At 35.5% G+C, this 144,179-nt stretch overlaps 1 long non-coding RNA gene across 2 annotated transcripts; it reads left to right on the top strand.

Annotated features, from left to right (window-relative positions):
• Positions 1-24,519: 24,519 nt before the first annotated feature.
• Positions 24,520-134,956, top strand: LOC141396920 (uncharacterized). 2 transcript variants are annotated; one of them, XR_012411272.1, is made up of 3 exons: positions 24,520-24,749; positions 39,955-41,405; positions 134,590-134,956. It is a non-coding gene; the product is annotated as an uncharacterized lncRNA (long non-coding RNA). The 2 variants fall into 2 exon arrangements; XR_012411271.1 differs by having other exon boundaries at positions 39,936-41,405.
• Positions 134,957-144,179: the final 9,223 nt, after the last annotated feature.

The raw sequence follows: 144,179 nt of genomic DNA, 5'->3' as shown, positions 1-144,179 counted from the left end.
CTGTACTTTCAATTTTGTTTAGAGTTACTCTGCATTGTGGTGCATTGAAACTACTTTAATATGCTGGTGCTACATCTAAGGCTATTGGCATACCAAACCGACTTCCCTTGAGGTGATAAACATTTGTCCATGTAAAAGGTTTTTTTTTTTGTTCCAATGTAGAATAACTGAAGGTGAAAGACTTGTAAATGGTTGGCCTGGCCACTTGCACAGAGAATCCTTTATACACTCTAATGCCCTCCCTAAACCCGTATATAAACATGATGTGAATGGTTGGTTTTGTTGGTTTAAAAGTACAAATGTTAATCTCCTAGTTTTTGGTACATAACTAACTTACGGTATGGATTTTTCCAATTGAAAAAGTTTAAAATACAGATGTTAAGGTTTAAAAGTGCAAAGGTTTCCATTTGTAATTGCGGATTACCGATGGTGAACTTTGAAAATTAATTTTTCCTAAGAAAACATGTTTTTTCTTTCAGTACACAAATATTTATTTATATTTTATTTATTTTATATTTTATACCTTATATTTTACACTAGCAGACCCCTGTCCGCGTTGCTGGCCCGTCGTAATGAGCGTTAATGTATCCTATAGATACCTAATTATAAAAGTTAAAAAATGGTTAAGTCGAATTCTCCCGCTTATTGAGACTTTTGTATATGTTTTAGTCTTCCATGGCTGATGGACCGTTGAATCTCACCATTTAAGGAAATTTGTAAATATATCGCTTTCTTCACCACCTTTGTTTCGAAAAATAATTTGCAAGCCAACGCACTCATAGGCCCCGAAATTCTTCAAATATATAGCATTTTGGAGTACGGGACATTCTGAACATTTTCTGAAAATTGCATGAAGTTGCGTTCAGTAGTTTTGGAAAAATAATGTATTGAAGAGTGGGCGTGGTCATCAGTTTTCAAGATATAACATATTTAAAAAGTGGGCGTGGTCCGGTATTTAGGCTCCAAATATATACTAGGGTACACGCAACACCATTGCCTCGATATAATAATAAGTTTGGCTTATAGATATAACGTTTAAAAGAAAGGCGTGGGGAAGATACCCCAACTTCACCGAAATTCATAAAATATTTTTTTGCAAATATAGAGTTTTTTTAAGGGTGACGTAGGGTATGGAAAGTACCAAGGAACGGTCCTGACCGGTTTTAACATGGCAAAACCCAGGATTTATCTTGGTCCCTCTTTCATCTCAAGGGGACACTGGCCTGAAAAAAAAAACAAATCCCTCTAAAGTTGACGAAACCCGCAAACGTTTTATGGACCATGATCTGCGAATCTGTACCTGGAATGTTCGCACTCTTTATAGAGAAGGTGCAGTCCTCGCATTGGCAGACGTACTTGAAAAGTACAAGGCCGATATTACTGCCATACAGGAAATACGATGGATTGGGAAAGGCGTCACAACAACACCTAAAGGTGACACACTGTATTATAGCTGCCATGACGTAAAGCATGAGTTTGGTTGCGGATTTGTAGTTAGTCGGAGACCAAAACATCTGGTATCCAGCTTCACCCCAGTGGATGAAAGACTTGCTGCAATTCGAATAAAAGCTAAATTCTTCAACATCAGCTTAATTTGCGCTCATGCTCCCACTGAAGAGATGGACGAACAGACCAAAGATATATTTTACGAGCGCTTAGAAGAAACATATGACCGTTGCCCTGCCCATGACATTAAAATCATTCTAGGCGATTTTAATGCCAAAATTGGAAAGGAGAATATCTTTGGCCCAAAAGTCGGGAAATTCAGTCTCCACAGTGAAACATCTGACAATGGTATGAGGCAGATAGACTTTGCAGCTGCAAAAAACATGGTAGTTAGCAGCACCAGATTTAAACATCACGACATCCATAAGAGCACCTGGCTGTCTCCAGATCAAGAAATCAAATTCATCACGTTGTGATAGATGGAAGACATTCATCGAGCGTGTTAGATGTACGATCGTTCCGAGGCGCAAACATTGATTCGGAGCACTACCTTGTTGCAGCAAAGGTGCGTACCCGTCTAAACGTTGCAAATAAAGCACGAACAGACACAACGCGGAAGTTGGACATCGATAGGCTGCAACCACAACAGGTAGCCACAGCATATTCCACTCAACTAGCCCAATTTCTTAATGAGAGCACTCCTTATCCCGATAACATAACAACTCAATGGCAAAATATTGCCCACTCTATGCAAACCGCCGCAAAATCCATACTTGGATAGCAGAGGCCTCCACTAAGGAATTCGTGGTATGACCAGGAGTGTCGTTCAGCTACCGAAGAGAAAAATGCTGCTTATAGAGCTACTTTACAATCAGTAGCAACGCGTAGCGCACGAGAGAGATATCAGGAGAAAAGGAGAGAAGAGAAACGTCTTTTTCGCAAGAGAGAAATGGAAAAGCGGGAGTGTGAAAAAATCGAGATGTACAGGAGCCAGAATGAAGTGCGAAAATTCTACCAAAGAGTGAAACATCAAACAGATGGCTGTGGCACTGGCACATCCTCCTGTAGAGACCAGCAAGGTAATCTGGTAACAGATACAGATAGCGTGCTCAGGATATGGAAGGAACATTTCTCCAATCTGCTGGTATCCAATAGTAGCGATGACGATGATACCACAGATCCAATCCCAGAAGATGGCATAGAATGCATACCACCCTGCCAAGATGAGGTAAAAACAGCAATCAACCGGCTGAACAATAATAAAGCAGCAGGAGCCTATGGCTTACCAGCCGAGCTGTTTAAAACCGGAGGCGACGAGCTGATAAGGTGTATGCATCAGCTAGTTAGCACCATCTGGCAGGAAGAACGCGTACCCGACGATTGGAACCTGAGCATACTATGTCCCGTCCACAAGAAAGGAGACAAGACTGTATGCTCCAACTATAGGGGCATAAGTCTTCTCCCTATTGCCTATAAGATAGTGTCAGGGATATTGTGCGAACGACTAAAGACAATTTTCAACGAAATAATTGGACCATACCAATGTGGCTTTAGACCTGGCAAGTCCACCATTGACCAGATATTTACCCTGCGACAAATCCTGGAGAAGACCCAAGAGATGCAGATCGACACCTACCACCTTTTTGTCGATTATAAAGCAGCCTTCGACAGCCCGCTGCGTTCAAAGTTATTCCAAGCTATGTCTGAATTTGGTATCCCCGCAAAGCTCATTCGGCTTTGTAAGATGACTCTAACTGATACTAGGTCCTCAGTTAAAATTGGAAAGAACCTCTTCGAACAGTTCAGTACCAAAAGAGGTTTCAGACAAGGAGACAGCCTTTCGTGTGACCTATTCAACATTTTGCTGGAAAAGATAATACGAGATGCAAATGTCAAAAGAAATGGCACAATTTACACCAATAGCCACATGTTACTTGCCTATGCTGATGACATAGACATCATGGGACGATCAGTAAAGGAAGTAACTTATACCTTTAGGAAGGTCGAAGCAGAATCTGCGAAAGTGGGTCTGGCGGTAAACGGCGAAAAGACTAAATTGATGGTGTCGACGCGCAAATCGTCCATAGAGCTCGGACCAACTGTAGAAGTTGGTACCTACAATTTTGAGGTAGTTAAAGACTTCGTATACCTCGGCACTGCCATAAACCAAACAACACAACATCAGTTGTGAAATAAGAAGAAGAATTGTATTGGCCAACAGATGCTACAATTGTTTAAGTAAGCAATTTAAAAACAAAGCCACATCTCGTGAAACAAAAATAACGCTATACAAAACGCTGATACTATCCGTGCTTATGTATGGTTCCGAAGCCTGGGTACTTGCGTAAGCAGATAAGGCAGTGCTTGGTGTGTTTGAGAGGAAAGTTCTTCGAAAGATCTACGGGCCGATTTGAGTTGACGGTGAATGTCGACGTCGTATGAACCACGAGCTATATCAGCTATACAAAGACATGATGGTGTCGACTCGTATCGAGATGCAACGATTGCGTTGGCTAAGCCATATCATAAGAATGAGTGATGATGAACCCGCTAAAAGGCGTATGACTACATGCCACATGGCGGTGCACGCAGAATTGGCAGGCCAAAGAATAGATGGCGCAAACAAGTGGATGACGAGATGACAAGGCGCGGTATTCCAGAAAGCGAAGCGAAAAACAGAGAGATTTGGAGATATTTTCTTAGTTCGGTCTATGAAACAAATGTTCTGTAATGGGCCAGCTAAGTAAGTAAGTAAGTAGGAGTTTTTAAAAATATCACACAAACACCGCCCCCTCTGGAATTCAACAATATAGGTAGCCTGTTTTCGGAGACCATATGTGTTCATTCCCTGACAATTTCAGGAAAATCGGCTCAGTAGTTTTTGCAGAAAAAATAAGTAAAACATACATCTCAACAAAACTCCCAAAGTGAATCTAAAAATAGACACAGAGCACCGTGGACGATTGGTTGTTGTTATTTTTCGACAACTATCAAAATAGTTATGTGCATTCTCTGCAATGTGGAGACACATGACAGTGGGAGTAGTTAATTTGGTTTACATATGCGGCTACGAGAGTTTTTAGGTGTTTTCGGTTGAATTCGCATTGAAACGAATTCATCAGTCACACTTATTCTTGAGCTCGAGTCGTCATAAAATTGGGGAAGGGTTCTTTGTTTCAATACAAAGAACTAAGAGAACTGATGAGTCCAAGTGGCGTTGGACGAAACTAGTATTCTCTGGCATCCCCAAAAGTAATCAATTTTAACTACACCCCACTTTAAACTTGTTGTTTTTTTTTTTTAATTTGAAAACAACAAATATGAGATTAAGCTTGACTACAACAAATAGTAAGAAAAAATTTAAATTTGAAAAAGTGGGCGTGCGCATATTTTCACTCCATATTCATTCATTTTTCAACGGGGGCCATCCCTGTACATTCCCTGAAAATTTCAGGAAAATCGGTTCAGTGGTTTTGTAGATGTAACAGTCCTAAACAAATAGGTAATGTCGGAGACACAACCACAACTGTCTCGCAAATTAATTTCCAAACCGATACATTCGTAATTATTGTATATATTGTATCCGAAACTAAATTTGTAGCATATATTTACCGTGGCCATACGTGTACATTCAGGAAAATGTGTTAAGTACTTTTTGTAGAAAAGGTTAAAATTGAAAAAAGAAGGCGTGGGCAAATTTTCTTTGTATAAAAACCTAACTTGGGGTATGAAGAACATTTCAAAGAAAGAATTATCCAAATCGGTCCAGCCGTTCTCAACTGATGCTTTCACCAACGAACGACATTTGATTTTTGTGTATAAAGATATAACATTTTTAAATAAATAGGGTATAGGGGAAGTACCACACCCCCTCCGAAACTAAGTTTGTAGCCGGGATAATTCTTTTCACCGGGGGTCATCCCTGTACATTCTTTGACATTTTCAGGAAAATCGGTTCAGTAGTTTTTGTAGAAAATATTAAAATTGAAAATTCAAAAAAGGGGGCGTGGTCAAATTTTCATTGTACAAAAACCTATGTTGGGTTATGACGAACATTTTAAATTAAATTAAATTATCCAAATCGATCCAGCCTTTCTCAACTGATGCCATTACTAACGAACGACATTTGATTTTATATTTTAAATTAATTATTTTTCATAAATTTATACTTCGTTACATTCCCAAACCTTAATTTTAATATGGCTTGTCTATTTCTAATATAGGACTACGCAAATTTTTACTTTCAGATTGACTTTTACTAGTCTAACCGTGTAAATACCAACAGACATCTCAAAAACAGAGATTCAGAATTTATAAACAAGAAAAATGTCACGTTGTCGACATGCCGTTGTAAAATTGTGACAAGAATGAAAATCACTGCGTTTCCAGCAACATACAAAATAGAAAATTTATGCAGAATAGACAAAAAACAACAAATATAAAGTGAAATAAAAACAAAAAGTGAAGCATAAAGAAAAAGAACTGAGTTTGAAATCTTGCTTAAAGCTAAAACAAAGAATTACCCCCCGAAGGCAGTAGAACAAGACAAGAACATCTCCAGCATACACAAAGGAAATAAACATTTCCGCCTTGTTAAACAAAGAAACAGACCAAAACGTCATTTCTCTCCTAAGACCAACATCCACTTACATCTTCCTGGTTAAACATGCAGACCAATGTACAAATTGATTCGAAGAATCTACGCAATAATGATGATAATTTCCGTACCCGTGGCCATCACATTACAATTGAGGTAAGTTTTCCTACCTTTATCTTTACTTCCTGCGTATTCCTATTGCAGTAGTTGTATATCAATTCCTGTTTCGTAAACTCAACAACATAACTTCTTTCTGAAGAAAGGAAAGGAAGAAAAAAAGAATGTCTTTAGGTTTAAAGGTGTTGCTGAAGGCTTTTAAACGCTGCCATATATTTCCATTATTTGAAATATGGAATTCATTGCTACGTTCAACGGTAGTTCTTTGGGGAGCTTCTTGCCCACGTTGAACAGCTTTATTTGAATTTATTATTGCGTGATGTTACTTCGATGTCCTCAAGCTGTTGCCAAGTATTGCTAAATGTAGAGGCTTGTAGAAAGTTTGATTGGAAAGTATTTTCTTTCACATTCTTGTGAACATGAGAAATGAAAAATGTACAATGTGCCGGATGTTGATGTTACCGGAAGTTAAATATTTATTTTTGTATTGTGTGTAAACTCTGCTATATTTATTCGACAGTTTAGTACGAATTCAACAGGTAAGTACGAATAACTCCTTTACATTTCATTGATATACAAAATGATTGTTATTGACCGAATTAAAATTTTATAAAATGCTTTAAGGCAAATCAAACATAAATTTTTAATTAAAGTTTTATGAGAGATTATTTGTATAATAGTTGTAAGATAGTTATTAATTTCTTATACAATATTCAATTGAAACTTAAATATTTATTTTGACTCTAAAACAGAGAGATATATTATTAGTAATTCATATCGCATACATACACATGTATATCTACATACATCTAACATTTGCCATTGCCATTGAGAACAGAATTTTAACTTTACAAGTAAAAAAGTATCAGTCGGCTTTGCCGACAGAGATATACCCTCAGCCTGAATATATTGAAACTTTTTTTCCCAAAAACGTATGTATTTAGGGGGTTTTAAAAATTTTGGGCGTTTGAACCGACAAAAATGTTGATTATTATTAAAGATCAAACGTTTTGCGGAGGAGATACAAAAAGGAATGGATCGACATTGACCATTATGGAAGTGGATCTCCAGCCACTACATATGGTGCCATAGGGGGTTTTTACACCCTTCGGGCTGTTTGCTCAAGAAGTATGGACTTGCCCCTGAAACAACTTTTACCATCGCAATTGAGGCAGCGAATGCAAGTTGCTTCAACAAAAATCAAAGTGATTCGAAAGCAGGTCTTAAAGTGAACATGTATCCGAAATTTTGTGTGGGAGGTACCGGATGGGGTGGACAAATATAGTCCATATTTGAACCTGATCTATATCTGGTAGATATATTAGGATGTGTAAAGTATGGTCCAATTCGGCCACTCTCTTCAAGAGTTATCGTACGCACAATTTTTCCGAACATTTTTGAACTTTTGTGGGGGAGGTACCTGAAGGAGTGGACCGATATGCCTTATCTTCGAACTTAAACTATGTTTGGACAAAATATTACTAAGGCCAAACTTTGGACCGAATCGGCAGACCTGTTCGAGAGTTATTTTGCCCTCCAACCTCCTCACACGGTGTCATAGGGGTTTTTTGCAACTTTCAGGCTATTTTCTCAGGAAGTATGGACTTGCCCCTGATGAAACTTATACCGTCGTATGGAGGGCCGTGAATACAAGTAGCCAAAGCAAAAATCAAAGCGATTCGAGAGATGGTCCTAAACTGAACTTTTCCAAATTTTTGTGTGGGAGGTACCCGACGGAGTGGACTGATTGAGTCCATATTAAAACCTGATCTAAGTCTGGTACACACTCCACGATGGGCAAAGTATGGACCAAATCGGTTTCTCCCTTCAAGAGTTATCGTGCGCACAAATTTTCCGAACATTTCCGAACTTTTGTGGGGGAGGTACCGGAAGGAGTGGACCGATATAGCTCATCTTCGAACTTAAACTAAGTTTGGGCAAAATATTACGAAAGCCAAAATTTGAACCGAATCGGTTCATCCGTTCGAGAGTTATCGTGCGCTCCAGCCAGCCAGACAGACAGACAGACAGACGGACGGACATTGCTCAATCGACTCCAAATTGTCTGAAACACATTTCGTCCAAACATACTTGGGGTCTAAAACCATTATTTCGATGAGGCACATTATGCCCGTATGAAAGTGTATATACCCTTCATAGCCTAAAGGCTGAGGGTATAAAAATCCTATGTCACTAATAGTTGAGTCCAATATCTTACTGCTTGAAATAACGGAGTTCGACTTGTTTTTAATTACACCTATTTGTTAAGGTTTATATGAAAGGATTCGTCTAATTTTTTTTCTCAAAAAATTATTTTCTGTTGCACGAATGAATAACATTTTGCTTAACTTCTTTTATTCTATGTTCTGATGTTTAAATGTTTATAAAGGGTGTTTCTTTAAGCCCGATAGAACTTGAAATTGTAAAAAATAACACAAAAAATTAAATTGTAATCAAATTTTTTTTTTTTATTCGAAAGATCAATACGTGACATTAACATTTGAAAATGATTTCGGGCATATGGGCACCGCGGCTGTTCTTGACGAAGTGCATTCTGGACGTCCAATTTTTGCCCACTTTTTCGAGCACTGCTGGCCGTATGTCACGAATAACACGAACAATGCTGGCCTCCAAGGCATCAATTGTTGCTGGTTTATCCGCATAAACCAGTGACTTCACGTAGCCCCACAGGAAATAATCGAGAGGTGTCAAATCGCACGACCTTGGAGGCCAATTGACAGGTCCACTTCTCGAAATCAACTTATCGCCAAATTTTGATTTCAATAACTCGATGGTTGCGTTCGCCGTATGGCACGTAGCGCCATCCTGTTGAAACCACATCTCCTCCGGATCAATGTCATCCATATTTTCAAACAAAAAATCATTGATCATGGTGCGGTAACGATCTCCATTGACCGTAACGCGAGCTCCGGACTCATTTTTGAAGAAATAAGGTCCGATGATGCCACCAGCGTGAAAACCGCACCATACGGTGCATTTTGCTTATTAACAAACCCGTTAAGCCAAAAATGCGCCTCATCGCTGAACACAATTTTGCGATAAAACAGCGGGTCATTTGCCAACTGCTCTAGAGCGAATCGACGACTGATTTTCAAAGTAAATTTGGATAATTTCGTAGCGTTGTTCAAGCGTGATTCTATTCATGATGATTTGTCAGAGTATACTGAATCCTTATCCTTAGCACACTATCTGTATCAGTCACCAAATTACCTTGCTGATCTTTACAATAGGATGTGCCAGTGCCAAAGCCATCAGTTTGATGTTTCACTCTTTGGTAGAATTTTCGGACTTCATTCTGTCTCCTGTACGTCTCGATTTGTTCATACTCCCGCTTTTCCATCTCTCTCTTTTTCCTGCTGAAAAAACGTTTCTCCTCTCTCCTTTTCTCCCGATACCTCTCCTGTGCGCTACGCATTGCTACTGATTGTAAAGTAACCCTATATGCCGCATTTTTTCAATTCGTTAGCAGCACGACACTCTTGGTCATACCATGGATTCCTTGGTGGAGGTCTCTGTTATCCAGGTACTGATCTTTTGGCTGTTTTCATGGAGTGGGAATGTTTTGCCATTGTCCTGATATGTTATCGGGACGAGGAGTGCTTTGATTAAGCAATTGGGCCAGTTGAGTGGAATATGCTGTGGCTATCTGTTGTGATTGTAGCTTACCGATGTCTAACTTTCGTGTTGTGTCTGTTCGTACTTTGTTTGCTACGTTTAGCCGGGTGCGTACCTATGCTGCGACAAGGTGGTGGTCCGAGTCTATGTTTGCTCCTTGGAACGAACGCACATCCAACACTCTCGATGAATGCCTTTTATCTATCACAACGTGATCAATTTGATTTTTTGTTTTCTGATCTGGAGACAGCTAGGTGCCCTTATGGATGTCGAGATGTTGAAATCTGTTGCGGATAACTACCATGTGTTTTGACGCTGCGAAGTCTATCAGCATCATACCATTGTCAGATGTTTCACTGTGGAGACTGAATTTTCCGACTGTTTATCCAAAGATATTTTCCTTTCCAATTTTGGCATTAAAATCGCCTAGAATAATTTTAACGTCATGGGCAGGATAACGTTCATATGTTGCTTCTAAGCGCTCATAAAATCTATCTTTGGTCTGTTCGTCCTTGTCTTCAGTGGGAGCATGAGCGCAGATAAAGTTGATGTTAAAGAATTTTGCTTTTATTCGAATTGTAGCAAGTCTTTCATTCACTGGTGCGAAGCTGGAGACCAGATGTTTTATCCTCCGACCAACTACAAATCCGCAACCAAACTCATGCTTTGTGTCATGACAGCTATAATACAGTGTGTCACCTTTAGGTGTTGTTGTGACGCTTTTCACATTCCATCGTATTTCCTGTATGGTAGTAATGTCGGCCTTGTACTTTTCAAGTACATCTGCCAATGCGTAAACTGCAGCTTCTCTATAAAGAGTGCGAACATTCCAGGTGCAGATCATGGTCCTTAAAACGTTTGCCTCGTTCGTCAACTTTAGAGGGGTTTGTTTTTCTTTTCTTTCGTTTTTTCCTGGTATGCTGCTTTTTTCTAGGGGAGGGTTAATATCCCGCCGCCCCAACCCAAGTTTTTAACGTTCTTATGGGTGAACGTACGGCACATTTTAGCTCACTACCTTTAACGGGTGTTAAAGGCAGGTGACACCACGGGGAGGTCAGTGTCCACTTGATATGAGAGAGGGACCAAGATAAATCCTGGACTTTGCCTTTCGTTTACGAAGAAGACTTAATACCAAATGTCAGCAATTTAGGTAAAACAATGTCGCTTACCTTCAACATACCAAAATTCTGGAAAATTCCTTTATATGGGGTCTATATCAAAACGTAGATCTATACCGACAAATTTCTGGCGTAAAGTTTTGAGACTAAGTACCAAATTTCCGATATTTCAGTAAGATAATGTGGCTAAAACGTAACAAATACCGCAAATCAAGAGGAGGTATATAAAGACGTGGACCTATACTGATAATTCTTTTCTGAAAAATTGTATTACCCCATGGAAGACTAAATAACAAATTTCAGTAATTTCGGTGAGATATTGACCTTACAACCTTCACAATTACGAAAATCCGAAGGTACCGTTATATGGGGGCTATATCGAAACATGGGCCTATACCGACGAATTTCAGTCGGAAAGGGTTTTACTTCCTACGTAGACAAATACCAAATCTCAGCCATTTCGGTGGGTTGTTGTGGCAACAACTTTCAAAATACCGAAAATCGAGAGGTAATGTTCAAGGGGGCTACATAAAAGCGTGAACCTATACCGACAAATTTTATATGGAAATGTCCTCAAATGAGGACAAAATACTAAATTTCAGCAATTTCGGAGGAATATTGAGGCCGCAACCTTCAAAATACCGGAAATCGGGAGGTACCGTTCTATGGGGCTATATGAAGGCATGGACATATTCCGAACAATTTAAAGGGGACACTTTTTTACCTCAAATGAGGACAAAATACCAAATTTCAGCCATTTTAATGGATTATTGTGGCCATAACCTTCAAAACACCGAAAAAAATCGAACCTCCTGTAATTTGACATTTGAATTTTTGTCCCGAAACTTGTTCACTAAAAATAGTCAACATAGGTCCATGTTTTGGTATAGCTCCCATATAACTGTACCTCCGGATTTTTTGTATTTTGATGGTCTTAGCTACATTGTTTGCCACAACTACCCGTAATTTGACTTTTGAGCTTCCCTGCTGTTATAAAACTTTTCCACAAAAAATTGTAAATATATATTTAGACTCCTTTCACCTGGCTGAACACATTTTTTAGATTAGATTAGATAATTTTGGCATTTGGAAAAATGTTTCCTGCCGAAAAATGTTTCCACCTAAAATTGTGAAAGGAAATTAATTAACACTATTTTAAAAAATTTTAAATAATAAATAAATCTAATATATAAAAGGCAATGTGTGTATGTTAGTATGTTTGTTTGTTATTATGTTTGTATGTTTGTATGTTCCGAATAGACTCAAAAACGGCTGAATAGATCTTCTTGAAAATTTCAGGTAATGTACTGGGAACACTGGTGGTGAAAATAGGCTATATATTTTTTTTGAATGGTAGTCGCGGAAGTGAAATATCGCGGTCATCCTAAATTATTCAAAAATGTATTATTTCAGATAATATACATAATTTTAGTAAGCGTGACTACAAAACCGCTAAAACACTGGCTTCAATATGCGGGATAACGCGGTCAACGCCATATTTTGGAATACAGTAAAATCCCGATGACTTGAGATGTCACTATATAGAAATTCCGAAAAATCGATTGGGAAATCTTATGAAATTTTGTATGTGGAGTTTTTAGGTCTGAGAATAGGTCGTAATTTATTTTTTTATCCCGCTAAGTGTAGTGACCGGTGGTCTTCCCCACAATTTTTTTTAAGAAAACCGCGAAATTCAAGATACTTTTTAATATATTGTTTACAAATTGTTTGCAATGCTATGGTAATTACAGTCTTGACGACCATTCGTCGCGGAAGTGAAAATCGCGGTCATCCCAAAATTTTCAAAAATGTATTATTTCAATTAATTAGAACTGTCGTAAGCTCTTTTTATAGTGACCGGTGGTCCTCCCCCACAATGTTTTTAAGAAAATCTGAAATCTTTGATATTTTTGAACGTATTGTTTACAGATTGTTTTCCCTGAATGATCGCGGTCATCACAAAGTTTTCAAAAATGTTTTATTTCAATTAATATACATAATTTTAGTAAGCGTGACACAAAAATGATATAAACACTAGCTTGAACAAGTGGGATAGCGCGGTCGTGAGCTATTTTAATACGGCTAAGTGTAGTGACCGGAGGTTCTCCTTCAATTTTTTTTTAGATCTGAAGTCCATGATATTTTTGAACGTATTGTTTACAGATTGTTTGCAATACTACTGTAATTACTGTCTTGACCCGGAATGGTCTTCGCGGAAGTGAAATACATTTATTATTTCAGATAATATACATAATTTTGTATGCATGCCTAAAAAACGCTATAAACGCTGAACACTAAACAATAAGTGGGACAGCGCGATCAACTCCACATTTTGGAATACAGTAAAATCCGGATAACTTGAGATGTCACAAGATCGAAATTCCAGAAAGATCCATTGGAAATCAGACAAAGTTATTGATATACATTACAATATCATCATTGGAATCAGAATACCGCGATCGTGTTCGATTTTTGAAAATATTATAATTACGGATAAAATCTCAAAATGTGGGAAGTGAAACTTCATGAGCATTGATTTCAGTCCTTGGAATAGCTAGGTAAAGATACATTTTTTTAAATACAGCAAAATCTCGATAATAACAACTACAATTTATAGAAGTAATTTTTTTATGAATTATATAAATGTTGCCATACATATCCCGAAGGAACATACATTTCGCTGAGGGGTATTTTACCAATATTGCATTAGAGCGCGAAGAAAAAAAGCGTTACGTTCGATCGGCCTGAATGAGGTTAAATCCCCCAATAATAGCGAAAATCAGGCGCCACCGTTCTATGGGAGCTATATCAAAACGAGGACATATACTGAACAGTGGCTATATCTCTGAACTATCGAAAATAGGGAGGTACTGTTTTATGGGAGCTATATCAAAACGTGAACCTATTACTGTTACATACCGAGCGCAAATAAAAAGGCGTGTCTTTCGGTCGATACGAATATTTATGCCCTCCTCTTTAAAATATATTAAAACCAAATTTCAGCCATTTCGGTGTGATAATGATGTTAAATCCTCAAAAATAGCGAAAATCAGCCGGTACCGTTCTATGGGAGCTATATCAAAACGTGGACCTATACCAACAATTCTTTGCAGTAATAATTACGACCCCAACCGAGACCAACAATCCAATATATAGCAATGTCAATTGACGTGCACCGACCATTATATGTGGGTCACAAAGTGCTTTAAACTGTCGATTTATGGTGAAGGGTATAATAAAAGAGATTTTATATCTTAAATTTGGGGGATACCATTATATGGAATTTATGTCAAAACATTGATTTATATTATGAAGTTTCTAGAGGGATGCCTAATTATGGGTGTATCAATACTGGATAGATAACTAAAGTTTACACGGAGAACCCAAACAACGGGCCAGCAACGCGGACCGGGTCAGCTAGTATGATATAAAAAGTGCGGCCCGGCCGAACTTAACGTTTTTTTACTTATTTTATTTCAACTACGGCTTGTGTCTCCGTTAATGTCGGCTGATAGATCCGCATGCGCTTAGTTGATATACAAAACACAGTTGTCTTCAATTATACAAACAATATTTTTTGTCCAAAATTTTGTACGTGTGTTTAAATGACGCCAGAGTTATCTTAAACCTACTTTATAGTCATGCTTTTACAAATATAATGTAACTGCACAATAAATAACTGAATTTATTTCCCTTTTTACATTTATATTCTAATGATAGCTACATTAGAATCAAAACACTTTCTGGAAGTGAAAAGCTAAAGCTTTATAGACACACTTTTACTTAGCCTCAATATGAGGAACAACTCAAGAAAAATAAGTACGTACAGCCTAATTGTGTTCTCAAATAAAAATGTATTATGGCCGAAAAACACGACCATCAACGTTATGACTTACTTTAATTTTGCCCCAAAAAACGGGTAATACCAAAAGCATAAAACGTTTCTCTGGGCATTTAGGAATACGCTAAAAGGCAAGCAGGCAACAAACTTTGAATGCGTATAATAGAATGTATGATAAAACATAAATAGAACAGCTGCCGAGGGAGACTTGAAAGCGATGAAAAGACTGGCAAATGTGTGACCACGGCACAATCTCTTTAAAGCCAGCAAAGGCAAGTGGATGAAGTGGCAAACGAACGACAGCTCTATAGAAAAATGTAAATTAATTCAAAGCACATCATATTGTTTTTCCCAAGCCTACAGTTGATACGTTTTTGTTTTTGCCAGCACGAACTAGTCCGAAGGCCTCCTCTACACAAATTGTTTTCCAAAGTAGAGGCATATCATCATCAAAACACCAAGGCTATGTGCCTTAAAAAGTCTTTTCATTGGTAAACAAAGTAGAAGCTTAGAAACAGGAGGACAATTATTCTTTCAAGCAGGAAAATACAATGACCATCGTCATCATCCACGCGGGAGAGGTGTAAGGTATTAGGGTGACATTAAGTGGCGGGAAATGATTTCAAGAATAGGCCGCCAATATCACTTAGTTAAAGCCTATGTGACTTTTTTCACTTGTGTTTTAAATTACGTCTTCACTAATTAAAGATAATATGTTGCGAATAAATAGTTTAATGGATTAGTGGTTTCCAGTAAAATGTGAGGTTTCATATAAGAATGGTACAGCACATAAGAATGGTACTATACAAATAAGCAGAACGCCTAGGAAAGGATAAAAATTCTATATTGGTTTTGCGAGAATGAAAAAACAAATCAGTTGAAAAGAGTAGCGGAGTAATTTTTTGAGTTTTTGGGCCAATTTCTCAGGAAGTATGGACTTGCCCACGAAAGAAATTATATCGTCTTAACATATATCGTCCCAGGCGAGTCCTTAAAATCGGTTCTCCATTCGAGCCATTAAACCAGGAAGTATGGACTTGCTCCGGAAAAAAATTGCAGGGCAGCCAAAAATAACATTTTATTGACCTTTCTGTGTTTAACCCTTTCACAGTGGATCAGAATCGTTTTTTCCTGGTCAAAACTCTGTAACTTTTGAACAGATAGAGATGGAATATCTCAAACAAAACGCTTGCATTTAAATAAAAAATTATGACAAATATAAATTTAAAAAAAATATATTTACACAGTTAATAAGCCCACAAAAATATATATTATATTCGAACGAATGCCCTTTCTAGAGAATATGTTAAGAAAAAACAACAGATTAGCCTATTTGGGTCCATATGTGAGAAAAAATATAAAATTTGTGCACATTTTTTTTAAATTTTTGGTGGTATAGGACTTTACCCTCGGAATCGACCCGGAATCGTGAAGAAAACAGGCCTGGAGTCGAATTCGATCCAAAAATAACTCGACTCCGAATCCCTGGTTATGCCCAATTCGCTTACTCACTTAGAGAGTTATCGCGCCCACCATTTTAGCGAATATTTTTAAACTTTTGTGGGGGAGGCATCGGAAGGAGTGGACCGAACTTAAACTAAGATTGGACAATATATGTATTACGAATGCCAAATATTGGACCCGATCAGCTGCTTCGTTCAAGAGTTATCGTGCGCTCTTATCAGCCAGACATACGGACAACTTCAAATTGTCTGAAACAGATTTCGTCCAAACATTCCCGGGGTCTAAACCCCTTATTTCGATAAGGCACATTTTTGACCACATTAAATTTTATATACCCCCGTTAGTCTAAATACTGAGGTTTTAATGAATTAAATACCGTTATAGTATCTAAGGCCGCCTTGGACCAAGATCCAACTGATGTTGTTTGAAGCTTTCAGTTTGTAGAAACAATTGTAACTTTCCAAGGGAGTAACTTTGGTCCGAACTCTGTTGTCGTAATATTTCTTCCAAACATAGATCATGTCCACAGAAAAAAAAACAAGTATAAAATCGTTATGCACAGCCCGATCGAATTCTTCACCATGAATAACACTGTGCAACATTTTTAAGGTGATCTTGTGCAAACAATTCGAACTGAGGATTTTTTGAAAGTACAGACCCAAACGACAAGAAACCCAAGTTGGGATTTGTTGTGTCAGACCCATTCGGATTTTATGGCCCCATCTAAACATGGTTAAATATTGAGTTTTTAAATAAAGCCAGGGCTATATCTCTGAAACCAATGCGAATCTTCTTCTCACCTCTGAAGCAAATTTGTAGATAAGGACAAGAATAAAATATTTGGAGAAATAATGAACTCGAAAAACTACATTTATTGCATCAAATTTCAAAATATATGCAAAAATTCCACAATTTTTATATATTTCGCATCGTATCTCCAAAACCCTTAATTTTTTCTGAATATTTTCCTTTGGAAAAATTTTCCCTGGAATGTAATACACAACTCTTCAGAACATGTCACTGTTGTAAAATGCCTCTATGCCGTTGTTTTCAGTACATTTTTCAACGATGATTTAATAAAAATGTCAATAAAGTAGTGAAATCCGAAATGCGAGAATAAACTGTTGTGTTAAACTGTGTGAACTGTGTTTGAAATACGTGTTGTAAAATATATGATCCAAAATACCGCTGAAACAACATGAAGTAAGCATTTTAGAGTTTCAGAATGTTCTAAAGAATTGTTGAGAACTTTATTTGGAAGATTTTTGCAAAAGGTTACTTAGTTCAGCTCCCAATAGTTTAGCCGATATTGACCAGAATTTCAGCAATTATGTAAAATTGTCTATATTTTATAGATTTTGATGACCTAGATGGAGTTTTTCTTATATGTTTTTTTTTCAAAGGATAAGTTCTACTAGTTTAGGACTACAATATTGCTAAAGACTGCAAGGCCAAATTCCTATTCGTTTCTGAGATAAAGGCCTGATAAATTTATCCTGGTTTATATGAGGCCTTAAAATCCGAACTGGATCTGACGGTACAAAACCCTACTAGGGTTTTTGTAGTCTAAATATGTACTTTCAAAAAGTGCATACTAGAAGTTGTTTGCATTTTCAGTGTTGCATAGTGTAATGGAATGACATTCTATAAAGAACTAATCCGATCTTACTGGAAGTTTCTCTCAAAAAGAGTATTCAAACAACAATTTTGAAAATACTTCTTACAAAACTTGTTAATGAAGTACATTTTCAGTACAGAAACATCAGAACAATACAAGTTTTCATCCAAAAATAAAAAATATTTAACAAAAAGTAATAATTTGTTAAAAAAGTAATAATTTGTTGTTGAGATTGGTTTCTGCACCGCCGCGACTCATGAAGTCCACTATTTCCTCGGTCTTACCTCGTAGTCCATTGTAATTAAAATGCAAAAAGGTTGAATTTTCTGCGTTTGGAACAACAACGGCTGGTGTTAAGTGCTGCGCGTGATGACGACAACGATGAGTCACTGGAGACTGAAAGCCATACATATCACTAGTGAACAGACAGAAACGTATTGAATTTTCTAATGAATACATAAACAAGCCTCCAGAATTCTGGAAACAAGTCATATTTTCGGACGAAAGCATGTTCTGTATGTTTGCAATAAAAGGACGTCAAATAGTTATGATTTGGGGGTGTATAGCAGATGGGCAGTGGGTCAACCTATATTTATTGAATCGACAATGGACAAGTATGGTTACCTAAACATCTTGAAAGACAATTTGAACTAAAATGTAGAAAAACTTGGCTTAGCTAAGACATTTTGATTTCAACAAGATAACGTTTCAAAGCATACCTACAATATATGTTCTACCTACAGGTTCACCAATATTTCGATAGCTTTTTCCATAATTTACCTATAATGATCCTTTCATCAATGCTAATTTTTTGGCCTTGTTTTTTATTCTTCAAATCATTCACTCATTTAAGTTAAATGTGCAAACGAGCTCACAGAAGGATCAGTTGTGACAACGTTGATTAAAAAATGGGGGAAAACTGCAAAAGATTCCAAAAAACTAACGGTACGAGTACAAAATATGAAGTGAACGCAGACTTCTGGGTTCTCTTATTTAGCAGTTGCAACACTTTTATACCGTTATCTTCTATATATATCTTGCAATACAAATTTAAGTATTATCATGCTCACAAATCCACCATAGTTGACCACATGTATCATAAATGTTCGAAAATTGGTCTGGAAGAATGTTTCATCGACGACAATAAAGTAGAAAATTGTAATTCAAATTTAAGTCAAAGGGGCATGATATCACCGACTTTTATAGTGCTGTATAACCTCAGTAGTCCATTTTTTTGTACTTATTCGTGTTTGTTTTATGACTTGTGAACAGAAAAAAACATTTGACCTGACTATATAGGTATTACAGCACTATAAAAGTCGGTGATATCATGCCCCTTTGACTTAAATTTGAATTACAATTTTCTACTTTATTGTCGTCGATGAAACATTCTTCCAGACCAATTTTCGAACATTTATGATACATGTGGTCAACTATGGTGGATTTGTGAGCATGATAATACATAAATTTGTACTGCAAGGATAGTTAAAAAATGAAACTTGAACTAAAATACCAACTATTTTCAATGACCTTTCTATTTTATCGATCCTAATAATATGGCTACACTTGGTATTTGCTTTCAGACAATTTTCAAAGCTCAGAAGAGATCTAACGAAATCATAAAGTCACTTAAAACTAGTTTATAAAACGTTTTTGTTTGAATATTTCTTGATTTTATCTGAAAGTTCTTGGTAACTTTTCCATGTTGAGAATTGAACCCACGTTCCAAATAAAGCGGGTCAAATTTGTTGTAGGATTTATCAGAATGTTCCATTTTACTAAATTAAAGCAAACAACTGCACAATATTTGCATGGGTAGTACAATTTTTCAATTTTACTTGATTCAAACCTATTCTGATGATCGCAAAAATTGGACACTTTTTTGTCTATTTTTTATTATAATGAGATATTTTCCGAAAATATGGCAACACCGTCAAGTTTTTTCTTGGGAATGTTGGCATAGTATAGGGGCCATTATTACATGTGTTCTTTTACTATCTGATGGATTTAAAAATGCAAAATAAACTAATTTGGAGGCATTAAAAATACAATTTTCACATTGAAAGTTAATGACTTATAGCTCCTCCTTGAAATTCAATCATCACTTTTAACTTTAAGTTAACCAGAACGCTATAAATCTGTTCGGTAAATCCAAACTATAACAAAAGAAGACTTATAATAATGGGGGTAGGACTCTCAAAAACTAAATAGTATAGATCTGTAATACGAACACATCAGAAGATACCTTAACATGTAAAAAGAAAAAAATTCAAACCTATTCAGATGACCGCTAGTGTATAAAAGAGTAGTGAGGTGAGTGACTGACTGATTCATCAACGCCCAGACGAAACGGCTGAAGCTAGAAACTTGAAATTTTGGGTGTAGGTTGCTGTTGGTGTGTAGGGGTGAGATAAGGCTGGGTTTTTGGAAATTCGACCTAGAAGTGTACGAAAAGTACTAAAAGGTACTAAATATGGTACCCTTGGTATTAGGCAAACGGGAAGAAATTTGGAATGAGGGTAACTGATGGAGAGTTAGAAAGATGTACCAAAGGGTTTTTGGAAATTCGAACTACAAGGGTACGAAAAGTACTAAATGGTAATAAATTTAGTACAATTTGGATTTGGGTGAACGGATTGAGCTGGAATCCTGAAATTTGTAATGAGGGTCACTGATGGAGAGTAACAAAGAAAAGTTTTTAGAAATTCGAACTATAAGTACACGAAAAGTACTAAATGGTACTAAATTTAGTACAATTTTGATTTGGGTGAACGGATAGAGCTGGAATCGTGAAATTTGGAATGAGGATCACTGATGAAGAGTAAAAATGAAAGGTTTTTGGAATTCGAACTATAAGTGTACGAAAAGTAATAAATTGTACTAAATTTAGTACAATTTTGATTTGGGTGAACGGATAGAGCTGGAATCGTGAAATTTGGAATGAGGATCACTGATGAAGAGTAAAAATAAAAGGTTTTTGGAATTCGAACTATAAGTGTACGAAAAGTAATAAATTGTACTAAATTTAGTACAATTTGGGTTTGGGTGAACGAATTGAGCTGGAATCCTGAAATTTGGAATTAAGGTCACTGATGGAGAGTAGAAAAGAAAGGTTTTTGGAAATTCGAACTATAAGTGCATGAATAGTACTAAATGGTACTAAATTTAGTACAATTTGGATTTGGGTGAACGGATAGAGCTGGAATACAAACATTTGGAATGAAGGTCACTGATGAAGAGTAACAATGATAGGTTTTTGGAAATTCGAACTATAAGGGTACGAAAAGTACCATTTAGTACTTTTCGTACCCTTTTGATTTGGGTGAACAGATTGAGCTGGAATACAGACATTTGGAATGAGGGTCACTGATGAAGAGTAACAATGAAAGGTTTTTGTAAATTCGAAATATAGGAGTACGAAAAGTACTAAATGGTACTAAATTTAGTACAATTTGGATTTGGGTGAACGGATAGAGCTGGAATCGTGAAATTTGGAATGAGGATCACTGATGAAGAGTAAAAATGAAAGGTTTTTGGAATTCGAACTATAAGTGTACGAAAAGTAATAAATTGTACTAAATTTAGTACAATTTTGATTTGGGTGAACGGATAGAGCTGGAATCGTGAAATTTGGAATGAGGATCACTGATGAAGAGTAAAAATGAAAGGTTTTTGGAATTCGAACTATAAGTGTACGAAAAGTACTAAATGGTACTAAATTTAGTACAATTTGGATTTGGGTGAACGGATAGAGCTGGAATACAAACATTTGGAATGAAGGTCACTGATGAAGAGTAACAATGATAGGTTTTTGGAAATTCGAACTATAAGGGTACAAAAAGTACCATTTAGTACTTTTCGTACCCTTTTGATTTGGGTGAACAGATTGAGCTGGAATACAGACATTTGGAATGAGGGTCACTGATGAAGAGTAACAATGAAAGGTTTTTGTAAATTCGAAATATAGGGGTACGAAAAGTACTAAATGGTACTAAATTTAGTACAATTTGGATTTGGGTGAACGGATAGAGCTGGAATCCTGAAATTTGAAATTAGGGTCACTGGTGGAGAGTAACAAAGAAAGGTTTTTAGAAATTCGAACTATAAATACACGAAAAGTACTAAATGGTACTAAATTTAGTACAATTTAGATTTGGTTGAACGGATAGAGCCGGATTCCTGGAATTTGGAATGAGGACCACTGATGAAGAGTAAAAATTAAAGGTTTTTGGAATTCGAACTATAAGAGTACGAAAAGTAATAAATTGTACTAAATTTAGTACAATTTGAGTTTGGGTGAACGGATTGAGCTGGAATACAGACATTTGGAATGAGGGTCACTGATGAAGAGTAACAATGAAAGTTTTTGTAAATTCGAACTATAAGGGTACGAAAAGTACTAAATGGTACTAAATTTAGTACAATTTGGATTTGGGTGAACGGATAGAGCTGGAATCCTGAAATTTGAAATAAGGGTCACTGGTGGAGAGTAGCAAGGAAAGGTTTTTGGAAATTCGAACTATACATAAGTACACGAAAAGTTCTTAATGGTACTAAATTTAGTACAATTTGGATTTGGGTGAACGGATAGAGTTGGAATCCTGAAATTTGGAATGGGGGTCACTGATGAAGAGTAAGAAAGATGTACCAAAGGTCGAAAAGTCCTGAATGGTAGTGAGCTTAGTATGATTTGGATTTGAAGAGCTGGAATCCTGAAATATGGAATATGGAAGATTACTGTTGGAATATAGAATTGAGATATAGACGTAGCATTGGAAAATCGTACTAACGTGCACGAAGCAGTACTAAATGGTACAGAATTCGCTACAATTTCTATTTGCGTGAACAGATTACTGTTGGAGTGTAGGATTGAGGTAGTTTTGGAAATTCGTACTTATGGAAAAGTGCTAAATGGAACTACATTGGCTATAAATTGGGTTTAGGTGAACGTATAGATATGAAAGTACATTTTGGAAAATCGTGTACAAAGAGTGCTAAATGGTACAAAATTTGGCACCTTTTGGTATTGGCTATATGGTATAGAATTTTGTACAATTTGTGATTTTGTAAGGGGTAGAACTGGAATTTTGAAATTTGGCATTAGATTAGCAATTCGTGTTTAGAGTGGAGGTAGGGAGGAGGCTTTTAAAATTCGTACTTATTTATACAAAAAGTACTAAATAGTACTATAATGGGTTTCAGGGGAACAGATAAAGCTGGAAAAGTGAATTGGGGTTTGAATATATGTTAGAAGGGTTAAAACCAGGAGTCAAATCTGAAATTTGCTATATGATACGTAGTTTTGGAAATTCGAAATAAAAAATATGGTAGTTGTGTAGGGATGCGATACGGCAGATTTTTTTTGTATATTCTGGCTACAATCGAAAAAAATATTGGTAATAAAAATAGGTCTTAGTACAACAGAATCTCCAGCATTCGTACCGTTAGTTTTTTTGGAATCTTTTGCAGTTTTCCCCCATTTTTTAATCAACGTTCCACAAACATCCCAGGCGGGACAGGGGAGACTTCTCTCTTCTTCTCATCTTCGTAATAGTAATGGATTTTCTGGAGTTGTTCGTTTTATTCTTGTACTAAATAATGCGAATAAAGAATTTATGCACGAAAAATTTTTCTCATTTAAACATTTGTGTAGTGTTTTTGTATCATTTTTGAAAAGTGAGGAGGTGAACGCGGACTTTCTGGGCTATGTGTATTTAAGTAATAGTGTGATAAAACAACCTTTTTAAAATTCGTTTGGCAAAATTTTAAAATTTCGTCTTTCAAAAACGACAAGTCCTTATTGTTTAATGATGTTATTTCGATACTCACATGATTTTAATACACCTCCTCACTTAACAAGGTATATAAGATGACTTTTTAAGTTTGGTTAAAATGTATATTGGGTTTGAAATTAAGAGAAACTTGTTCACAGCTTTTACTATTTATCCAAAGAGAAAAAGCTCCAAAAACTGTTAGATAAATGCTACAAAACTTTTTTGCAGAAATCTAAAATTTAGTACCATTTTGAGAATACATATGCAGATAGCTGCAAAAAGCTAAAAGAAAGAGCAACAGGTTCATTATGTTATGCTCAGCTGTTTTAACCTTCAAAAGTTTTCAACCCCCCACTTGGTTACAGCTGTATTCAAGGTAAAGCTTTGTAAACTTTCTAAGGATACATACCACAACAACTAATAACTTTTCATTTAGGGTGGTTGTGTGTGAGAGAGTCCTGTAATAAAAACGCCGCTAGCAAAACATATGTTTTTTGTTTACTTTTATATTTTGTGTATACGTTTCCATTACATTTAAAGGTGTGTGTGTGTGCGGTAACAAAGAGAGAAGGGGAGCTGTGTTATTGAAGAAAAAAGCTTTTTGAGAATTGCTATGAATATTTTTCTCAATGAATCGCTTTGCTTAACATTTATCCTTGTATTTGTGAATGTCATTGTTAATGTAACACTACAACTAAAGCAACAACAATAATATTAATTTAAAGGTTGCTTTTACTCTTGTTGCTTTTTTTGTTTTTACGCTCCAAAGGACCTTGCATTACTATTTTACGTTTATGTATTATTCATTTGAGAGTACCATATTGTCGGAGAGTAACTGATGGAGAGCATAAATGAAACACAGGCTTCAGCCGTACACGGCTGGCTGTCTAGTCTTTTTCGCCCAGTTTAGTCGCAAACATTATTTTGGCGCGTGTTGACATATGCCCGAAACAGCAATCAACAAAAATAGATTTTCTTTTTTTCTCGCTTTCTCGCCGCCTCCTACTTTGTCGCCTCTTTATCTTGCATCTCTCATTTCGGTTAACTTGGCTTGTGTTCTTGAATTCTTTGAATAAATAATCATTTCTATGTAATAACAAAATAATGGAGATATAAAAAAATATCACTCACAAAAAAGGTGAATGAAAGTAGAAATAAAGAATACAAAGAGTCGAATAAAAATAAATCTTAAATTCAAGTGAAAATTGTTTAAAGTGTATTGTGGTGCTGCCAACCAGAGTTTGTGTTAAATTTCTAAAATAAAGCCAGTCGTCGGCGTCCACAATGGTTTCGAATTTCTGTGAATTTTCTAGTTGTGTTGAATTTCATTTCAAAATTCAGAGAATGAATAAAGTTGTTGTGGCATTGGATAAGGTGGAATCCAATTATGCTTGTGTGTATTGAAATTGGATGCTGCAAAAAGTTTACACACTTGTGGATTAATTTACTCGTTTCCTAATAAATCATCATCACATGGCTTTAAATTCATTATAAAATACAAAATGTACCATTGAATGGAAATAATTCCAGTGAATTAAGTGTAGGATGTGAAAATGGTGGATAACATATGTTACGAGTTTACCTATTTTCCAATATATAATATAAAAAATATATTCATAGATGAGTGGCTAACTACATACCGAGTGTAGTCCGTTACAATTTGCATCGTATAAAATGGAAGCTATTGCTGACTACGGATAATATACGCTGCAACAATATGACCTAGACCTTGTCTTACAATCTTCACTGTTTAACCTTTAATCCGGATTAAGAAAAAACTTTAAACAAAATACTTTACATGAGAAGAAAACAAATGATAACCTACACCACTACACCTATCTTTTCGAAATATGTAATTTTAAAAAAAATTATGATTTTGGCCCAATGGAACGATTTTTGAAATTGTGTCTCTTACAGAGTAAAAATGTATTTTATATTAATGACCTGTTTCCCTAAGACGATTCGAATTCAAATTCGATCCGTTATATATGAGCAAAACAAAAACCTAGAAATCTATTTTTCATTTCTAGAAACGTTCGCTTATAAACGTGAATAAAAGTATCTCTGAAGAGAAGAAGTCTTAGAGAAATCCTTTCTAATCTTAATCCAAATAAATGCTTTTTATTTGTTATCACTTTTATTTCGAATCAAGAGTACAAACGTTTTTAAGCGAATTTTTATTACCACTGACGTTTTTATATTAATTTTCACTAAAGCCGAAAACACGCAAAAACCATAAGGAAATGACATGTGTGTTATCGCAATCGTAATCATTAGACAGTTGGTTGACACCACCGCCATGATTTATTGTTACTTGCCTGACTGGCTTTGGCTTACTGGAACAATCAAGTGTTACAATTCATATAAGAATGTAATGGGCCATTGACGCGTACACTCAGAAATCTTAACTTAATAAATCTCAACTTTCAAAAAGATCAGAAGCCATGCATTGATTTTAGTGCTTCTAAAGAATCATTTAAATGCTTAATTTATTATGCTTTTACTTAAACTTTAATATTTAAAATTTATTTATTTTTGAATTGTTATCTTAGTCTGTAAGGAATTGTAATTCCATTGACTGAAATAAATGAAATGAAAAATGAATTCAAAAAGAGAAAATGTTTTGCTGTAGCGCGTGAATTAACCCTTCAATGAAAGACTGCAATTTTATCCTATGAATAATCATTTCTATTTAAATTCACACGTTTGCAAAGTCAGCCCAGAATGACTTGGAGAAATTTTGATTTTTTTAGGTTTTCAGACAGCCTGGTATTCACTTCAAATCTTGAAGGCAGAACCTTTTGGTGCAAACTTTACCCTTCAAAGATGGACTATATATATGTAGCAAATTACTCTTTCTGGTAGCACCAAACACAACATCTATATTTTGTTTGCTGTGGTGCAGTGTACTGACTGTCTTATCTCGGATAGTTTTGAAATTTTGAAAGTTTTTTAAATCTTCGGTTATGCAAAACTTAAATAGTGTTCTGATGATGGTGTCAAGACCTCCACTTGGAATTAAAATACAGCCGGGATTATAAAATTCCGTCACTTCATCCAGAGGTGTGGTTCCCGGAGGTTATGGTATTTTCTTGTGTTTATCAGAAGGCCTCCTTGGATTTTGATTTACACATTTGAGTTCTGATGGTATAAAATGCACATCTGTGGTTTGTAAATAAAACCGTTCGCATAATTTGTTGGTTGCACCTGTCCATTTCGGGTGATATTTATTTTCAATAGATATCGCACCATCCAGTCATTTCAGTTCGTCAACGTATAACTCAGAGCTTTTGGACCATTACGTTAGGAAGCATGAACTTGCCCACGAAAAAACAATATCGATGTAAGCAGGACCACAAGGAGTAACATCGTTATACATATTTCCATAGGATATTCGAACAAACTCTAAACCACACTTAAACCAAAGGATCTTCGAACAAATTCTAAACCACACTTAAAAAATTTTGAGCTTTTTGGTGGAGTTACCCAAAGGAGAATATGGATATGGACCATATTCGAACTTCATCTAAGATTCTCTAAGTGCAAAGAATGGACGGACTCGGTTTCTGCCTTCGAAAGTTATTGTGCGTACCATTTTAGCGAAAAGTTGTGATTTTTTTGGGAGATATCGGAAGGGTCCACACCTATTATCAATATTAAACTAAGTTTGGACAAAATATTACGAAGGCCAAATTTGGATCGAGTCGGCTGATCCGTTCGAGAGTTATTGTGCGCTTCACATGGTACCGTAGGGGTTGTTTACAACTCTAGGGCCATTTTGTCAGGAAGTATGGACTTGCCCCTGAAAAAGCTTGTACCATCGTGATAAGGGCAGCGTATACAACTTATTGCAACAAAAACCAAAGGAATTCAGGAACAGCCCTAAAACTGTACTTTTCCGAAATTTTGTCTAAGAAGTACCCGAAGGAATGGACCGACATGGCTCATCTTCGAACTTAAACTAAGTTTGGACAAAATATTACGGAGGCCAAAATTTGGGACCAAATCGATTCATCCGTTCGAGAGTTATTGTGCTAGCGAAACAGATAGACAGAAGGACATTGCTAATTCGACTCTAAATTGTCTGAAACGGATTTCGTCCAAACATACTTGGGGTCTAAAACAATTATTTCGATGAGGCAGACTTTACCCGTATGAAAGTGTACATATATACCATCGTTAGCACAAATACTTAGGGTATAAAATACGCAAGTCGACTTATGCAAATTGATATCTACTTTTTGAAAGCTCTTCAAATCACTACAGAAATCTAGTACATTTTATTTTTATCGGAACACCTTTGTATACTAGGGAAAACCATAATGAATGTCATATTTCCTCTATGGATGGAGGTGCCGTAAGTTCCTTTTTTCAAAGTTGTGGTCTTTAACTGCCATTAGAATCAGCAGTTATTCAGTATTTCGAGATCTCTATGAACAGAAAACATAACTAAGATCCTACAAATACGTCAAGTCGGTATGAACCTTTGAATGGAAAACTACTTTGATACGATTAAAGTATGTCTCATAGAAATAATTTGGAGTCATTTAAGCAATGTGCATCCATTCATCTGGCTGGATCACACGATAACTCACAAAAGGGTCAACCGATTTGGTCCAAAATTCGGCTCACTCCCTCAAGTACCTTTACCACAAAAGTTAAAATTTTTAGGATAAATGGTACGCAAGACAACTCTAGAATGGATGCATACTTTGCACATCAAGAAATAGATCTTGTTCGAATATGGACTATATCGGTCAGCTTCTTCGGGTACCTTCCACACAAAATTACGGGAAATATAGTTTAAGACCTGCTTTCGAATAGTTTTGATTTTTTTGAAACAGGGTTTTCCTGTTGCCCTATTAGGTTTAAAAACCTATACCCCGCCACCATGTGTATTAACTGGTGCGCACGACAACTTTCTTACTGTTCAAATTGGCCCAAACTTTACATATCGTTATATTTCTGCAAATTTTAGATAAAGTTCATACATGGTGCTTATCGGTCTTTTTGCTAAAATGATACGCGGGAGGGACATTCCTTGAACAGAGCAACCGATTCGGTCCAAACTTTGGATCTCATAATATTTTATCCAAACTTAGTTTTAGTTAGAATCCTTAGATTTTTTTTATCGAAGGTACACCTAGTGGCCATGTTTACAGCGATATTATATTTTTCGTGAGCAAGTCCATGCTTCCTGACATAATGGTAGAAAAGCTCTGGGCTCTGGACCTCCTCTGTCGTTCCATTCCTCCTCCGCAACACTTTGAGTTTTAATACAAATCTATATTTTTTGCGGAAATTTCGTATGTCCAAAAAGGCCACAAAATTCAGATATACGCAATTTTTGGCTAAAAGAATTTTTACTGTGTGAAAATTTTGAATTCACTCAGTGTGAGGTGGTATTTCTGTCCGCAGTGGACATTTGCAATATATTTTATTAAAAAAGTACCGAAAGTAGATCAAAATGTGTCTTGCAAAAAACTTAAAAAATGGGATTTTTGGCAACATGACTGGGGGTAAGTAAACATATACGCTTTCAGGACTAGGTCTTAATTTGTATTAAAACACAAATTTTAGGCGTGTATGGGAAAGGTATTCGAAAGAGTGGGTCTAATTGATCCATACAATCCACACTAGGGTGGTTTTAAAAAAATCGATGTCGGATTTTTTATGCGGCACCCACCTAAAATGTTTAGTTTTGTTAGATTTTATTATATTTATCCACTCCTTCGGGTACCTCCCACACAAAAGTTCGGAAATGTTCGGACATTTTGTGCGCACCATAACTCTTGATGGGAGTGACCGATTTGGTCCATACTTTGTACATCGTAAAATTTCTACCAGATGAGATTCCAATATGGACTCAATCGGTCGGCTCCTTCGGGTGCCTCCCACACAAAGTCAAGTCCATACTTCCTGACAAAATGGCCCGAGAGTTAAAAGATAATCCATATCGGTCCACTCCTTCAGGTACCTCCCCCACAAAAGTTCAAAAATGGAGAAATTGTGCGCACGAGAACTCTTGATTTGGTCCATACTTTACACATCCTAATATATCTACCAGATATAGATCAGGTTCTTATAGGTCCATTCCTTCCGGTACCTCCCCCAAAAAAGTTCGAAAATATTCGCTAAAATGCAACCGATTTGGCCCAAACTTTGGATCTCTAAATATTGTCGAAACTTAGTTTATGTTCAAATTTGGACCCTATCTGTCCAATCCTTGGGATATCACCCACACAAATGTTCAACATTTATGTGTGGTTAATAGGGATATAACTTTTTGCACTTTTTTGCAAATATCAAAAATACCACCACATAGCCGTGTAGAGCATGAAAAACTATTATGAAATACGGTGTCAATTTTTCTCTACCGCGAATAAAGTTTCCGCACCAAATGCATTGAAGTTCTGTAATGCATTTTTTAATTTTATCTGTCATAACAACATATTTGCTTTTCAATAAAATTTTTATTTTTTTGTAATCTAATTTAAAATCATTATCAAAGCGTTCTGGACCAATTTGTTCTCAAATCGCGCCATTTCGGACCATATTAGGATTTTTTGACACTATTGCAATTTTTGGTTTTTCTTTATAAACTCGTGAATTTTATGTTTATATTTTTTTAACCTATCGGACAAGAGAATTTGGGGTCATTTGCAACGAATTCGCGAAAGTTACAGGCTGTTTTTGTTGACCTTGCCTGTCAGAATTGTATTTGTTTTCTACAAAAATACAACACCAGTACCATGTGGGGAATTTTATCCTAATAATGAAAACGCGTTTCTAAGACCGATTCTGTGAAAAAAGTTCCCGCACCGGCCGTGATTACTAAAACCCTTTTGAAATTTTTTCACTTAAAATTTTAAATTTGCTTTGTTTGAATAAATATTTATAGAAAAAAATACAATTCTCACAGGCAAAGTCAACAAAAACAGCCTGTAACTTTCGCGACTTAGTTGCAAATGACTCCACATTCTCTTGTCCGATAGGTTAAAAAAATATAAACATAAAATTCACGAGTTTATAAAGAAAAACCAAAAATTGCAATAGTGTGAAAAAATCCTAATGTGGTCCGAAATGGCGCGATTTGAGAACAAATTGGTCCAGAACGCTTTGATAATGATTTTAAATTAGATTACAAAAAAATAAAAATTTTATTTGTTGAATATTTTAGTTGACCTTTGATCTTCAAGTTTTTCTTTAGTTTTAGTTCGGCTCTAGGTCCCTTTGAATAAAACAAATGTTGATTTTTGTTTTATATCTGTATTTATTTACCGATATTTCGATCGTCTCCGACGATCATCATCAGGGATTTATTTTATCTTTAAGTAAAACAAAAGACATTTTTACATGAATATAAACAAAAATAACAACTTTTAATTACTTTTTAATTGTTAAGTGGATTGCAATTTACACTGTCTTTTCTCCATCACAGGTGATTTCCAACTGAACTATTTTCTCTTTTGATATTTTTGAATTGTGTTTCTATAAATCTGCGCACAGTGTTCTGTGTCAGTTTTAAAATTCATCCTACTTTCTGTAGGGACATTAATTATGTGTAACATCTCAAGCATATACCGACGTTTATAGTTATTTTCTTGTGTTAAAATCTTTACATCTTTAAAGTTTGGCGTATGACCTGTAAGAGCGCAGTGTGCAGCAAGTGCTGTTTTTTGTTCCATAGGTTTGTTCTTGGCCTTTTGGTCCGATTTATGGGCACTAAGTCTGGTTTTGAGTTTTGACATCGTGGTGCCAACGTATACTTTTTGACATGTGCTCGAACTATCTCCATTGCAACCTATTTCATATACAACATTTGATTTGTCGTCAGTTGAGAGTTTCGACTTTGTTCGGCTGAAGAAGGTATTATTGGTATTACTGCTCTTAAATGCCAATTGGTATTGATCTTTGTTATATAAATTAGAATTGAAAACTCTTTCCGAGAACCCTGGAATGTATGTAGACCTCTTGTAGATTTTGGGTTCCCGATCTGGGACGTCTGGTTTTTGGGTTTTAACCTTTTTGATTAACTCAGAGATTGTTCTGTTTGGAAAGTCATTCATTCTCAACAGTTTTCGTATTTTCTTTTCGTTTTCTGTGTGAAAAGTTTTGTCACTAATATTGAGTACCCTCTGTATGAAGTTTCTTGCCGTATTGATTTTAATTTGTCTCGGATGTTTGGAGTAAAAATTGATAATTCTTCCCGAGGCCGTTGGTTTTTGGTACCAATCTACCAAAATTGTGTTATCTTTCCTGGAAATAATACTATCCAGATATGGGAGTTTATTATTAGATTCACCCTCCATTGTGAATTTCAATTGTCTGTTAAACCCATTTAATGCTTCCAATGTGCTGTCAACTTCATTTTTCTTTACAATGCAAAATATGTCATCTACATATTTTGTCAATAGTCTCGGTTTTATATTTAAATTTTGCATTGTTGTGTCTAGTAATTCTTCCATTACAATATCTGCAATAATGGGAGATAATGGTGATCCCATTGGCATACCTTTTTGTTGTTCATATATCTTATCTTCGTATAAGAAATATCTGGAATCTTTGATGCATGTTGTTAAAATTTCTATAAATAAGTCCATGGGAATATCTGTATGTTCTTTGATTGCCGTCCATTTGTTTTTAATCGTGCTTGTTGCCAGGTTAACGGGCACGCTGGGAAACAGAGAAACTACATCGAAGGATATTAATAATTCGTCGTCGTCAATGTGTTGGTTATTGATTCGCATTTTAAAGTCTACCGCGTCCTTAACATTATACCTGGAATCTTTGGTTAATGTTTTTAAAATTGTTGCCATATATTTCGACAATTCATATGTCGGAGAATTTATACATGAACATATTGGGCGTAAAGGTATATATTTTTTATGGATTTTGGGAAGTCCATATATTCTGGGGGCAACAGACGTTTTACTCATCAATTTATTTTTGTCAAAATCGTTGATTATTTGCAGGTCGAATAATCGTTTCACTAATTTATTATTCTTTTCCTGTAAGCTAAAGGTTGGATCTTTTCTAATTCGACGATAAGTACAGAAATCCATAAGTATATTACTCATTCTTAAATCATAGTCTGACTTTGTCATGGCTACTGTTTTACCACCATGACAAAGTCAGACTATGATTTAAGAATGAGTAATATACTTATGGATTTCTGTACTTATCGTCGAATTAGAAAAGATCCAACCTTTAGCTTACAGGAAAAGAATAATAAATTAGTGAAACGATTATTCGACCTGCAAATAATCAACGATTTTGACAAAAATAAATTGATGAGTAAAACGTCTGTTGCCCCCAGAATATATGGACTTCCCAAAATCCATAAAAAATATATACCTTTACGCCCAATATGTTCATGTATAAATTCTCCGACATATGAATTGTCGAAATATATGGCAACAATTTTAAAAACATTAACCAAAGATTCCAGGTATAATGTTAAGGACGCGGTAGACTTTAAAATGCGAATCAATAACCAACACATTGACGACGACGAATTATTAATATCCTTCGATGTAGTTTCTCTGTTTCCCAGCGTGCCCGTTAACCTGGCAACAAGCACGATTAAAAACAAATGGACGGCAATCAAAGAACATACAGATATTCCCATGGACTTATTTATAGAAATTTTAACAACATGCATCAAAGATTCCAGATATTTCTTATACGAAGATAAGATATATGAACAACAAAAAGGTATGCCAATGGGATCACCATTATCTCCCATTATTGCAGATATTGTAATGGAAGAATTACTAGACACAACAATGCAAAATTTAAATATAAAACCGAGACTATTGACAAAATATGTAGATGACATATTTTGCATTGTAAAGAAAAATGAAGTTGACAGCACATTGGAAGCATTAAATGGGTTTAACAGACAATTGAAATTCACAATGGAGGGTGAATCTAATAATAAACTCCCATATCTGGATAGTATTATTTCCAGGAAAGATAACACAATTTTGGTAGATTGGTACCAAAAACCAACGGCCTCGGGAAGAATTATCAATTTTTACTCCAAACATCCGAGACAAATTAAAATCAATACGGCAAGAAACTTCATACAGAGGGTACTCAATATTAGTGACAAAACTTTTCACACAGAAAACGAAAAGAAAATACGAAAACTGTTGAGAATGAATGACTTTCCAAACAGAACAATCTCTGAGTTAATCAAAAAGGTTAAAACCCAAAAACCAGACGTCCCAGATCGGGAACCCAAAATCTACAAGAGGTCTACATACATTCCAGGGTTCTCGGAAAGAGTTTTCAATTCTAATTTATATAACAAAGATCAATACCAATTGGCATTTAAGAGCAGTAATACCAATAATACCTTCTTCAGCCGAACAAAGTCGAAACTCTCAACTGACGACAAATCAAATGTTGTATATGAAATAGGTTGCAATGGAGATAGTTCGAGCACATGTCAAAAAGTATACGTTGGCACCACGATGTCAAAACTCAAAACCAGACTTAGTGCCCATAAATCGGACCAAAAGGCCAAGAACAAACCTATGGAACAAAAAACAGCACTTGCTGCACACTGCGCTCTTACAGGTCATACGCCAAACTTTAAAGATGTAAAGATTTTAACACAAGAAAATAACTATAAACGTCGGTATATGCTTGAGATGTTACACATAATTAATGTCCCTACAGAAAGTAGGATGAATTTTAAAACTGACACAGAACACTGTGCGCAGATTTATAGAAACACAATTCAAAAATATCAAAAGAGAAAATAGTTCAGTTGGAAATCACCTGGGATGGAGAAAAGACAGTGTAAATTGCAATCCACTTAACAATTAAAAAGTAATTAAAAGTTGTTATTTTTGTTTATATTCATGTAAAAATGTCTTTTGTTTTACTTAAAGATAAAATAAATCCCTGATGATGATCGTCGGAGACGATCGAAATATCGGTAAATAAATACAGATATAAAACAAAAATCAACATTTGTTTTATTCAAAGGGACCTAGAGCCGAACTAAAACTAAAGAAAAAAATAAAAATTTTATTGAAAAGCAAATATGTTGTTATGACAGATAAAATTAAAAAATGCATTACAGAACTTCAATGCATTTGGTGCGGAAACTTTTTTCGCGGTAGAGAAAAATTGACACCGTATTTCATAATAGTTTTTCATGCTCTACACGGCTATGTGGTGGTATTTTTTTGGTTATAGCCCTAGTGGTTAAGGGTCTGTTCCTAGACCTTTTGAACATTTTTACGGAAGGTGTTCTTAGTGGTCCTGTTTTCAGCGATATTATACTTTTCGTACGCTAGTATGGTAAAAAAAATCCCTATCTATCCATATCCCCGCAAATTTTGAGCTTTAATGCTATCCATATTTTTGTCGGTTCATACCCTAAACCCGCCTAAATACATAAGTTTTTTTTAAGTATTTCAATCCACACAGTCTGAGGGTATATCTCTCTCGGCAACGCCGGCTGATGCTTTTTTACTTGTTATTACAAGAACACGACTTTGGTGTGTTTACACCATATTATGGAGAGTATATTAGATTTGATTTTCCGTTTTTTAAGGAATTGAAATAAACATTTGCAACCCTATAAAGAATATGTATTCCTTACCAGGATATAATTCTGAGTCGATTTATCCATGTCCGTTTGTTGTAATCAATGTAGCGTCAACAAAAATTGAGCTAGAGCGCAATATTTTTCTTTTTTTCATAGGCAGGTCAAGTTCGAAGATGAGCTATAACGGCTCATGTTTTGTTGGGGTTGAAGAGAATGATCAGAGAGATTTTCAAGTGTTTCCTTTTTCAAGTTTCCGAAGATTCGAACCACCAAATTATGTGGCCGATTTCACTATTTTTTTAGGCAGTTCATCAGACATATCGGCTGTGGGAGTGCCTTCCGTGTCATCGAACTTCGCTTTCTCACGTGCAATGTGTTTATACAGCGACGGATGTCTGCCCGTTCATCTGCATGGTTTCTATGACAGACACTTTTTGCACGGCCTTTGGAAGTTATCAGTTTAGTTTTGAATGCTATGTTTTCGAGGACGTGGGTTCAAATCCCAGCAGGGATTGTAATTTTGTAATTTTGACTGTTGTGTGAAGATCATGTTACTATTAATGTTTATTAATTTTCTCATTGGAATTGGGCTGAATGATCGCAATTTTTTTGCAACATGCCTTAATATTGCTCTCTTCTCTTTTCGATATCATAAAGGAAAAAGAGCGATAAATTTATACATGTTTGCAGGTTCTAAAACAGAGCATATATTATTTTAGGTATTATGTAAACAAAAAGTGATCATACATATATCATTGACTTAGACAACAGCGGTTACGCGAATAAAATCCGCATCAATAGTATGGACTTCCCCAAAAAAACAACAGTGGCTTTTTGGCCGTGGCCGCACGATCTACCATTTGTGGAAATTGTAATAAGATTCGAAAAAAATGATGGAGTTACCACAAGTGGGTGGATCAAAGTTTGGAGTTTACGGGTGTTTGGAGCTTTCTGACCATTATCTCAGGAAGTATAGGCTTGACCACTAATAATATCCCAGCGAAATGTTCGATGCCAAAGATGTCATTCAATCATGGGTGAAAGTGATCTGGCATGTCATCTTTTTAGCATCTTCATCGATGAATTTTATATGAGCGTGGACCCCAAAAGATGCTATTCGTTTTTGGATCCAAAGCATGTCATTTACACCAATGCTTTGACATGTCATTTTCACCAATGCTTTGGGATGTCATTTTCACCAATGCTTTGGCATGTCATTTGACCTTTTCCTTGCAATGACATTATTACTACGACGAGAGTTTTAACAACGTTGGTTGTGATTTCGAGTCTCCGACAACATCAAGCCTATCGTAAATAATTAATCTTATATATTTAGACAAATGTGTATAGATAAAAACACAAAATTCGTCTCTATTGAATCGATGGAATGGGTTCAAATGCTGGTGAAAAGATCGGATCTTTCACGACTTCCTTTGCATGGGTTCAAATGCTGATGAAAAGATCGGATCTTTCACGACTTCCTAACGAAAAGATCGGATCTTTCAGAACTTCGTTTGAACCAATGCAAAAGATGCCATGAAATCACGTCATCGAATGGAACCCCTTCTCTCAAATTTTGCTGGGATTGTCCATGGGATGTGCAATATTTGAAGCTAAACGTACTCTCAATTCGAGAGCTATCGTGCTCAAAAGTCATGTTAGTTGGTGGTCGTAGGGGATTTAGAGCTTTCGGAACCGGTCTTTTTTTCAGGCACTGTTTCTACTTTATAGCAGAATTTAAAAAAAAAAACAAATTTATACAAGTGAGTTAAGGCTATAGTATACACCACTACCCCTGTGGACTAGTAAAATGCAAAATATTAAAATTGGGATAGCTTATACCCTAGACAGACGGCAGAGTTAATTTGCATTAAAAATGTCCTAATTTGAATTAATTTTTCACCCTGACAGACGATAGTATCTGCATTTATGAAACAGCTGTTTGTGTTTTTTGTTTGTACCCAGCAGACCATTTCATAAAGCTTTACAAAAGTTCGCCGAAATATGCGAAACAAATACACTTTCTACCTTTGATCTTTTCACCACGATGAAGCAAAAATAAATTTAATTTATTCGCGATATTTTTGAGTCTTTTTAATATTATAAAAATATTGCAAAACTTTAAAAAACATTTGAGAAAGATATAATTTTCGATAGAATTGGTATGGTGGGTAATGACATTTTTTGTCAAAATAAAAATTTTAAAAAGAGATTTGTTAGAAGGCGTGAAAAACTATTAGCTGCTATTCTACTCGCGAAAGACCACTACTTATTTTGAAGAAACGCGAAAATTGCTGACTTGCTTTCCCTTTTTATTTTCTTAAACATGGAAATTTGACAAAAGACAATTCATTTTGAACAGCATTACAATATTGAAATTGATAAATTCAGTTTAAATTTCCTTTGATTTTGTGCATTAAGAATGTGGATAATGCACGAATTAATTTGAATTAAGGCAGTTAATGCAAATTAACGCTGCCGTCTGTCTAGGGTATTAGCGCCTTTGCTCTGAATGTCTTCATTAATACAGGTTAATTTTGTTGAAACGTATTTACGTGCATCGTCAGTACAACTCAAATAAAAAATGGGCTTCCATCAATAGTCTTCTTTCTCTGTGAGAACCCCATCAACCACCAAAATTTCTTGGGGATCCGATTGTGATTGCACAACAAATGGAAAAAGGGATTCATTACCGACTGTTTTGATATCTCTGTTGTTTGACCATCTATGACAGCCTACTTCACATCGTTGTAAACGTGATATTTTCTATTTTCCTTGCCAGGTTTTGCTTTCGATAATCCTCTTACAGAAGAGAGATATTCGCTTTGAAATAAAACGTTGGCATTTTCTCCAAATAATTTTTTTCACATTCCAATCCCTGAATAATATCCGACCATTACCAAAATCAGTAGGTATTTTTTCTGGGACCCCCATTACATCCAAAATTTCGTGACGATCCAATCAAAATTGAGACGTGTAGCGTGGTTACAAAAAAAAATTAAAAACAAATTATTTATTAATTTTAAATTAATTAATTTTGTTTTAGTTTTAATTTATTATCAGTTTAATTTAAAATTAATTTAATAGTGATTTAGTGATTTTAATTTAATTTCAGTTTAATTTAAATTTAATTTTTACTAAGTTTTACTTAATTTTAGTTTAATTTTATTCTAATTTTAAATTAAATTAATTTAATACCAATTTAATGTAAAAATAAATTTAATTTAATTTTTATTTAATTCTAATTAATTTTAATTTAATCTTGCTTAATCGTAATTTAAATTTATTTCTTAATTGAATATAGTTTTTTTAAATTTAATTGAATTTTTTATTAATTTTCATTCAATATCAATTTTAGTCATAATTTAATTTTATTTTGATTTTTATTTAAACTTTAATGTTATTTTAATTTAAATTGAAGTCAAATTAAATTAATTTTATTTAGTTTAGTTATTAAATTTAATTAAAACAATCTATGTTGTGAGCTGTGATAGTTGCTGATAAAATTTCATTTAAAAATCCACGTTATGAGCTGTGACAGTTGATTTCATTTTTAAATACACGTTATGATAGTTGATAGTTGATTTCATTAAAGAATCCACGTTTTAAGCTGTGATTGTTGCTGATAAAATTTCCATAAAATAATCCACGTTTTAAGCTATGATAGTTGCTGATAAAATTTCATTTAAAAGTCCTCGTTTTGAGGTGTGATAAGTGCTAAAAAAAATTCATTTAAAAATTCAGGTTTTAAGCTGTGTTAGTTGCTGATGGAATTTCACTTAAAAATCCACGTTTTTAAGCAGTAATAGTTTGTGATAAATTTTCATTTAAAAATCCACGTTTTAAGCAGTAACAGTTTGTGATAAAATTTCATTTAAAAATCCAAGTTTTGAGCTGTCATAGTCGCTGAAAAAAATTCATTTAAAAATCCCCGTTTTGAGCTGTCATAATTGCTGAAAAAATTTCATTTAAAAATCCACGTTTAGAGCTGTGACAAAATTTCGTTTAAGAATTCGCGTTTTGAGCTGTGATGGTTGATTTCATTTAAGAATTCACGTTTTGAGCTGTGATAGTTGCTGATAAAATTTCATTTAAAAATCCACGTTTTAAGCTGTGATAGTTGGTCATATGACATTTTTCTACTTTCATAGTCAGACTTTGCTTTTAGAATGTCCCCAACCAAAGCTCTTTGTGTAAAATCGCAAAGATGAAAAGTTGGGTTCTGTTAGCGGCTATTATGATATCTTCGTGATATTTTCTGCTTTCGTTATCCCATATAGAAACGGAGATATTCACTTTGAAATAAAATGTTTATTTTTTTGTAAATAAGTTTTTTGCCCATTCCGATCCCTGAATATTATCCGACCATTACCAAAATCAATAGGCTTCTTCGCCTCCGGGACCTTCATCAAAACCCAAAATTTGGTGACGATCGTATTAAAATTGAGACCTGTAGCATGATTACAAGGTTTAGATGGACAGACGGACGGACACACATAGCCAGATCGATTCGTCGAGACATTCATTTTGGTATACATATGTATGGGTCTACGACCATTATTTCGATGCGTTACAAACTTTTTGGCCAAAACCAACTTATAATACCCTCCCCACATATTGATGTAGGGTATAAAAACATATTTATAAATAACTTAAAAACAATTGAAGATTAGTGTGGTGGTGTAGAGTATCATGGGAAGGCACAGAACCAAATTCCCAAGTTATTGTTATCACATTTTCTTTTCTTTATAACAGATATAAGAAACACTTTCAGTTAACAAAAGAATTCAAATTTACAAAGATCAAATAAAAAGAAAGAGAAAAAATCTATGCTGTGGCCCAAAATCTAATAAATAGAAATATTTAAAAAAATTTGTGACAAGAAAAGAAATGAATGGAATGAAATAATAAAATCAATTTAAAGATAAAAAAGAGTCTACATATTTTTTGGTTTCCATAAATGTGTTGAACATCATTGTTAGAAATCATTGTTTGTGTGCATTAAATGTTAAATGTCATAATTGTTGAAAACAAATATACATACATATAAAAAGACAAAAATCGTTTATATATTTAGTCAGTGATAGATGATTTTAGTGTAATATATTAGTGATACTACCAAACAACATTAGATGAAAAAATATAGCAAATAAAAAAAAAAAAAAAACAAAATTGCCAAATTTACAACCACCACAAAATTTACAAAAATATAAAAAAAATATTTTGTGACAAAAAATTAAAGTGAAATTTTATTTTAAAATCTAAATTTAAAACAACGAACAGTTAACCTCAACGGCAAAGATAAAACCCCAGCATTAAACATCTTCAAAGCCACCAAAACGGCGACATTACCTTCAAACCACCCACAAAAAAGAGTTTACAGTCATTGTTGCCTTGTTTTTTTTTGCCCCCAGAGATTTAAAATAAAAATAACGTAAATTACCCTCAAAAAGAAGAAGCACGCCCTTAATTAAACAAATTTCGTTGGTTAGTTAACATAGAAGCTATTTAGATATATACATAAGTCTGAATGTACACATACATTTGTAGGTTTTGTTTTACGGAGGTTTCCCTGCAATTAGTATTTAGTAGACAGAGCTAAAACGAATTTATAAAAAATAACAATCGCTTGATTTGATATTCAAAGAAATAAGTTATTCAAAGAAATAAGTTAATTTAATTAAATCACAACATAATTGAGAAAAATAAAACAAAAATCTTTATTTGAAATTGAAAAGAATAATAACTTTATGAATTATTGTGTTTAATCGTCAACGCCCCAAACCTCTGCCCCGGAAATCAAAATAAATACAAATAAATTTAATTATAACTTGTTTACATAAAATGTGTCTTAGTGTTTTATAACTGTGTATGTGTGTGTCTATCCCTGTGTGTGTTTATCCCTGTGTCTGTGTGTGCCAGTGTTTGAATATGACAATTTATGTCTTCATCATCAACTATAATTACAACAAAAAATTAATGAATTATTTACTCAATTAACCAAAACAACCTAAGGATATTTACCCTTAAAAAGGAGAAATCATCATTTATTGGAAATCATCGTATTGCTCTTTTCTCTCTGCCGTCTATCCAGTCATCATCATCATTATATTAACTTCAACATTGGCGTCAAAATGTCGTCTCTACAGTAAAGAGCAACATCAAAAAAACGGAACAAAACAAAGTTAAACATAACGGATTAACCCTCATCATCATCAAGAAATGGTAAACCGCAAAAAATATTCATGTTTTTATTTTCCGTCATTTCTCTATTTATTTACCCAACAATATTTCTTCTTAATTAAGGAAAAGAAATCATCTCAAATTCTTTCTGTGGCAGTGGTTAATGTCAATATTTTGTTGTCATTTCATGTTTTCTTGGGCATTTTTTTGCTTAGAATGAATTGGGTTATTTGTGGTAGGAGTAAATACCAAAACGTGATCTATTTTACGGAAATGTTTAATAGATAAGAGTTTGAATTTGTATGTGAAAAATAGGAAATGTTAAAAGAAATCAATCATCCGGAGCAAATTAGTTTCTTTCGGCTTTTTCCTTTAATTATTCTACTTTGGAACACTCACTGGTTACTAAATAAATACAAGTTAGTTTATCAGGATAGAATGATTTAATTTTGTCCTAATTGTTTGATGGCAGGAATTTTTGGGCGGCCACGTCTTGTGCTTCCTTGTGGGTGTCATTAAGGGGTATGTTTATATGCTTGCTAGAGTTTCGCCGACAGTGACTTTTCTTTATGCCGACTGCTAAATAGCCTGAGAATATGACCAAAATCAATGTGACACAAAATGGAGGTGAAAATCTGGGGCAGAGAAAATTCCTTTTGGGGATGAAAACGCTTGGTGAGTATATTAAGAATCCCGATGGGCATATCCGCCCTGAGTCGAACTTACTAGTTATGGCGTGATGAAGTTTCTGCTGAAGACCCTGTAAGGCATCTGACATTAGCGTTATTTCTTTGTTAACTGTTTTTTAGTTTATTCTGAGATGACATGTCATCAGTCAAATCGAATGAAGATTATTTTCGTAGATATATTCGACCTTCTAAATCGCTTCCTTCAATGTCCTTTTCGTCCTTTATTTTAAGAACCGCTATAAAAGTACGTTCTCCAAAAAATGTCGTTCAGAAAATTTTAGGTACGACTCTCATTGACAACTAATCGATTTTGTCGCGTTTTCATGGTCATTTTTGACATTTACCCTGTCTTTTCTCAGAAAAAACTATGTTTTGTGTTTTTGTATATTCAGTATATTCAAACAACCAATAAATACCGAATATACAAAAAACAAAATATAGTCTTTTTCTGAATAAAAACCGGAAGAATGTACAAAAAGACTATGAAAACGCGACAATATTGATAAGTTTTTAATGAGAACCATATCTAAAATTTTCAGAGCGACATTTTTGCTGAATATTTCGAAGCTGAAAAACGCCAACTCGTGGTACCTTTATAGCGGTTCTTAAAATTAAGGACGAAAAGGACATTGAAAGAAGCGAGTTAGAACGTCGAAATTATCTACGAAAATATACATATACTAAAACTGCAGTTAACAAAGATATTAAGTATATTAAGAATATCGAAGGACAGATCCGCCGTGAGTCGAACTTCCGAGATATGGCGTGATGAAGTTTCTGCTGAAGTCTGAAATTATTACTGACGCTAATTATACCCTCAGCCTTTAGGCTAAAGAGGGTATTTACACTTTGATACGACCAAAAATGTGCCTCATAGAAATAATGGTTTTAGACCCCAAGTATGTATGTACGATATTCGTTTCAGACAATTTTGAGTAGATCTAGCAATGTCCGTCCGTCTGTCTGTCTGTCTGTCGGTCTGGCTGGCTGGTGCGCACGATAACTCTCGAACGGATCAATCGATTCGGTTCAAATTTTGGGTATCGAAATAGTTTGTCCAGATTCGATTTAAGTTCGAAGATGGGCATATAGGTCCACTCCTTCAGGTACCTCCCCCACAAATGTCCAAAAATTGTCGCAAAACTTGTGCGCACGATAACTCTTGTAGGGAATAACCGATTTGGTCCATACTTTGCACATCGTGTAATTTCTACCAAACTTAGATGAGGTTCCAATATGGACTCAATCGGTTCACTCCTTCGAGTACCTCCCACACAAAATTTCGGAAAAGTTCAGTTTAGGACCTGCTCTCGAATCGCCTTGGTTTTTGTTGTAACATCTTGTATTCACTGTCCCCTATGCGAAGGTACAAGTTTCCTCAGGGGCAAGTCCATACTTCCTAAAAAAATTGCCTGAAAGTTGAAAAAACAAACCTTATGACGCCATGTTTATGGGTGGAAGCGCAAGATAATTCTCGAACGGATATGCCGATTCCGACCAAAATTTGGCCTTCGTAATATTGTTTCCAAACTTAGTTTAAGTTCGTAGATAAGCCATATCGGTCCACTCCTTCAAGTACCTACCCCATAAATGTTCAAAAATATTCAGAAAAATTGTGCGCGCGATAACTCTTGATGGGAGAGACTGATTTGGTCCATACTTAACACATTCTCATAATATCTACCAGATATAGATCAGGTTCGAATATGGACTATATTTGTCCACTCCATCCCGTACCTCCCACACAAAATTTGGATAAGTTCACTTTAAGACCTGCTATTAAATCACTTTGATTTTTGCTGAAGCAACTTACATTCCCTGCCTCAATTACGATGGTAAAAGTTGTTTCAGGGGAAAGTCCATACTTCTTAAGAAAACAGCCCGAAGGGTGTAAAAACCCCCTATGGCACCCCCATGGTCTATGTCGGCCCATTCCATTTAGTACCTTTTCCGCAAAATTTTTGAACTTTAATCTTAATCAACATTTTGTCGGTTCATACGACCAAAATTTTGAAACCCCCTAAATACATAATTTTTTTGTGAAAAAATTGTTTCAATTTGCACAGGCTGAGGGTATATCTCTGTCGGCAAATCCGACTGATACTTTTTTACTTGTCAATAATATAAATAAACAAAACGTACAAACATTTGCACATTTTTCGTTTATTATTTAATTTGTTTGGTTGTCTGTCTTTATACCCTTAGCCTTTAGGCTAAGGAGGGTATATACACTTTGATACGATGAAAATGTGCCACATCGAAATAATGGTTTTAGACCCCAAGTATGTTTGGACGAAATGTGTTTCAGACAATTTGGAGTCGATCTAGCCATGTCCGTCCGTCTGTCTGTCCTGCTGGCTGGAGCGCACGATAACTCTCGAACGGATGAACCGATTCGGTTCAAATTTTGGCTTTCGTAATATTTTGCCCAAACTTAGTTTAAGTTCGAAGATGATCTACATCGGTCCACCCCTTCCGGTACCTCCCCCACAAATGTTCGAAAATGTCCGGAAAGTTTGTGGGCACTATAACTCTTGAAGGGAGTGACCGATTTGGTCCATACTTTGTATAGTGTAAACTTTCTACCAGAGTAATATGAGGCTCCAATATGGTCTAAATAGATCCACTCCTTCGGGTACCTCCCACACAAAATTTCGGAAAAATTCAGTTTAGGGCCATCTCTCGAATAGTTTTGATTTTTGTTTTAGCAACTTGTATTCACTGCCCTCCATACGACAGTACAAGTTTCATCAGGGGCAAGTCCATACTTCCTGAGAAAATAGCATGAAAGTTGCAAAAAACCCCTATGACACCGTGTAAGGTGGTTGGAGCGCACGATAACTATCGAACGGATCTGCCGATTCGGTCCAAAATGTGGTCTTAGTAATATTTTTTCCAAGCATAGTTTAAGTTTGAAGATAAGCCATATCGGTCCACTCCTTTAGGTACCTCCCCCACAAAAGTTCAAGAATGTTCGGAAAAATTGTTCGTACGGTAACTCTTGAAGGGAGTGGCCGAATTGGTCTATACTTTACACATCCTAATATATCTACCAGACATAGATCAGGTTCAAATATGGACTATATTCGTCCACTCTATCCGTTACCTCCCACACAAAATTTCGGATGAGTTCACTTTAAGACCTGATATCGAATCACTTTGATTTTTGTTGAAGCAACTTGCATTCGCTGCCTCATTTACGATGTTAAAAGTTTTTTTAGGGGCAAGTCCATACTTCTTGAGCAAACAGCCCGAAGAGTGTAAAAACCCCCTGTGGCACCATATGTTGCGGCTGGAGATCCACTTCCATAACGGTCAATGTCGATCCATTCCTTTTAGTATCTCCTCCGCAAAACTTTTGATCTTTAATCCTAATCAAAATTTTTGTCTGTTCAAACGCCTAAAATTTTTAAAACCCCCTAAATACATACGTATTTTGGGAAAAAATTGTTTCAATATACACATGCTGAGGGTATATCTCTGTCGGCAAAGCCAACTGATACTTTTTTACTTGTTTTAGCTTAAAGCTAGTAACTAATTTTTAAAAAAGTTGGAGTTAATCAATCTAACAAAAACTTTCCACACTTTTCAGATTTGGACGACAATTCACGAATATGAAACCAAAACCAATATGGGTCCATTTTTTCCTATGGTCTCCTTATAGCGGTACCACCCGATTTCAGATATTTTGAGGTTTTTAGCTTCATTCTTAGCCCGAATTGGCTGCAACGCGGCATTTATTTTTTCCCACCAAAAAAATGTGGACATAGATCCAGGTTTTGATATAACAGTACCACCCGTTTTCAGGTATTTTGAAGATTTTTTTTACACTTTCGGCGTAAATTGACTGAATTTGGTTATGGGGTTCTCAGTGGCCAAACAAATTTATTTACTTAAAAAAATGAATAAAAAATAATTAAAGATAAGTAACAGTGTTTTATTTTTAAATGGATGCTTGTATTTAAATTAAAAATGGTTTCAAAATTAAAAGGCAATAAACGGCAACCGTTTTATTGAGGCTAAGATAAATATTATTTTCTAGTTTTAGTGCATTTATAAATAAAACACTGTTACTTAATTTTTATTTTATCAAATTCGCCACCAATGTGCAGTATACTTGAGACACCACTTGTAGGCAAGTTTTGGATGGTTGAAATAGTACGATCATTGAAAATGTGATGATGTGTGGCCTGCAAATTGAACCTCTGAATTCAGTCTTCAACGATCTTATATTCCACCCTCAAATAAAAAAAATGATCAGTAATTTTCTTTAACATTTAGTTACGCATTTCACTCGGCACTTCTTCAGAATATGTCTTCTTCTCCGACTTTTGGTTTACCATTAAAACATATGTTTAAAAATGCAAAAGCCTGTGATCATATTACATATTTAGTATGTATTTATTGAACGTACCTTTCCTTTTACTTGAAAAAAATGGTAAATATTTACAAAAAAGGAGTCATTTTAATCAACGTATAAAAATATATTATATTGGTGGAACTTAGCAAAAATTACAAATTATTTGAACCTTATTAGTTGGTTTTGGCCCAAAAGATTGTAGCACATCGAAATAATGGTCGTATAACACTGTGTAAGATTTTAAGGTAAATTTGTGCAAACAATTGTAGCTGAAGATTTTTTGAAAGTATAGACCCAAACGACAGAAACCCTAGTTGGGTTTTGCTGTGTCAGATCCACCTTGGATTTAATGGCCCCATCTAAACATGGTTAAATATTGACTTTTTAAAGCAATTCTGCGCTATATCTATGAAACCTGTGTGAATTTTAATCTCACCTCTGAAGCAAATTTGTAGATAAGGGCAAGAATAAAATATTGGGAGAAATAATGAAATCGAAAAAATAAATTTATTGCCTCAATTTTTTTAAAAAATCGAAAATTTCCATATCTCCAAAACCGTTAATTATTTTCTTAATGTTTTCTTTTCGAAAAATATTCGGTGGAATGTAATACACATATCTTCAAAACATGTGAATGCCTCTATCACGTTGTTTTCAGTATATTTGCCAATGACGATTTAATAAATATGTCGAAAATGTGGTGAAATCCGAAATGCGAGAATAAACTGTTGGTGTGAACTGTGTTTGAAATACGTGTTGTAAAAGATATGATGCAAAATACCGCTGAAACAACATGAAGTAAGCATTTTAAAGTATTAGACTGTTCTGAAGAATGGCTGAGAACTTTATTTGGAAGATTTTTGCAAAAGGTTACTTGGTTCAACTCCTAATAGTTTAGCTGATACTGACCAAAATGTTGGCATTTTTTTATGTGATCTGTTCAAAGCATAAGTTCCACCAGGTTAGGGCTACAATATTGACAAACACAGCAAAGCCAAATTCCTAATCGTTTCTGAAATAAAGGCGTGATAAATGCAAAAAAAACTTTGTTTTAGCCCAGTTAAGATGAGATCGTAAAGCCCGAACTGGATCTGACAAGACCTAAGGTTTTTGTAGTCTTAATATGTGTTTTCAAAAAAATGCATACTAGAAGTTGTTTGCATTTTTAGTGTTGCATAGTGTAACCATACTTATATACCAAAATTAATGTCTCGACGAGCTGAGTCGGTCTGAATATGTGTGTCTGTCCGTCCCCTTGTCCGTCTGTCCATCTAAACCTCGTAATCACGCTATAGATTGCAATTTTGATCAGATCGTCACCAAATTTTGGACCGTGATGGGAATTGATTGTGGTGATGGTCGGATAATATTCTGCGGTCGTAATGGGCAAACCACTTATTTGGTTAAAAAGTCAATGTTTTATTCCAAAGCGAATATATCCGCTTCCATGTGATAACCACTTGCCCTGAGCAGTAGTTTTACACGGAATTAATTTTATATTATTGCGACACGTTATAATTTGTTTTAAAATTTGTATTAAGAATGAAACTAAAAGAATTTAAAAATAGCATTAGACGGTTTTTTCCGCTGTGCTGACGAAGATATAACCTTAGCCTCTGACCAAAAAATAAATAAAATATATTGTTTTGTATCACGAGTTTGCTTCAAATAGATCCGAGACGAGTCCCCACACTGCACTTTTCCCAAATTTTGTGTGTGAGGTACCCGTAGGTCGGGACCGATATAGTCCATATTCGAACCCTACGTATGTCTAGAAGAAATAATATGATGTGCAAAATTGGGACCAAATTAATTGCTCCCTTCAAGAGTTATCGTTCGCGCCATTTTACAGAAAATTTGTGAACTTTTGCGTAGGAAGAAGGAGTGGGTCCATGTGGCTCATTTTCGATCTTAAACTAATATCGAGAAAAATATTACGAACTTCATAATTTGATTGCACCAGCCAGACAGACGGATAGACAGGTCTAAGTCGACTCCAAATTGTATGAAACGAATTTCCGCCAAACATACTTAGAGTTTAAAACCATTATTTCGATTAGACACATATTTGGTCGTATCGAAGTGTATAAACCATCGTTAGTCCAAAGGCTGAGGTATAAAACGACTAATATTTCGAGGTATTACATTGCTTTTTACCAAAGGTGGTACACAAACTTCAGACCCAGTACAGAATTGTAATTTGCATCAATTAAAAAAAAAAACTTGGAATTTCTTTATCATGATTTGAAAACTTTTCCATAATGATTGCGACATTTTCTAGCATGCGGTAAATATAGTTAAACCAAAACGATAAAGTAACCCACTTATATGTTCGACAATAGTAGTTCTGTTATTTAACCGATATATTGCCACAATATGCATCAACGGATAGGTCATGAGTTAGTTTTCAAGTTTCGCGTTCCTAATTTGCCGGAACATGCCCCTAAGAATTCAAAATATGGAACAAGAAATATTTTTCCCACAAAAATTAGCGTCAATTTCACCCGCTAACTACTATCCCATTATTATCCAAGATGATTGGCATTCTCCTTAACGAAAACTCTTACCTCTTGGAAAAATGTTTCAGTGTTGAGCTATAACTGCGATATCTCGCGTGATTGTTATTACACTACACAATTAAAACTGTGGGATCCCTGTATAAAATAGGCCGTGACTCTGTAATCTGACCACGTACATCAACATAATTTGAATCAACGGAAAGGTCAAGAGTTCCACTTTCAAATATTACTTACGTGGGTGGAACATGTGTTCCAGCAATAAAGATATAGTCATTATAGTAACAATTTTACCAATTTTCACACAAAAGTTTTGGTCCATTTAAACATCTAAATATTATCTGACCATTATCTACAATTGCAGGCATATTCTTTATTGTAAACCTAAACCGTACTTTGTTTTTTGGTCCATTTCACCCCCTAAATATTTCACGATTATCACCAAAAACTATAGGGGTCTATTCTGGTCCGAACCCGACCTCCATACAAAATTTCGTAAAGATTGGTCCATAATTGCGTCCTGTAACGTGCGTGCAATTTTTAATGGACGGACAGTAACACATCTCAAAATCGCTATATCTCGTCGATATATGAATTTTGGTATACCACATGGGGGGTCTACGACGAATATTTCGCATCGTTACATGAATTTTTCGAAAAAACAAACTTATAATACAAACATTGTGGTGTAGGGTATAAAAAGTCAAACCATGTCGAATGAATGTGTTCAACTTTAATGATCGTTTGAGGTTACTCGCTAGCTTAGTTTTAATGATTTTATTACATTTTTCAACCGAATGTTTTCTAATTTGCCATATGAGTTTCTCAGTGGGTAGAAAAATATTTATTCGACCTTTATTTTAGAGAAATACTCCTCTGAACAGTTATTCATCAACACGATCGATGAGTCGATGTGTGAGAAAAAAATTTCAGTACAGAAAAGTTTTTAGTAATTCACATTTTTATGGTCATGTGAAAACGTCCTCGACCATGTCTATGGTCCGATTGTAGGCTCATGCTGATGATTTGAATTGTCCCCATTGTCCTTTTTATCTGTAGTAGACGTGGTTAAGCCTCCGCTTAACTATGCATTTGCTTATGCCATTCCATCGCACTTCCTATGTCCTGAAATGGATATGACTGAACCTACAATAAGCTCAATTGCAATAGCTATTTTCCTTTACAATTTCTTTCTTTATCTTCTATAGAAGAATAGCCATTTGTAGAACTCATTAGAATTCTTAAGGTGTCACAATTACACTTCACACAGTTTGCTTTCACCATTTTTTCTTCAGTAAGATGCCATTCGAATCTAAGTGTAATTCAGCCATTCATTCGTCATTCATTCGTTATGTCCTTAAGCTATTCCTGGTGTTTTGATTTGATTTTTCAGTTCTTTCTTTCATTCTATTTTTTCTTCCTCTTCTTGAGAAAATTATAATTTCTTCGAAGAAAATATATCCACGTTTTGTTGTAAAAAATGTTCCATTTACAACAGGAATTTTCGAATGACCAAAGGCGAAATAAAACTGTCATCCTTGTGACATTTTATAGGATGTTGTTACTTGCAGTAGGACGGCATTGTCTTCATTTGTGGACGTCACCAGTTAATTGCATTTTTAAATTTGCCATTGGTGAACGCTGTAGCTAAATAAACTTTCCAACATGAATTGTTTCGCTCTAATTGATGGCGTTGTGTAATCCTGGTGAATTTTGAAGGGTATTTGTTTGCATTAAATGATTTTAATTAAAAAAATTGTATTTAGTGCACAGTATTATTTAAAAATCGTTCAGCTTTATGAAAACAACAGAAAAAGTACCGATAAAAAGTATTCAAAATTAAATCCACACTTCAAGAGAAAATAACACTGTCAACTCGATATAATTACTTTTTACAATATCTATATCCATATATTCAATGATGAAAATATAAAAAAATAAAAATAGGTAAAAAAACTTTTTAAGTTAAACGGTTTTATGTTAAACATACATTGCAATGTTTAAGATAAATGTACTAAAAACCAAAAAATAATAAAATAGATACAGTCGTGGGAATTATAAGCATATGCATAGACTAGACTAAAATAAAACCGTGGGGCACGTCAATTGTCTACAATCGTTGATTAAAATGTTTGTTTTGTAATGTTACACTATAATTAGGCAGTTGTTCAACCGACAACGATGGACGTGTGATAAGTAGGGCTAGAATGTGGAAACAAGCTAGCAAGCTCGATTATAAGCGAGTTTTAGGGTTTCATAGTGGTGAGCGAGTAGTAATTTGTCGATTAAAGACAAACTACGAGCAGTGAAACGCTTCCTCGCCAGGCAGCAGTGTGAATGTCCAACGATAAACTAGTTGAAACATCTCTTTTATTTACATGGAATGTATAACTATTGGAATTTCCATGAGCAAGAAATAGTAAGTAATTTCCTCACCGTCTGCGGGCCAACTGCCTAACGACGAATTAAACGATTCTTCTATCGCACATTAAGTCGATAATTTGTAGACAATTGACGTGCCCCACGGTTTTATTTTAGTCTAGTCTATGCATATGTTTATAATTCCCACGACTGTATCTATTTTATTATTGTTTGGTTTTTAGTACATTTATCTTAAACATTGCAATGTATGTTTAACATAAAACCGTTTAACTTAAAAAGTTTTTCTACCTATTTTTATTTTCTAGTTTTTAGTTTTTATTTCGCATTCTGTTTAATTCGTTTAGTGCTTCATTATTGCAAGGTTTCTTGCCCGTTAGTTTATTGCAGTCCAACTCCTCTATACGTAGTCCCTGCAAAGATCTTACTCTACTAAGAGCCTCGTAGGCTTGACCTTCTTCAAACAGTTTCGCACCTAAGTATACGACTGCGTGATCCACAGTGCTGCCCTGCATTTTATGTATAGTAGAAGCCCATGATAGTATTAAAGGCAACATTCTTCTTTCAGCCGTCCCGTAATTGTACTTAGCTGGAAACTGTATGGCTTTCGGGTGTATAAGATGTACTGTATAGTGCACTGTATTCTTCTTGTCAAGCCCTTTTATTTGATACCCATATTGGTGGGATTGATAAAAAATTGTTATCAGCCATTTGGTAGCGGCGGCCATCTTAGATTTAAATTTTGCATAGTAAATTGTATTCTACTTGTTGAGACCTTTCATTTGATACCCATTTTGAGGGGATTGATAAAACCTAAGTTATACGCCATTTTGTAGAGGCCGCCATCTTAGATTTTAATTTTATATAGTACATTGTATTCTACTGGTTGAGCACTTTCATTTGACACCCATATTGATGGGATTGATAAAACCTACGTTATCCGCCATTTTGTAGCGGCCGCTATCTTGGATATCAATTTTTTATAGTATATTGTATTCTGCTTATTGAGCCCTTTCATTTGATACCCATATTGATGGGATTGATAAAACCTACGTTATCCGCCATTTTGTAGCGGCCGCCATCTTGGATTTAAATTTTTTATAGTATATTGTATTCTGCTTGTTGAGCCCTTTCATTTGATACCCATATTCATGGGATTGATAAAACCTACGTTATATGCCATTTTGTAGCGGCCGCCATCTTGGATTTAAATTTTTTATAGTATATTGTATTCTGCTTGTTGAGCCCTTTCATTTGATACCCATATTCATGGGATTGATAAAACCTACGTTATCCGCCATTTTGTAGCGGCCGCCATCTTGAATTTATAATGATAATGAATAAACATAATTGTATTGTCACCAAAATCCAAAGTGTATACAAAATTTTAGATTAATCGGTTGACAGGAAGAGGGTGAAATTTGAATTACTAAATTTGGTCCAAGAATAAATAATAAATAAAACAAACGGGGTGAGCTAAATAAACTATTGCCTAGGCCAGTGTTATTGCTCTACAAAATAAATTTAGTTTAATTATTTAAATTTGAAACTTAATTTACCCTCGCATGTAATCTTGTTTCTTATTATGTGACCTTCACATTTCAGTTTAGTTGTTGAAGTGAACTAGGTACATGCTTATAAAGTGACCATGAATGCATTTCCACGAATTTCAAAAACAAATTGCAGTATTTACTGCAACAATATCCGCAGTTAACATCACAAAACATAAACCAAGAGTTATTAGTATTTTGAGTATTGGTATTTTTATTATTCATTGTAGACAAGATTAAGATAGCTCATTCGCCTGTTCAAGCTCTTGCATTTTATTTTATTTTCTTTCTTTGATGCAGTGTTTTTAATTTTGTTTGCATACAAAATTATAAACGGCTAAAGTATTTTTTTTTGTTCAAACAACTTAACAAGAATTTCCATCGCCAGTGATGCTCTCTTAAATATGCATATTAGGTAGATTCAAGATAAATATTTGTTCTTTTCACTTTTGATAGCTAAAGCGAAGAACTGCATTGCAGGCAAATATGTATGTATAGGCAAAATGGATTATTAAAGTCATGGAAAACGTACGTAAAATTAAGAAAAAATCGATATAAGGGATAAAAGCAGTAAGTCACAGTTGATGACTGATGAATAAGTTATAGAATAAAGGTTTGGGTCCTGCGAATATTCATAGCATGAGTATTTTGAAAGGTAGATATTATAAGTCCTTGGACTTAGATATAAATGTTCCATCAAAAGGTCGGACATAGACTATGCGCATTTTCAAGGCCTTTACAAATAAAAACTACATCGTTGTACAATGGTGAGCATAAATTCAGAATTCGATTTTCCTGGCCAATCCTCCAATTGTTTCTCATCTCCGCTTATTATTTAATAAAATATTAAAACAACGACTATGGGATTAAGCCTGACTAGTTTGAAAAGCAAAATAGTAGTCGTCATCCCAAATAAAAAACGCCAACCCTTCTGGAATTTTATATATTAAAATTAAGGAAACAGAAAGTATACTACACTTCCGGCCTAATAATGAAAACGCGAATAACTATATAAATCAAAATCAAATGTCGTTCGTTGGTAATGACATCAGTTGAGAACAGCTGGACCGATTTGAATAAATATTTTTTAAATGTTCGTCATAACCCAACTTCAAATTTTACACCCACTTTCTTCAATTTTCAATTTTAATCTTTTCTACAAAAACTACTAAACATATTTTCATGATATTGTCTGGGAATGTACAGGAATAGCCCCAAGTGAAAATAATCTACATATTTTGTTGAATTTCGTAAGGGGCGGAATACATCCCCTATACCCTCTTTTTAAAAAAATATCTATATTTACAATAATTACGAATGTATCGACTTGGAAATGAAGTTGCGAGACAATTGTGGTTGTGTCTCCGACCATACTTTTTTAAGACCCAAAGGCTTGACCACGCCCACTTTTTAAAATGTGTTACATCTACAAAACTACTAAACCAAAAATTACATATTTGGAGACAAAATACCGGACCACGCTCACATTTTTAAATATGTTTTATATCTTGAAAACTGATGAGCACGCTCACTCTTTTCACTACATTATTTTTCCTAAACTACTAAACTTAATTCCATTCAATTTTCAGAAAATGTTCAGGAACGTGCCGTGGTCCAAAATGCTATAACTTTGTAGACGAATTTCGGGGGCATATTGTTTTATAATCGCTATTTTTGCTAAACTTAAGAGTTCATCGGCTTGCAAATTAATTTTCGAAAAAACGGTGGTTGTTCCCCCGATCAAGAAAAGCGATATATTCAAATTTCCTTAAATAGTGAAGTTCAACGATCCATCAGCCATGAAAAACTAAGACATATAAGTCTCAAGAATTCGACTTAACCATTTTTTTACTTTTTTAATTAGATCGTTTGAGGATACAGGCAGGGGACATAGACGATAATAAATCCTAAATAACATTAATGGGCGAAAAATCCAACGAAGTCCGTAAGAGAAAAGAAAGGTTACAGACAAAATCTGTTGATAAATTTAAAATTCTTGGAAATGGACCGAAGGGTGAGGTAGAAAATGCATATTTTTGAATTGTCAAGCATAAAGTCCATAAAAAGTTGTCATTAAAACTCATTACGACGGGCCAGCAACGGGGACTGGGTTCTGCTTGTTTATTATAAAAAAAATTTATTGTTTTCTGCAGTATTCTATAGTATCCTGTATTCTGCTGCTTGATTATTTACTTTTGCATGCATTCAAACCAATTGTTAAAACACTTTATCCACTCTAAATAACATGGGAGTGACCCATTAAACCACGTTTTGTCCGGTAAAAAGGCTCTTGTATGCTATTTAAATTTCTAAAAACAAATTGTGGTGTACCACTCAGAAATTACCGTCCTACGTTGCTCACGCGAAATAGTCACAATCCAGGTTCACCCATGAAGAAATATCAAGACCTATTGTTGTTTTGTTTCGGGCATTGGTATATTCCCAATATGAAGGTACCTCCAGATTTTACGTATTTTGAAGGTTTTACACTCAAATGTCTGCAATTACTGTAACATGGTATTTCGGTCTAGGCTGGGAGGGCTTTTATACTCATACATATACTTGGGGTGCTCTTTAAACTACCGGTTAAAACAACACGCGCACCTTTTCGGGTCTGTCACTGTCACGTCGATAAAAGTAACAGCCTTCTATTCCCTGCTTCGAAAGTGATTTAATCGTTGCCAACAATTTATTTAGTACAGGTACCAATGTTGCATTGCTTCAGTTGGCCTAGTCAATTTTTTCGATTATTTTCGCCTACAAGCCTGTTGACTTTAGGACTAAGTTCCCTAACTTTTGGGTCTTCAGGGTTCGCACGACAAAGCTTATCACGGTAATGTGCTAGTCCCTTCTTGGGGTATTCAACCAACAATAATGTATCGAACGCCTGCAGCTACGAGGGCGGCTCGGAAACTTCTTAGCCTATCAATGAAAGAGAATAGTTAGTTTTTCAAAAATATGTTTATTTTTCAATATAATCTCCTGAAACTTCAATACACTTAGTCCAACGCTTTTCTAGCAATTCTATCTATCCCTTGATTAAAATAGTTTTCCTCAAGGTCTTCAAAATAGTGGTTTACAACTGTAATTGCATCTTCATTTGAGGTAAAACGAGAATTTTTTTTAGATTTGGGAACAGGTAAAAGTCACTGGGAGCTAAATCAGGAGAATAAGGTGGGTGGTCAAGCAACTCGTACTTTAATTCGTTGATTTTAGCCATTGTTAAAACACTCTTGTGCGCTGGTGCGTTGTCTTGATGAAAAATTATTTTTTTGTGTTGTAAGCCAGGACGTTTTTCTCGAATTTGTACATTTAATTGATCCAAAAGGTTGCAATAGTACTCTGAATTTATTGTTTTACCCTTTTGCAGATAGTCAATCAATAAAATACCTTTGAAGTCCCAAAAAACCGTTGCCATAACCTTACCAGCCGATTGAATTGTTTTTGCCTTCTTTGGGGCACTTCCTCCAGCTTCAGTCCATTATTTGGATTGTTCTTTTGCCTCTGGAGTATAGTGGTGGATCCATGTCTCATCAACAGTTATGAAACAACGCTTAAAATCCATTTTATTTCGCTTAAAACGATCCAAACAAGCTTGAGAAATGTTCATTCTTATGCGTTTTTGATCGACTGTTAACAAATGCGGCACCCATCTTGCAGAAAGCTTTTTCATCTGTAGTTCTTCATGCAAAATTAAATGGACTCGATCATTTGAGATGCCCATGATATTAGCAATTTCACGCACTTTTATTTGTCGATCATTTAATACCATATCTTGCACTTTGGCTACAATTTCTGTTGTTGTTGCTGTTTTTGGACGTCCACTACGTGGTTCATCTTCAATGCTTGTACGACCACGTTTAAATTCAGCAACCCAATTTTTACTGTTGCATATGAAGGAGCACTTTCACCTAACACATTCACCATGTCATTATGAATTTCTTGTCCCGATAAACCTTTTTTATGTAAATATTTAATAACAGCACGCATTTCTAATTTTTCCATTGTAAAAAAATTGCGGATGCGTCTTTTTTGAACACCTGTTTTTATATGAAGGAGTTGCCAGATCAAAACAAATTTTAACATGTGTTCATAACAGAGATGGAAGTTTCCAAAACACTTAACTTTTATCTGTTTATACCGCGCATTTTGTGCTAGGCTTAGAAGTTTCCGAATTCCCTCGTATGATGCGGACCCGGAAATTTCTCTCAGCTTCATGAGAATCTCAGGGAATGAGCAGATCTCTTAAGCGGTAATTGCTAATTTCTCTGAACCCTTGCCAATCTGGTTTTCCATGTTTTAGAAAAGTACTGCGGTCAGAGGTTATGAAATCTGGTGGTCTGGTTACGGATACGGGTTGCCCTGACACGTTATTTGTCAGACCGGGAGCCACAATTGTTGTGTCTGGGGAGCTGTGGTAATCTCCTCTTATTCTCGCCTTCGTTCTCCACGAAAAATATCGAGCTCTGAATATGCTCGGCCAGCGCTGTACCTTTATGGTTAATGCCCCTAGCACTAGACATTTTCTGCCCTACAAAATTAAGCTAATGTCTGGCGCGTTATATGCCAGACATTAGCTTAATTTTGTACATTTTGATAGTTAGGTAGGATTGTTGTATTTATGAAACGATAACACGGTGAGCCTTAACTAATATTAAATGAAATGTGCTTACACCTGGGAAGTTTTTACGGATTCCAACACTACAATGTTCATAGATGAGAAAAATAAAAAAACATCGCCGGATGGATTTTTAAATAAATCGCGGTCAAACTTCACATTTTTAGGTTTTTTTATATTTTTACGGTTTTACGTGGAAACAGCAAGTCCTATCGTAATGGGAATAAAACAAGTTAAAAAGTATCAGTCGGCTTTACCGACAGAGATATACCCTCAGCCTGTGCAAATTAAAACACTTTTTTCACAAAAAACTTATGTATTTAGGAGGTTTCAAAATTTTGGTCTAGTATGAACCGACAAAAATTTTGATTAGGATTAAAGTTCAAATATATTGCGGAAAAGGTAATTAAAGGAATGGACCGTCATAGACCATGGGGGTGCCATAGGGGGTTTTTACACCCTTCGGGCTGTTTTCTCAAGAAGTATGGACTTGCCCCTGAAACAACTTTTACCATCGTAATTGAGGCAGTGAATGTAAGTTGCTTCAACAAAAATCAATGTGATTCAATAGCAGGTCTTAAAGTAAATTTATCCAAAATTTTGTGTGGGAGATACGGGATGGAGTGGACAAATTTAGTCCATAATCGAACCTTATCTATCTCTGGTAGATATTATGAGAATGTGTAAAGTATGGACCAAATCGGTCACTCCCATCAAGAGTTATCGTGCGCACAATTTTTCCGAATATTTTTGAAATTTTGTGGGGTAGGTACCTGAAGGACCGATATGGCTTATATACGAACTTAAACTAAGTTTGGAAACAATATTACGAAGACCAAATTTTGGACCGAATCGGAATTTCCGTTCGAGAATTATCTTGCGCTTCCACCCATGAACATGGTGTCATAGGGTTTGTTTTTCAACTTTCAGGCTATTTTTCAGGAAGTATGGACTTGCCCCTGAGGAAACTTGTACCTTCGTATAGGGGACAGTGAATACAAGATGTTACAACAAAAACCAAGGCGATTCGACGCAGGTCCTAAGCTGAACTTTTCCGAAATTTTATGTGGGAGGTACTCGAAGGAGTTTTCCGAGGAGTTTTCATAGGGTTTTTTGTAACTTTCAGGAAGTATGGACTTGCCTTAATAAAACTTACAGCGTCGTATAAAGGACAGCGAATACAACTTGCGTAAACAAAAATCAAAGGGATTCGAGACCAGGTCCTAAACCGAACTCTTCCGAAATTTTGTGTGGGAGGTACCCGAAGGAGTGGACCGATTGAGTCCATATTGGAACCTCATCTAAGTTTGGTAGAAATTACACGATGTGCAAAGTGTGGACCAAATCGGTTATTCCCTACAAGAGTTATCGTGCGCACAAGTTTTGCGACAATTTTTGAACATTTGTGGGGGAAGTACCTGAAGGTGTGGACCTATATGGCCCATCTTCGAACTTAAATCGAATCTGGACAAAATGTTTCGATACCCAAAATTTGAACCGAATCGATTGATCCGTTCTAGAGTTATCGTGCGCATCAGCCAGACAGACGGACAGACAGACCGACAGACAGACAGACGGACGGACATTGCTAGATCTACTCAAAATTGTCTGTAACGGATATCGTACAAACATACTTGGGGTCTAAAACCATTATTTCGATGAGGCACATTTTTGGTCGTATCAAAGTGTAAATACCCTCAGCCTTTATAAAAATTGTTGTAGCAGTGAAAATTCTCTACAAGATTGTCCTTAATGGTATTTTCGTAAGTTTCACCTATTTTGAAATATAGAAGTTCAAATTAGGCCAATGCACAGTCAGTATCGCCTCCTTATAAAACAATGTCATGTATGGTGCCCTTAACTAACTTTAGATGAAAACCCCTTACACCTTGGAAGTTTTTTGCGAATTCTGGTTATTTTAAAATCCCTCTAGCGATTTTTAGTTTTTGGATTTGTCTGACACTTTCCAGGTTTAAACGATTTTCGTTTAAAGTTAGTTAAGGCGCATTGTGCCTGACTTTGTTTTATAAGAGGGCGATACTGAACCGCGATTTATTTAAAAATCCATCCGGCGATTTTTTTGTTTTATGATTTTTCTCATCTATGAACATTGTAGTTTCAGAATCCGCAAAAACTTCCCAGATTTAAGCAACTTTCATTTATATTTAGTTAAGACGCACCGTGATAAGCCATTTTACTTTTTCCTCTGGTACTTTGTTTTAGTCAAATTCAAATTTTAGGCGACGCAAACTTTGAAGGCATGGAATAGCATAGTGGATAACCAAAATCGGTTGATCCCTTCAAGAGTTATTGTGGGCTCCGGCAAGCCGGACAGACAGACAGTAAGAATTTTAAATACACTGGGATCTAAAAAATGATTCCGATGAAGCACATTGTGGTCGTATAAAAGTGTATATACCCCCTTTAGCCTAAAGACTGGTTGTATAAAAACTGTGTTAATTGCACCTGCATTGCATACTGAATGCTTCTCTTCAATTTGTGTCTTAGGATATGCCGTTCGGACTCGGCTATAAAAAGAAAGTCCCACTATGACATGAGATAAGTCCCCCTTCTAGGATATTTGTGTGAACATATGTATGTAAAAATCGATATCAATCTGTTAAAAACATGTCCAGTCAAAACAAGTAAGAAAAGCGTTAAATTCGGTCGGGCCGAACTTTCTATACCCTCCGCCACAAATTTCAGCCATTTCGGTGGATTAATTTGGCCACAACCTTCAAAATACCGAAAATCTGAAAGTACCGATCTATGGGGGCTATATCATTAATCATGGATTAATGTGGCCACAACCTTCAAAATACCGAAAATCGGAAAGTACCGTTCTATGGGAGCTATATCATGACGTGGACCTATACCTAAAAATGTCTGGGGGAAAGTTTTATACCCCCAACGAAGACTAAACACCAAATTTCAGCCATCTCGATGTGATAATGAGGCCAAAACCTTCAAAATACCGAAAATCTGGAGATATCGTCCTATGGGGGCTATATCAAAACGTGGACCTATATAAACACTTTACGGCGGAAATGTTTCTTAGGCTCTGGACACAAAATACAAAGTTACAACCGATTCTGTTGTCAAATGCGACTAATAAGTTCAAAATATATTAAAATGGCGCGTACTTTATATGGGGCGTTATATGGGGGCTATACCAAAACGTGGACCTATATAATCCGACTTTGGTAGGCATGTTGTTTGGCCTCTGGAGACCCAAAATACCAATTAACAACCAATTCGGTAGTAAAATGGGACAAATATCTTTAAAATTCCTTAAAACCACGACGCGTCACGCGTCATTTTGTATGGGGGCTACACGAAAGCGTGGACCTACATAGCCCTCTTTCAATACGTCCTATGTACATATAATAGATTTTCCCAAAATTTCATCCACCTACGTCAATCCGTTCGGACGCTAGAGTGATTTCCACAGACGGACAGACAGACGGACAGACAGACAGACAGACGGACGGACATGGCTATATCGATGTAGAATTGCACGCTGATCAAGAATATATATACTTTGTGGGGTCTACAATGATTATTTCGAGTAGTTACAAACGTAGTGACAAACTTAATATACCCCCATCCTATGGTGGAGGGTATAAAAAAACTCTAAAAATGTGAACTTTGACCGCGATTTATATAAAAATCCAGGCGATTTTTTTTGCTTTTTGATTTTGCTCATCTGAACATTGTTGTTTCAGAATCCGCAAAAACTCCCTAGGTTCAAGCACCTTTCATTTAAAACACACTGGGATCATTTTAAACACACTGGGATCTAAAAAATTATTCCGATGAAGCACATTGTGGTCGTGTAAAAGTGTATATACCCCCTTTAGCCTAAAAGCTGGTGTTATAAAAATTGTGTTAATTGCACATCTCTTGCACATGGAATGCTTCTCTTCAATTGGTGTCTTAGGATATGCCGTTCGGACTCGGTTATAAAAAGAAAGTCCCATTATGACATGAGATAAGTCCCCCTTCTGGGATGTTTGTAGGAACATATGTATGTAAAAATCGATATCAATCTGTTAAAAACTTGGCCAGGCAAAAAGTAACGGAAGGTTTTGACACATTCATATATTATACAATAAAACATCTGATAATAGGGATCAATCGAAAAAATAAGTTATGCTGCTCACATTGTATGTTTGCCAAAACCTATTATCTAAGGAATTTAAACAGCCTTTGTCTTTTGTCAATCAATATCAGCTACATTCTAAAATAAAAGTGACAATTTGAAAAATTCTTGTCGATGACGAATAACCCTTTTACAATTATAGCGCAAATGTATTGACCATAAGTGATTGCCTATTTTCACAAAAATGACACACAATGTCATAAACGGTCAGAATAATTGGCGATTGAAAACTTGCTCACATCTTGCCTTTTATTGGCTGTGTTTGACACATCAAACAAACCGGAATTACATTCTAAAAAATTTTCAATGTAGCTGACAATGGCACACAAATTAATTTGACCCTTGTCCAAAAAACACTTTTGCACAGAGTTCGATACATAATAGTTCGATGCAGCACTTCTAACAACATCAAGCACCTCAAACAAAAGGAATGGTTGGTGGCAACAAAGAAACTCAACTAAAAAGCCTTTGAAGTTAAAAACCGTTTTTGTTTCCGTTTGAAAATGGCTGTCAAATGGTGGTTGATGGCATAAATTGGCATTCCAATTCAAAACGTTTTCATAAGAACAATAGAAGAAAAGCATCAGGGAAAAGCGTTTTTTTTTCAAACATACTTTTTCGATTTTTTTTTTTTGTTTCTTTCAAATAGTTAAGCGTTTTCACAATCAAACAAATCAGCTTGCATTTTTCATGCCATTGGCAATTCGTTAGTGTAAAATATGTTATTTTACGTTGTCGAACTGTGAATTTCACAACTTATTTCCTTAGAAACTTTTTTATTACGGCAGCTGTTATATGGGACAATACACACATTGAAGTTTTCTACATTTATCGTCTAAAGCTCAAATTTAGAGGTCCTTTTTCAAAGTTCTTGGTAATCGAATTGCCTGAATTTCTTGGTACTCATTTCTTAGTGGAAAATAGTTTTTGATTACATTATCCAATACAAGCATGTTAAAAATACTAAAGCATGCAGTTTCGGATGGGAAATCAACGATTTGCCTTGCTTCAGATGAAATTTCCCATATATGTATGTGTATAAATAGATACATATATGTTTTGGATAGTGAATTTTTGTGTTACATTCATAACCGCTCAGTGAATTTATGTGTTGGATTGAAAGTATTTCTTCGTGTTTCTATGTTTCTTGTTCTGTCTTTTGGGAAATAAACCAACTTTGTGGTTTATTAAGAAAGTTCGTTCTCAAAATTGAACATTCTAGAAATACAATAATAATACCGATGAAATAAATTCCAATCATAAGCTTTAATAAAGTAACAAATTTAGTGTATTTTTCCATTTGGATAATTTTAAAAAGTTTTGAAATAAAACTCAACAAAAAATATACATATATTTCAAGGTACATGAATATTAATTTTAAGTATGATGTCTTCAATATTTCAAGAAGAAGAAAATTACATTAACTACATAATATGATGGCGACACCACGCTTTATAAATATTTTAAAATTGTTTAAATATGATTTAAAAAGGCAGCCCTTTCTAATGTTCTATATGATGTTGGACTTATTCAAAAATATTACATTACACATGAATTTTGCAGCTATGCTTCGAAATGCATCGAGGCTACAAATGCTCATAAATAATGACAAATCCGTTAAGTAGCTTCCTCTCAAAGTGCTTCGTTGGATACATACTTGAAATTTGTCAACAATCAATGCAATGAGTTTTGTATGTGCGTGCACTCATTTGCCATTATTGATTGATTGAGTCACAGAATTAGCCTATTTTCAATGCCAGCAGGCAAAACATGTGGCAATGATGAACCATTAACAAATTAGTCACATCAAATTCGATTCATTACCACCACACACAACCGTAAAAGCATGTGACGGTTTTGCAACCTTTCAACGGGAACATAGTATTTAAACATTTTCTGCTATGCGTACAACATGTCGTCGTCATAATCAATTATTGGTACAAACACAGCCAAACAGCATTAGGTGTGCAAGGCTATTGGAAATCAATAATTCGTTACCTGAAATCTTCCATCAACCTGGCTCGAATTAATTATTTGGAAATAGGAAAAAATATGAAACTTTTTTAAGGATGCCATGGTAATTACACCGAATGGCCGGAATCGATTCTCAGGCCAGTCATCATCAAATTTTCATAAATTTCTGTTGGCGATATTTATCGAGTAAGCCCCACTGTGGTTCAGAAATCAATTTTCCTGGCAAAAACCCCAATTTTTTGTTGTCACCGATTTGTTGTGAATTTCTATATGCACAGAGGGATTGTTGCAAACAAATAATATGTTTGGATCCAACTTATTATTGGTTTGCACCCAAGCATATTATTTGTTTGTTGCATTTTTTCTTCGTGTGGGATTCGATAGTAAATAAACCAAATAATTAGGACAAGATAAGAGAAGATGTGGCCGTTGCGTGCTCCTAAAGGCAAAATTTCTCAATTTTGGAAAATACATAACTTTTGCACATTTCTGTAGAAAGAAGCAGCTATTATCAGAAACTTTATGGTGTTTTTTTTTTTTGTTAAGTAGGTAGGATTGTTGTTTTTATGAATAGTTTTATAAATTACAGTAGCGTTTACATGTACTGAGGTATTTCAGTTAACTAGAACTTTTATGGAACAGCATGGAACAAAGTTGCGTTTTCACACAATGATGCCTGAGTGTGTTCTCTTTCAGCTTTTGTACAAGTCTTGCTTCGTCCGTTTAACATGTTTTTTAAATTTATTGAGATTACATGGTTAAAAATGTGTGTTTCTCTTTCCTCTCATATGGGAAAATATATGAATTAAAAATAAAATTTTCACAGCAACAACATTTTCTTTAGCCCCATTTCGATAGGACTTGCTGTTTCCAAGCAAAATCGCGAAAACCTAAAATAAACCTAAAAATGTGAATTGTGACCGCGATTTATTTAAAAATCCCCCCTGCGATTTTTTTTTTGTTTTTGGATTTTTCGCACCTATGAACATTGCTGTTTCAAAATTCTCAAAAACTTCCCAAGTGTAGGCGGTTTTCACTCAATGTTAAGTAAGGCGCACCATGTATGAACTTGTTTTATAAGGTAGCTAATAAACAGTCAATGCAGTGTCCCAATTTGAACTTCTATATCTCAATAACGGTAAAACATATGAAATATTTACGAAGGTCAATCTTGTAGAGAATTTTCATAGCTGCAACATTTTTTTAGTCCCATTTCGATAGGACTTGCTGTTTCGAAGCAAAATCGTGGAAACCTAAGAAACCCCTAAAAATGTCAACTTGAATCGCGATTTTTTTTTTAGAGAGCGCTCCGCCGATATTTTTGTTTTTTTGATTTTTTTCATCTATGAACATTGTAGTTTCAGAATCCGCAAAAACTTCCTAGGTGTAAGCACCTTCCATTTAAATTTGCTTCAAGAGCACCGTGCATATCACTGAAATTTATCGTAAATAGATTTGCTGATTTCGTAGTCCAAAACTTCTAAAAACCCCTAACTAAAATGACGGAGGAGCACGATAACTTACGAGTTTGTCATCATGTTCCATGAGCTCTATATCGGACTAATCCTCCACGTATCTTCCCCACAAATCTTCAATATGTTGGCTTAAGCGCAGTTGAAGTGCTGCTCATCCTTTTCTCTTATGTGCAGTTTAAAAACTGTTTTCGAACCCTTGTCAAAAATTTACTTAACCCACATAAAGCCACTGGTCGTTTAAACGCCACAAAAATGGTTGGAAAAATTGACGTAAAACTCCAATATTTTCGCAAATTTGTGTTTTTTTTTGCATTTTGTTATAGTATTGTCTGTTATTTGTCAGTCCATGCTTGTAAAGTTTCTTTTGTTCCAGGCATTTCCACGCAATTGGCCTAAAATGCAAGCAATTCAGAAAAATCGATTTTTTTGTAATTTTCTACTTTTGATGAATAATTTAAATATGCGATAAAAATTGATTTATAAATGTTACATTCATATAAAGTCAGGTATATGTTAGTAGTTTAGTACGAGTATTTTCTCAATCAAAAAGCAAGGTATAGGAATATAAGAATACAGCCATATTAGCCTTCACAATTTTCGGCACTTTTAAAAGAATGCCCGATTGCAGGAAAGCTATACGTTTTAGAGAAAAAAGTTATTTATTAAAAAATGCTTAGAAGGTCACAAAAATATAATTTTTCATAAAAAAACAATTCTCGGCTCTAAGTGGGTTAAGTAGTCCCTGTGATCTTGCTTGCGATATAGCGCTTTTCGTGGTCTAGTCCATACTTCCTAACAGAACTGCCAGAAAGCTCAAAAAATAAATTTATTTGGTGACGATAACTATCGAAAGGATTGACTCTCAGAATCTTTCTCTCTCCATCATGTTTATTTACTTTCGTTTCAGTTTCAGGTACAAGTGCCTTCTGAATGTTTCAAAGCTGTGATTTGTCACACGATGTCTAAACACATTTTATTAGAATTTTTAGAGAGGTTATTTCCCATTTTAATTGCGGATCCAATATCAGTTAATGATCATAGGGAAAACAAACTCGATTGCAATCCACCGTGTATGCTATCGGTGGACTGTTTAGGTGATAATTCCAAGGATTTTTATAAGGCAAAACACTTTTTGATGGCGTAGAAGATATTGAAAAATTAATAATTAGTTACTGAGTTTTGTTCAAGTAGCTAAAATACTGAAAATGTCAAAGCAAAACATTTCTATAAAAACCCTCTACTATCAAAATAATCGAGTGTCCGCATCTCAATAAGTTTTGCTTCAGTAAAATTAGTTTTTTGTTGTCCTTTTACTTGTCTGTCACTTGCAGTTACCACTTTTTGGCAGCTAATTCAATAAAGCAGCACCCCCGACATTTTGAACGACAAAAGTTATTTTTTTCTAACAAAGAAAATTAACCCAAATGCACATCAACCGTTACGCTTTCAGCGATTTCCCACAAAATCATGTTAATGCTCATTTTGAAATATTCTGTGTTATTTTGTTGCTGCTGTTGTTGTTAAACGTACTCAGGATTTCATTTCGAAATAATCCCTCGCATGTGTAAACATCCTGTTTATCGGCTAAATGGTTTTCTGTGTGGGAAAAATACGTGACCAGACTGGGAAATTTGTTTTCAGCGATATATTGTTGCACGTAAAAGCTGCTGACATTGTTGTTTTTCGTTGTTTGTTTTTTTTTTTTATTTTGTTTCGGGAGAAATATACACCTTTGATATTTGCAATGCAGTTGTGAGATACTGTGATAAAAAGAGGGAGAAAGGGGATACATTTGTCAATGTTTAAACAAATTTTTGGAAATCTTTATTGTCGTTTGGGAAGAAAACATTGTTAGAATTACATATTTAATACTGACTGATTTTCCCCATCTTGAGATATTGCAGAGTTTCGAATGGTTGAAAAGGGAACAATTATGGGAAATTATTATTACCATTTAACATTAAATAATCGTATTGTCGAATAAATTATTTATGTTTTGTTAACATCTTCCCACATCATATTCTGCGGCTAATATAAAACAACAGTTTAGCAGAAATTGTAACTTTATATACATACTTTAACCGCTCGAATGACAATGACCTATCCACAAAAACACACACCCACATTTATCTTGACTTATTTTGTAGACTTTTTTGACCACCAACCTTTTTGTAATGAATTCAAGAGAGAAACAAAAATTGAAAGTGCTATAACCTTTAAGAGCTTACTCTTTCCAAGGTACGTTTTTTATGATCTGACCAGAGGTTGCCTGTGTATCCGAACATAAAAATCAAATCCCTTAACGACCATTGTCCACCATTGTTTAATATGTGTTGTTTGTGGTTGCGTTTTATTTTCGTTTTACTATTCCAGGAAAGGTTAGTCGGTTGGTTGCTTGTTTAAGCCCAAAGGCTTTCTGTCGAAAATTTATTTGTATAAATTAATTTTAACTTTTGGATGTATCTAAGACAAACACACACACGCATATACATAGCAGTAGCTATTTTTGGATTATTTTATTTGGCTTCTTCTACGAAGGAGTGTAATTTCAATGTATTCACAATCGTTGTTAAAAGAAATGTTTTTTTTTCCCGTCTTAAACTAGTAGCTTAAATTTTGTTGCTTCGTAAGATTTATTCACATCCTTGAAATCTTTCGTAAAGCCTCTGGCCAACATTATTTCTCAAAATAAAATGTTAATGTAACATTTAGGCCTTGTTATTATTATTCGTCCTTTTCTTTTGGAATATAAATTATGAGGTACAATTTTAAGTTTACCATATTTTTCTTGGGTTGTATTAACGCATCTATTTAAAGCTTAGTCGGGTTTTGCCAGACATTTTAAATTGACCGCTAAGCTTGGTAATTTAGGGGATTTTGAGATGTGTTTAATTTTGTTTTGCAACTCATTTAAACATCACCATTTGTTGGTATTAAAGGTTCACTTAGCTGGGTATTTAAGTTTACAAGGCAGGTCAGAGAACCGAAAAAATCCTTAATAACAAAAGAAACTTCAATATTTCTGGCTTATTTTAAAACAGTTCAATAATAATCAGTCTACTTTGGCAACAGTTAAATATCCTCAGGTAGTGACTGTGATAAACAAAATAAAAGCTGAATAAAATTCATATATAACAAGAACGTGTTTCTGGAACTTTCGAGTTATTATCAATGGAAGTATGGAGATTAAAATTATAGTGTTATAATAGGGACAATATAGACTATTTTAAGTTAAAACTACATAACCAAAAGGTGTATGAAAGAATTGGCTTCCTGATGCAATGTACCTGGGAAGTCCATCTTGGAACTTTATTTATGTTTGAGAGTCACGTGACCGAAAAAATATGTACTTGTAAACAGGAAAAACAGATTTAAAAACTATTCTCAAACAACCCGTAAACCACACTTAAGCGAAAATGTTCCACTTTTGTCGGGGAATATATTCGAATGTGTTGATACACACCGTTTCACCTTACTAAATCCAACCAATTTGCCTGCAAATACCGTTAAATTTAAATATAGGAAAGGACTTGTTAATTATACTTGTGTGGACAAAAATTTGAAAATTTTTCAATAACTAACATGCTTCACATATACATTACTAACAAAGTGTCCGCTACTTCGTATGCGGAAAGATATAATAAAAAAATAATTAAAGCAAGTAAAAAGGTATCAGTCGGCTTTGCCGACAGAGATATACACAGAAAAAAAATACTGTATTTCAGGAATAGTGTTCATAAAGTCTTGCCAAGAATCAAATTTCTCCAATTTCAAGAACGCCTTTCATAAAGCAAAATGAATACTGGTTTTTCTTAGAGATTAAAAAAAAAAAATTTTGGCGAGTTTTTGTTTTTTTTTTTTTATTGACTAATGACCACAAAGTAGAGACAAATTTTGCTGCTTTTTATTTATTAATTCTTTTATTTTGTATTATTGTAACTTACCGTTTCTTCTAAAAATTTTCGCTGTAGTTGTTATCGTCTTGTAAGCATAGCAGAACAATATAAACCATATGTACATACATGTTGAGTCTATCAGCACTAGGTTGAGATATTAGATGTTGATTTTATATTAAAGAAATTACAAATTTGTAGGTGCGAAGTATTTGACTATACGAACTTTGTTTTTTCGACACCAAACGCGCGGTAGTTGCTTTGTTTGTCGGGTTGTCAGTTAACTAACAACAATTGTTGCGACAGTGGTAGTTGCTGTGTGTGTTTGTTCCAAGCAAACCAAATGTCTGATGTCCAACACATCGGAACAATTTCGGAATCAAAATCGTTCAGATTTCGTTCCGAGTTCTAAACGATTTTTCGTAGGGGAATTCGTTCAGATTTCGTTCCGATTTCGAAGAGAATGTCGGAAGTAAATTTCCCTTCGAATACGCTACTGTTTTTCTTCGGATTTCGGTACGAATTCGGATCGATATGTCGGAGACAAATTTCCCTTCGCACAACAACCACCTTTTATATATATCTAACAAGCAACATTTTAGCTTGCTGCCGAGAAACAAAATGCTTGGTCTTAAAATTCGCATGTACAATTTTTAATTATTTTTAATACAAACGCAACATATAAAAATTCAGCCTAGTGCTGATAGACTCAACATATTCGTACACGAAGTTTACATTTTTCTACTATAACTACAAAATAATAACAACATTGAAAATAATTAGATGCGTTTGAAATTACAATATTCCAATAAAAATCATAGCAAAGAAAAATTTATCAATAAAAAAGAGGCGTCAGAAAAAAAATTTCCCTTCGATGTTCATTATTCCAAAATCGTTTAGAAATATTTGCGAAGATTCGGAAGGTACCTCAGATTTTCATACGACATTATTCAGAAATCGTTCAGAAATATGTACGAAAATTCGGAGGAAAAAATTCGCATTCGGTATTTCCCAAGGATTTCCTTCCGATTTCGTTCGATCCGGTTTCGCTCCGATATTTCGTTCCGAAATTTTGTCAACCACTTCATATAACTTTCGTTAAGATATCGTTACTATTTCGGATCAGAAATCGTCCGAATTTTGTTCCGTATTCGTTACGATTGGTTTGCTGGGTTGATAGTCTCAATGTGATAGTGAGACGATGTTGGGGGCTGTGTTCCCAGCAAACCAAATGTCGGATGTCCGACACGTCTGAACAATTTCGGAAGCAACGACGCGTCGTTCAGATTTCGTTCCGATTTTAAACGAATTTTCGGAGCGGAAATAGTTCAGATTTGGAACCGATTTTGTTCCGATTTCGGAGCGAATGTCGGAAAGAAATTTCCTTTCCGAATTTCCCAGGGTTTTCTTCAGATTTCCTTAAGAAATCGGATCGAAATCGATACGATGTCGCTCCGACATTTTGTTCCGAAATTATGTCAACCAATTCATATAATTTTCGTTAAGATATCGTTACGATTTCGCATCAGACATCGGACGTATCGTCCGAATTTTGTTCCTATTTTGTTACGATTGGTTTGCTGGGTTGTGGTTTGTTGATACATTGTTAATGTGATGGTGAGACGATGAGAATGTAGGGAATAACAGGAAAGCGATTTTGCATCACATGAAAATCTTACATAGCAGGTGCGAAAAAAAAAATTGTGGCTTTCGTTTGGATATAAGATACTGCACATGTATCTTATGTGAGAGAATATGTAAAAATTCTTGAAATATTTTTTTCTGCGTACACTAAGCCTATGTGAATTGAAACTTTCATCTACGAACAGGTCGAATGTATTTGGGGTCTCTTTATTCAAAAGTGTTGCGGAGGAGGTACTTAAAGGAATAGGCCGACTTGGTCTATTATGAAAGTGGACCTTATTTTGGGAGTCATATGTTTTCGATAGATATTGCGCCCACTAGTCATTTCAGTGGGTCATCGTATAACTTTTGGACCAGTATGCCAGGAAGCATGGACTTGATCACTATAATATACATTTACAAAGGATCTTCGCACTTAGACACAAATGGTGAACTTTTGTGGTCGAGGTACCCTGAGGACAGGATCGCTTAGCGTCATTTTAGAAGTTAAACAAAATTTGGACAAAATATTAGGAGATCCACAGTTTGGACCATTTTAGTGACATTATTTAAATATTTGGGGGAAGTACCGGAAGTTGTGGACCATTATTGCCCATCTTCGAGCTGAAACTAACTTTGGACAAAATATGACGAATGCCAACTTTTGAACGAAATCGGGTGATCAGTTCGAGAGTTATCGCGCTCTCAATCCACTTCATATGGTGCCATATGAGTTTTTTTTTACAAATTTCGGGATGTCTTATAAAAAAGTATGGACTTGCCACTGAAAAACCTTTTACCGTCGTAATTGAAAACCAAAAATAAAAAATAAACAAATAGGAAAAGCGTTAAGTTCGGTCGGACCGAACTTTTTATACCCTCCACCACAAATTTCAGCCATTTCGGTAAATTAATGTGGCCGCAACCTTCAAAATACCGAAAATCGGAAGGTACCGTTCTATAGGGGCTATATGATGGCGTGGACCTATACCTAAAAATTTGTGGGGGAAAGTCGTATACCCCCAACGAAGACTAAATACCAAATTTCAGCCATCTCGGTGTGATAATGAGTCCAAAACCTTCAAAATACCGAAAATCGGGAGATATCGACCTATGAGGGCTATATCAAAACGTGGACCTATATAAACACTTTATATAGGAAAAGTTTCTTAGCCTCTGGAAACACAAAATACAAAGTTACAACCGATTTTCTTGTCAAATGGGACTAATACATTCAAAATATATTAAAATGACGCGTACTTTATATGGGCTGTTATATAAGGGCTATACCAAAACGTAGACCTATATAAACCAAATTTGGTAGGAATGTTTTTTGGCCTCTGGGGACACAAAATACCAATTTACAACTAATTCGGTGGTAAACTGGGATATATATCTTAAAAATTCCTTAAAACGACGACGCGTCACGCGAAATTTTGTATGGGGGCTATACGAAAGCGTGGATCTACATAGCCCGCTTTCAATACCAAAAGTCCTACGTACATATAATAGATTTTCCCAAAATTTCATCCACCTACGTCAATCCGTTCGGACGCTAGAGTGATTTCGACAGACGGACGGACATGGCTATATCGATGTAGGATTGCACGCTGATTAAGAATATATATACTTTGTGGGGTCTACAATGATTGCTTCGAGTAGTTACAAACGTAGTGACAAACTTAATATACCCCCATCCTATGGTGGAGGATATAAAAAAAAAACAAGTAAGAAAACGTTAAGTTCGGCCGGACCGAACTTTTTATACCCTCCACCAAAATTAAATTGAAAGAGAATGGAATAATTAGTTTCCTTTCATCTACGAAAGTACTTAGCTCCGCCTACTTACCAAATTTCAACCATTTTGGTGGGATAATGAAGCTAAAACCTTAAAAATACCGAATATCGGGAGGTACCGTTCTATGGGGGCTATATGAAGGCGTGGACCTATACCAAGAAATTTCAGGTAGAACGATTTTTTATATCCTCAACGAAGACGAATTACCAAGTTTCAACCATTCTGGTGGGATACAGAAGCTAAAACCTTCAAAATACCGAATATCGGGAGGTACCGTTCTATGGGGGCTATATGAAGACGTGAACCTATACCAACAAATTTCAGGCGGAAAGTTCTATACACCCAACGATAACTAAATACATGGTTAAATATGTCGAAAATTTCGATGTGTTACAAACGGAATGACAAATTTAATTATACCCTCCATATGGTGGAGGGTATAAAAACACCAAAACCAAAGTGATTCGATAGCAGGTCTCACAGAACTTATCCGAAATTTTGTGTAGGAGGTAACGGAAGGATAGGCCATATTTGAACCTGATCTATATGTGATAGATATATTAGGATAATTAAAGTATGGACTTGTTATCTTGCTCTCCAGCCACTACATATGGTGCCGTGGAGTTTTTTACACATTTTGGGCTGTTTTCTCAAGAAATATGGACTTGCGCCTGAAAAAACTTTTATCGTTGTAATTGAGGCAGCGAATGCAAGTCGCTTCAACAAAAACGAGTAAAAAGTATCATTCGGCTTTGCCGACAGAGATATACCCTCAGCCTGTATGTACATATATATTGAAACAATTTATTCCCAAAAAACGTATGTATTTAGGGGTTTTAAAATTTTTGGGAATTTGAACCGACAAAAATGTTCATTAGGATTAGAGATCAAACGTTTTGCGGAGGAGATACTAAAAGGAATGGATCTACATTGACCATTATATAAGCGGATCTCCAGCCACTATATATGGTGCCATAGGGGGTCTTTACATCCTTCGGGATGTTTGCTCAAGAAGTATGGACTTGCCCCTGAAAAAACGTTTACCATCGTAATTGAGGCAGCGAATGCAAATTGCTTCAACAGAAATCAATGTTATTCGATAGCAGGTCTTAAAGTGAACTTATCCGAAATTTTGTGTGGAAGGTACCGGATGGATTGGACAAATGTAGTCCATTTTTGAACCTAATCTATATCTAGTAGATATATTAGAATGTGCAAAGTATGGACCAATTCGGCCACTCCTTTCAAGAGTTACCGTATGAACAAATTTTCCGAACATTTTTGAACTTTTGTGGGGGAGGTACCTGAAGAAGTGAACCGATATGGCTTATCTTCAAACGTTAACTATCTTAGGACAACATATTACGAAGGCCAAATTTTGGACCGAATCGGCAGATCCGTTCTAGATTTATCTTGCGCTGCAACCACCTTGCACGGTGTCATAGGGGTTTTTTTGTGGACTTGCCCCTAATGAAACTTGTACCGTCGTATGGAGGGCAGTGAATACAGGTTGCTTAAAAAATCAGAGCGATTCGAAAATTCCGAAATTTTGTGTGGGAGGTACCCGAAGGAGTGCGCCGATTGAGTCTATATTGAAACATTATCTAAGTCTGGTACACATTTTACGATGGGCAAAGTATGGACCAAATCGGTTACTCCCTTCAAGAGTTATCGTGCGAACAAATTTTCCGAACATTTTCGAACTTTTGTGGGGGAGGCACCGGAAGGAGTAAACCGATGTAACGCATCTTCGAATTTAAACTTTGTTTGGACAAAATATTACGAAACCAATTTCTGGACCGAATCGGTTGAACCGTTCAAGAGTTATCGTGTGCTCCAACCAGCCAGACAGACGGACAGACAGATGTACGGACATGGCTTAATCAACTCCAAATTGTCTGAAACGGATTTCGTCCAAACACACTTGGGAGCTAAAACCATTATTTCGATGAGGCAAATTTTGCCGGTGTGAAAGTGTATATACCCTCGTTAGCATAAATGCTTCGGTTATCTCCCACCCAAAACTTCAGAAAAGTGCAGTTTAAGATCTGCTCTGGAATCACTTTGATTATTTTTTCATCAACTTGTGTTCGCTACCCCCATTACGACGGTACAATTTTTTTCAGCCGCAAGTCCATATTTCCTAAGAAAGTAGCCCAAAATTGTTAAAACCCATATGGCACCACATGTAATGGATGGAGCCCATTAAACTTCCAAACGGATTAGGGTTATATCGACCCAATCTTTCGGGTACCTTTCCCAAAAAACTGTTCGCTAAAATGGTGAGCACGAAAACTTTCGAAGGCAGTGACCCATTTGATCCTTATTTTGCATATCGTAATATTTCACGAGACATAGATAAGGTTCAAATATGGACTATATCGGTCGGTGTACTACTTCAGGTACCTCCCACGCAAATTTCCGGAAAAGTGCAGTTTGATTTTGTTCAGGGGATAACCAATTCATCCTAAGAAAATGGCCCGAAATGTGTAAAAAATCCTATGGTGCATTGTGTAGTGGCTTGAGCGCACGATAACTCTCGAACAGATCAGCCGATTCCGCCCAAAATTTTACTTTCGCAATATTTTGTCCAAATGTAGTTTAACTCCGAAAATGGTCCATATAAGTCTTCTCCCCCACAAAAGTTTAAAATTTTTATTTAAGTGCAGTTTACGATCTGTTCGAAGTTCCTTTGGAAAATTATACCGATGCTACTCCTTGTGGTCCTGTTCACGGCGATATTATGTTTTTCGTGGGTAAGTCTGTATTTCCTGACAGACTGGCCCAAAACCTCAAAAAACAAATAAGATCAATGAAGTATGTCAATCCATATATAATTTTTCCATTATTCCCCCAAATATTTTCTTCTTTTCCTTATCTACAAGTTTGCTGCATAGGTCAAAACAAGATTTGTATTGGTCTGAGAGATATTGCCCCGATTTGATTTAAAAAGTCATTATTTAATCATGTCTAGATGTCATAAACGCGATCTTAAAAACAGAACCTAAATAGAATTTTTGTCTATTGGGTCTCTTCTTTTATAAAATGCTCGGAAGAAGTTCTTAGCACACGATTAGCTCAAAAATAGTGCACTGTGTAATTGATCTATTATTATAAATAATTATTCCAAATAAAGTTTTTAGTATCCTATATGAGTAGTGAAAATTTCTTCCCAATGAACTTTCGCGTCGTTTAAAAGAGTAACATATTTTACGAAATCAACGTTCCCAGAAGTTTTTAGTCTTCAGTGTTCGAATGTTATTTATTTAATCTATCAATTAATTTTCCATTCCATTTCTCTCCTTTGTTCATTTACCGTATACTAAATAACTCCTTTGGCGATAAGCCGGGGAATATTTGTTTAAATCCAATTAGAGAAGGTTAATTAGAAAAATTATATTGATTGCCGTTGTGTTGTTGTATCACATTTCTCATTCGTTACCTCGCAATTTGTTCATTGACGCTGCTAACCCCTGTCGTCAGTGGCAGTGTGTGTATGAGTGTCATTAATTGAAAAGAAAAAGAGAAATCTCAATGCTTATACGCCATGTATTCTACAGCGCTTTTTAATCATGGATTTATACTGCTTGTCTGTGGAGCAAAACAAAAGACAAAGACAGACATAAAAACATTAATTATAAACGGATTTCCACGTCAGATTAATCTATGTGGTGCGATAGGTAACACAGTAATTGTATTGGCTGGGTGGAAAGGAAGGGTTTAAGGTCACATTGCAGGATTTAAAGTTAATGAATTCGGTATAAAAACCAGGGATTTGAAGGACAAGAATTTAAGCTTAGTGACTTGTCATCTTTAGTTCAGCTTTCATGTTTTAATTTATCATATATATCAATTCAATTCACCCCTCCTTGTCAGAAAGTCTTAACTAATTCGATACCATTTATGATTCCCTTCGTTTAGTTTAGTATTTCCATAATAAATTGTGTGTCGATGAAATATTAAAGTAAACTCAATATTGGGTTTATAAATAATGATAGCGTCTGTTGGTATATTTAATGTGTGATTGAGTGGTCAATTGGAAAAAACGGCATGTTGACATTCTGTATATGTATTCCCCCATGTTGTATAGTTTCCAATAAAATAACCAACCAAACCAAAGAAGCAATTTTCTATGTGTCTCAAACAAAATGACAACCAGTATAATTGAAGAATCGATGTTCATATCTCTCTTGTCCAGTGTTCAACACCAAGATAATTGTAAAAAAGAACACTGAACAAATCCAAAACAAACTAAAAAAATGTGCAATTACTTTTTGTGCACAGTTATCACTGTAATGTTTACTTTTCTTATTCAAGTGTTGGTTCTGTTGATGGTGGTGCTGTTACCTGTTCAAGTTGTTGCTCACTTTCAAACAACCTTGACATAATAATTTACACATTTTGACAGAATCAAGGTTACAGCGAGAGAGAGATTTATAGTTGGCTGGATATGTAGAAGAACGAGCAATGACATGATGTTCAAATTAAAAATAAAAAATGTAGACTGCACTTTGGCAAGGTTATTTTAGGACCACTTCTAGACTATGCAAAATTTATTACTCCTTGTGGTTGTTATTGTGAACATTACAATTTAGTTTGAACAACATCATGGTCAGTTGACCGACTCTGTGATTTATATTATTGTTTCAAGATCAAGTACTGAATTTATTTAAGACAGTTAATTATGTGAAAATGAGGAAAACAGATAATAAAAAAAAATAATTTTTTGAGATCATTTGATATACGGCAGATTTTAAAGTAGTTAAGGTAGTTTTTTAAACGTGGATTCTTAAGCAACTTTTTTGAGGGACGAGTAGAGCCATAGGCGACTAATGCAAAACAATATATTGGCAGTCGTTTAAAATTCAAACATGAAACTTATATCGAAACTGCCCTTCCCGCTTAAACATATGGACATATCTATGCATTTCATACCAAAAAATAATTTTCCACCCCTATCAGTCAGTGTAATGCTAAGTGGTCAAAGCTCCGGAACTTATTTCTTTCTTGTACTAGAACCCACTTTTCTCCGAATGTGCCGCTGAATGTTTATAGTTTTTATTTTTTACACTAAAGTGAAGGTCAAACTTAATAACAACAACAAATCCGTTAATTCATACACTTGTGTAACAACAACAAACATTATGAACTTTTCAAGTACATACCTTTTTCAGCGTTTTAAAGAAAAAGTACCACCGGCCAACACAAAAGGGCAATTAAATTTCTTTGAAACCCACACATCTGGAATGGAGGTGAAAATAACAGCAGCGTTGTTCTTACAGCGTTATATAGTAGCTACGAAAATAATGACGATTTTCAGGGCTATTTTTATTTTAAATTATATTTGTCGTTGAAAGCATACACAAATTTAAAATGAAATGAAAATTTTGCAGGTTTTTGCATGTTTATAGGAGCATGTTAACGAAAAAACAAGTAAAAACGCAGTAAGTTAGGCCGAACAGAACTTTTTATACCATCCACCTTGAAATACTCTGATCGGTCGGTGGGTATCGTTATATGGGGGCTACAATAAAACGTGGACCTATGTCCATAATTTTTGTTGAAAAAGTTTGCTGATCACTGGGAACCATAAATGACAACTTGTAGCTAATTCGGTACGCAAATGTAGCTAAAAATGCCAAAATACTTGAAATCGGGAGGTACCGTTATATGGGGCTATATCAGAACGTGGACGTATATTGGCAAATTTTAGTGGATAAGTTTTTTGGTCATTGGGAAACTCAAATGTCAAATTTCACCTAATTCGGTCATAAATTGAGCTAAAAGCATCAAAATACCTTAAATCGGGAGGTACCGTTATATGGGACCTACACTTCACAACTTCGCAATTTTTGGTGCAGAAGTTTTTTGATCTCTTGAAACTCCAAGTACCAAATTGCAGCCAATTTGGGAGAAAAATGTAGCTAAAATCCTCAAAATACCTTAAATCGGGAGGTACCGTTATATGGGGGTTATACCAAAACGTGGACCTATCTTGACAATTTTTAGTGGAGAAGTTTATAGTTCATTAAGAACCTCAAATGTCAAATTTCAGCTAGTTTGGTTAAAACATTTAGATAAAGCCCTCAAAATACCTTAAATCGGGCGGTACCGTTATATGGGGGCTATACCAACACGTGGACCTAACTTCATAATTTTTGGTGCAGAAGTTTTTTGATCTCTTGAATCTCCAAGTGCTAAATTGGAGCCAATTCGGGAGGACAATGGTGGAGGGTATAAAAGCAGCCTCACATCATGCATTACGTGAAATCCCATTGATTGCACCAAGTTGGGGCAATGTCTGCCGAAACCATTGGCTAAATCCTAACATAATCCTACAGTATGAAATCCAATAATCGTGTGAAATCCACTTCTACTGAAAAATTTATTAATGCAGAGACCCAAACAGTAAAATCCTATCCAAACTTGTGGATAGTCAAAAGGAGCAGACTTATGCCCTATCATTCTCTACTTTCTTGTGGACGGGACACAGGATGCTCAGGTTCCAATTTTTGGGAACACGTTCTTTCTGCCTGATGGTGCTAACTAGCTAATGTATACACCTTATATGCGTGTTGCGTCCGGTTTTGAACAGTTCGTGTGGTAAGCCATCGGCTCTTGTTGCCTTATCATCCTTCAGTCGGTTTATTGCTGTCTTTACCTCATCTTGACCGGGCGGTATATACTCAATATAATCTTCTGGGATTGAATCTGTGGTCTCTTCGTCGGCTTTGTTAGTATTGCATAACAATAGATTGGAAAAATTGTGTTTTCATAACCAGAGCACACTATAGGTATCTGTTACCAGATTACCTTGATCGTCTCTACAGGAGGATGTGTCTTTATGTTTGCTGTTACCCATAGAAGACCTCAATAGGTATTCCGTTGTCCGTAGATATTTTCTGTTACCGTAGAAGACCTCAAGTGGTCTTTTGTTGTTCACAGAAGACCGTAACAGCTATTTCTTTGTCGGTAGAGTCAAAGTCAAAAGGGGTCACGGTGCTCTTAAACCAATTTTAAATGGAAGGTGCTTACACCTGGGAAGTTTTTGCGGATTCTGAATCTACAATGTTCATAGATGAGAAAAATCAAAAATCCAAAAAAAAAAAAAAATCGCTGTAGTGCTTTTTAAATAAATCGTGATTCCAGATGCATTGTCCCAATTTGAACTTGTATTTCTCAATAACGGTAAAATCTACGAAAATATCATAAAGGTCAATCATGTAGAGAATTTTTATAGCTACAATATTTTTTTTGTCCCATTTCGATAGAACTTGCGGTTTCCAGGCGAAATCGTGAAAACCTAAAAATCCCTAAAATGTCAAATTGAATCGCGATTTATTTAAAAAGCGCCCTGGCGATTTTTCTCATCTATGAACATCGTAGTTTCAGAATCCGCAAAAACTTCTCAGGTTTAAGCACCTTTCACTTAAAGTTGTTTCAAGAGCACCGTGGGGTTCTATTGTCCATAGAAGACCTTAAGAAGATTTCTATTGTCCTCAGGGGTCCTCTGTTGTTAATATGGGACCTCATAAAGTTTTCTGTTTTCCAGAGAAGACCTCAACAGTAGGCCTATAAAATACATCAAGATATTTTCTTTTGTCCATAGAAGACCTCATCTGTAGTCCGTGGAATAACTATGTTGTCCCTAGAACACCTATAAAGGTCTTCTGTTGTACATAGAGGGCCTCTAGAAGTCTTTTGGTGTCCATAGGCGACTTCAAGAGGTTTCCTATTTTCCATATAAGATCTCAAGAGGTCTCCTGTTGTCCAGGGAAGACATCTAGAAGACCTCGATTACCCATAGAAGACTATAAGTGGTCTTCTTCTGACAGTAGAATACCTCAGTAGGTCGTTTGTAGTTCACAGATGAACTCAAGTGGTTCTTGTTGTGAATAGTGGACCTCAAGAGGTTTTTTGTTGTTCGTAGAGTACCTTCAGAGGCGTTCTGTTGTCCTTATCTTCCGATAACTCTCTCGTTCGGTACGCGTTGCTACTGTTTACAGAGTAGATAATGTGCCGAATTTTCGTCTTCGGTATCAACACGACACTCATGGTCGTATAATTGGTTACTGGTTGAAGGCCTCTGATATCCAAATGTGGATTTAATATGAAGTGGACAATACTTTGTCACCGCACTTATATGTTGTCGGAACGAGGAGTGCTTTCATTGAGCAATTAGCCAAGCTGTTGTCAAGCTCTTTGGCTGTCTGTTGTCATTGAAGCTTTCCTTTCAGGAAAATCGGATCAGTAGTTTCGTAGATGTAACATATTTTAAAAAGTGGGCATGGTCAAGCCTTTGGGTCCTCAAAAAGTAGGTAAGGTCGGAGACACAACCATAATTCTCTCGCAAATTAATTTCCAAACCGATAGATTAGTAATTATTGTACATATAACATTTTTAAATAAATAGGGTATGGGTGAAGTACCCCACCCCTCCTGAAATTTAATAAAATATGTAGTCTACTACCACCGGGGGCCATCCCTGTACATTCCATGATAATTGCAGGAAAATCAGTTCAGTAGTTTTTGTAGAAAATAAAAAAATTTAAGCTGGGTTATGACGAACATTTCAAAGAAAGAATTATCAAAATCGGTCCAGCCGTTTTCAACTGATTTTTGATTTTTATACCCTATACCACTATGTGGGGAGGGTATTATAAGTTGGTTTTGCCCAAAAAGTTTGTAACGCATCAAAATAATGGTCGTAGACCCATACTTATATATACCAAAATGAGATCGCAATTTTGATCGGATCATCACGAAATTTTCGGTGTTGATGAGGGTCCCGGAGGGGAAGAAGCCTATTGATTTTGGTGATGGTCGGATAATATTAAGGGGTCAGAATGGGAAAAAAAACTTATGTGGATAAAACGACAACGTTTTCTTCCAAAGCGAATATCTCAGCTTCTATATCACCTTTCTAATGGTGTAAAGTAGGTGCTCGTAGGTGATCAAACAACGAAGATATTACAATAGTCGCAAATAAAACCCAAAATTTCATTCTTGCGATTTTAATTATAATGACGAATATCACAGCTTTAGTTTGAGACTTTCCAAAAGCAAAGCCTAACTATGAAAGTAGAAGATCCCATCTTTACAATGATGCAAACTAGGTCGGCGTAGGTGACCAAATAACGGAGATATCGCAATAGTCGGTAATACATCCCATTTTTCCATTTTTTTTGGAAATCACGATACAGGTCGCAATTTTGATCGGATCGGCACGAAATTTTGGGTGTTGATGGGGGTACTGCAGGAGAAGAGGCCTATTGATTTTGGTGATGGTCGGATAATAATTAGGGGTCGGAATGAGTAAAAAAGTTATTTGGAGAAAAAGCCTACATTTTATTCCGAAGCAAATATCTCAGCGTCTATAAGGGGTATATAAAAAGCAAAACTTGGCAATGAAAGTAGAAAATATGGCCTTTGAAACGATGTAACGTAGGTTGTCGTAGGTGGTCAGACAACGATGATCTCGCAATAGTCGCTAATAGAACCTAACTTTTCTTTTTTTGCGATTTTAATAATAATGACGGATATCACACCTTTGGTTGGGGACCTTCTAAAAGCAAAGCCTGACTAAGAAAGTAGAAAATCCCATCTTTAAAATTATGCAAACTAGGTTGGCGTAGGTGGTCAAATAATAGAGATATCGCAATAGTCGGTAATGCATCTCTTTTTTTCACAGGCGGAATTTTGATCGGATCATCACGAAATTTTCTCACAGAGATAGAAGCCTATTGATATTGGTGATGTCGATAGTAGTCAAATATAAAATTAAATATTAAATATTTAGTTTCAGTTCGCCTTAAGTCATTTGGTATAAAAGCCAGATAGGTGAAAACTTTCGTATCTCCCTAAAAGAAATGTTTTCGAGTGAAAAGATTATGCACAGGGGTAGTGGTGTAGGGTATTACATAGTCGGCCCCGTACCGACTATAGCCTTTTCTCACTTGTTATTTATAAAGAAGATATAGCATATTTAAAGGAATAGGTTATAAGGGAAGTACCCCGTCCCTTCCGAAATTCAACAAAATATGTTGCCTATTTTCACAGTAGGCCATCTGTTGAATCAACGACAGCTGATTCAACATGACCAGCGTTTAAAAGCCAGCATCTAAAACCATTAGCATTAGCTGTACACTTCAACTACTCCACACTGACACACACGGCTAAATAAGCAACCGAACGCATATTTATTTTTGTACATTTTTGCTTATTTCGTTTTTTACGCCTAATCTTTTTTTCGTTAGGCATAATCGACAACCACGCTACATATTTAGCAGTCGGCTGACCATTCGTCGCATCGAATTAGCAAATGAGGGTGTGTTTTTATTAGAGTTGCCAACGCAGTAATAAAAAAGGTGTAATTTAATGTCAAAATGCCTCCATCATATGGTAGAATACAAAAAATACTAATTATAATTGTTGAAAAATTACAAAAACAAATATTAAACGGCTTCACCAAAAATGTACATGTACTTTGAACGAAAAAGTGGAATTAATTATATCGTGATTTTTAATGCATTACACTGGTAACCCTGATCTCAAAAACAAATGTTTGCTGAAAACCTGACTAAGCCGTTGAAACTTTGTTGCTTATTCTCATTTCTGATACGTGTTGTTCATGTGTGCCTCAAAATATGATTATGCGTGTCCGTTGCTCTTTTATTATAGGAACAATATCAAATAGCATCAGCATCGCTAGCAATATTTTTGTGAAATTTGTTGCTACATGTTGCCGTTGTTCATTGTTGCTAAACATATTTCGAAGAAATTTTAGCAGGCAAAGCTGCAGATATTCGGTGCTTTTGCTAATATGGCGTTAGCATTTTAAACCCTGAACATGACCATAGATCGCAGCTGATCGCTAATATCATTAATTGATGGCAACATCATCATAATCAACTAAGCATTTTTGAAGAAATAGGGTATAGGGGAAGTACCCCGTCCCTTCCGAAATTCAACAAAATATGTTGCCTATTTTCACCGGAGGCTATCTGTGGAATCAACGACAGCTGATTTAACATGACCATAGATCGCAGCTGATCGCTAAAATCATTAATTGATGGCAACATCACCATAAACAACTAAACACCAAAAACAAAACGAATGGCAACGTCATTGTTGTCATACAAGAAAATAAAAAGAAAGTAAAATAATGACAGTCTGTCACTAACACTGTGCAAAATTTTTAAGGTGATCTTGTGCAAACAATTCGAACTGAGGATTTTGTGAAAGTACAGACCCCAACGACAAGAAACCCTAGTTGGGTTTTGTTGTGTCAGATCCAGCTCGGATTTTATGGCCCCATCTAAACATGGTTAAATATTGAGTTTTTAAAGAAATTCGAGGCTATATCTCTGAAACCAATGCGAATCTTCTTCTGACCTCTGAAGCAAATTTGTAGATAAGGACAAGAATAAAATATTTGAAGAAATAATGAATTCGAAAAACTACATTTATTGTCTCTAATTTCAAAATATATGTAAAAATTCCACAATTTTTATACATTTCGCATCGTATCTCCAAACCCGTTAACTTTTTCTGAATATTTTCTTTTCGACAAATAATACACAACTCTTCAGAACATGTCATTGTTGTAAAATGCATCAATGCCGTTGTTTTCAGTACATTTGTCAACGACGATTTTATAAAAATATCAATAATGCAGTGAAATCCGAAATGCGAGAATAAACTGTTGGTGTAAACTTTGTTTAAAATACGTGAGGTAAAAGATATGCTGCAAAATACCGCTGAAACAACATGAAGTAAGCATTCTAGAGTTTGAGAATGTTCTAAAGAATTGTTGAGAACTTTATTTGGAAGATTTTTGCAAAGGGTTACTTGGTTCAACTCCCAATAGTTTCGCCGATACTGACCAGAATTTTAGCAATTATGTAAAATTTTCTATATTTTATAGATTTTGATGCCCTAGATGGAGTTTTTCTTATGTGGGTTTTTCAAAAGATAAGTTCTACTAGTTTAGGGCTACAATATTGCTAAAGACAGCAAGGCCAAATTCACATTCGTTTCTGAGATAAAGGTCTGATAAATGCAAAAAAGTGTAGATTTAGCCCGGTTTAGATGAGGCCATAAAATGTAATGTCATGTCGGTTCTTTTGTGTCTATCTATCGGCTATAAACTAAAATTATGACACTGCATGCATGTAAAATTAAAGAAAACCTTATTTATCCCCTACATGTTTGTGTGAAAGCGAAGTGGGGGAACTATTTTGTTTCCCATATTTAAAAAATTGTGAAGTAAACCTCCTGATTGCTTTTACATTTATGAACATACGTACATATGTATTGCAAGTTGTATTTCAAATGTGAACTTTCGACACGTGCAGCGTGTATTTCGTTTCTATACTGCACGTACCCCATGTATATCCGTACACTTTGCTGTCTAGTAAGTATTTGTTTAACTTAACTACTTCAAATATTTGAAGCATCTGCAAAGCAAATGCGGACTACAACGGTAAACTTGGCCAAATCTACGCATGGGATATACAATGGTACATACATACACACGTGTATGTAGCATCGAATATTTCAATGTGTAGGAAGGAAAAAAAGGTCTTGTGTTAATGGCGTTTTTTAAGAATTTTTAATTAAAATTTTTCTCAAATATAACTACACTATTGAAGCGGATAACCTTGACTTGTGTTTAATGTGGAATGCAAATAAAGATGTCAGCAATTTGTATTGATTCTATTCATACGCGTTATGCGGTATGATATATTGAAAAGAATATTTAAACAACCATGTTATGTTCATGAATAACAACATTTGGCTTAAAAACAATCCTTTGAAATGTAAACATTCATAATATTGAAATATTTTCAGCTTGTAAAATTTTGCATCATAAAAAATCGATTTGCCTTTATGCTCTCATTTTACGGAGCTATCATTTTTATGAAGTATGTAGCCTTGAAAGCTTTTTTATTACACGACACATATTCCTTCGACTTGAAAATTTATTGACTTTCCTACCATGTCCGTCCTGTTGTTCCTTTAGGGGGATTGTGTTCTCCAATTATACTCCAAAGAGTAATGTCGGTGGACGCTGTTGCTGCTGATGCATGCTCGGTCATTTAGTCTGTTATAAAATTGCGTTATTACATTTCATGGTTTGTCATAAAATGACAAAAACCCCCTCCCCTCTCACAATGTGGGTGAATAGAGAAAGTGAAAATGAAATAATGACCATTAAATTACATCGCACACTTCTATGCCCACCATAAACGACGAGCATAACGACGAAACATTGCCCATGGAACCAAGGACACGTATCCACATACACAGCCTATAACTAGGGAAAACGACAAAAACAAACAAAATCGTCAAAAAGCATTACCACCACAACAATGTGTGGATTATCGGTTTAAGGAAATAATCCAAAACAACTGTCATCTGTGTTAATGGTGAAAATGTCAACGTGAACAATTTCAATGTGACACCGATGAGAAGTGAAATCTTTTTTATTACATGTCATGAAGTGAAAATTTACTGCCTCACAATTCTCAGCTTGGTCATCCGTGAAGGCGTTCTTTCCATTAACGAAATGTAAGATTAGCAACAATAAAAGCCAATATTTAACTGAAAATAAAAGCAAGAAGGTACGAAAACAAAAACGAAATATTCATTGCTTGGTTCTACAGCTAACACAGCACAGCCTGTCTGTGGATTGCAATTAGAACTTAATGAGGCGGCATAAGCTGTAAATAAAATTTTATTTTTATATTTATTAAAAGAGATTTTGGTTGTTTTGACAATTGTGGTATTTAAGAGCAATTTTTCTAAGAAAGGAAATTAAGTAGTTAATGCTAAATACTCTCTACTACCTTAAAGAGATCCAATTACAAACTTCATGATTATGTCTGTCGATGGGATTGTACCCAATATACAGCGGTGGCCAATACATTTGCAACAAATTGCACGTTTTAGAAAAATTTCTGTAAAAAATTTTAAATAAGAAGTTTTGACACGATATCCAACAACAATTATGAAAAAATTAGCAAATACATAAAACGCTTTAAAATTTAATGGTCAAAACATATGCAACTGAACCAAATCGCATGCAAAAATCTTCAATATTTTGTAAAATATCATTATACCCTACACCACTATGTGGGGAGGGTATTATAAGTTGGTTTTGCCCAAAAAGTTTGTAACGCATCGAAATAATGGTCGTAGACCCATACTTATATATACCAAAATGAATGTCTCGACGAGCTGAGTCGATCTGGCTATGTGTGTCCGTCCGTCAGTCCGTCTGTCCATCTAAACCTTGTAATCACGCTACAGGTCGCAATTTTGATCGGATCGTCGCCAAATTTTGCGTGTTGATAAGGGTCCCGGAGGGGAAGAAGCCTATTGATTTGGGTGATGGTCGGATAATATTTAGGGGTCGGAAAGGGCAAAAAACTTAGGTGGATAAAAAGACAACGTTTTTTTCCAAAGCGAATATCTCAGCTTATGTATAGGGTATACAAAAGTAAAAGTAGAAAATATCACCTTTCTAATGATGTAAAGTAGGTTCTCGTAGGTGATCAAACAAAGAAGATATCACAATAGTCGCAAATAAAACCCAAATTTTCATTTTTGAGATTTTAATTGTAATGACGAATATCACAGCTATGGTTGGAGAATTTCCAAAAGCAAAGCCTGACTGTGAAAGTAGAAGATTCCATCTTTACAATGATGCAAACTAGGTCGGCGTAGGTGGCCAAATAACGGAAATATCGCAATAGTCGGTAATGCATCCCATTTTCCGATTTTTTTTTTTGTAATCACGCTACAGGTCGCCATTTTGATTGGATCGTCACGAAATTTTGGGAGTTATTGGGGGTCCCGCAGAGCAAGAAGCCTAATGATTTTGATGATGGTCGGATAATATTCGGGGGTCGGAATGGGCAAAAACTTATTTCAGAAAAGGTCAACGTTTTATTTCAAAGTCAATAGCTCTGTTTCTTTAAGAGGTATATCAAAAGCAAAACCTGGCAAGGAAAGTAGAAAATATCACCTTTACAACGATGTAAAGTTGGCTGTCGTAGGTGGTCAAACAACAGATATATCGCAATAGTCGGTAATGCATCCCATTTTCCGATTTTTTTGTAATCACGCTACAGTAGTGCGATTCTGTAACTCCTTAACGACAGAATTAACGACAAATGTCGGTAGTTAACGATAATTTTCGGTAAGTGCTATTCTGTATACCAATTTTAACGATTTTTGTCGGTAAATTTTGTCGTTAATTACCGAAAATTATTGTTAAGTTAACAACCAAAAAAAAGTTGTTGTTAAGTCTTAACGACAGTACATTATTGCAATATTTTGCTGATTTCTTTTAGAAACGGCGTTTTTATATGAGCATATGTTATGTTAATGAGCAGTGTACACAAGGTAAATTCTGCCTTATTGAGAAAAAATTTTCTTAAAGCGTTTACATAAGGGTTAACTATGTATGGTAACATGGGTCAGATTCGCCACTGTTGTGCTTTCGCCAGCGCAGATTTTATTGAAGCTGTATAAAGACCACCAAAAGAGAAAGTTGTAGAACTTCGATTAACTCATAACTTTCCCTTGGAGGCTGCTCTAACTTTTGTCTTACTTATTAAAGAGGAAAATCGTAAGCTAACTTCAAAAGAACTCAAGTGTGGTACTGTTATGTAAGGCTTATACCAATTCCCTTAACACTATCTTTCTAAGAGGCGTTCGTTGGCTTTTATGCCGTATTGAAGCCAAAATACTATAAGTTCGGATTTCCGAACTATAGGTCATGAGAAATTCCATTTAATATGGGCGTGAAATGAATAAATGACTCAAATGGCGGTAACGTGGATCCACTAACGTCGCACAAAGCGCCACAACCCAAAATATGACCCTTCCTTTTTAGTTAGAAAAAATAAAACAGCGCTTCACATACAAATAGGAAGGATTTTACCAAATTTATAATTTTTAAATCATGCATTTATAAAATACAATTCGCTACAATAGGAAGTGACCTTTTGACCAATGATCCTTACATACATCTATTTTATGCCAGTAATACGTTAAAAATGTGAATCTGTTGTAAACATAAATAATGCAGCTTCTGTTGATTCACATAAGACGGTGTAGATGCACACATGCATATTTATTTGTCTAGACAAGTTCTTGTTCACTTAAAAACCATAAATTGATAAATTGGGGATATTCTATATTTTGTTTCGCCGAGCTATTACGGTGGGGGCTAATGATATATTTCTTCATATCCTGGAATAAAACCGCCAAAATATATGAAAATCGTGTATTGTTCCTTTACCTCCTAGAAGTACTCATATACACACTTGACGGTTTTGAAGTTGTAGTTACTCCTGGGTTTCGCATGGCAAGTATCCCAACTTGCAGACACTAATTGTAGGCACCTTCCTTCCAAGAGAAGATATTTGTACTCCTTTGCGCGTTTTATATTCGTAATTGCGAAGAAATAATATTTTTAACTTAAAAATACATTAATAAATACTAAAATATATTGTGGTTGATTATTTGGTCAAATTCAATTTTATAATTGTTATGAGTTTTGTTTAGCTAATTGACCTCTGAGATTTTTGCAAATAAAACAAACTTTTATTGCATTATTCCCAACGTTTCGTCACGGTTATGGTGACTTCATCAGGGGAATTTCGTCTATTTAAATAAAATAAATTGTACAATTTCATCAATTTGAAACCACACAGAATTACAAATTTTTTACTTACAATATTGTTCTAAGACGAGTTTTCATTGAATTTCTTACATTTATAAAACATAAAAACACAATTAGCACGGCTTAAAACTAATATCACAGCTGTTTTGCATTATTGCAATTCCGTAACTAGAGCTAATATTGTCAGTGTCTTCCTTTAAATTTATCGTTCTACCTATGTTTTGTTGTATGTGCAAGCTTTCAATTAACAGTCTCTTTTTCTCCACTCTCTCTTTGTCCAGTATTCTTATGTTATCAAAATCTGGTGAATGACCAGTAGTCAGTGCATGTTGCGCCAATGCTGTCGTTTCTTTTTGCTTGTCAATGTCTTGTTTATGTTCTCCCATTCTTGTAATCAGTGATCTCTTTGTAGTGCCGATGTAGATTTTATTACAGCTTTCGTTTTGTTTGCCATTACACTGTATTTGGTAGACAACATTGCATTGTTGTTGTTTATCAATCGGAGTTTTTGTGTTCGTGAATATTTTGTGTAATGTTGTATTTGGTTTATATGCGAAGTTTATGTTATTGTTGTTTATTATTTTTCTTAAATGTTGGTTGTCAAAGAGACCAGGGATATATCGTACACTGTAAAAACGTTTTTGATCTACATTATCTTTAGCTATGTGTGCGTCATTGATGGTTATTGTATGTTTATCTTTCTTAATTCTTCTTCTTGTTTCTTTAATGAGAGTATTAATGACTTTCTTTGGAAAACTGTTATTTTTCAATATTTCTGTAATTTTTATTATATTTTTATTATGGAATTGCTTGTCACTGATGGTTAGTACGCGGTGAATTAAGTTTTTGGCGGTGTTAATGATTTGGGTTTTTGGTTGCGTAGCATTAAAATTAATTAGTCGTCCAGATGAAGTATCTTTTGTGTACCAATCAAAATCAATATTTTCTCCATTCCGTGTTAATTTCACATCTAAGTATGGAATTGTACTGTCAATTTCTTTTTCAATAGTAAATTGTATTTTGTCATGATATTTATTGAGGGTGAGTAAGATTTTATCTGCATCGTCCTTATTTATGATCGCTAAAATATCATCTACATACTTTGTTATGTATTTAATATTTATGTCCATGTTTCTTAGCTCTGCTATTGTGTCGTCCAGAAATTCCCCTGATGAAGTCACCATAACCGTGACGAAACGTTGGGAATAATGCAATAAAAGTTTGTTTTATTTGCAAAAATCTCAGAGGTCAATTAGCTAAACAAAACTCATAACAATTACTAAAATATATTATTTGACAATTTCTCTTCCCATCGATATTCGTCGGTATGTGCTAACGATTTCTACAATCGGTAACATAAAGATACAGAATAGCACATTCGTTAACTCAACCGAATATTTTCGGTAACTACCGATGTCGGTTCGTTATTAAAAAAAGTTACAGAATCGCACTACTGGTCGCAATTTTGATCGGATCGTCACGAAGTTTTTGGGAGTTTATGCGGGTCCCACAGGGGAAGAAGCCTATTAAGCTTGTTGATGGTCGGACAATATTCAGGAGTCGGAATAAGCAAAAAGCTTTTGTGGATAAAAGTCAACGTTTTTTATGCGAATATCTCCGCTTCTGGTAGCAGTATTCCAAAAGGAAAGCGCGCCAATGGAAGAAGAAAATATCCTCCTTTATATTGTTGCAAAATATGTTAGTGTAAGTGTAATCACGCTACAGGTTGGAATTTTGATTGGATAGTCACGAAATTTTGGGGGTTGATGGGGGCCCACAGAGAAAGAAGCCTATTGATTTTTTTGCGAAATTCAAAGTTTTATTCTTTGTGAATATATCGGTTTCTAGTAGGGGTATTTCAACGGCACAGCCTGTCAATGGAAGAAGAAAATATTACCTGTACATTGGTGTAAAGTAGGTTGGCGAAGGTGGTCAAACGAGGGAGATACCACAATAGTTGGTAATGCATCCAATTCTTCCATTTTTTGCAATCACGCTACAGGTCGCAATTTTGATCGGATGGTCCCGAAATTTTGGTTGTTTATGGAGGTCCGAGAGAGAAAGAGGCATATTATGTCGCAATTTTAATCGGATGGTCACGAAATTTTGGTTGTTTATGGAGGTCCCAGAGAGAAAGAGGCATATTATGTTTGGTGGCAGTCGGATTGTATTCCCTAAAAGAAATGTTTACCAGTGAACAGCTTATGCACAGGTGTAGTAGTGTAGGGTATCACATGGTCGGCCCCGTCCCGACTATAGCCTTTGCATACTTGTTTTTTATATAATTAAAATTATTTGTTTTTTGTTTTGGGAAGTTTAAAAGTGAGTAAATATTTAAAACTGATATTAGTCATACGTACCTCATCGGGGTAGTGGCGGGTCTAGGGAAGGGGCATGAGCATGGGTGCAAGAGTCAAAAACTTAGGAAAGAATGGAAATTTCTTGACATTTAAGTTTTGGATTTAATAGAATTCAGAGTGCAGTTATGTCGTTTATTAGCAAAAGTCAGAAGTCTGGGTCTAGAAAATTCTGAATTCTAAAAAGTCTTAGAAAGCCCGTCAGATGATAATTTAGCGCACATATTTTGTGTATAAACATTTCCGGGAAGAGCACAGGTTTCCCAAAAAAGGAAAAGGTTTCAACGCTTTTAGTGCTCCCTAAAATACCCATAAATTTATGAAAAATGCGTTTATTATGGAATTACATGTCAAAAAACATTATTTATTGTTCAAAACGCAGGAATTCTATCAAAAATTCACTCAGAAGACTTTGAAACAGGGTAGATATAACTGCACTATGGACTCTGAATTTTATGTAATCCAAAATTTAAATGTCAAGAGATTTCCATTATTACCGAAGTTTCTGACTCTTGCGTCCATGTTCATACTCCTCCCCTAGATCCGCCACTCCCCCAATGAAGTAGTTATGACTGATATCAGTTCTAAAATTTTTACGTACTTTTAAACTTCCAAAACCAAAAAACAAATAGCTTGAATAATATTAAAAATTATATTTAAAAAAATATTGACGATTTTTGCATACGATTTGGTCCATATGTTTTGACCATTAAATTTTAAGGAGTTTTATGTATTTTCATATTCTTTCATATTTTTTATGGATATAGTGTCAAAACTTTTTATTTTCTTATACTTGAATCATTGAAGTATAACCCTGCGTTTACACATGACAGGACAGTTGAGTTCATGTATTGATTGTCAAAAACCCAAAACTTGCCTGTGTGACGTAGGCGTCCAGACTACTGCAAAAATAGTTGTAAAATTATTAAGGAAAATCGTCGATTTCTTTTTGTTTCCTTTTACATATTTTGTTTTTGTTCGTGTTCTTTTGTTTCCAACACATTTCAATTATTATTTCACTTATTTTTACAAAAAATTTCAAAAATTTTTTAACCCGACTCTGTGAAAAAGTTATGAACAGCTGGGAGACAGCCGAAAAATGTATGTATGTGTTAGTAAATTAGAGTTGTATTTGCAGACAGTCTGAATTGTGTAAACGCCTAGTAAATAATTGCAAAAACATATCTAATTTTGCTTTCAAAAAATATTTCACAGAAAATGTTCCAAAACGTGCAATTTCGTTGCAAATGTATTGGCCACCACTGTAAATGCCAGACGCAAAGTGGCCATTTTTCCGACAAAGCTGGCCAAAACTCGTAGAAAATTGTTGATAGGATACCACTGCGTGTAGTTATGAAAAATATATACGTTTCTTGTTTAGTAAGTGGGTATAAAAGCAGGTCAATGTGACCTTGTTTGTTTGTTTTTTATACCTCCACCATAATATGGAGGGTATAATTAAATTTGTCATTCCGCTTGAACCACATCGTAATATTCATGGGAGACCCTATAAAGTATATATTCTTGATCAGGGTAAAATTCTGACTCAATATAACCATGTCCGCCCGTCCGTCTTTTGAAATCAACATACAGCTCGCAACTTTTTAAAATAGAGCTTTGTAATTTGGTATAGACGTTTCTATTACTCCTAGAATGTTTGGTATTGCAAATGGCCTATATCGGTCCAAATGGCCTATATCGGTCCACGTGATATAGCCCCCTGTAGAACGGTACCACCCGATTTTCGGTATTTTGATGATTTTAACCTCATTATCACACCGAAATGGCTGAAATTTGTTCTTAGTCTTCGTTGGGGTATACAACTTTCCTTCATGTAGGGCCCATAGATCGGCACCTCCCTATTTCCGGTATTTTGCAGGTGGTGGCCTCAATATTCCAGCAAAATGGCTGAAATTTGGTATTTGGTTTTCATTTGGGGTATTAAAAGTTCCATATGAAATTTGTCGATGTAAGTCCACGCCTTAGTATAGCCCGCATAAAACGGTACCGCTCTATTTGCGGTATTTTGAAGGTTGTGGCCTGAATATTCCACCGAACTGGCTGAAATTTGGTATTTGTTGTTCATATAGCCCCCATAGAAGGGTACCACCCGATTTTCGGTATTTTGGAGGTTTTAGCCTCATTACCACACCGAAATGTCTAACATTTGGTACTTAGTCTTTGTTGGGGGTATACAACTTTATCCCAGAAATTTGCGGTATGGGTCCACGCCTTCATATAGCCCCCACAGAACGGTACCTCCTGTTTTTCGCAGCAACCCACCGAAATGGCTGAAATTTGGTATTTGGTATTTGTTGAAGGTAAAAGCCTTTCTGACTGAAATTCGTTGATATAGGTCCACATTTCGATACATACCTTCCGATTTTCGTAATTCTGAAGTTTGTGACGTCAATATCCCAGCGAAAGACTGAAATTTGTTATTTAGTTTTCAATGGGGTTGTAAAATATTCCAGAAGTGAATTATCAGTATAATTCCACGATTTCCTTTATTCCACATAGGAGCGTACCTCTTGATTTTCGGTATTTTGAAGGTTTTACCGAAATATCGAAAATTTGGTATTAAGTCTTCTTGGAGTCTAAACACAATCCGCAAAAAATGGAACGGTACCTTCCCCATTTCGGTATTTTTAAGGTTAGCCACATGGTTTTACCGAATTTGCTGAAATTTCCCAGCAAAAATTCGGAGAATTTTGTGGCCCTTATTGAACATTTGAACTTGCCGACAAAAATGTGGATTAGGAATTAAATGCACTTCGACTCAAATGTTGAACTTTTGTAGGGGAGGACCGATATGGGCCATTTTAAAAGTTAAACTAAATTTTCACAAAATATTAGCAGAACCAAAGTTTGGACCAAATTGGTTGACCAATTCAAGTGATATCGTCCTAGCATTTTAGTGACATTTTATTGGGAGAGAAGTACCGGAAGTTGTGGTCCGGTATTGCCCAATGAAACTAAGTTTGGATAAAATATGACAAAGACCAAGTGTTGGACCAAATCGGTTAAACAGTTCGCGAATTAACGTGACATAGGGTTTTTTACACCTTTAGGGCTGTTTTCCCAAGAAATATGGACTTGCCCCTGAAATAACTTTTACCGTCGTAATGGAGGTAGCGACTGTAAATCGCTTCAACAAAAATCAAAGTGATTCGAGGGCAGGTCTTAAAGTGAACTTATCCGAAATTTTGAATGGGAGGTACCAGAAGGAGTAGACAAATATAGTCCATATTTGATCTATGATCTATGTTTGGTATATATAATAGGATGTGCAGAGTATGGATTACATCGGTCACCCCCTTCAAGAGTTATCGTGCGCACAATTTTTCCGAACATTCTTGAACTTTTGTGAGGGAGGTACCTGAAGGAGTGGACCGATATAGTTTATCTTCGCTCTTAAACTATGTTTGGAAAAAATATTACTAAGGCCAAATTTTGGACCGAATTGGCAGATCCGTTCGAGATTTATCTTGCGCTCCAACCACTACACACGGTGTCATAGGGTTTTTTTGCAACTTTCAGGCTATTTGCTCAGGAAGTATGGACTTGCCCCTGATGAAACTTGTTCCTTCGTATGGCGGACAGTGAATACAAGTTGCTAAAACAAAAAATCAAAGCGATTCGAGAGATGGCCCTAACCTGAACTTTTCCGAAATTTTGTGTGGGAGGTACCCGAAGGAGTGGACCGATTGACCATATTGAAACCTTATTTAAATCAGGTACACGTTGCACGATGGGCAAAGTATGGGCCAAATCGGTTACTCCCTTCAAGAGTTATCGTGCGCACAAATTTTCCGAATATTTCCCAACTTTTGTAGGGGAGGTACCGGAACGAGTGAACCGAGATAACCCATCTTCGAACTTAAACTAAGTTTGGACAAAATATTACGAAAGCCAAATTCTGGACCTAATCGGTTGATCCATTCGAGAGTTATCGTGATTTCGTTGAGGTACATTTTGCCCGTATGAACGTGTATATACCCTCGTTAGCATAAATGCTGAGAGTATAATGATTTTAACTCACAAAATGATATGTTTTTATTACTACTCGGTAATCCAGACAATTCGATTATTCGAACATCGCCGAAATATGTGGCGTTCGGATTATCGAGACTATACTGTAGGTTTCTTATTTAGTAAGTGGGTATAAAAGCAGGTCAAAGTGAGCCTACTTGGGTTTGTCTGAATATGTATATGTTGTTTATAAAAATATCATAATATCCAAAATAAACAAAGCTTTTTTTGTTTTATTAATTGTAATGAAAGGTATGTGAAACGTATTTAAAATGTTCAGTGTCGCCAATGAAGTGCGCGTTTTTTAATAATTTATATTTGTACTTTTTGATTTTTTTAAGGTAAATTTTCACAATAAATTATAAAAATAGTTGTGCGTAAGATCGAGTTGGACTGTGTGCCTTAACACTCCATAAAAAGTGAAGGGTTTTTTTTATGAAATTCCATCGAAATATCCTACAAATATTTGCAATTCTCGTTTTTTTTTTTTGTTTATTGTTTTTTTTTTTTTTACAATATTGATACTATTATTTTTGCATTGCAAATAGAGATTTTATTTCTTTGGTGACTTATAGTGATATTTAGAGGAGAAAATTTTTGTCTTTGACATTAATCTTCTCAAATAATGGTTTGTAGGACAATTTTGCATAAACTGAGATGAAGTTCGACCATAACCCTAAAATGCGTTTTTGATCTTTACGTATTTATGGAGTTTTAATAGAGATAGAGAAATAGAGTCTTGATGTAATCTAGGACCTACAGATGATGACAACTGATGTCGTTTGTTGTGTTTACGGCGGTGCCGAGGTATACAAAGTCTTTTACTACCTCAAAATTATAGGAACCAGTTGGTCCGAGCTCAATCGACGCATTGCGCGTAGGCACCATCAACTTGGTTTTCCCGTCGTTTACCGCCAGACAAACTTCAGCAGATTCTTCTTCGACCTTCATAAAGGTATCGGTTATTTATTTTACTGATCGTCCCATGATGTCTATATCATCAGCATAAGCAAGTAACATGTGGCTATTGGTGTAGATTATGCCACTTCTTTTGACGTTTCCCTCTCGTATAACCTTTCTATTAGGATGTTGAAAAGATCACATGAAAGGCTGAATCCTTGCCTGAAACCTCTTTTGGTACAAAACTCTTCGGAGAGGTTCTTTGCTACTTTAACTGAAGATCTTGTGTCAGTTAGAGTCATTTTACAAAGCCGAATGGGCTTTGCGGGGAAACCAACTTCAGACATGGCTTGGAATACCTTTGAACGTAGTTGACTGTCGAAGGCTGCTTTGTAATCGACAAAAAGGTGGTAGGTGTCGATCTGCATCTCTTGGGTCTTCTCCAGGATTTGCCGCGGGGTAAATATCTAGTCGATGGTGGACTTGCCAGGTCTAAAGCCGCATTGGTATGGTCCAATTATTTCGTTGACCTTGGGCTTTAGTCGTTCGCACAATATCCCTGACACTATCTTGTAGGCGATAGGGAGAGCATAAAGTCTTATCTCCTTTCTTATGGACGGAACACAGGTTGCTCAGGTTCCAATCGTCGGGTAGGCGTTCTTCCTGCCAGATGGAGCTAACTAGCTGATGCATACACCTTATCAGCGTGTCTTATTATTCTTCAGTCGGTTTATTGCTGTCTTTACCTCATTTTGGCCGGGTGGTATACATTCAGGGCCTGTTTATGTATGTCGATAAGAAAATGAATACGCAAGAAAAACTACCAAATTTGAGTGTGCTTTTCAAATTTGTTTTTTGTTTTGAAGCAAAAGCAAAGGAATTAATGTTTCCAAAAATAAGGTTTGGGTGTTTTTCATTGCGCACACATTTTCGTTTCGAAATACATAAACTGGGGGTCAATACCATCTTCTGGGATTGGATCTGTGGTATCTTCATCGACTTCGCTACTATTGGATACCAACAATTTAAAAAAAAATGCTCTTTTCATATTACCTTGCTGGTCTCTATAGGAGGATGTGCCAGTGCCAAAGCCATCAGTTTGTTTTTTTTTTCTCTTTGGTAGAATTTTCGGACTTCATTCTGTCTCCTGTACATCTCGATTTGTTCAAACTCCCGCTTTTCCATCTTTCTCTCTATTTACTACAGAAAAGACGTTTCTCCTCTCTCTCGTGCGCAACGTGTTGCTACTGATTGTAAAGTAGCCCTATATGCCGCATTTTTCTCTTTGGTAGCAGCACGACACTCCTGGCCATACCATGGATTCCTTCGTGGAGGTCTCTGGTATCCAAGTACTGATTTTGTGGCTGTTTGCATGGAGTGGGCAATGTTTTGCCATTGTCCTGATATGTTATCGGGACGAGGAGTGCTTAGGTTAAGCAGTTGGGCCAGTTGAGTGGAATATGCTGTGGCTATCTGTTGTGATTGCAGCTTACCGTTGTCCAACTTCCGTGTTGCGTCTGTTCGCACTTTGTTTCCAACGTTTAATCTGGTACGTACCTTTTCTGTAACAAGGTAGTGGTCCGAGTCTATGTTTGCACCTCCAAACGATCGTACATCCAATGAATGTCTTCCGTCTATCACAACGTGATCTTGATTTGATTTCTTGTTCTTTGATCTGGCGACAGCCAGATGCCCTTATGAATATCGAAATGCTTAAATCTGGTACTGGTAACCATAATGTTTTTATACCCTCAGCATTTATGCTAACGAGGTTATATACACTTTCATATGGGCAAAATGTGCCTCATCGAAATAATGGTTTTAGACCCCAAGTATATTTGGACGAAATGTGTATCAGACAATTTGGAGTTGATTTAACCATGTCCGTAAGTCTGTCTGTCTGGCTGGCTTGGCTGGCACGATAACTCTCGAACGGATTAACCGATTCGGTCCAAAATTTGGCTTTCGTAATATTTTGTTCAAACTTAGTAAGTTCAAAGATAAGCCATATCGGTCCACTCCTTCAGGTACCTCCCCCACAAAAGTTCAAAAATGTTCGGAAAAATTGTGCGCACGATAACTCTTGAAGGGAGTGACCGATTTGGTCCATACTTTACACATTCTTATATATGTACCATATGTATATCAGTTTTGAATATGGACGATATTTATCGACTCCTTCGGGTACCTCCTACACAAAATTTCGGATAAGTTCACTTCATTCAACTTCCTAGGTGTAAGCTCGTTTCATTTAAAGTTGGTTCAACAGCAGCGTGACTTGTGTTCAAAATAAATATTTCGATGAGACACATTTTTCATCGGTATGCGCACCCGCCTTTCATGATGAATGTCCGGATTCGACTTTCAGGTCAAGCAACATCGAATTATCAGCGGTGGTAAAATACCCCTCAATGTAATGTTGACGGAATTTCCTGAGTATCTTATGTATGTACAAATTCGATAAAAGTGGTGTCTTAAGACACTTCGTTCGGACTCGACGATAAACATAGGTTCCATATTAATGAGCTAATATGAATCGAGGTGCACTCATTGATATGAGAGAAGTGTCAATGACCCTCCTGGAATGTTTGTGGAACAATTATTATTATCGATTATAATAATATGCACAAACGATAGAAATGAACCTAATGTTTTTATTATTAAAATTTAGAGCCTATTCACGGTGCTCTTGAAACAATTTTAAATGGAAGGTGCTTACACCTTGGAAGTTTTTGCGGATTCTGAAACTACAATGTTCATAGATGAGAAAAATCAAAAAACAAAAAAAATCGCCAGAGCGCTTTTTAAATAAATCGCGATTTAAGTTGACATTTTTAGGGGTTGTTTAGGTTTTCACGATTTTGCTTAGAAACCGCGAGTCCTATAAAAATGGGACTAAAGAAAATGTTGTAGCTATGAAAATTCTCCACAAGACAGACCTTTATGGTATTTTCGTAGTTTTTACCATTTTTGAGATATAGAAGTTCGAATTGGGACAATGCACTTACTGTATCGCCCCCTTATAAAATTATGTCAAGAAGGGTGCGTCTTAACTAACTTTTTATAAAAAACCGCTTACACAGGGAAAGTTTTTGTGAATTCTGAAACAGCAGTGTTCATAGATTAGAAAAATCCAAAAACAAGAAAAAATCGCTGTAGGGATTTTTAAATAAATCGCGGTCAAAATTCACATTTTTAGGTGTGTTTTAGGTTTCCACGATTTTGCTTGGAAACCGCAAGTCTAATCGAAATGGAGCTAAAGAGAATGTTGTAGCTGTGAAAATTCTCCAGATGATTGGCGTTTATTATTTTTTCCCAGCCTGTACCATTTTTGAGATAAAGAAGCTCAGTTTACATTTTTAGGATATGGTAAGTCTTATCGATGTGGGACATGAGAAAATCTTAAAGCTGTGAAAATTCTCTACAAGACTGGCTTAAGTAACTTATCCTAAGTTGTAACATGTTTTTAGATATATAAGTTTAAGTTGGGAATTTGCAGTCATGACATTGTTTTATAAGGGGGCGATACAGAATTGAATTGAATTTGAATTGACCCAAACGGTAAAACCGACGAGAATACCATAGAGGCCAATCTTGTAGAGACTTTTCATAGCTACAACATTTTTTTCAGTCCCATTTTGATAGGACTTGCGGTTTCTAAGGAAAATCGTGAAAACCTAAACAACCCCTAAAAATGTCAACTGAAATCGCGATTTATTTAAAAAGCGCTCCGGCGATTTTTTTTTTGTTTTTTGATTTTTCTCATCAATAAACATTGTAGTTTCAGAATCTGCAAAAACTTCCGAGGTGTAAGCACCTTCCATTTAAAATTGTTTCAAGAGCACCGTGTATTGTATTTTTCTCTACCTTATTTCGTTTACATAGCATTTACATTTAAATAGTGTACAAAAAGTTTAACATGTTTACTTCACGCATACTATTTAGCGTAGTCTTAACTTTGTGTGGGCTTTACACCTCAAACATAATTTAAAATACAAAATGACCCCGAAAAACGTCCTTAACTTGCTAGCTACTATACAATGTTTTAAGAGCAATGTCGCTATTATTTTCACCTTCTGTTCCAGGTGTGTGGGTTTCAAAGAATGTTAATTGCCATTTTGTGTTGGCCGGTGGTACTTTTTCCTGAAACGCTGTAAAAGGTACTTACAAGAAAAGTTCATAATTCGTATGAATTAACGGATTTGTTGTTGTTATTTGGTTTGACCTTCATTTGGTCAAAAAAAAAATCAACAAAAACTATAAACATTCAGTGGCACATTCGAGAAAAGTAGAAGCAAAAAATAAGTTCCTGAGCTTTGGCCACAGAATAAAGCCATGCCATAAAATTGGGCATCAAGTCTGAGATGGTATGGAAAACTATTTTTGTAGATGAAAACCTTCATCTACCATGTTATATGTATCAATTTTAAAGCTTAAACAAAAATGAAAATTTAGTTCACTCTGGGGACAAAAAGTGTGTTTCGAGATACATTTAAATCAAAAGAAAATGGACTGATGGATTGTAAAATTCCAACTATAATCCAATCGACAATATTTGCAAACAGACCAAAGATTTATTCACCGTGATTTTTTAATAAATAAAGCGATGGATGACGTTGGTCCAAATTTGGCACATTGTAATGCCTTCAAATACCGCCCTTCAGAAGGCCACTACCAAGATGGTGTTGAAGTTTTAATAGCGAAAAGTCTTATGATCAACATTTCAAGGGCGAATTTTGAATTACTCCAAAAACAGTTTTCTTTTCGCAAAACTCCCATATAAAGACTTGACTTTAATATCTTTTAAAAATATGCCATTTAAAGCCAAGAATATTTTACCCAGTGTACTCCATATCACTGTGTACTTCCATGACAATTATATATGTACGTAAGGAACACACATCCATATGTTGTTCATAACCAACGTACTCGCGTTTCATATCCTCCCATACAGCATCATAACGCAATTGTACTGCCTCTTCCTTTCGCTCGGTTGTCGTGTTAACTTTCACACATTAAGATGAAGTTTATTTGATTTATTGCCCAGAGATCACTCATCATCATTGTCCTGGACAACCAGCGCAACGCAACAACATCAAAGTGTGTACAACTTTCACTGGATTTATGACACAAAATATTCGCAAGAAACTTTTGTTTTGTTTGGTTGTTTGTTTTACGTTTTCCCTGAGGCATAGAAGAAAAACAAACAATAAATGAGATTAAGGTCGAGTGAGACATGTAGAGACTTTTCTCGCTTGTTGTCTTAAAGCCATCCATGCCCAACGGGGGGACGGATGGGGATTGGGAATTTAATTAAAATCGATATTTCATTGTAAAGGATTAATGTTGACGATAATAAAATATCCATTTATTCATTCATGGCTTTTTCATTTAATGAATATAACTTTTTTGTATTATCATTATTGGCAAGTTAATTGAACAAGTGTGCGTCAATGCGTATGGAATGAGATAATGTGAGCCATTGCAAATGAATATGAGGGAACTTATGACCAATAACAAGATGCTTAATGGTGATCTTATTTTCAAATGGAAAGACCCATACAACGTGTTTGTATCATTCTTCAAATCTTTCATTTATATGAAAAGAAGACATTTAGAGTCTGGCAGCATAGTATGTATTGAAACAAAAAGATTAATTAAGTGATTGAGTCCATTGACATTTCCTTTTTACACTGAATTATTAATGGCTAAAAAGAACATAATAACTTTATTCCATAAGAATGGCGTAAACATTCTGCTTTGTTTTCCTCATAGTAAATACGTTATTATAGCAATTTCAGATGAGTGGGCCAATATGGTAAGCGGAATGGTGAATTGAATGTTTGTTTATAGAATAGACCAAATCAAAGACTTAAAGCCTTTCAAGACTTGCCACGTTTCAAGATATTCTTCTCACATATGTTGAGACCAAATCTATCTAGGGCTGCTCGACAATAGCTTTGGTGTTTTTGCCATAGGTAGACTTTCTGATCCAGCTTTTTGATATACAAATCCATAACTCCATAATTGTTTAAAACATTGCCGGTAGCAACTAAAATTACTACGATGACTATGAATTAATCGTTCAATTTAATGGAAACTTTGTACCTCGAAGGATTTCTTTCAAAAGTACATCAAGTTCCGAAGGTGTCTATATCGGAAATTATTTTCTGGTATCTCTCTGAAAAAAATTAAAATTTCGCTGAAGCAGGGTTTCGGAGTCGAGGTATTTTTGGGTGGACTCCGACTCTGGGTCGACTCCGAGAATAAATTCTATACCACTAAAAACTAATAAAATGTGCAAAAATTTTTAACTTTTTCGTATATTGGGGCCAATATAGGCTAATCTATTGGTTTTTCCTAACATATTCTTTAGAAAGGGCAACCATTCGAATATAGCACTTAACTACAGAACATAAATATGAAGTAAAATTCATATTTATATTGTTTCTACTGAATCTTACATTGGAAAATAGCAACAAGATACAAGTTAGAAATTATTTGTAGGTTTTGCCGCTTTTTTGCACGAGGATATTCTGGGAGGAACTTTTCTTCGTGAGAAAATATCTCTTGGGTCAGACATTGCAAATATAACATGAACATTTTTTAACTTTTAGGAGAGAGAGATGAAGTGAAGAAGATCCCTTTCTCTCTTCTTACCCATAAGCTCAAAACATTTTCATGAGAATTTTCATAGTCTGGCACAAGACTATGTGAAAATGATGGGGGCATTACAAATCATAAGGACTAGATGCTGTAAAAATTATAAGCAATTAATGACCAGGTTTTAAAATGCATATAAGCCAAGAGTTTAGAGTGCTTTCAGAGCATCACAACCCCCAATTAAAAAAACCAATGAAAAAGGGTTTTTTCATGATCTTTTCTAGAAAACTACGAAACTTTTGTGACAGATTTTTCCCTTCATCTGAAAGAGCATAACTTAATCTGCTTTCTGAAATTTTTGTTGAAAAATAGTTTTGTGCAAATTGCCGTCTACAAAACCCTGTTTTTATTAAAGCGTTTTGCGCTGCCAACTCCAGCTCGAAAACTAATAATCCGATTTTATATTTTGTGTTGGCTTAACGAGAACAAGGATAATAGATTTAACGAAAATGGTGGACAGAAAATGACATTTCAATTTTTGGCTTTAAAAAATTGTGTTTTTTGGTCATAAAACGGACAAAAAAGATTTGATAATTAAGAGGTTATTGTCACTTATTGAGCACGAAAAAATAAATTTTTCAAGAATTGTTGGCGTTTTTTATTGTTGGACTGCAGAATTTTACATGTTTGTGTTTATTTCAGCTTTAGTCCATATTTTGTTGTAATTCAATTGTTTGAATAACAACAAAATATTTTAAAGTGGATATGAAATTGATTAGTTGCGGGCGAAGGGTAGGGAATACTATAGTTTTAGTTGTCACCAAACAACTTCATCAGTTCCCTTTTTCGCCGACTCTGTATCGATAAACAGGTCAATAAAGCCATCTAGCAAATTAAATAAAATGAGAAATTTGCTGTATGGCCCTAAAGCTGTTTACCCTACAATTTGAGTCGAACTAAAGAATTTTATATCCACCACTGTTTTTATGTCGTCTTTGCTTCGCAAAGAATACGAACATAGGAGTGTTGCTTCAATAAGCGGAGGTAAAAACAACAAGAAAGTTGTTTTTGCATTACGCATTGGTCAACAAGGCCGTGCTGATGCCTATTATTGTTGTTGGCGTTTTTTATTGTTGGACTGCAGAATTTTACATGTTTGTGTTTATTTCAGCTTTAGTCCATATTTTGTTGTAATTCAATTGTTTGAATAACAACAAAATATTTTAAAGTGGATAATCAATTTCATACCCACTTTAAACTATTTTGTTGTTATTCAAACAATTGAATTACAACAAAATATGGACTAAAGCTGAAATAAACACAAACATGTAAAATTCTGCAGTCCAACAATAAAAAACGCCAACAACAATAATAGGCATCAGCACGGCCTTGTTGACCAATGCGTAATGCAAAAACAACTTTCTTGTTGTTTTTACCTCCGCTTATTGAAGCAACACTCCTATGTTCGTATTCTTTGCGAAGCAAAGACGACATAAAAACAGTGGTGGATATAAAATTCTTTAGTTCGACTCAAATTGTAGGGTAAACAGCTTTAGGGCCATACAGCAAATTTCTCATTTTATTTAATTTGCTAGGTGGCTTTATTGACCTGTTTATCGATACAGAGTCGGCGAAAAAGGGAACTGATGAAGTTGTTTGGTGACAACTGAAACTATAGTATTCCCTACCCTTCGCCCGCAACTAATCAATTTCATATCCACTTTAAAATATTTTGTTGTTATTCAAACAATTGAATTACAACAAAATATGGACTAAAGCTGAAATAAACACAAACATTTTTCAAGAATTTTTTAGAAGAAATCGACCAAACGTTTTAAGATTTTGTTTTCTTCTGATAGATCAGACCTTTAGCTACTTTTGGATTTTGTTTGTTGAAAAATATTGCACAGTGTTCTGAATAAAAATATATAAAAATATCCATTCTTGAAAAAATTGTGAACTGTCAAAGTCAACATTTCGATTTAACCTAAAAAATGGATTCTTTTTACGCCATAAATCCATCAAATTTTTATTTTGAAGTCTCTACCTAAGTAGCTTTTTTATGTATAATAATCTCATAAAAACATATAAAGATCAGATCATCTGTTTTCGATCTACAGTGGGTACCGCATTCCAAAATGTCATTTTGAGAAAATCGCGTTTCAAACTTCGCTGTTACATACAAATCAGAAAGAATTTTCAATTTTAACGCTCATATCTCAGCTAATTTTTGTCCGATCGACTCGAATTTTTTGCAACATTATCTAAAACAAACAAATAAAAAAAATTTCGATTTTGAAAAATTTGTACGTGAACATAACCCATTAAAATCGATCGATGAATTATTGGATTTTGATGTCCTTATTAAAATTTTCGGAGGAACATTTCTGTAAATTTTTTTCATGTAGAAAATCTGATCTTTTGTTTATTTTTCAGTTCAAAAATAACAAGTGAGCAAAGGCTATAGTCGGGACGGGGCCGACCATGTGTTACCCTACACCACTACCCCTGTGCATAAGCTTTTCACTGGTAAACATTTCGTTTAGGGAATATAATCCGAATAGCATCAAACATAATATGCCTCTTTCTCTCGGGACCCCCATAAGTAACCAAAATTTCGTGACCATCCGATCAAAATTGCGACCTGTAGCGTGATTGCAAAAAATAGAACGATTGGATAGAACAATTGGTATCTCCCTTGTATGGCCACCTTCGCCAACCTACTTTGCACCAATTTCTTCTTCTATTGACAGGCTTTGCCGTTGGAATACCCCTTCTAGAAGCCGATATATACTCCGTTTCATGTCAATAGCACATTTCAAATTGCTTTTTCTTACTTCATTTTAGTCGATATCCGTGGAATAACCTCGGAAATGTTTATATATCTTGGTTTGTAATCTTATGAAGTATCTTTCAACAAAAAGTTTGGCTTCGATAACGTACCGTTATAATTTTTATTTAATTTTCTTTCAAAAAGTCCAAAATTTGTACGGTTTAAAATGTTTCATCGGAATAGCACATTCTTTAATCACTGTTACGATTCTTTAAAGTTGGAACAAATTTCTTTAAAGTTCGAACCTGGGTCTCCGATAACTGAGTGTCAAGGTTGCCGGCGTCTTAGCGTTCTAAGCCACCATCAACTTGTCAAAACTTTAGTAGACAATAATTGATGATCAAATCAAAAATAAAATCTTCTGATATAGAAGAGCAATTACTAATGATGTAGAAATAAAACTTAGTAGTATTTGTGAACATTGAAAAATGGGATTACCAAACAGGACTATAGGAAACGTTTGGAGTTTCAATTAACTGACATAATTTCCCATATACATTTATCTAATGAAGTGCGATATATATACTAGTTTCCAAGCTTTGCCTTCGTCTGCCACAACAACAACATCCTAATACACCTGAAGATCGGCTTTACCACCCGTGAAACGTAGTGTAATGGTTGGATGCGTGGGACTTCGGTAGACTCCTAATTTTTCAATGTATCTCTAAAGGCCTTACAGCTCAACTCGAAAGAGAATTAATCACATATCACTATAAATGGCCTTCGCCTTAATAAGGCAAAAATAAAAAAAGCTATTTTAAGTTTGAAACTCTAAAATTGGTCGAACTATGACTTTAATACCGGGAAAATAAGACCTTATGAAAGCTATGGACCTTAATTGTCTATAATACGTTACAAATTTGGCATACGTTGGCAGGTTCTTGTCAGATTTATAAAGATTTAATGAAAAATGAATGATAGAAGACAAATGGTGCAAAATAAACTTGAGCTTCTACTGAAATTTGGGTACATTTCTCCCTGAAACTTCAAATTCCTATGAAACCTATTGCATAATAGGGTCCAATGTTGGCCTTAAGATAACTTAACGGTTAAAATATTGTGCTATTGCTCTAGGTCTGAGCTAATATACTATAAAGAAAAAAATCAGATGCTTCCTATTCACAAAAAATAAAACTTTGAATTTGTCTCCACATGAGTTTTTCCCCATTCCGACCCCTAAAGATTATCTAACTATCACCAAATCTAAGAACCACTAATTTAATGAAATTTTTTCATTGAAATCGCTCTAGTGTGGACCCGGATTAACAGACGCGTTTGTTTCTACAAGCTTTTTGTGCAAACGAATAAAACGATTTCATACAATATTTTAGAAGCTTAAAGAGAATGGCGCGGATGGAAGGGTGGTGTAGGAACGAGTTTGGCGGCCACCACCAACATCAGTCCAAACACCAAGGAGGTTGATGAAGAAGTTACTTTGGAATTTGTACCGGTGGTGGGTGAGAAGACCTTCCACACAGGTTTCGCAAATGTTGGTGGCGATGAAGAGAGAAATACTGGAACCCAAGCCATGGCCCTTTTGCAACAATTTATCCAAAGGTAACGAAATCAAACCGGCGGCCAAAGAGTTTTTGGGCACCATTGAACAAAGCACAATCACTCCCAAGGTCACCAACTTCAATGATTTTTACACCAGTCAACAATTGTACAATCAAGCCAGATGTAACAATGGGAGAGAAACCCAAGTGTGCCACAATTTGAGGCCATAGTCACCCGAATCCAGAAGAAATGTCCTGCAGAGTCTAAACTCATGATACCGAACAGAGGGTTTTGACGGTATGCTGTCAAGATGATGAAGAGCGTTAATGCGGTCCGTAGCACTTTCTCTCTGATTTGGATTTTGCGACTTTATGACTTCGAGGAATTTAATTCCCATGATTATTATACACTCCACCATAATATGGAGGGTATAATTAAATTTGTCATTCTGTTTGTAATAATAATAATTGTTCCACAAACATCCCAGGCGGGACAGGGGAGACTTCTCTCATATCAATGAGTGCACCCCGATTCATATTAGCTCAATGATATGGGACCTACTGTTTATCGCCGAGTCCGAACGGCGTGTCTAAGACACCACGTGTAGAGAAGTTGTACAAGGCTGAAATACTCAGAAAATGTCGCCAACATTACTAAGGGGTATTTAGCCACCGTTGAAAAGTGTTTGATGTATCTTCGGTATCTTGAAGGTTATGGCCACAATAATCTATCGGAGTGGCTGAAATTAGGTACTTAGTCTTCGTTAGGTGACTTTCCCTTCTAATTTTGTCGGTATAGGTCCACGCCTTCATATAGCCCCCATAGAACGGTACCTCCCGATTTTCGTAATTCCTATAGAAGCATACTGCTTGACTTTTGGTATTTTAGGTTTTAGCCACATTCTCTTAGAGAAATATTGGTATTTGTCTTTTTCATAAACGAAAGGAAACTAGCTGTTCCATTTTACTTCAATACAACTAGTGGTGGAGGATATAACAAATTCGGCCCTCCGAACTTAACGCCGTTCTTACTTGTTTTGTATTAAAATGGTTTTCTAATTTGTTTAGCTACTCTCTGTACTCGGCTCACGAGTCAGTACCCGCCAGAAATATGAATATGAATATGTCTACGTTGGGGTATAGCTCCCATATAAGGGTACACCCAATTTAAGATAATTTGACAATTTTAGGCATATTTATTTAGCTGTAATTTTGCTGTTTGATTTCTTAGAAGATAGAGATCTTCGCACCAAAAATTATAAAGATAGGTCGAAGTTTTAGTTTAGACCCCGTACAATGGGATCACCCTGTTTAATATATTTTAACGGTTTTTTGGAAATTCAGGGTGAAAATAATTCTGAATTAATATTTTGTGAAAGTATTCATAAATAAAACTAAATATCAATACAAAAAGGAAGTACAAATAGTTTTGGCCAGAAAAACTGGATTTCAGACCAGTGTGCGATGGTACAAATAAATACTTCCTGAGAAAATAGCACCATATGCAGTGGCTTGAGCATACTATAGCACTCGAACTGGTCAACCGATTTGGTCCGAATTTTGGCCTTCGTCATATTTTGTCCAAAGTTAGTTTCAATTCGAAGTTGGGCAATACCGGTCCAAAACTTCCGGTACTCCCCCCAATATTTAAAATTGTCACTAAAATGGCATTTACGATACACTTTCTTGAACAGGGTAACCAATTTGGTCCAACCTTCTAATATTTTGTCCAAATTTAGTTTAACTTCTAAAATGGCCCATATGGTACCTCCACTGCAAAAGTTCAACATTTTTGCTTAAGTGCAGTTAAGGGTATGTCCGAAGATCCTTTGGAAATGTATACCCATGCTATTCGTTCTGTTTACAGCGATATTATGTTTTCCGTGGACAAGTTTATGCTTCCTGGCGTACTAGTCCAAATGTTATACGATTACCCAGTGAAATGACTAGTAGTTGCGATATCTATCAAAAAGGTATGGCTCCCAAAATAAGATCCACTTTCATAATGGACTATGTCGGTCCATTCCTTCAAGCACTTCCTCTGCAACACTTTTGAACTTTAATCCTAATCCACATTTTTGTCGCCAAGTTCAAATGCCCAAGAAGGGCTACAAAAGTCTGAAAAGACCCTAAACACATTCGATCTGTCCGTAGATTAAAATTTCAATTCACATAGGCTGAGGTATATCTCTGTCGGCAAAGCCGACTGATACTTTTTTACTTGTTAATTCCTCTCTTCTGTTGTTGTTTAAAAAAGAGGTGGATTTATGTGAGAGTAAATAGTCGCAACTGACACCTACTTCTGGCACCAGAGGAAGATTCGTGTTCGCTTGACATGAGGAGGCTCCAATATAAATTCAGGGCTTTGCCGTGTTAAAGTCAAGCTGTACCGTTCCTTGGTATCTCTCATGGCCTACGTAACACTGAGTGAGAATAAAAATTCAAATCTAGTACTGTAGAGTTTCCGGCTGGAAAAACCATTTCCACAAATTTGCCAAAAACGTACTTTAAATTGAGAGGAAAATTACTGTAATTATATACCATTCTCCTGTCGTATACTCCCCCGTTCTTGTATCACACTCATTTAAATAGTATGTAATTTTTCAGTATTTGATGGCTTAAGGACAACAAAGTGTATTATAAATATCGAACTAAATATTTCATGGAGAAGGTGTTCACTTCCAGTTATGCGATAGTACTTTCGATTACCTCTCTGTCAAAAGTATTTTCTATGTCATGTTCAGAGATTGGAAAGTGTTATTTCTGGCTTATGACTTTGGTAGTTGACAAAACACTTTGAAGTCCTACTCCTCCTACTCTTTCACATTCATATCATGAACTTAGTTGAACAAAAACCTGTCATATAAAAAAAAAGCAAGAGGGCATCAAACATGAACAGTTGTTATAGTATTTAATAAATTCTTACCTTACCTTCTCTGCAGTAGTACCCCTCAAAATCAGATTTGTTTTTGTTCTCCCATCTTCCATTGAAGTAGTGAGACAATAAAATGAGATTGCTTTTTATTTATATTCGAAAGACGTGTTGTCCCAAGCAAATGTCTTGGACAGTTGAAACAATGTTGTTATTTTGTTGTTTGTTTTCAACTTCAATACTACGGCATTAAAACCTTTAACAAATAACACAAAAAGAAAAATGTCAATAACACGTACCGGACCATCCATGACATCCCAGCAAACCAAATGTCTGATGTCCGACAAGTCTGAACAATTTCGGAAGCAAAGTCGTTCAGATTTCGTTACGATTTCTAAACGATTTTTCGGACAGGAAATAGTTCAGATTTTGTACAGATTTCGTTCCGATTTCGGAACGAATGTCGGAAAGAAATTTCCTTTCCGAATTTCCCAAGGATTTTCTTCAGATTTCGTTACGAAATCGGACCGAAATCGATCCGATGTCGCTCCGAAATTTCGTTCCGAAATTATGTCAACCACTTCATACAACTTTCGTTAAGATATCGTTACGATTTCGGATCAGATTTCGGATGTATCGTCCGAATTTTGTTCCGATTTCGTTACGATGTCGGTACGATTGGTTTGCTGGGATTGTAGACAACTCAAACGAAAAAACATTTACACATACATACATACATACATATACATAAGTATGTATGTTATTCTCTCAATCATACATCTGCATTTATGTTCGTCTTTATCGTATGTGTGTGTGTGTCTCGACCATAAGAACATACCCAGAAGGTCAAGTAACCAACGAAAAAAGGATGTGAGTATTACAAATTTGTCATGCTGACAACTTGGATTTAGTTTTTTTTTATTCAGGTCAGTATATTCTACTTTTTTATTTCGATTGGCTATTGTCACTGAAATATGCAGCATCATATAAAAAAGAAAAGCAAATCTGCCAAAGGGGGGTAAATACAATGTGTATAAAGGAAATTGATTATTTATCAAAGTATTGTCGGACTTATGTATTTTACTGTAGAACTTAGTTGATGCTGTTCTTTTTCAAGCTATCCACTACCACGAAATAATACTGTGATATTATTTTGTTAGAGATGGAATTAAATTCCATGGAATTCTGAGTGGTATAAAATAGTGTTCTAATTAAATTGTATTCTGCTAATTATATTAATTAATTAAGTTTTCTGGCGGAATTTTTTGTCGGTTCATTAATAGATAAATTTAATTACAGCGTACAATGGTGTGTATGATTGTCAAAAGTATACAACAGTGAATACTCTAAACTGTATTAGTTAGAAATTAAACTGCAATTAGTTAGAAATAACAAGTAAGAAAGGGATTACGTTCGGGCCGAACTTGGAACTGTATTGAAGTTAATAGGAACAATTAGTTTACTTTCGTTTAAGGAAGTACTAAGCTTTTCCTCTACGTAACACTTAACACTTTAAACACTTTATATTGATAATTTTCTGCGTTACTTACTTTCCTAGCTGGCCCATTACATAACATTTGTTCTATAGGCCGAATTAAGAAAAGATCTCAATTTCTCTCTGTCTCTTATTTCTCTTTCTGGAATACCGCGCCTTGTCATCTCTTCATCCACTTGTTTGCGCCATTTATTCTTTGGCCTGTCAATTCTGCGTGCACCGCCAAGCTGCTCATATTTATACACCTTCTTGGCGGGTTCATCATCGCTCATTCTTATGATATGGCCTAGCCAACGCAATCGTTGCATCTCAATACGTTTAACTATATTGATGTCGTTGTATAGCATATACAGCTCGTGGTTCATGCGACGTCGATATTCACCGTCAACGCAGATGGGTCCGTAGATTTTTCGAAGAATTTTTCTCTCAAACACACCAAGCACTGTCCTGTCTGCTTGCACAAGTACCCAGGCTTCGAAGCCATACATCAGCACGGGTAGTTTCAGTGTTTTGTAGAGCGTTTTTTTTTTTTTTTTTTGTTTGACGAGATGTGGCTTTGTTTTTAAACTGCTTACTTAAACCAAAGTAGCATCTGTTGGCCAATACAATTCTTCTTTTTATTTCACAACCGATGTCGTTTGTTGTGTTTACGGAGGTGCCGAGGTAGACGAAGTCTTTTACTACCTCAAATTTATAGGAACCAACGTCAACAGTTGGTCCGATCTCTATGGACGCATTGCGCGTCGACACCATCAACTTAGTCTTCCCGCCGTTTACCGCCAGATCCACTTTAGCAGATTCTCCTTCGACCTTCGTAAAGGTACCTGTTATTTCTTGTACTGATCGTCCCATGATGTTTATATCATCAGCATAAGCAAGTAACATGGGGCTATTGGTGTAGATTGTGCCAATTCTTTTAACGTTTGTCTCTCGAATAAACTTTTCCAGCAGGATGTTGAAGAGATCACACGAAAGGCTGTCTCCTTGCCTAAAACCTCTTTTGGTACAAAATTCTTCGGAGAGGTTCTTTCCTATTTTAACTTAGGATATCGTGTCAATTAAAGTCATTTTACACAGCCGAATGAACTATGCGGGTATAACAAATTCAGACATGGCCTGGAATACCTTTGAACGTAGTGGGCTGTCGAAGGCTGCTTTATGATCGACAAAGAGGTGGTAGGTGTCGATCTGCATCTCTTGGGTCTTCTCCAGTATTTGCCGCAGGGTAAATATCTGGTCAATGGTGGACTTGCCAGGTCTAAAGCCGCATTGGTATGGCCAAATTATCTCGTTAACCATAGGCTTTAATCGTTCGCACAATATCCCTGACACGATCTTATAAGCGATAGGGAAAAGACTTATGCCCCTATAGTTAGAGCATACAGTCTTATCTCCTTTCTTATGGACGGGGCACAGGATACTCAGGTTCCAATCGTCGGGTACTCGTTCTTCCTGCCAGATGGTGCTAACTAGCTGATGAATACACCTTATCTGCGTGTCGCCTACGGTTTTGAACAGCTCGGCTGGTAAGCCATCGGCTCCTGCTGCCTTATTATTCGTCAGCCGGTTTATTGCTGTATTTCCCTCATCTTGGCTGGGAGGTATACATTCAATACCATCTTCTGGGATTGGATCTGTGCTATCTTCGTCGTCTTCGCTACTATCGGATACCAACAGGTTTGAAAAATGCTCTTTCATATCCTGAGCACACTATCTGTATCAGCTACCAAATTACCTTGCTGGTCTCTACAGGAGGAGGTGCTCGTACCAAAGCCAACAGTTTGATGCTTCACTCTTTGGTAGAATTTTTGGACTTTATTCTGGCTCCTGTACATCTCGATTTTTCACACTCCCGCTTTTCCATCCCTCTCTCTCTTCGTGCGGAAAAGACGTTTCTCCTCTCTCCTATTCTCCTGATATCTCTCTCGTGCGCTACGCGTTGCTACGGATTGTAAAGTAGCCCTATATACCGCATTTTTCTCTTCGGTAGCAGCACTACACTCCTGATCATACCATGGATTCCTTGGTGGAGTTCTCTGGTATCCAAGTATGGATTGTGCGGCTGTTTGCATGGAGTGGGCAATACTTTGCCATTGCGCTGATATGTTATCGGGATGAGGAGTGCTTTGATTAAGCAATTGGCTTAGTTGAGTGGAATACGCTGTGGCTATCTGTTGTGATTGCAGCTTACCGATGTCTAACTTTCGTGTTGTGTCTGTTCGTACTTTGTTTGCTACGTTTAACCGAGTGTGTACCTTTGCTGCAACTAGGTAATGGTCCGAGTCTATGTTTGCACTTTGGAACGATCGTACACCCAACACGCTTGATGCATGTCTTCCATCTATCACAACGTGATCAATTTGATTTCTTGTCCTTTGATCTGGCGACAGCCAGGTGCCGTTATGAATATCGAGATGATTAAATCTGGTACTGCTAACTACCATGTTTTTTGCCGCTGCGAAGTCTATCAGCCTCATGACATTATCAGATGTTTCATTGTGGAGACTGAATTTTGCGACTGTTGGGCCAAAAATATTTTCATTTCCAATTTTGGCATTAAAATCGCCTAGAATAATTTTAATGTCATGGGCAGGACAACGGTCATATGTTTCTTTTAAGCGCTCATAAAAATATATCTTTGGTCTGTTCGTCCTTGTCTTCAGTGGGAGCATGAGCGCAAATAAAGCTGATGTTGAAGTATTTTGCTTTTATTCGAATTGTAGCAAGTCTTGCATTCACGGCTGTGAAGCTGGAGACAAGATGTTTTAACCTCCGACCAACTACAAATCCGCAACCAAACTTCTGCTTTATGTCATGGCAACTATAATACAGTGCGTAACCTTTAGGTGTTGTTGTGAATCCTTTCCCAATCCATCGTATTTTCTGTATGGCAGTAATGTCGGCCTTGTACTTTTCAAGTACATCTGCCAATGCGTAAACTGCACCTTCTCTATAAAGTGTGCGAACATTCCAGGTGCAAATTCGCAGATCATGGTCCTTAAAACGTTTGCGGGGGTCGTCAACTTTAGAGGGATTTGTTTTTCTTTTCTTTTGTTTTTTCATAGTAGGCTGCCTTTTCTAGGGGAGGGTTACTTACCCAAGTTTTTAACTTTCTTATGGGTAACGCGCACATGTTTGCTCACTAGCTCCCCAATTGACACCACGGGGAGGTCAGTGATGATAAATCCTGGACTTTGCCATGTTAAAGCCGGTCAGGACAGTTCCTTGGTATCTCTCATCCCCTACGTCATCCTACTACCCATAAAAATTCTCAAATACCAAATATAGCCATTTAATGGAGATCATATGGGGCATCATCAGCGTGGCTGACAGTGTTTGGTAGGAAATCGTCAAATCGTCAACAAATTTGAAAATCGTCGACATGGTCCAAAATTAGGTTCGGTTACCGTTAAATGCGATTTTTCGCTGAAAGCTTTGTCAATGGGACTGACAACATAAATATACAACACACTGCAAAAAATCTATCCCAATCTCACTGAAATACCGCTATAACAAGAAAGTGTCAGCCAGCTGTGTTGACGGGAATAGACCCTCAGCCACAAACAAAAAAGAATATACAAATTTCGAATGATTTGTGATATAAATGCTAGTCTCCAAGCTTAGCCTTCGTCCACCCACTAAAAAACACCATTCAATATGCCTGATGATCGGTCTAACCACCCGTGAAACGTAGCATAGTGGTTGAATGTGTGGGACTTCGGTGGATTCCTCATTTTTCAATGTACCTATTAGGTCTAAATAGCTCAACTCGAAAGAGAATTAATTCAAATATCAATCTAAAAATGACCTTCGCCTTAATAAGGCAAAACAAAAAAATAATTTCAGCATGAGCCAGGCTGGGATTCGAACCTGGGACCCTAACAACCAAGTGACACGGTTGCAGGCGTCTTAGCGTTCTAAGCCACCATCAACTTGTCAAAGATTCCGATGACAAATATTGATGATCAAAAATCTTCTAAAACAGAAGAACAAATAAAATAAAAGGTGGAAAAAAGCTGCCTTAGTATTTGTAATAAAGCATTGAAAAATAGGGTTACCAGCCAAGTCGGACTATAGGAAAGGTTTGGAATTAAAATGACTAACATTAAAATAAATAAATAATTCGAATATACAAATTTCGAATGATTTGTGATATAAATGCTAGTCTCCAAGCTTAGCCTTCGTCCACCCACTAAAAAACACCATTCAATATGCCTGATGATCGGTCTAACCACCCGTGAAACGTAGCATAGTGGTTGAATGTGTGGGACTTCGGTGGATTCCTAATTTTTCAATGTACCTATTACGTCTAAATAGCTCAACTCGAAAGAGAATTAATTCAAAAAAGAAAAACAACTAAGCCAAACTAAACACAATAATTATGCCGTATATAAAATTTATTGATTTTGTGTCACGAGTTTACTTTAAAATCTGTAAGTACCGTAATGACGTGCTTTACGAATCATTTTAGTAACCAAACTTCTTCATAAAGGACTCGATATATTAAATTACGTTAAACTAAGTTTGGAAGAAGTTTTTTAAAAAGTTTTAGAGTTATCTTGCACAATAACCATTTTATGATATGCCGGCAGGGTTTTGGAGCCTTTGGACCATTATCTCAGGAAGTACTGACTTACTCCAGAAACAATTTTACCGTTGTAAATGAGGCCGCTAGAACAACCTACTGAAGAAAGAATCAAAACGATGCGAGGGGAGCTCTTGAACTTCACTTTTCCCGAATTTTTTGTGGGAGGTACCCGAGGGAGTGGACCGATATAGTCCATATTCGAACCCGCATATGGCCCATCTTCGAACTTAAACTAATTTTGGACAAAATATTACGAATTCGGTTGATCCGTTCGAGAGTTATCGTGCGCACCAGCCAGACAGACGGACAGACAGACATAAATAGACTCCAAATTTTCTGAAACTAATTTCGTCCAAACATATTTGGCTTTTGTCGTCATAGAGACCCTTACATATCTCCTTATATCTCCTTATAGTCCTCCTTAGGCCCTTGAAGAAAATTATTAAAGTATACACTATTATAACCGAATGTGATCTAAGTTTGAAAATATTATTACTAGATCCACTAAAAATACAACAAAAAATTCACAGTTATAGACCTCACTTAAATGTCTCAAAAGTTTTCTTTGAAATGACGAAGTCCTTTTTAGGAACAAACTAAAATATAAAATAGAACTTCTTAAAATAGGACTTCTTAAAAAATCTATATATATAAAAATGGTGTAAAAAATGTATAGTAATTCATAAAATGAGAACGGCTAGGCCGATTTCTGTAAAATTTTTTGTCAGTTATTCGTATTTTCGAGGAGAAGGTCTTTACGGAAGAAAATTTTGGAAAATCTCTCTGGAAAAGTCGGAAAATTGGAAAAATCGAAAATTGAGTTTTTGTATGAAATTTTATTCCTCAATAGCGAGACGAAGTTCGCCGGGTCCGCTAGTTAAACATAATTGTGCTTTTTTAAGGCACTGAAAACACAAAAACAAAAAATTTTATGAATGTAAAAAATCTAACTTGAAAATCTTATTTATGTTCTTCTAAAAATCATTAAAAAATCAAATAAAAAGTACACGTTCGATGAAAGAGAAGCACATAGCCGATATGTGCCATGAGCTGCCTACTGACAGCGAAACTAGTCACATAAATTGGTGGATGTGTGGGTTCGAATCATCGACTTTCTTTTTCACTTGCAATAAAATTTTCGGTCCAACTGGAAAAATTAATTAAAAATAAAAAGTAGGCTTTAGGTGCTTCTAAAAACACACGTTGTTGATCAATTATTCTTTCAAAATTGGTAGTGAATTCTAGTTTGTTGTCTCTCATTAGAATCTTATAAAAACATGCTTCTTTTCTTTTTTCGGTCGTTCAAAAAATATTCAAAAATTCTCGTTGATTGTCTCTCATAGTCCTTCTATATCCATGTGTATCGCCATCTTCAGGTCACCTTATAACTTAAAATGTATTGTGCACTTTAGGTCTTCCTACGACTTTTTTATACCCTCCACCATAAGATGGGCGTATATTAAGTTTGTCATTCCGTTTGCAACTACTCGAAATAGTCATTGTAGACCCCACAAACTATATACAAGGTGGCGCAAAAGTAATCTTCCGATGTTTTTTGGCTGTAATTAAAAAAGAGAAAAACATTGATTCTGCTCGTGGATTATTTTTATTTGGTATTTAAATTTTTTTACATCAAGTCGAGAATATGATATCAGATAAATGGGCGCCGCCACAGTTTATTGTTATTTGGGCCCTTTTTATGGCATTTTCCATCACTTTGGTCAAAAGTTCCGGCGATAGGTCCTCACATTCTTTGCGGATATTGTCTTTATGAGCTGAAAGAGTCTGAGGCTTGTTGACATAAACCCGCGACTTCAAAAAGCCCCACAAAAAGAAGTCTGGAGCGCCTTATCACTCATGATTATTTTTGATGAAAAATCATCTTCCTCTTGGTGGTGATTAAGGATGGCTTGATCGTATGTTAGACGCGTTTGGCGGTCAGCATCTAACAGCTGATGCACCGTCTGGACTTTGTACGGAAACATCTTCAAATCTTGTACCAAAATTCGCTGTAAAGACCGTCAGCTGATACCCATTTGCGTGGCAACTCGTCTGGTCTATGTCGACGACGCTTCCATGACATCCCCGGTTACAGCAGCAATATTCTCTGTGGAATGGATACTCCGGAGTCTGCCATGCCTGGCAGCATCTCGTGTTGTGCCAGTCTCTTCGAGGCGAGCGACTAAACGTCTGCGACGAAATTCACGCTGTGCCAAAGTCACCGACCGATTATTGGTCAAATAAATATTCACCAATATTCCGAGTTCTGGAGTAGTGTAGCGTAACATTGTTTATTAACGTGTATTTTGCATGTGTTTACTACACAAATGTCAAAACAAATGCCAAAACAAATGCCAATCGCAAAATTATAGCATTTTCTGATAGGAGGATTACTTTTGCGCCACCTTCTATATTCTTTATCAGCGTGCAATTCTACATCGATATAGCCATGTCCACCCGTCTGTCCGTCTGTGGAAATCACTCTAGCGTCCGAACGGATTGAAGTAGGTGGATGAAAATTTGGTAATATCTATTACATGTACGTAGGACTTTTGGTATTGAAAGCGGGCTATGTAGAACCACGTTTTTGTATAGCCCCATACAAAGTGAGGCGTGTCCCGTCATCGTTTTAAAGAATTTTTAAGATATTTGTCCCATTTTACGACCGAATTGGTTGTAGTTTGTTATTTTGTGTCTCCAGAGGCTAAAAAATATTTCTACCAAAGTTTGTTTATACAGGTCCACGTTTTGGCCCCCATATAACGCCCCATATATAGTACGCGTCACTTTATGATATTTTGAATATATTAGTCCCATTTGACCACAGAATCGGTTGTTACTTTGTATTTTATTTTTCCAGAGGCTATGAAACATTTCTACCATAAAATGTTTATATAGCTCTACGTTTTGATATAGCCCCATAGGACGATATCTCCAGATTTTCGGTATTTTGAAGGTTTTAGCCTCATTACACTGTACAACAAAATTGAACTTTTTTTTTTTAAATTACAAGAAACCCCGCACAGATTATGAAAGAGGGCCGAAAAAAAGAAGACACGTGTATCGGCGTTTTGAAAGTTTACGTCGAGAAGTAACCTAAATAGGCGTGGCAAATTTCGCCCATTTCTACAGGTTTTGAAATATTCGACATCAGATTCCTTGGAATCCTTGCATTTTAGGTATAAAGGGTTAATTCAGTCAATTAATTCAGTCAATTTTATCAAAGCAGAAGTACCTGTCATCATTATAGTATTTAGGACCATGCCAAAATCATGGATGTTAGGACTCGTATGTCAGATATACATTGATTGGACAATAGCCGTAGACTATCCCCGAATTTTCACATACAATATCAGGAACCTACTACTTATTCTGATGACCGCAGATAACGAAAATGTGAATAAAAACTGTAGAATATGGTCCTAAATCATATATAACAAGCGAAAGCTTTGGGAGATGTTAAATAGTATAGCTTCAAATGTCTTTTGTTCAGAGACTCATAATGAAATTTGATTTAGAATATTTCTATTTTTGACACAATCCCCAAAAACTGAAGTGTATTAGGAGATTTTGACTCAGTATGGAATAAATTTTTATTAAGAGTCTAAAAGTTTAACAAATAATGTCTACCTATAAAATCTAATTTTGCAACGTCATTTTCTTAACAAAGTATTTTACTTAGATATATAGTTTGTTCTGGGACTTATAGTGAAATTTTGTGTAGAATATTTCTTCTTTTAACAGCTTTCGTCTAAAGCTAAATTTGATGTTACTTTTATGCATCAACCCGAAAAAAGAACAAAAATAATTTATTCAAAAAATATTTGGGTGTTTTGTTGGCAACATTGATGTATTTATTTTCTTGATATATATTGTAAATACATATTTCATTTTTTCGTCGACTTATATTGAAATTTGATGAAGAATATTTTTGTCTTTGACGTCTTCTATCTAGAATGAAGTTTTTTGGGACAGAACTTAAAAAACTCAGATAAAGTTCAACATTAACCCCAAAACATGATTTTACCTTTGGCAGATTCCTGGCGTTTAGGTACGATTTAGAGGTTTGGTGTATTCGGGGACCTATAGTAAAATTTTATGACAAATAATTTTGTAGAATATTTTGATCTGATACGATCTCATTTTAAAGGACTTTTAAAACGTTTTTCAAAATGGACCAAAAAGACCCCTTTAGTGACTCACATGAGGGTTAATTTTTTTAATAAAAAGATACCCCGCATTGTTGTCAGCCAAAGACACTTTATACCTAAAATGCAAGGATTCCAAGGAATGTGATGTCGAATATTTCAAAACCTGTAGAAATAGGCGAAACTTGCCACGCCTATTTAGGTTACTTCTCGACGTAAACTTTCAAAACGCCGATACACGTGTCTTCTTTTTTTCGGTCCTCATTCATAATCTGGCCGAATTGTCTTGTAATTTTTTTTGTGTGTTGTACAGTGTTATCATACCGAAATGGCTAAAATTTGGTATTTAGTCTTCGTTGGGGGTATATAACTTTCCCCCAGAAATTCATAGGTATAGGTCCACGCCTTAATATAGGCCCCATAGAATGGTTCCTCCCGATTTTAGTATTTGGTCTACATTTGGGGTACTAAACGTTCCATATGAAATTTGTTGGTATAGGTCCACGCTTTTATATAGCCCCCAAAGAACATACCTCTCGATTTTCGGTGTTTTGAAGGTTACGGCCTAATATTCCACCGAAGTGGCTGATATTTGGTATTTAGTCTGTCTCTTGGCTACAAAATTTTCCCTCAGAAATTTGTCGGTATACGTCCACGTTTTGATGTACCCCCATAGAACGGTATATCCGAATTTTCGGTATATTGAAGGTTTTAGCTATATTGTCCTACCAAAATGGCTGAAATTTGATATTTAGTCCTCCTATGGGATGTAAAACTTTCTCCCAGAAATTTATTGGTATCGGTTCACGTTTTGATGAACACCCATGGAAAGGTACATCCCAATTTTCGGTATTTTGAAGGTTTTAGCCTCATTATAACACCGAAATGGCTAGCATTTGGTGCATAGCCTTCCACCTGAAATTGGGTGGTACAGGTCAAGGTCTTCATATAGCTCCCATAGAATGGTACCTCCCAATTTTCGGTATTTTGAAGTTTGCTGCTCAATATTCCATCGAAATGACTGACATTTTGTAGTTAGTCTTCGTTCCCCCCGAAATAGCAGATATTTGGTATTAAGTTTTTGATAGGGGTATGAAATATTCCACCCGAAATATGACTTAAGTTATTTTGAAAATTGTGGCCTTAATATACCACGGATATGACTTAAATTTAGTATTTAAACTGTCATGGGTATATAAAATATTGCAGAAGAGAATTATCAGTAGAAGCGCTTTTCTTCAAATAAACCCCATAGCGTACTTCCCGATTTTCGGTATTTTGAAGGTTGTGTCATCAATCGATGATATTTATTTAATAGTCCGTCATCGAAATTGATGATAATTAATAGTCCGTTAGTGGTATAAAACTTTCCACCTAAAATTTTCCGGTATTGTTCCATGTTTTTATACAGCCCCATAGAAAGGTCCCTCCCAATTTTCGGTATTTTGAAAGTTTTTAACTTACGAAACTTTCCTCCAGAAATTTATCGGTACAGGTCAACGTTTTATACAGCCTCCATAGAACGGTGCTCCCGATGTTTTTAACTATCCAAATCCAGAATATCCACGTTTAGGTATAGTCGGTATTGCCCAATTTAATGTATTTTGCTCAATTCGAAAAATTGTAAATATTGTTCCATGTTTTGGAAAGAACAAAAATGTCGCCCCATATGAGCTGTTTTGAAGGGAGTATTATCGGTTGAGGTATATATACTACTCCTGTAATAAAACGAAATTAAACTATTTGTTCGATCCGGCCTAACTTTACGCTTTCCTTACTTGTTAAAATTCACGTTAGTCTTCCTGTTAGAAACTCTTAAAAATAATTAAAAAATCCGTATTATGGTCTTCTTAAAATTTTCCTAAAAATCCTTAAAATTAAAAAAACATACTTGTTTTCCTCGGGTCCTCTTAGATTAAAAAAATTGTCGTATTAGCTCTTCCTAAAAATCTTCGAAAAAAATCTTATTTGTTGTTTGTTAAAATCGAAATTTATGGCCCTTTTGTTGTCCTCCTACTTATATCTTTGTATTTTTATATGTATAAATAAATAACGTATTATTACAATAATCTTCGAAATTCTCTTGACATCATTATCGGTTTTCATTTGTTAACTATAAAAATACTCACATAAGTTCAGTCAAAAGAGCACAAAAACTCCATATTGTATGTCACACAAAGTAAATGACATTGCGGCAAACATTTAGAACAACAAAAAATTCCTGTATGCGACATTTTCAAATTTAAATGTTCCCATTGTGTCTACTTCATTATATGATGGTTGGAGGTTCATTAGAATAAGTATTTAGCATTTTGTGGTTTTGACAGTTTTTTTTCTGATTAAATTAAGTTACAAGCCAGGGATTATGGGTACTCAAAATTGTTCAAACGAAGAATAACTGCTCTTGATGGATTTGAGTAGCATATGTTGCACAGTTTAAGTGGATTAAAATAAAATATTTAACAAATAATTAATATAACAAATATTAAAGAGATAAGAGATGGACATGTGGTCACATATCCAATTACATTGATAGCTTGCAACAATTCCAATCTCTGGAAAAAAATTCTTTTGTCCCTGAAAATCGATTTTATTGATTACACATAGTTCGGGTTATCATACTTCTAAATCTTTTGAAATTTGTTATGAATTTATCATTTCCCAACTATTTCCTTTTGTATAATATTTCATCATATTTTTTATAGAATTCACAATTGATTTACTTTCCTTTGCTGCAAAAGTGTTGAAGTGGGCCCTTGTATTTCGTTTTACTTTTTCCTTCCTTTTATCTTGTGGTAACTTCTAAAGGATGCTTATCTCCCATTCCTATCTTAGCAATACTTGAGAAACTGTCGAATTTCCGTTTTATTGACAATAATCAAAATACAAAGCCTCCACCCAAAAAACCCCTTAGGCATCGAACCAAATTCGATTGTGAAACGAATGGTTGTATTCGGGGGCATTTGCAATCATCATTCTGCTACACGTTGTGTGGGAACGAAAACCATCATCTTCAATAAATCCGGCATAACAAAAGAAATGTAAGCAACTTCTCAAATGTCAGTGGAAAGCGTTGTCCGTAACAATGGAATATCACCACCAGTCACCACAATTGAACACCAGAAAAAAGAAGAAAAAAAAATCAAATTGAGAAATAAAATGAATTGTGTTGTGGTTAAAGGTAAATATCAAGGTTGAAATATAAAAGTATTGTTGTTTCTTTAGTGAATTAATATGAAATGTCTGGAATTTATTCATGTTGAGTAATAAATAATCTGGGGCTTACAGTTTCAAGTATGTCAATTTGTCACTATAACTAGCAGCTTTTAAATAGCCATTCGAACATACATAAATGTGTATTTTGAGAGGAAAGAAACAAGTAAGAATGTATCAGTCAGTTGTGCCGACAGAGATATACCCTCAGCCTATAACAAAAAAAGCAAAGACAATAATTATGCTGTATATAAAATATATTAATTTTGTATCACAATTTTACTTCAAAATACGTGGAATCTGTAGTTATGGTAATGTGGGGTTATACGAAATCATTAACATATACCAAGCAAACTTTTGATTCAGAGAGAACTCGAAATATTAAATTACGTTAATCTAATTTTGGAAGAAATTTTTGAAAACGTTGTGAGTTATATTGCACACTATCCATTTTAATATGTACAGGCAGGGTTTTTTGGAGCCTTTGGGCCATTATCACAGGGAGTATGGACTTACTCCGGAAAAATTTCACTCTTTTAATAGGGATCGTGAAAACAACCTCCTGCAAAAAATTTCAAATAGATCCGAGATGAGTCCTCATACCGCACTTTCCTCAAATATTGTGTGAGAGGTACCCTAATGACGGGACCGATATAGTCCATATTCCAATCTTATACATGAATGATGTAACCAAAAATTGGACCAACCAGAAACTCCCTGCGAGAGTTATATTGCGGATTTTCAATTTAAGTTGGTACCGTCCGGGTTTCTTGCAGCTTTTAGGCCATTTGAGCAAAAATACCAACAATTTTCATTTGTAGTTTATCGATCCTAACATTATGACTAACACTTGGTACTTGCTCTCAAACAATTTTCGAAGCTTAGGAGGGGTCTTACGAAATCAAAAATAATTTAAGGCAGGGTTATAAAATCTTTTTGTTGAAATATTTCTTGATTTTATCTGAAAGTTCTTGGCAACTTTTCCAAGGTTGAGATTTGAAACCACGTGCCAAATAAAGTGGGTCAAACTTTTTTAGGAATTACCGAAATTTTCAATTTTACTAAATTAAAGCAAAAAACTGGGCAAAATTTGCATAGGTACCTTTTTATACACTCTATCATAATATGGTATTATTATAATTAAATTTGTCATTCCGTTTGTAACACATCGAAATATTCATCGAAGACCCTATAAAGTGCATATATTCTTGATCAGGATAAAATTTTAAGTAAATATAACCATGTCCGTCTGTCCGTCCTTTCGTCCGTCTGTTGAAATCAAGATACAGCTCGCAGTTTTTAAGATAGAACTTTGTAATTTGGTATAGAAGTTTCTACTTCTCCTAGGATGTTTGGTATTGCAAATGGGCTATATCAGTCCACGTTTTGATATAGCCCCCATAGAACGGTACCACCCGATTTTCGGTATTTTGAAGGTTTTAGCTTCATTATAACACCGAAATGGCTGAAATTTGGTACTAAGTCTTCGTAGGACGTATAAAACTTTCCACAGAAGTTCGTTGGTATAGGCCCACGCCTTCATATAGCCCCCATAGAACGGTACCTCCCGATTTTCGGTATTTTGAAGGTTGTGTCTTAAATTTTCCACCGAAACGGCTGACATTTGTTATTTAGCCTTCATATAGCACCCATAGAACGGTACATCCCGATTTTCGGTATTTTGAAGGTTGTGGCCTCAATATTCCACCGAAATGGCTGAAATTTGCTATTTGGTCTTCATTTGGAGTATTAAAATTTTCATATGATATTTTTCGTTATAGATCCACGCCTTCATATAGCTTCCATAGAACGGTACCATCCGATTTTCGATATTTTGAAGGAGTTAGCTTACTTTTCACACCAAAATAGTTGAAATTTGGAACTTACAGCGTGTTTTTGTAAAGATGCTTGCCTGTCACACGAACCGTTCGTACTAAAACGTATACGTTCAAAATTTGGTTCTTGTAAAATTTTACGAACCATTCGTTTTTATCTAAAAACTTTGGTCTATTTCAGAAAAGCTTTTATATTTCAGGGTTTCAATAATACTTATTTTGTGAATTTTGAATAGGCATCTGTACGTAATATGTGTTACTTGATGGCAACCCCGATAAACAGATGACAAACAAAAAATAAGAAAAAAATGTAAACAAATTTGTCCAAAAATAATTGTGATAATATATAGAAACGGATGTACATATACGCGTGTGCTTCTATAGAAATAAAATTTCATTCCCCTCCAGTTTTCATGTGTTTTGTGCCTTTTATTACTCATATTATTTAATTTTCATTCAAAACGATAGGTCTTTTCCATTCGTTTATTTTTGACGTATTCATTCGTTTGATTTTGTTACGAAAACCAAAAAAAAAAAAAAAATACGAAAATAAAAAGCTTTCATTTTTTTGTCACACGAATACAAACGTCATTTGCTATGAAAACCAAATTGTGTCTGCGTTCATGAAATAGACAAACGAATGAGCAAAAACTTTTTACAAAAACACGTTGTTAGTCTTCGTTGGGAGTATAAAACCTTCTCCCAGAAATTTGTCGGTATAGATCCACGCCTTCATATAGGCCCCATAGAACGGTACATCCCTATTTTCGGTATTTTGAATGTTGTGGCCACAAAAACCCAACGAAATGGCTGAAATGTGGTATTTAGGGCCTGTTTCACTATGTCGAAAGAAACGAATTCGAACGATATACACTTAAACTTTGCTTTTCATGGTAACACTGACTTTGTTTTTTTTTCGATACAACTACAAAATTTGAAAATCATACACGAGTTTAGTAGTTTTTTTTTCGTTTGACATAGTGAAACATGCTGTTAGTCTTTGTTGGAGATAAAAGCCTTTCTGACTGAAATTCGTCGCTATAGGTCCACGTTTCGATATAGTCCCCATAAAACAGTTCCTCCCGATTTTCGTAATTCTGAAGGTTTTGTGAAGGTGTGTTAATTAGTCTTCCATGGGTTTATAAAATATTCCAAAAGAGAATTATCAGTATAGGTCTGCGTGTTCATATGGCCCCCATAGACGCATATCTCTTGATTTTCGGTATTTTGCAGGTTTTACAGAATTATAGGAAATTTGGTATTTAGTCTTCTTTGGGTTTAAAAACATTCCGCCAAAAATTTGTAGGTATAGGACCGACATTTTGATATAGCCCCCATGGAACGGTACCTCCCGAATTTCGGTATTTTGAAGGTTAGCCACATTGTTTTACCGAAGTTGCTGAAATTTGCTATTTACCCTTCTTTATAAACAAAAAGAAACTAATTGCTCCATTTTACTTCAATACAACTTGTGGTGGAGGGTATAACAAGTTCGGCCCGGCCTTGTTTTACACGAATACGACCAAAGCTTCCGCTCAAATTACAATTTTAAAAAATCTCTCGGTGAATCGGGCTAAACAGTTAATTATACCGAAATGTGTTCCAAAGTTATGGTATCGTACACATGTTCACGAGTTACAATACCCCATACCTTAGTTTCGAGAAAATTAAATTTTCTACAAAAAGGTTGATATGTATGCTTCATGTATAAAGGAAAAATGTTATATATATAGGGCTCTCAAAAACTATATAGTATGGACCTGCAATCCAAACACTGCTGAAAAGACTTTAACACATATAAAGAAAAATGTTCGAACCTATTCAGATGAGCGGGAGTGTATGTGTGGATCTAAAATGTTTTTAAATAGAAAAAAATCGCTAGCTGGCGTTTACTTTAGATTTTTCGTAAGACCTTCAGAAGACATTAAACGTGGGGTTTTTGAAAGATTTTCAGATGAGCCTATCCTACATAATGTACTTGGGTACTTTACAGATTTGTAGAGCACATAACAAAATAATACCTTAAGATGACAATTAGTGATTTTTTATACCCTCAGAATTTATGCTAACGAAGGTATATACACTTTCATACGGACAAAATGTGTCTCATCGAAATAATGGTTTTAGACCCGAAGTATGTTTGGACGAAATCCCTTTCAGACAATTTGCAATTGATTTATCCATGTCCGTTCGTCAGTCTGTCTGGCTGGAGCGCACGATAACTCTCGAACGGATCAACCGATTTGGTCCATACTTTGCACATCGTGAAATTTCTACCAGACATAAACTTCGAATATGGGTTCAAGTGGTCCATTACTTCGGGTACCAACCACACGAAATTTCGAAAAAGTTCAGTTTAGAAGCTGTTCTCGAATCGCTTTGATTTTTGCTGTAACAACTAGTATTCACCCATACGACGGTACAAGTTTCATCAGGGGCAAGTCCATACTTCCTGAGAAAATAGCCTGAAAGTGTGTAGTGGTTGGAGCGTAAGATAACTCTCGAACGGATTTGCCGATTCGGTACAAAATTTGGCATTCGTAATATTTTGTTCAAACTTAGTTTGAGTTCGTAGATAAGCCATATCGGTACACTCCTTCAGGTACCTCCCCCACAAAAGTTCAAAAATGTTCATAAAAATTGTGGGTCTTAATAACTCTTGAAGGGAGTGACCGATTTGGTCCATATTTACTCATCCTAATATATTTACCAGATATAGATCAGGTTTAAAAATCGACTATTTTTGTTCACTCCTGCGGGTATCTCCCACACAAAATTTCGGATAAGTTCACTTTAGAACCTGCTCTCGAATAACTTTGATTTTTGGTGAAGCAACTTGAATTTGATGCCTTAATTACGACGGTAAAAGTTTTTTCAGAGGCAAGTCCATACTTCTTTAGAAAACAGCCCGAAAGGGGTAAAAACCCTCTATTACACCATATGTAGTGGCTGGAAAGCACGATAACTCCCGAACAGATCAACCAATTTGGTCCAAACTCTGGATTTCCTAGTATTTTCTCCAAATTTAGTTTAACTTCTAAAATGGCTCATATAGGTCCTCTTCTAAGGGTACCTCTCCCACAAAAGTTCAACGTTTGTGCCTAAGTGCAGTTAAGGCTCTGTTCGAAGATCGTTTGTACAGATAGTTTTCGTTGTGCTCCTGTTTAGAACGATATTATGTTTTCCGGGGACATGTCCATGCTTCCTGGCATACTGGTCTAAAATGTATACGATGACCAACTGAAATTACTAGTGGTCGCGATATTTATGGAAATGACATGACTCCCTAAATAAGATAAACTTCCATAATGGAGTTGTCGGACCATTCCTTCAAGTACCTCCCCCGCAACACTTTTTAACTTTAATCCTAATCAACATTTTTGTCGCAAGTTCAAATGTCCAAAAAGTGCCACCAAATTCTGAAAAGACCTAAGACATGGGCTGAGGGTACATATACATATGTATCTCTGTCGGCAAAGCCGACTGATACTTTTTTACTTGTTTATATTTTTAGAAGGACATACAGATGACAATAAGTGTTGATTTTCCAAACGTAAGAGCTAAAGAGGAGCTGAAGGCGACAATGGACAAGGGGATTTTTTAAAAAATAAAGTGGGCAACAAGCGGGGATTTTTTTAAAGATCTTTGGAAGACCGAACGTGGACAATAAAGGTAGATTGATAGAAGGACCTAAAAAGGACAAGAATTTGATTATAATAATGGTTAGCCATATATATGGGTGTTTAATGATGATAGGAAGATCTAACGAAATCAATAAGACTTTTTAAGGGTGTGATCTTAAAACATAAAAAAGTTTTTTGAATACTTTTACAAGGATATAACGATGACAATAAGCGCGGATTTCTTAAAATCCTAAGGAGGTACGAAAAGAAAATATACTGGTGGATTGGTTAAAGATGTCAAGAATAGATTAAACCGGAAAACAAATACGAAATCTATTATAACCAGTAAGGAAAAGATCAAAGTCTGGCGAGGTCCATTATACGATTTCGATTGAATTTGCGGAAATTGCGTAACATTTTCCAAATTTTATCTAAATATCAGTCCATTATATATGGGAGCTATATCAAAATCTGAACCGATTTCAATATAATTCGGCAAACTTTATTCCAGACCAAATTCTTAAAGCAACTTTAAATGGAAAGTGCTTACACTAGGGAAATTTTTGCGGATTCTGAAACTACAATGTTAACTGATGAGAAAAATCAAAAAAAAAAAACAAAAAAAATCGCCGGAGCGCTTTTTAAATAAATCGCAATTCAAGTTGTAATTTTTAGGGTTTTTTTTAGCTTTTCACGATTTTGCTTGGACACCGCAAGTCCTGTCGAATGGGACTAAAGAAAATTCTCTACAAGATTGATCTTTATGATAATTTTGTAGGTTTTACCGTTATTGAGATATAGAATTTCAAATTGGGACAATGCATTGACTGTATCGCTACCTAAAACGCATACATGGTGCGCCTTAAGTGAAACCGTTTACACCTGGGAAGTTTCTGCGGATTTTCAAACAGCAATGTTCATAGATGAGAAAAATCCAAAAACAAGAAAAAAAAATTGCTGGAGGGATTTTAAAATAAATAGCGGTCAAAATTCACATTTTTAGGTTTATTTAATGCTTTCACGATTTTGCTTGGAAACCGCAAGTCCTATCAAAATAGGGCTAAAAAATGATGTAGCTGTGAAAATTCTGTAGAGGATTGGCCGTTATGATTTGTTCCTAGGTTTTACCATGTGTGAGATATGTAGATGTTCAGGTCACATTTTTAGCTTTTTGTTAGATTTTCACGATTTGCTTGAAAACGGTAAGTCTTATAGAAATGGGACTAGAGAGTCTTTAGCTGTAAAAATTCTCTACAATATTGGCTTTTGTATTTTTTCCTACGTTGTACCATTTTCGATATATATAAGTTTAAGTTGGGAAACTGCAGTCATAACATTGTTTTGTAGGGAGGCGATACAGTCAATACATTGCCCCAATTTGATCTTATATATCTAAAAAACGGTAAAACCTACGAAATTATCATAAAGGTCAATCATGTAGAGAATTTTCATAGCTACAACATTTTTTTAGTCCCATTTCGATAGGACTTGCGGTTTTCAAGCAAATTCGTGAAAACCTATAAAAACCCCTAAAAATGACAATTTGAATCGCCATTATTTTTTAAAAACGCTCGGGCTATTCTTTTTTTATTTTTCTCATCTATGAACATTGTAGTTTCAGAATCCGCAAAAACTTCCCAGGTGTAAGCACCTCCTATTTAATGTTGCTTCAAGAGCACCGTGACTATTGTATTTACCGTAGTAATAAGGATAATGGTAAACAGCTCAAATCTCCTCAAAGTAAACAAATAGAGATGTAGAAAATGCATGAACCACAAAAAAATGCAGTAACCAACTGAGGTCAATGAAAATAAATGAACAGTGTCCAAACAAAGTCAGTGCTGCAGAAGATTATGTCAACAAAGTTCAATCTTAAGAAATTGGTCACTTGTATTTTTTATTCTAGCTCCTTTGTTTTTTTCTTTCTCAAACGACCATGGACCCTTTGTGTCATTTATATTCCCGGTAAATCCACAACGTTTTTGTTGATGTGGCAACGTGAAGGACTTACTATGAATTTGAATTTGTCGTTACTGTTTTTCTTACTTTCTGTTGTCCTTCATTGTCCCCTTAAGATTTCGTTTGTGTTTTGAATTATTTTCTTTTTTTGTCTTCTTAAGTTAAAGTTAGTTCTGACGTCTTTAATATTAACCCCTAAATTATTAAAATTTTCTGAAAAAAGCTTCCACAAACATCCGTGAAGGGACAAGGGAGTGCACCCCTATTCATATTAGCTCAATTATACGGGACCTACTTTTTATCGCCGAGTCCGAACGGCGTGTCTTAAGACACCACTTTGTAGAGAAGTTTTACATGGCTTAAATACTCAGGAATGTCGCAAACATTACTGAGGGGTATTTTGCCACCGCTGAAAACTGTTTGATGTTGCCTGGCCGGGGAATCGAACACACGACCTTCAGCGTGAAAGACGGGCGTGCATACCCTTGCACCACGGTGGCACTCCAAAAAGGTTATCAATTAGAAAATAGAAATTCAACTAGCTCTTCTTCCTTCATTCTCAGTTAAAGAACAACGATTTTGCCAGCTATTTTTTACGTTTGATATACAGTTATTGTAATTTATTCCTCAGTTATAAATGTAACAGCACAAGGTGTGCTCCATTCACCTGCTGTCAGACTCTATAGCAGCGTCGCCCATAATATTTCCGTCAATACTACAGCATATGTGTATGCATTGGTGAAAAAAACAACAACCACATGATATTCATCGTTTGTTTATTTACACGTACACTGTACGTGAGAGAGAGAAGCAAATGCAAAAACAACTCAGTGGGCGCCCTCACTATACTTCTTTGCAAAGACAGCGCGTCTCTGCTCTATAGTATACCCTTGCTACTTTAAGTCCGTTGACTCTGACACCGCACATACAAAAATTGTAATTGTTTTGTAAACAACAATAATTAACTTGACGGGTGTGTAGGTTAATTGAAGTAATTACAACTATAAAGTCCCAAATGTAATACAAAAAGCTCTCTACCTAATTACATTACATTGTATGTTAACAATTCAGCTGTTCATAATAGTGAGTGATACTAGTGTCAGTCTCTTTAAAATGTTGAATTAATAATTCGTAATAATTAGGAGTTAACAGGCTGCCAATGCCTTATGTATAGAGTTCCGATAAATTCAAGATAAGAATATAAAGAACAAGGAAAAGTATCAGTCGTGAATTGATACCTTCATCTACGTACAATATAGAGTCGAATACCGAAAAGAAAATATGTATATTGGATTGAAGAGTTGCGGAGGATGCACATGTTGCGGAGGATTCACATGAAGGTATCTACGTGCTTACTTACTTAGCTGGCCCATTACAGAACATTTGTTCCATAAGCCGAACAAAGAGAAGATCTACAATTCTTTCTTTTTGCTGCTTCGCTTTCTGGAATACCGCACCTTTTCATCTCTTCATACACTTGTTTGCTCCACCTAAGCTTGGGCCTGCCAATTCTGCGTGCACCGCCATGTGACACGAATTTACACGCCTTTTTAGCGGGCTCATCATCGCTCATTCTTATGATATGGCCTAGCCAACGCAATCGTTGCATCTCGATACGTGTATCTATACGGATTTCGTTATTCATACGAAGTCGATATTCACCGTCAACGCAGATTGGTCCATAGAGATCTTTCGAAGAACTTCCGAGTTATGGAGTGATGAAGTTTTTGCTGAAGACCCTGTAAGGCATCTGAAATTAGCGTTATATCTTTGTTAATTGTTGTTTTAGCTTATTTATGAGATAACATCTCCTCAGTCAAATCGATTGAGGATTATTTTCGTAGAGCATTTCGGCCTTTTAATTCCTTCCTTAAATGTCCTTTTCGTCCTTTATTTTAAGAACCGCTATAAAAGTACCACTAGATGACGTTTTTCAGCTTCCAAATGTTCTCCAAAAATGTCGCCCAGAAAACTTTAGGTACGACTCTCATTGACTTTGCCTCGTTTTCATGGTACTTTTGTGCATTTACGCGGTTTTTGTTCAGAAAGACTATATTTTGTTTTTTTGTATATTCCTTATTTATTGGTTGTTCGAATACACAGAATATACAAAAACACAAATAATGTTTTTTTCTGAGCCAAACAAATAAAAAAGTATCAGTCGGCTTTGCCGACATAGATATACCCTCAGCCTGTGTATATTGAAACAATTTTTCCCAAGAAACGCATGTATTTATGGAATTTTGGGCGTTTGAACTGGCAAAAATGTTGATTAGGATTAGAGATCAAAAGTTTTGCGGAGAAGATACTAAAAAGAATGGATCTCCAGCCACTACATTTGGTACCATAGGGGTTTTTTACAACTTCAGGGATGTTTGCTCAAGAAGTATGGACTTGCCCCTGAAACAACTTTTACCATCGCAATTGAAGCAGCGAATGCAAGTTGCTTCAACAAAAATCAAAGTGATTAGAAAGCAGTTCTTAAAGTGAACAAGTATCCGAAATTTTGTGTGGGAGGTACCGGATGGAGTGGACAAATATAGTCCATATTTGAACCTGATCTATATCTGGTAGATATATTAAGATGTGTAAAGTATGGTCCAATTCGGCCACTCTCTTCAAGAGTTTATCGTACGCACAATTTTTCCGAACATTTTTGAACTTTTGTGGGGGAGGTACCTGAAGGAGTGGACCGATATGGCTTATCTTCGAACTTAAACTATGTTTGGACAAAATATTACTAAGGCCAAACTTTGGACCGAATCGGCAGACCAGTTCACGATTTATTTTGCCCTCCAACCTCCTCACACGGTGTCATAGGGTTTTTTTGCAACTTATACCGTCGTATGGAGGGCAGTGAATACAAGTTGCTAAAGCCAAAAATCAAAGCGATTCGAGAGATGGTCCTAAACTGAACTTTTCCAAATTTATGTGTGGGAGGTACCCGACGGAGTGGACCGATTGAATCCATATTAAAACCTGATCTAAGTCTGGTACACGCTCCACGATGGGCAAAGTATGGGCCAAATCGGTTACTCCCTTCAAGAGTTATCGTGCGCACAAATTTTCCAAACATTTTCGAACTTTTGTGGGGGAGGTACCGGAAGGAGTGGACCGATATAGCTCATCTTCGAACTTAAACTAAGTTTGGTCAAAATATTACGAAAACCAAAATTTGAACCGAATCGGTTCATCCGTTCGAGAGTTTTCGTGCGCTCCAGCCAGCCAGACAGACGGACGAACATTGCTCAATCGACTCCAAATTGTCTGAAACACATTTCGTCCAAACATACTTGGGGTCTAAAACCATTATTTCGATGAGGCACATTTTGCCCGTATGAAAGTGTAAATACCCTCGTTAGCATAAATGCTGAGGGTATAAAAAGGGTAAATGTCAAAAATGCCCACGAAAATTCGATTAGTTGTCAATGAGAGTCGTACCTAAATTACCAAATTCTTAAACAATGTATTGACATAATCCATACCACAGGTAGAATAACCTTAAAATTACAGCTAAAAAATAAATCTTTGTTTTGCAGCTTTAATCTGAAACTCTTGAAAAAGAACAACAACAAATATATTTTATATGAAACAAAGACACCAAAATATTAAATACAAGACAAAAATATTTTTATATCAGCAACAACAACAATAATCCCAAGTTATTTTATAACAACAAGAACTACAAATCAACTTCCAAGTCAACTTAGCACAATAACACATATCCTAAATGGTTTTATTTTTCTAACTGAGACAAATTTCCAAAAAATATCAAAATAACAACAAAATTCAATAAAACAAATTAAAAAAGAATCTTATGAATTAGACAAAGAAAAATTGAAGTGTCACAATCTGTTTTTAACAAAACCCACAACAAGAAAGTAGACTATTTTTATACCCACAAAATATTGACAAAAAATCTATAAACCTCTTTCTCAAAATAAGCCAAACTACAACACATTTTTTTTAAACTAAAACTTTACATCGAGGCCAAAGAATAGAAACTAAAAAAAATTCTTCAAAATGTCTGTCGACTTAAGTGTTCACCAGGAGCCCACGGTTTCCGTGATAACAACAGTACCAGTCTCAGCCAATGGTGGGGAAATGGATGCCTTACTCTTGGGACGAATTGGGGTAAGTGATTCTGTTAACTTTACTAAATTTTATTGAATTTCTATTTCTTTTTGCGTTTGTTTTTATTTCTCTTGTTATGCCTGTCTCTCCCAATAATATTCACTTTTATCACTTAATTAGAGACAAAATTAATTAGATATGAATTGCAAAAGTTTTATTCTTCTTCTACTGCTACCATATCTAGTTTTACTTGATTAATAATTGATTCAATTAGATATTCTTTCTTGTCTTGCCTTTTTACAAAAAAAAAAAAAACAAAATTTCGCACACACATTCCTGGCAAGTTACCATAGAAATGCCATCATTGCTAATGAAAAATAAAATAAAAAAGTTCTGATAGAGAACTTTGAAATTAATTTTACTTTGTTTTAGTTTCTCTTAACTTTTTTGCTCTAATTTAATTAATAACAAATATTTTTCTCATGTGTCTGTATCGCAACTGCATCCTGGTAGTAACTAAACTATTCAGTCTTTTTTACTTACATAAGCAATATTATAGAAGTGAATGATTTCTTTTTTGTAACAAGCTAAAAACAATTTTCTATAGATTTCTCATAATTGATTTTAATATATTATCAAGAGCATGACGAATAACTTGAAGATGTATGAATTATCATACGCCGCTAAACTTTATACATATTATTAAAATTATCTGAAACACACAATCAAAACTTTTAGCATATTTTTTCGAAACAGTAGTCTTGAACAAATGTTGTAAATTTGTTTGCCAACACTGGTATTGGTTTGGTAGGAACAATGAATTTCCTTTCCTTTGTGAAAGGAAAAGAGCATAGTCGTCCTAGCAGTCATCGTCGTTCTTCCAAAATATGGACCCAAATTATTAATTTTGCGAATTGAATGCACAATATTAAATTACAGCAATCTCGGTTTGAAAATTTGACAAAAAAAACATCGAAATACATAAACCTGTATGTATATAGACATTTCGTTGGAATACAAAATTGTGTGAACACAAAAATTCAATTAACAACAAATTCGTCGGTACAAAAATGTGACTAAAATCTTCAAAAAATTAAATGGTGGCTACGCTTATATGCACCAAAACGTGGACCTATGATGTCTGATTTTCCGCAATGGAAGTTTTGTACCTGTATAAATGTTGTATACCTTTACCGAAGACTAAATACCAAATTTTAGTTATTCCGGTTGGATAATCGGATGTACCGTTCTATGGGGGCTATATGAAAGCGTGAACCTATGCTGAAAAAATTCAAGTGGAAAAGTTTGTACCCCCAACGAAGACTGAATACCAAATTTCACTCATAGTCATTTCGGTGTGATAATGAATTTAAAAATCTTCAAAGAAGGTACCGTTCTATGGGGGCTATATCAAAACGTGGGCTATACCGAAAGATTTATAGTGGAAAATTTTATACCCCCAACGAAGAGCAAATACCAAATTTCTGCCAATTCAGTGCGATATTGTGGCTACAACCTTCAAAATACCGAAAATCGGGAGGTATCGTTCTAGGGGGGCTATATGAAGGCGTGGACCTATACTGACAAATTTCAGGTGGAACGTTTTATACACCAAACAAAGGCTAAATACCAAATTTCAGCCATTTCGGTGGGATACTGGGGCAAACAATTTCAAAATACCGAAAATCGGAAGGTATCGTGTTATGGGGGCTATATGAAGAAGTGGAAAATGTTGTAACCAAAGACTAAATTTCAGGAGTCCGACATTTCGATGGGATATTGGGGCCACAACAGAATACTGAAATTCGGGAGATACCGTTCTATGTGGGCTATATGAAGGCGTGGACCTATACTGAAGAATTTCAGGTGGAACGTTTTATACACCAAACGAAGACTAAATTCAAAATTTCCGTCCACAAGGCCACAAACTTCAAAATATCGAAAATCGGGAGGTACTGTTCTATGGAGGTGTGGAATTATACCGACAAATTTCAGGTGGAAAATGGTGCACCCCCAACAAAGACTAAATGTCAGGTGTCCGACATTTCGGTGGGATATTGGGGCCACAACAGAATACCGAAAATCGGGAGATACCGTTCTATGTGGGCTATATGAAGGCGTGGACCTATACTGAAGAATTTCATGTGGAAAATGTTGTAACCCCAAGATTAAATACCAAATTTTAGTCATTTTGTTGTGATAATGAATTTAAAATCTATGGGGCCTATATCAAAACGTGGATCGATATAGCCCATTTTCAATATCAAACATCCTAGGAGTAATAAAAACGTCTGTACCCAATTACAAAGCTCTAAGCGGAAGGACGGCGAGACGGACATGGTGATATGGACTTAGAATTTTATGATGATCAAGAATTTATATACTTTATGGGGTCTCCGACGAATATTTTGGAGTGTTACAAATGGAATGATAAATTTAATTATACACCTATTATGGTGGAAGGTATATAATTACTAGACATCGGATTTTAGCATGTTTTTTATTTCTTATCCGATTGGACTCAAATTTTGGATCTAGACGTTTTGAGGGTCAATTATTCGATATTTGGGGTCATATCAAAAATATGCAAAAAATATGCAAAAAATATGCGAAATATATGCAAAAAATATGCAAAATATATGCAAAAAATATGCTAAATATGCAAAAAATATGCTAAATATGCAAGCGTTTTTTTTTTTGACAAAAATCGTCAATTAAATTTGGAAAATCATCAAAAAAGCATTCTAAATTAAGTTTTTTGCCGTTTAACATTGTTTTTTGCAGATTATTATGTTCTTGAGAGTCTCCAGATATTTCGACACAGTAATAAATCTAGACTAACAAGACTTAAATCAGTTTTCACAAGGTGAGAAAATGTCAAATAACCCAGCATTCCTATTACAACATAATTTGCTTCCTATACAAATGTAGATAGATAATGGAAAATTTTGAAAAACTCAATCAGAAATGTTAAATCAACGTGTCCAAATATGGTGATAGTTTCTAAACGGCCAAAATTGTCTAGCAGAAAAACAAGGGAGCTAGAGTTAATCATCGCTATTTTTGTTTAGATAAAAATGAAATTTTTTGTAGTTTTTGGAAAAAGGGTTCGTTTTTTAGCGCAAAATGGGAAAAAGTACTAGAGCACAATTTACGATTCCAGGTTCTGGAATATAACTATAATTAGAAGTATAATATAATAATAATTGTTCCACAAACATCCCAGATGGGACAAGGGAGACTTCTCTCATATCAATGAGTGCACGCCGATTCATATTGGCTCAATGATATGGGACCTACTTTTTATTGCCGAGTCCGAACGGCGTGTCTTACGACACCACTTGTAGAAAAGTTTTTCATGGCTTAAATACTCAGGAAATGTCGCCAGCATTACTGAGGGGGAATTTTGCCACCGTTGTTCTTTGTGGTCAAAAAGCTTCTTTAGAAAAATGCTTTAACTGCCGCTTTAATATTGATGACATGGTTGTAGTTTAATGCATTAAAGATACATAATTTTATAATATCGATCTATATTGTACGCATACAATCGCTTAATGCAGAATTGCAAAATGTTCACTCTTCGTCGAAAAGTAATGCATTATTGTTATACCCATCCACGATGAATAATAAGCAAAATGAAAAACGCCCAATGATTAGTGCAAAATAACATCACTTAGTAAAACCACACAATAGAGTGGTAGTGGTAAAATAAGTCAAAAACCTTGGAATTGTGTCCATTCACACATTTCTGCTAGAAAAGTATTTGGAATGCTAAAAAAATATAGTTCATTCATTCCTGCTACAGGAAAACAATTTTGATAGCACAGTCGAAAAGTCATAACCCTTTTGTATACACAATTAATTAATTTATACCTGGCCGTGTACTCGATCATTTGTACTAAATATTACCAATGCTTCGAATTTTGACAGTTGTTTAATGGAGAAGTTGGTGAAAAATTTTTTCACCTACATTTAGTAAAAATTATCGAGTACAAGGACAAACTTTTCATGACACATTAGTATTGTTGTATAGGATATAAATAAATATATTAAGAAAAATATTCGCCGCAATATTGTCATTAAAGTTGCCAAATGCACTACACACCTCAAAAGCAAATATTTCAAGGAATATTAATTTACAAAACGATGAAATTCCACATCTGTCTCTAGGTTTGCTTACATCCTGATGTAAACTTTAAAAACGCCATAATTCTAGCACTACTTTCACAATCTGATTGGCTTTTTTCTGGAACAAATACGGGCAATGCTAATAAAAATGTCCGGATTGTCGAGTAGAAAAATCTCACTATTTTTTACACGTAGAGCACTTTCATTTAAGTGTAGTAGCAATTACAATTTAAAAAAATATTATTATATAACTTCCACGAGTGATTTAATCATATAAAATAATTTATTTTCCTTACAATTCGTTATTCCGAACAATTTGATAATTCGCACACCACCGAAACCTGTGGTGTAGGGATTGTCGCGAATGTACTGTATATATGGGAGTAATATCCAAATCTGAATCGATTCTTACAAAAATAGGGATCGCCCTAGGGCCAAAAAATCCCCAATTTTTATGCGAATTGGTCTATAAATGTGACCTGTGCTTTGTTTTCAAAAAGACATGGCGAGATGGATAAGTGCGAATCTATGCAGATCATCAAAAGGAACTGTGGGTCTATTTCGTTTCATTTTGCATGTTGCAAATTCATTAACTAAGACATAATACCCTTAGGGTATTAAAATATAGTTATCAGTGCAATCATGAATAAAAATTCCGTGCGGAATTTGTTTCCTTTCCCCAATTTCACAATTTTTTGTTTCCATATTTATGCCCAAAAAGGGAATATTTTTGTCGATTCGACTAGAATACGCCATAATGAAGCGAATCTAGTAGTTTCCAACTTTTAACAAATATAAATTTAAAAAAATTTCACTTTTTAAAATTATTTTCCGTGTGGAAAATTCAGAGGGAAATATTCATGATGGCACCGTATATATTTTTTATATGTTTTTAATAAAATATGAAAGATTTATGTAATATTCAATATTTTCTTAGTCTTAATTTCTAGGTCATTTGTTATTCTGTCAGACAATTTTGGCCGAGCAGAAACTATCAACATATTTGAATACTTACATTGTGACATTTCTGATTGAGTTTTTGAATAAATTTGTATTAGAAAGCAACTTATGTTGTTATAAGAAGGCTGCATTATAGGAAATTTTTTTTAATCTTTTAGTACAGATTTATTGCTGTGGCGCAATAATAATTAATAACATGATAATCTGCTAAGAAATCGACGTTTAACGGCAATAAACATAATTTAGAACACTTTTTGATGAGTTTCCAAATTTAATTTGATTTTTGTCAAAAAAATTACTTGCATATTTTTCATATTTTTTGCATATTTTGCATATTTTTTGCATATTTTGTGCATATGCAAAATATGCAAAAAAAATAAAAAATGTGAGCCTGTCATTGCATTCAGTTTTCTTCAAAACGAATTTTGGTCCAATCAGAATTTTCGTATCTTTATTAATAAAAAATATGCAAATATGCAAAATCCGATGTCTAATAATTACGTTACAATTCAAATTCTTTTATTATATTCGTAACATTGGCTCCCGTTTAGGCCTGTTCATCCCGAAGAGGGACAGTTCCCGTTCCATATGTTTCCTACTTTTCTAGATGTACAACTTTCATCTTTGACCTAGGACTGTCATTTCAATGGATTCGGTACACTACGTCGTTTATCCTAGTGATTAACTTGTAAGGCCCTTCCCAGTGTGTTTGCAGTTTGGGGCACAGTTCTTTTTTCCGTTGTGGGTTGAACAATAACATCAGTTGTCCTTCTGCCTCGTGAACTTCACTGAATGAGTTCCGACTGTCCTCGCGTCGATTGACGTGGTTCCAAATTCTTCAATTCACTTCCATACAGAACTTTAGCTGAAGTATGAGATGTAGAATCGTGGATGGCCGATCTATATGACAGCAAGAATTTTGGTAAATGCTTGTCCCATTCTTTTTATCAGCGGTCCACTACTTTCCGTAGATGTCCTCCAGAGTGCGATTAAACCATTCCATCGGATTAGGGACGTAGGGGCGTTGTCCTGGTTTTCTTAATTTCGTAGGAGTCACACATTTCCTTGAATATGGTTGACTCAAAATTTCTACCTTAGTCGGAATGTATTTCGGATGAAACACTATAGCGACATATCCAATTTTGGCTGAAAACGTTTACAATTGGCTTCTTAATTTGGGATGGCATACATTTCCGGTCAAATTCTATAGTAGTCCTTGTCTACTAATGCATAACGGTTCCCAGAGTCGCTTATTGGGAACGATACAGCAACATTCATTGCTATTCTTTCAAATGGTGCCCCCGACTTGTTGTAGTGCCCTCGACTTTTTAGTGTTGGTTTTCATGCATATTTCACAATTGGATATCCATTCCGCAATGGATTTTTGGAACCGATGCCAGTAAAATCTTTGTTTTACCTTTTCGGTGGTCTTGGTTATACCCAGATGTCCTCCACGCTTACCATCGTGAAACTCCGTCAGATCTCCTTAACTATAGAGTCTGTAACGACAATCAGGATCCGGTTGGTTTCACCATCCACGTTTTCCCATTTACGATATAGGCAACCATCTTTTAGGAGTATACTATTCTCTTTTGCCCCAATTATCTTACTTGAATTGGAGAAGCCATTGAAGATCTGAGCGGTCTGTCCTATGATAGATATGCTGGTCATATAGGCACTTATGATAAAGTTTGATGCTCTCTACATCTATCAGGAGCACAGGGTCTTTTAGATTTCGTAATACTTCTTCCTGCACTTCGCTCCACCGAAACTTTTGTCCTTTCTGGAAAATTTGGGATGAATCGACGGTAGTACGTGCAGAGACCAAAAGCTCCGTTATTCATGTAGGTTTTGCGGCCTCGGCCAGTCTCTGACGGCTTGATTTTTTCGTTATTGTGACGACGTGTTTTCACTTTGAAGCTGGGGTAGGTTCAGCGGGGGCCAGGGTCGTCACAAGAATTTATTTTTGATTTGGGAACAAGTAGGAGAGAGAAGCACAATGTCTTTCATAAAACGTTATAAACAGTTTATTTAATAAAACACTTATCACTACACTACACATAACACATAATCCAGTTACATTAACCAACGACGAAGTATTGTGTGACTGTTGTATTACAATGATGTGAGCAGGAAGATCAATGAGGGATGATGATATATGATTTATGGGGGGATCGACTAACGAGACCTCCATTGACGCCAAACGATGTTTTCCAACGTCGCAAAATTTGTCAACATATCTTCATTGTTAAGCCCTCATCGTTACTTTTTACCAGCGCATTCGCTATCAAGATGTTGTTGTTTCGGATTTTTGCTGGTTTGATCACCCACGAATTGTCCGCTCCACAATCTTCTCAATTGCTTCGGCATTTGGTAGTACTATTTCTGGATGATCCGTAGTCAGACGTCTAATAGTTATACTTTTATCATATCTCACATTTAACGATGTGAGACGAGGTCAACACACGATTTTTCATGTCCAGATTGTCTACTATATCGGCCACGATAAACTTTAGAACTACTGGATTCCGTTTTTGTACCCTCAGCCTGTAGGCTAATGAGCGTATACACAATTTGATACGATGAAAATATGCCTCATCGTTGGTTTAGATAATTTGGTGTCGATTTAGCCATGTCCGTCTGCCTGTCTGAGTGGAGCGCACGATAAATCCCGATTTGATCCAGAATTTCGTTCTCGTAATATTTTGTCCAAACTTAGATCAAGTTCGATGATGGGCATATGGGTCCACTTCTTCCGGCACCACCCCCCACAATGGTTATTTTTTTGCTAAATGTTGCTCACGATAAATCTCGAAGGGAGAACCCGATTTGATCCAAAGTTTGCACATCGTAATATTCCTTCCAGGTATAGGTCAGCTTCGAATATGGACATTATCGGTAAATTCCTTCGGGTTCCTCCTACACAAAATGTACAAATTGTTGGCACAAGTATTTTGACATAATTATACCCTCAACCTTTAGCGTAACGAGAATATATACATTCATCGAAATAATGGTTTTAGACACCAATTATGTTTGGACGAAATACGTATCAGATAATTTGGAGTCGATTTAGCCCTGTCTGGCTGGTGCGCAGTATAGCTCTCGAACGGTTCAACCGATTCGAAATATACTTTGTAAATTTTGTCCAAACTTAGCTTCAATTTGATCGGTCCACTCGTGTATGTCCCAAAAAAAGCTCAACATTTTTCTATAAAATGGTGTGAACGACACCTCTCGGAGCAATCGGTTAGGTCCAAACTTTGCACATACTATTATTCCTTACAGATCGAGGCTGAATATGGTCTATGTCGCTCTACTGCTGTGGGTACCTTGCAAACAAAATTAAAAAAAAAACTGATCATTTTGAAATTGTCCATGCGGCCCCATTTACAACGGTAAGATTTTTTCTGGGTAAGTCCTTACTTCCTTAGACAATGGCCCACAAGCTCCAAAAACCCGAACGGGTTGGAATATGGACTATTTTGGTCCCATCCTTCGGGTACGTTCCACACAAAATTTGGGAAAGGAGCTGTTTGAGGGCTCGGATTTATTTAATTTTTTGCAGCAGGTTGTCCTCAGGCTCCCCTTTACACTGTGCAATTGTTTTCCGAGTAAGTCCATACTTTCTGAGATAATGGCCTAAAAGCTCAAGAAAACCTGCCGACACAGACTAAAACGGCTAGGGTGCAAGACAACTGTCAAAGTTTGCTTACTAAAAAATTTTGGTATATGTCAATGATTTACTATAGCCCCATATTGCGGTACCTGCAGATTCCAAGTATTTTATATACGGCAGAATTATTGTGTTTGGTTTTTTCACTCATCAGAGGATGAGTGTATATATACGTCAGTACAGCTGACTGATACATGTGGACAGGACATTTCATTCCATTCGTCGGTTACGCGTTCCTCATACCATATTATGCTAACTACATGATACATACACCTTATCAGAGTGCAGCTT

This window comes from Musca autumnalis, unplaced genomic scaffold (genome assembly GCF_047663935.1).
Source record: "Musca autumnalis isolate F117 unplaced genomic scaffold, ASM4766393v1 scaffold_3, whole genome shotgun sequence".
NCBI lineage: Eukaryota > Metazoa > Arthropoda > Insecta > Diptera > Muscidae > Musca > Musca autumnalis.
The sequence above is the reverse complement of the archived record's forward strand: the minus strand, read 5'-3'. Positions and strand labels throughout refer to the sequence as shown.